We start from the raw sequence: 132380 nt of genomic DNA, 5'->3' as shown, positions 1-132380 counted from the left end.
GGTTGGAGGTACAGAGCCTGCTAAGTTCTGGTTCAGGGGAAAGGGCTGCCCAGGGGTTGGGAGCTGTGTTGTCACCCATTTCCATCCCCTGCCTGCACCCCTAACAAGCCCGCTACCTCCCCCACGCCTTCCCTCAGAGCCCTGCCCTCAGCCTCTCCACCGGGCCATGTAGAAGCCCACCTCCCTCCCTGAAAGGGCGCAGCCCCTTCCCACCCACATGCGGCTTTTGCTAAGGATTGAGTGACCTGGGGTGGGGCTCGGCTGGAACACAGTCTGGGACCCCTGCATGGCTGGTCCTGCTCTCTCTTCCTGTCTTTGTCGTGCTAGGTCCTGCTGGAAAGGCCATCCCCACAACCCACAGACCAGGGCCACAGCTCTGCCACCTCCTTCATGTGTCATTCCCTCCCGCTCTGTACCCACAGCCGTGAGGCTGCCCCAGCCCCACATTTCCTCATTGCCCCCACTCAGCCTGCCCTCACTGTGCTGAACAGGCCTTCAGGCCCAGACTCCCATGCACTCGTCCCATGGTTGCTGTGTGACTGCCAGAAAATCACTGTCCTCTCTGGGCTCCTCTCCATCTAGATTCATGGCCTCCCCCAAAGTCTCTGATTTAATTGGGGCGGTGCCCAACTTTGATGATTTGTTTCCAAGCTTCTCCCACCAGGTGACTCCAAGGTCCGGAAAGGCAGCAGGTGGGGCTTTCTTTCCAAGGGTCTTGGGTGTCAGGCACCCAACTCCCCATCGGCCTGTCAGTGGCTCAGGCTTCCCCTGGAGGTGTAGGGTGTGTGGGAGCAGTCATCTGGAAGGCAGAGGCCCCAGAGGGTCAAAGTCTGGGCCCATCAGTGGTGGAGATGAAACCCTCGGCTGGCCAAACACCACGAGGCTGCACCAGCAGCTCTGCAAACAGCCTGCTGCTGCCACCAAGCAACAAGAGGCCTCAGGCCAGCGTCCTGCGGGCACTCAGCCAAGGCCACCCCACCCAGGCCATGCCGAGCCTCTGCCAGGGTGATAGAGGTGGGCCACAGGGTGTCCCAGAAACAGCCGGTCCCTGGAGACTCACAGACCAAGAGCCTGGTCCCCCTTCCATCCGACTCGCAGTGACCTTGGGCAAGTCTTTTTTCGACTCTGAGCCTCGGTGGGCCATGTCCTAGCAACAAAACGGTAAAATACCTAGCCCGGGGTCCAGCCTAGAGTCAGAGCAACAAACAGCGCAACAGGAAAAGAAAAAGAAAAAAAAACCTAAGCTGCTTTTTCTTTTTTCCAGAGCTTACAGAAGTCAGTAGAGAATGTCCAGAGTTAATAAATCAAGAGACAGTAGTAGAAGCGTGTTATTTATCGCTCTGAACATAACCACCACATGAACTAAAACTGTTCGAGTGGCTGCCTCTGAGGAGGGGGTTTGCAGGAAACTGGACCTTTTGATAAGTTCTTTTTACCACTTCAGGTTGATTAATGTCTCTTTATTAAAAGTATTTATTTAAAAAGTGGCTTCAGCCTCTCCAGCGTTGTTTTGAGAGGCCACCATTGTTAACAGAAGTATTTTTGGCTTGTGAAGCCCAAATAACATCAAGTGTTCCAGTTTGGAGACAGGCTGCTGGGGTTCAACTCCCTGCTCTGCAACTGACGAGCTGTGCCACTTGGGGCAAGTTACTTAACCACTCTGGGCTCAGTTTCTTCATCAATAGAATAGAAATAGTAATAACTCCAGGTGCTGGCATGTGTAATTGTGAGATATTATTATTACATATACCTGTACCTCATACATGCATTTGTACAAAAATAGGGTTATCCAGCTATATATAGTTTGTGCTATTTGCCTTTCTTCTTGCCAAGATATTATGGTGATTGTTCCAGATCCGTACATAGAGTTCTGTTTCATTCTAATTGATGCAAGAATTCCACTGCACAGAATGTAAAATTTATGTATCCATAACCTCCTAGGGAAGGAAATGCAGGCAGTTTTCCCTCGCCCCCTCTCTCTCAAATCAATTATAAAAACTTTCATAAGATATTGCTAAATTGCCCTCCTTAAAAAGTGGTACGAATTTAGATTCCCACCAATACTGTACCGAAGAGGCCATTTTCTCATAGCCATGCTGTAACCGGAACCCGGGTTCTGCTGCCTGTCGCCACAAAAACCAAACTCATTAGACAGGTGCTGGGGGGAAGGACAGAGGTTTTATTCAAGTTCCCGTCACCAGAGGAGATGGGGGACTCTTGGCACAAAACCCAGCTCTACATCTCAGGGCAGGCAGAGGTTTTTACAAGGAGGGGGAGGCAAAGCAGGACAAAGAAATCAAGGGGGGGAGGTTGACAAGGCCTCTGTGTGCAGCCAACACAGTCCATTCCAATGGACCTCGAAACGGGTCAAGCGATGGCCTCGGGTGGGCCATCCTGGTCTTCCTCATCCTGGTTCTATGGCTGGAAGTCAGCAAATCTCCTGGAGCTGGGCTGACTGAAGGTCAGAGTCTGTATCTTCTGAATTTAGTTCCCAGGATTCTTATACAAACGTGTTGTTTATCTACAAGCTACATACTAGTCAGAGTCAGCATTTACAGAAACAATGTCAAAAGAATGGTGGAGTGGGTTACAATTTCCACTGTTACAGTTCCCCATTGTCAATTTTTCTTCCAATTCCATGGAAGGTAGGGGGTTGTGGCCAACTATTTCAGGAGACTAGAAAATTGAGAATCCAGTCTAGTTCATAGGTGAAAAATAAAATTTTACAGACAACTGAACTAGATTCTAATATTCATAAGTGTGTATTATAGATTCTATTGAAACACAGTTTTTCTCCTAAAATCACCCTCATTTTTATCAAAGAGCCAAGTCAAGACTAATTCATTTACTGTAGTAAGTCCAGTTTCGATTTGGCATGATTTTTGCATAAACACAACAGGAATAGCAATTGATTATATAGACTTTTTCAGTCTGCTTTGCTGGACTCTCAAGAGAAAGTTTCCTCTCAGGGCAAAGAAGCCAAGCCACACAGTTGCCATCAGGTTTTGCCTGCAATACCTATAGGTTTGGGTAAATTCCTCAAGTTCTCAGGGGTCCCCCAAATGTCTTGAGGCTCTTTCCTTGCCATCTCCCAGGAAAGCAGCCTTCGCTCCTTACCTGGAAAGGCTGCCATGAACCATAGCAATAAGCGAGGCACCAGGCCATTTCTCCAAGGGCCTTTTATGGATTTCTAAGTCAGTGTTCGTTCCTGAAAGCTTTTTGCTGACATCCGGAGTCTTGGCATGTCTTTCTCAAGCATGGCATTCCAATCAAAGTCTTGGCTAATAAAACAACAGTTGGAAACTGGCTTTATGTGCCCTATTTTGAAAAAAATCAGATTCCTATTGGATTCATGTGATAAACATATCACCATGGACTTAATAATATTCATCAAGAGCTTCCAAATTCTGGAGGGATCAAGTAGGAAGAAAAATATAAATGCTTTTATATTGCTTATCAAGGTATAATTTATCAAATTGCTCTAAGAAAACAAACAAGTTTTTTAAATTCAGCAATATCTGGAACAAAGTCATAAGAATAAAAATTATCCTCAGTTCATGCTGTCCCACAACTAATTCTTATTTATTCTAATTATTTGCCAGTATTTCTATGAATACAGTTACTCCTTAGACTTCTATATAATTTTAATCTATTTTAAAGGTAAAATCTGAACACTTATTCTCAGAAATTCATATTTCACAGTAAGTCAGAAGATGTAACATTTTTGCAAATGTGTCAGAGTAACACAATGACTATAGATAAATGACAAAAAAAATACTTAAAATTTTTATTATAATGCAGTTGACAAAGGAATTTGCTTATTTTGTAACATTTTAAGATAACATTCAGAATTACAAATGAAAGTCTATCAGACTAAGAATTCAATTAATTTGTCCCTGGATGTCATTTGTACCTGGGGTTCCTGTAGGAGAATTACTATTGGTTTGAGAAATCAAAGGGAGTGCCCTGGCCTTTTCGCTTGTCGTTAACATCACCACTCCACTTTACTTTCTTTTTCTTATTTTTCCCCCATTTCCATGGCCCTTCTTGAGTATTCCTCTTTCTCCCTCTACACAATTCTTCTTCAACTTACACGAACCCTCTTCAGCTTTCCTAGTTCCTTTCTGTTTATTTCTTCTTAACTCATTCTGAAATAACCAGCTTTAGAACAACACACTTTCAAGTCTACGTTACCAAAACCGTATCGTTTCTTTTTGACTTAATTAGAATTCTCAGGTCTTGGAAACCTTAATTTTTAGTGACAACTAAAAGCAAGTAATTACCATGCTTCGGATTGGCAAATTTATGAACACATTTCATAACTTTCAGACACAGGCTTTTTTTCCGTTGGAAAACACACTTACATTTCTAAGAGGAGAAACAGAGATAATGTGACCTTGACAACTCCTAGGAGTAGCAGGTTCCTCAGCTTGCTCCGGGGCCTGCAGCAGCTCCTGGGCCTCCAGGGGCTTGGGTTTAACAGCACTATTTTCTTCCCTTTATATTGAGGTGGGGCACTATCCCTTGCTGCTTCCACAGCCTGCACGAGTTTTGGGGTGGTCTTAATTTCCCCATTGTTCCTGGGACCTCTAGGGGGAGGATTCAGAGTGTTTTAAAAGACTTATTTCATCACATTTTTCTCTTACTCTCTGGGAGGGGAGTGAGGCCTCTTCCCCTCTTTGAAACATCAGTTTAGATCTGAGTAGAATTTGTATGAAGTAACAGCATGAAAGTTTGCACGTAGGAGATCTTATCCTATTTTCCAGACCTTTGGCAAAACAACTCCAATTGCAAAATAGCAACAATTAAACAGGAAGGCGCAAGTTTCTATAGAGCAGTATGAGTCCTATGCAAATGTCTCTGAGCAACAATATTCCAAATTAAAAATACATCTATTAAGATAACCCACAGATATAGGCAACAGGAAAAGCAAACAGTATCCAAAAATCCAAATACCAAAACCCAAAGAGCACTTCAACCAGATCCCACACTGGGGAACTGGAATTTTTCGTAGTCACTTAGACTCCTACAGAATCCCAAATGGCTCAAAGAACTCCAGAGGGGGAGGGGAGAGGGGCTCCTTGTCATGCACACCAGAGACTAGCCAGTTTTGGAGTCTGTGGACACCCCAAAGACCTGTTTCCTTTCACCGGCTAGGCATTGCAGGCGACCAGCACCAAGAGAGAGCGAAGGACAGTCCCCAAGTAAAATCATTTGGCAGCTGTTAGGGACTCCCGTTTTCTCATGGGGCCCGTCAGCCACAGGCAGCCTGGGGAACCCCCTCCAAAGTCCAGGGCCTTACTGAGGGGGACTCCTACGACCTCCTGGCTGGCTCACCAAAACTGGAACCGGAACCCAGGTTCTGCTGCCTGCTGCCACAGAAGCCACACTCATTAGACAGATGCTGGGGGGAAAGGACAGAGGTTTCATTCAAGAGCCAGTCACCTGAGGAGATGGGGGCCTCTTGGCACAAAACCCATCTCTACATCTCAGGCAGGCAGAGGTTTTTACAAGGAGGGGGAGGCAAAGCAGGACAAAGAAATCAAGGCGGGGGGGGGGGAGGTTGAAAAGTCCTCTATGTGCAGCCAGCACAGTCCATTCCAATAAGGACCTCGAAACGGGTCAAGTTTTGGTCTCATGTGGGCCATCCTGGTCTTCATCACCCTGGTTCTATGGCTGAAAGTCAGCAAATCTCCTGGAACTGGGCTGACTGAAGGTCAGAGTCTGTATCTTCTGAATTTAGCTCCTAAGATTCTTATACAAACATGCTGTTTATGTACAAGCTACATACTAGTCAGAGTCAGCATTTCCAGGAACGATGTCAAAAGAATGGTGGGTGGGTTACAATTCCCGCTGCTGCAGTCCCACGGATGTTTAACTCTTGCTCACCTGCAGAGGAGAGATGTCACTGTTTCAATGTGCCCACGTGTAATTGTGAAGGACACCCAACACCTTTTCATAACCTCATCCATTTTTCTTTGTTCTTGGGTGAAACAAACGTTTAGATCGTTGACCCACTTTTAATTTGGCTCTTTGTCACTCATTTAACATTTTCTTGCTGATTCATAGGACTTCTTTTCATATTAAAATCCTTCATTTTTTAATACATGTGACTCAGTATTTTCCAGCAGTCTGCTGCATGCCTTTGAGCCAGTTTCTTGGTGTAGTTGGTCATAGAAAGTTTTACATTATTATATAATCAAATGTCACATTCCTTTGTGAGTTATGGCTCCCATGGCTTAGCTTTCTCTGGTTGGCATTTATTTTTTTTTAAATCTCTTATATTTTCTTTTAAAATTTTTATTGTTGTGTTTAACATTAATCTACCCATCTTTAATCCATCTGGAATGTTCACATATATGTATAGGATGTGAGGTAGGGATCTAATTGTATTTTCTCTTAAGTAGAGAGCCAATTGTCCCAACATTTATTGATTAATCCATCATTTCCTTGATGACTTGTGATGTCCTTTTGCTAAATGTAATACTCTGACATTTTAAGCAGACTTCTTGTGACTGGCACATGGCAGAACTGTAAATGTTGATTTTGGGAGCAGTTGAAATGACTCTGAATGGGAGTTAGAATATACTACAGGGCAGCAAAGCACAGGTCTCAGAACTCAGAACTGACAACGAATCTGAGTGGTTCCTGACATAAATAAATATGTGTGGCTTTGGCTTTGATTTTGTTTCCAAATCAGCTTTTTATACCTACAATAGAATTTCCACATTTTAAGCGTACAGGTGGATGACTTGACAAACGTGCACTTGTGCAACAAACACCCCAACCAAGATATACAACATTTTTATCTTTCCAGAAAGTATCTTTGTGCCCCTTTGCTGTCAACCTCCCCTTCACTCCCACCCCAGGCAACCACAATTCTTTTTGAACTGTGTGCATGTAGTACGTTGATAACGTTTTCACAGGAGTAAATAACCCAGCTGCCGCATGAGCCCGTTGGGTGGGAAGGAAGGCCAACTTCCCCTCCAGAAAAGGACTTCTCTCTTGGGGCTGCCAAACACCTCCCTGGACCTGTTTGTTTAAAAGAAGGTGGGTAACCCATGCCAGGTCTCTCCAACTTCAGGCAGGCAAGTTCATGCTCACATTTTTCCCCCAAGTCTACAAACCAAATCTGCCAAATATTTACTTAATATGGTCTTTTAAATCTTTGGATCTTTTTTAATTGAATGCAAAATGACTGTTTTTAAAAGAAAACCTAACATCCCTGTGTTAAAATAACCTGAGGCACATGCCATAATTAATGAAAAGTCTATTAATGAGACTAAAATTAAAAACTAATCTCCCTGTCTCATCTCAGATCACAATGATATTGCCTTTTTGGGGGAACCACAGATACAGAAGAGGTAAGTGAGCAGCCAAGGAAGGATCCAGAACTTAATGATGGAGGCTTGTGCCAGGAGAGCCGCTAGACAAGCCAGCCTCAGGGTGTCTGAGAGCCTGGGTGCTTCCTTCACCCCTAAAGCAATGAAGTTGCTTTGGGAACAAACCTAAGTCCACACACACCCCTTCCTACAACAGCCCCCTAGCTCATAGGTTCTGGGAACTTCCATCCATAAAAGAAAAAAAATTTGAAGGGCCACTCAAGGGGAAAATACCTTTGGAGTCAGACAGACCGGGATCCATTTGTACTTAGTTCTGGGTCCTTGGGGGAAAAAATAACCTTTCTGAGTTTCAATTTCCTTACCTGAAAAATGGGCAGAATAATAATACCTTATTATAAGGACTGTGTGGGATGGGATTTGTAAACCACAGCTCTTGACACAGCCTTGGCTCTGTGTCAATGACAGCCAGTAACCTTTTATCTCTCCAAGGATCTTGGAAGATGCAAACCACAGATACCAGCCTTTGTCCTAGTGACACAGTAGTTAATAACATCAGTTCATACTAAAAGAAGTGGTTCTAGCTCTAGCCGGTTTGGTTCAGTGGTTAAAGCGTCAGCCCATGGACTGAAAGGTCTTGGGTTTGATTTTGGCCAAGGGCACGTGCCTCGGTTGCAGGCTCAATCCCCAGCCCTGGTCAGGGGGTGTGCAGGAGGCAACCAATTGGTGTGTCTCTCTCACATCGATGCTTCTCTCTCTCTTCCATTCTCTGGGAAGAGAGAAAAAAGCAAGGGAGAAAAATATCCTCGGTGAGAATAAAAAAAGTAAAAGAAGTGGCTCTGCAGTCACCAGTTTTATTAATTAATTGCTCATTAAAGTCATCCTATTTTGCTAATAAGAGCAATGAACTGCCTGCAGGCTGCTGGTCCTCACTAAATGATAACTAAGTAGGGGGCTGGCCTGGAGGCAGGGCAGGAGTTGGGTGTATGAAGGCCCCTGTTCTGGAACCACCACAGCTAGCCTCTCTCTGGGGGTAGATCCGTGGGCTCAAGAAGGGCCTGGGAGATTACTCGAGCCCCTGAGGCCTGGCAGGGGCAGGGAGGGGGCCTTGGTGGGTGGGAATTACTTTTTGCCCTCCTGAGCACTTCCCTTGTGCCAGGCCCTGGCTGGGTTATCTCCTGCAGTCCTACCAGCCCGCATGTAGGTGCTGCTGCAGCTCCAGACATGGGAGAGAAGCCCTGAGGCTTGGAGAAGACAAATAATAGGTGGTTGGGGCCCAGATGCCCACGCTAACACTCAGCATTGCCTTTCCCCAGCAGTGGGGGAGGTGGAGGTCTGGGCCACACACTAGGAAGGACGTTCACACACTTGCCTGATGGGCAGGGTAGGTGGGGGCCTTGAGACTTCTCTGCACTGTTCCCCACCCCATTTCACTGATGGGGGAGACTGAGGCCCAGAATGGGATGGGGACTGGTTTAAAGCGCAGAGTTGGAGGCCAGTACCTGCCTCAGCTCAGAGAAGGCAGGACTGAGTATGGCTCAGAAACCAAGAGAAAGGCCTGCCTGCCTGAGGCCACCCAGCCACACTCTGCAGCAAATTGTCCCGCCCCCCCCCAACCTAAACTCACCCCTCTCCTGTGAGAAGCTGCTTACCAAGCCAGCTGTTAGGTAACACCTCTTTAAGAGCTCTAGGTGTGATTGCACTTGGTTTGGGGCTCCGAAGTTCTCGAGTGTGTGGGTTCTGCAAGCAGCTTCAGCTCATTTCATTGCACGTTCCCTGGCCCTTTTGGGGGAATCTCAACAACAATACCCTTTAAACCTCCCAATGCAGACCATGGTGCTCAGTCATAACACCCTCACCCCCAAAGGTCAGATGGAGCTGGAGGCAGACAGAGAGATGACTGGCTCTTCTTCTTGGTTCACCAATGGGGAAACTGACACCCAGAGAGGAAAAACACCAGGCCATAGTCCCACAGCCAGTCAGTGGTGGCAGAGCTGGGACTAGAACCCTGGAGTGCAGGTCTCTAGGTCAGGGAGCCAGTGGCCTGCTGGGTGGCATTGGCCGAGTCCCTGCCCTCTCTGGGTCTGCTTCTCATCTATAAGATGAAGGGATTGCACTAGATGAAAAGAGCACACACAACAGGACTATTGTGTCCATGATTTCAGTTGACTTGGAGAGGAGCAGGAGGATTACTTTATAATCCCGTTTCTTAAAACAGATTTTCTTTAAACCCTGGGCATTACAATGGTTAAATATTCTACTATCGTCTCTGTGAGGCGGTTACTATTATGATCATCCCCATACTGCAGATCTGGAAACTGAGACCTGGAAAGGTTAGGTAGCTTCCCAGGGGTCGCATAACTCCTGCATAAGGGAGCTGGGATTTCCACCCAGCCGGACTGGCTTCAGGGTCCATGCTCTTAACCAGCCCACCACACTGCCCCATTTCATAAACCATCCATGGAGGAAGAAAAACAAGGTCTTTCGGACAGCTGTTTGGTCTCTTAGGAGAGGACCCTGAAAGACATGCTAGTAGTTGGGGAGTTGAGCTCCACTCATCTGCCTCCCCAAGGAAAGAAAGTCATCTGATTTCCCCTGAGCTCTGCCCGCCGTGTCTAATTCATTTCTGCTCACAGCATCTCAGAGAACATAGATTCCTAGCAATGGTGACACCAAAATGGTGACAAGCTATAGGTTGGACATGTGTAGGAACTAGCGTTATAAGAAGAATATTTTCTTTTATGCAATTCAACATAATATGGCCACTGGACAGATATGTGCCCTTAGATCCTCAGACTCAGTGAATCTAAAATAGATCTTGAGGTTTCCATTGCCAGTGAGAGCAGACTTGCATTTCCTACGGAACACAGTTGAAAATGCTGAGTTAAATATTTTCAAGTGTTGAAAAGTTAAAAAGATCGTGGGGAAACAGCAGGCTCATTCAAGGAGAAAATATAAACCCAGAGATGTAGGCAAAAGAACAGAAGCACCAAAGCCACTTCCTCATTAAGGGGATTTGCAGATGCCACATGCATGGGCTTAGGTTTGGAGGCTTCAGGATGAGCAGGATGGAAGTGAAAGCCAAGGGCCAGAAAGGGAGGAGAGTCTTAAAGCAAAGCCTCCCCATGTAGATTGGGATCCCCACCTGAGGAGAAGAGTAAACCAGAACTAAATCATGGCCCCCCTCTGACCCCAGAGAGGCTGGAAAGAGCAAGAGCAAAGGGGAAGGGGAAGAAGTCCGTTCTGAGAACTGGTAGCTACACACTGACACTCAAGCACTTTGCCACCTCAAGTACAATTGTCCAAGGCAAACAAACAGCCTCAAGCTGTGAACTCGACCTGAAATGTTTCCACTTATAAGTGTCCCAGCTGCCTATCAGAAACAGATGCAGGTTGAAAGGAACCACACCCATTTCAGACACTGGGGAAGCCCCACAAATAATTTTTCAAGGCCAGTGACCATAACAAAGTCAAAGATGACAGAGTACAAGAAGAAAGGGGGAATGTAAGCCAGAACCAGCAGAAGTAGGTCCGTGGTTATTGCGCATATTATAATTATTGGATATAGGATAAAATAACTATTCTTACTACATTTTAAAAAGTGAACAAGCTGAAAATATCTGCAGGGAATAGTAAACTATAAAAAGTGGCATGGCATATTTTAAAAAGAACCAAAGGAGACTTTTAGAAATTAAAAAAAAAAAAAAAATTGTCAATCAAAATAGAAATGCCATGTATACAGACTAAACTCTATGTGTTCAATTTTACATCAACAGGAATAAGCCACACAGGCTGTTCCACAATCTGCTTTTCCCCTCACCTGTGTGATAGGGGCATCTTTCCATGACTATAGATTTTCACACGGGAACATGTGAACAGCTGATGATGACCCTGGACATACAGACAGAGAAGGGGAGAAGGACCCTGGACATATGGACAATGCTGGGTGTTGGGGGTAAAGATTTAAGAAGACACTGAAGGACTGAAAGTTTATTTTTTAAATGGCTTATTCTGAGTACTAGTGGTGATGTGAGCATTTATGGCCATTATTCAGACCAAAAATCTACATCTAAGTGATGTTTCCTTGGTGTTCAACCTCAGACATGGGAGAGGCAAATAGCAGTTTCCACACAAATCATTCCTATCCTTAGGCTTCTTTGGTTAGAATACATTAATTATCAGAGAGAGCCATCAAATATAAAGGACTTCCCATCTTTATTAATCTTATCTGTCTGCTTTCCAGAAACATTGAATGTTCATAGTAGAAAATATAGAGAATTTTCAAAAAGAGAAGAAACTTAGCTCATTTGTCATTCTACCATCCGGAGATAACCTCTAATCATTACTGTGTTGGTATATATCTTGCCACTCTTTTTTCTAAGAATATTTTTTCCTTTACAAATAGAGCAATCATACTGTACAAACTGTTTTATATTTTAATATACCATAAACATTGTTCTAGATCATTAAATATTCTCCTTCATTTCAAATGGTCTGCTAGTATCCATTGAATGGGACCATCATTTATTCAACTAGTCCCCAGTCAGTGGAAAATTAGGTTGTTTGAAATTATTTGCTGTTATAAACCACTGTGATGAGCATCTTTACAGGTAAATGCTTGCATTGCCATGTTAAGATTTCATAGCCCCTATCTATTCTTCCAGCCCCACCCTATGTCACATCAAAATTGTAAAATGTACCTCCAGTTTACATTAAATATCATTGTTTAGCCATAAAAAATAAATTAAAATGCTGGGTGTTGGGGGTGGAGTGGTTAAGGAAAAAAAGAGAGAGAGAACTCATGGACATAGACAACAATGTAGAGATGGTGGCAGGGAGGGGGGTTGGTGGAGATGGAAGAGGGCATAGAGGGGATAAATGGTGTTGAAAGTAAATAAGTAATAAAATAAAAGAATTTAAAATAGAAATGCAATGGACACATTTAGCAGCAGACTAGACATAGTAGAAGAGAGAATTAGCAAACTTGAAGGTTGATCAGAATAAATGATCTGAAATATACTCCATAAAGACGCAAAGATAGAAAATACTGATGAGTGTAGGAAACACGGAAGATACAGTGAGAGGAAATCTAACATATATTTAATCAGAATCCCAAGGAAAGAGGTGAATAAGCCAGAAGAAATATCTGAAGAGGCAGTGGCTGAATACTTTGAGTATTTTCCACAAAGGATGCAAGATATCCATTCTCAAACTCAAGTGGCCCAGAAAATCTCAACCAGAATATATAAAAAGATATTGATACTTAACAGAAAGACAAAAACAATGAGAGAATATTAAAACCAGCCAGAGGGGAAAGACAATTTATTTTGAAAGGAATAGCTAGTAGACTTACAGATTGTCCTCAACAGCAAGGATGGAAACCAGAGAACAGTAGAATAAAATCTTTAATCTTATGAAACAAAATAACTGCCATCTATAGTCAGCTAAAATATCTTTCAAGAATGAAGGCAAAATAAAGGTATTTTTCTGGCAAAAATAAACAAACAACAACAAAAACCCTTGAGAGTTCATCACCAGCACTAAAGAAAGTTCTGAAACATGAACTTGAAGCAGAAGGAAAATTAGCTAGATGGAAGGTTAAAGGTACAAAAAAAGAATAGAGTAGGTAAAGTGTTAAATTTAACATTAGAAAAAAAATAACGTAATTCATAACCTTTAATAGATAAAGGTGAATATTCAAATGATCATCAAAATATGCACAAAAGAGATGCTCAGCAAAATTCAATATCCACTCATGATATAAAAAGAAGAAAAAAAGCCCTAGCTTCTTTGACTCAGTGGTTAGAGTGTCGGCCCATGGACTGAAGGGTTCTGGGTTTGATTCCGGCCAAGGGCAACGACCTTGGTTGCAGGCTGGATCCCAGCCCTGATCAGGGCACGTGCGGGAGGCAACCAATCGATGTGTCTCTCTCACATCAATGTTTCTCTCTCTCTCTCTCTCTCTCTCTCCCTTCCACTCTCTCTGAAAAGGAGTAGAAAAAATATCCTCAGGTAAGGATTTTAAAAAAGAAGAAAAAAGAACACAACCCTAGAGAACTAGAAATAAAAGGAACTTCCTAAATCTGATAAAGGGTGTGTTTTGTTTTGGCTTTGTTAGTGGGCACGAGTCTGTTTAGTTCACACGTACACACTGTATTTGTTATCTTTACTGCTGCCCTAAGAATTACTACTTAATGTCTTCAGACAACGCCCATCTGTTCGTTCACAGTCCTGGAAGCCCATTGGGCTCGGTATGGCTCAGCTGGCTCTCTGCCTAGGTGGAAATCATGGTCCCGCTCAGCAGGGCTTCGAGGCTTTCTATGGGCTCTGGGAACAAGTCTTCACTGAAGCTCTTGTCTAAATTCAGTTCCATTCTGTTTGTTGTAGACCAAGGCCCCGTTTTCTTGCTGGCTCTCAACCAAGGCTGATCTTTGCTCCAAGAGGCTGCCCACATCCCTTCTCGTGCTTTCCTTGCGGCCCCTCCTTCAACAGCAGGTCAAGTCCCTGAAACACTCTGCATCTCTGAGTCCAGCTAGAGAAAGCGCTGTGCCTTTTTTAGCACCCATGTGATTAGACTGGGCACGCACAGATAATCCTGAATAATATTGCCATGTAAAAGTCTGTAACCTTAATTACACCTGCAAAGTCCTTTCGGCCACCTCCTGTTATGTCATCCTTTGTTTTTACCTGCCTTCCTACCCGTTCTTCATCATTTGAAGAAAAATTCAGGGAGCCATCTATTTTTGCAGGAGTAAAGAAAACAGATGGGATGAACTCCAGCCATAAGGGAGGCAGCAGGTTATCAAGGGCAGGGATGTTTATAGCAACTTTGTTCATAATCACCAAGACTAGGAGGCAATCAAGATGTCCTTCATAGGGTGAATGGATACATAAATTGGGGTCCATCAGATGCCAGGGAAGAAAAATTACCCTCTACCTTCAAGGTTCTTCTGGCTGGACTAGTCTCTCCAGGCTGCCATCAAAGGGGAACACAGACTTCCTGGGGCTCACGCTGTGTCTGAGCAGAGGGATTTGCGGGCCTGCAGGGATGGTGTGCCCGGAGGACGTGCTCCAGGAGCACCTGGAATGGAGCTGTCTGGAGACCTCTCATAACCGAGAGGAGAGGTGTGGTGGTCTTCAGGGGAGCGCCAGGCCGGGCTCACAACCCACCTGCTCACAGCAGCAGGCCGGCTGTGGTGTCCCCTGGCCGCCTCAAAGCACCTCCTCCCAGGCCTTAGGTGCTGCACCAACTGTGTGTTTTTAAAACAAACAAACCAAAAAAAACCCTATAGCAAATCTTATACTTTAAGGTGAAACTGTCAAAAACTTTCCCTTTGAAATTGGTAGCAAGATGCGGAAGCCCGTTTTTACTACACAGCTGTTCGATGTTGTTATGTAAGACCCAGCCCATACAGTAAGGAAAGGAGAAGAAATGAAACACAAGAATTGGAAAGAAAAAGAAACTTTATCACTCATAGATGATATGATAAGTACATAAAAGTTTTTTACAGATACACTAGAGTTTACTAAGAGTAAATTAGAGTTTACTAAGGTTGGATACAAAAATCAATATTAAAATATCATTCTGCAATACTATATAGTAGCCACAATTAGAAAATAAAAAATTTTTAAATCATTGAAAAAGGCCCTATTCACTATAAGCTGGTCCCAAATGCCTCCCAAGTCCTGGTGGTCATGCCTTTCTGTAGTCCCCTACCCTTGTGTGGGCTGTATTGACCAACTCACTTCTAATGAATAGAATATGGCAGAAATCATAAGATGTCATTTCTGATATTAGGTTATTAAAAGACTCTGGCTTCCCTCTTGGGTCCTCTGTCTCCTTCTCTCTCAGATCCCTTGCTCTGGAGGAAGCCAGCTGCCACATCATGAAGCAGCCCTGTTAGTCCCTTCCACAGTCAAGCCTTCAGGTGAGACCACAGCCCTAGCCATCAACTTGACTACAACCTGATGAAAGACTTAAGCCACAGCCGCCCAGCTGGGTACACTAGCAATGAGATACCACTGCACACTCAGCAGATTACCAGAAATTAGCAGTACCAAGTGTGGCACCAAGGAGCCATGGGAACAGTCGCTCAGGCTGGGTGGGACTGTTTTACCACTTCAGAAAACTGGCATCATCTAGTGAAGTCAAAGATACCTACGACCTGTAGCCTGGAAATTCTGCTCCCAGATATACAGCATGGAGAAGCCTATATATATGTGTGTGTGTGTGTGTGTGTATATATATATATACACACACACACACACTCTTACATATGAGAATACTCTTGGAGCATTGCTTCCAATAATAGCTCAATCTGCAGATGTCCAGCAGCAGCAGAATGGGCTATAACTTGTAGTGTGGTCCTTACTGGAATAGCATACAGCAATGAACACAGATACACAATATCTATACATGACACCCCAGATGACTCTGGCAAACAGAATTGGTGAGTTGAAGGAAGGGTTCTGTTTACACCGTCTTCCAAAACAGGCAAAACCAGAACTCTATTGTTTAGTGGTGCAGATTCAGGTGGTAAAACTATCAAAAGTGAGGAAGTGGTTCCTGTAACATCAGGATGTCTCCCTCTCCAGAGCGGGGAGCTGTGGAATGGAGGCTGGGGGTTGGGGGCTTCTGGGCTGGTGGTGACATGGGGATTTGCTCTATAATTTGTGTTAAATTGTGTGTATATCCTGTGCATGCTCTATAGTTCACAACCTTTTTAATGTTTAAAAGTAAATAATTAAATCAATAAAACTGACACACACACCACTTGTCCTTCCTTCTTGGGCTCCCCATTCAACTTAGAGACAGGCCACCCCAACGACCCAGGAGCCCAAGAATCAGCTTTGATGACTCCCCAATACCCAGGCATTCCACCTGGTGGGTTCCACCTCCCAACACCTCTCAGAGCCTGGTCCCTCCTTCGGTCCCTTCTCACCCTTCGGATTTCTCTCTTGTCCCTCCCACTGACATCCTACCCACCAAGCCCAGTTGTTTGCCCTCTCTCTCTCTCTCCCTCTCCTCTTCACACCCCAACCCCAAGCCTTTGCCAAAACGCTTATCTCCCTCCCCCTTCCCCTGTCCTATCCTATTCAACATTAAGGTCTCAGCTAGACACCTTCTTGCCAGGCCGGGTGACACCCCTCACCCTGCCCTAACACCCCCGCCTAAGGAAACAGCCAGCCCCAGGCTGCAGGCTGCAGTCTGCAGGCTCCAGGTTCCAGGCTCCGGCTCTGGGGAGGTTGGTGTTCCTGCATCCTGGGTGCCTGGGGCGAGGGAACGAAGCCAGGACCTGCCTAAGACTAGAGGTCCCCACAGTGGGGGACAGCTGGAAGGAAGGTCTGAGGTGTCTCTGAGAGGCAGCTTCTCAGCCTCAGCAAAGCTTCCGCTGGACCAGGAAGCCTGGAAGGGGCAGGGCAGGAGCCAGCATGAGAGAACCCTCCCCCCGTGGTCTTGAATAGGACATCAGCAGTGACCACGAGGGGCTGACGTTTCCCCTCCTTCCAGGAGGAACACGAGTTTCCCAGGTTGTCATTTAACTCAAGGGCCTTCTCCACAATGACTCGCTGAATGTCCTGCTCATGCAAGGGATGGGGGTGTTAGTCTATTGTGATGTACAAATTAACAATGAAATGTGACATGTTTGCACCCCCAATTTTGTTCACACACATCACACTGTTTCCATTGCCTGGTTCCTGAGTATATTGTAAAGCAGCGACTCCATTGCACACTTTCCCTCAAGCACGACCAATTTTACCTGCTCCATGTACCAAACAGCCCCTCCTGCCCGCTGGTCTGCAAACTTCCACCATCAAATATGCCCCCATCTGTTCCCAGACTCTTTCCTGTTCCTTTGGTCAATCTGTTTATCCTTGTGACAAATTTCTAAATATACAGGATTTTAAAAATTATTTTTTGTTATTACCATCTAACTTCATTGAATTGAGATCAAAGAATGTGCCCTGTATAATGTCTATTCTTTGAGATTTTTTGGAGCTTGCTTTCTAAGCTAGTATGCAATCAATTTTTAAAAAATGGTCCATAAGTGGTTGGGAACAGCCTGACTGTGGGATGCAGAATTCAATCAATGTCCATTAGGTTGAGCTTTGTACTCATGTTGTTCAAATCTTCTATATCTGGTCCAATTTTTTCAGCTTTACGGTCAACAATTAAGAGAAGCATTTGAAATATCCTATGTTGATGGTAGATTGGTCAGTTTCTCTTCATTCTATCATGTTTTTAAATGCCAGTTTTATTGAAGTAAATTTCCACGGAATAAAATTCACTCATCCCTGCCCCCATGTCCGGTGAAGCATTTCCTGGAAGTGGTCCCATCCCAGAGCCTGGACCCCAATGGGGCTCAGGGCCACATACCTGAGACCAATTCCTGGAAGTACCAGACCCATTCTGTGTCACCCTGGCCACATCCTCTCTTGAGTAGCCCTAGGCTTGGACCCTTAGCGGGGTCTAAGAGGCCAGGCCTGAGCTGGGGGTGAAAAGAGAGGTCCCAGGCAAGGCCCCGCTTCACCAGGCTGCCAACCCAGCCTGGGTCACCACTCCCCAGAGCTGCCCAAGAGAAGGGCCGGGGGTTCCTATGATCCCTTAGCACCTTATTAACATTGGAGCCACCCCAAGGCCTAGGGAGCCCTGTACAAGTCAAGGCTGGGCTAAACCAGGGGGGCTAGAATGGGGACTCACATCACCCTGATAGAGATGGGGTTCACTTTGCTTGGAGTCAGAACAGGAAAGACAGTTTCTCTGCAGGGCAATTGGAGAGATTCCATGGAAGAAGTGTTTCGTGAGCCACCAAGTATTTAAATAGAGCAGAGGATTGGAGAATGGAAGGGTGGGGTTGGGGGGACATGTGGCCACAGCAGGGGGTGCTGCATTGTGTGGGGAATATTCCTAAAACAGCCGAAGGCCAGCGAGGCTGGAGCAAAGGCCACTCTGGGAAAGGAAGTGGGAGGAGGTGGCCCAGCCAAGGGGCCGCAGAATGTGCTCAGTGAGGAGCTGGGACTGTGATGTTGAGCAGGCCTGGGCCTGGGGCTTAGACAGGTTGGCCTCTGAGACTTAGCTGACACTGTTAAAAATAATAGCAAAAATACTAATGAGAACACTAATAATCATTTGTTGAGCAGTTACTCTGTGCTAAGCCTCTTTACATGGACTGTTTTATTTAACCTTCAAAACAAGTCCTACTTATGTTCCCACCTATTTACAGGTGAGAAAACTAAGGCACAGAGAGGTTGAGTGGCTTGTCCACAGTCACTTAGTTAGCAAGTGGCAGAGCTGGCCTTTAAGCCCAGGCCGGCTAGCTCCGGAGCCCGCACCACTTACCACCTAGTGAAGGGTTCTTTGCATCAGGAAATGAACAAAGGGCAAAACGAAAGGGATCCAGCTGCAGTTCCTCCCCTGTGCCATTCAAAGTCATTAAAACCCACTTAATGGCCTGGAGCGGGGCCCTGAGGGCCTACCCCAGCCCACTGAGCGCGAGACCCCAGGAGCCGGAGTGGGCAGCTGTGTTGGGTGAAGCAAGAAACGGCTATGTGAACAGTGCTGACGCTCCTCCTCCTGGTCTCTCAGCAGGCGCAGTCCTGGAGGCAGGACCTCTCCCTCTGCTTGGTCATGTTCACAGGTGACCTCAGCATTTCCAGAGCGGTTTGGGTGCCAACGGTCTCTGCACACAGGCCAACATCGCCCCCTGGTGTGCAGCCTGGGAAAGGCTCTAGCTTCATGAATTTCCCACTTAGTCTGACAGACAGGTCAAGGGCAATAGGTGATTCTCTGCAACTGTGACCTGAGTTTGGACTTAGAACCCACACCCTAATGCCTACCAAGGGAAGTTCAGTTCTACCCAGTCATCAAATAGCTTGGTCACTGAGGCCCAGCTGGCTCAGGTGTAGGGAAAAGGGGCATTTCCCTCCTACCCCCTGGAAGCTCTATGGCCCCAGCCACTGGTCTAAATGGCCAAGGGAGACTTGGAAGCACTGGAGGGAGGAGGAGCCTCTGGGAAAGGCTGGGCTTCCTGATCTTTGAGAACGGTGGGCATGGAGTTGGGGTCATCATCATTTTGGGGGGATTAAAGGAAAAGAGGCCTTGGGCATAGGCTGATGAGGTCCCAGACAGTGGGTGGGTCTCTAAGCCCTGGGCACTGGGCCAGGATGTGGCCAGGAGGAAGGTGGCAGGGCCCAGCAGGCAGATGCAGTTAACGGGGTCCTCTATGGACCCTCTTCCTCCTGGCCTTATTCAGGCTTCACAAAGCTCTTAACCTAAGCAGGACCAGAGCACCATCAGCCTCATGTCAGATGTGGAAACCAAGCATCAGTGAGAAATGACAGGCCCGAAGTCATACAGTAAGACTCAGAGCCAAGCCTTGAAACATGGCCTGGCTCCCAGGCCAGAGCTCTGTCCATAGGCCTGGCCAGCTGGGCCCAAGCACCAGGGTGAAGTTTGCTGCCCCTCATGGGGTTGGACCTGCCCCGGAGTAGAACACCAAGGTCATTCTGGGCATTTCCCTCTGGACCCAGGTAAGCCATGGAAGTGGAAAACCTCCCTAGAGGGCACAAGGCCTATGGTGTCCAGCAGCTGGCCTGCCACCGTCACTGGTGGAAGCCAGGGCCTTGGGATTTAGGCCAGAGAGGTTGGCGGTTCCAGGCCAGGAGGTCCAGGCTACTGCATCATCTGGGAGGAGTCGAACGCCTCCCTCTCTGCCTCCGCCTCGGCCTCTGCCTCTGCGCGACACCTCTGGGACCAGAACCACAAGAAGAGGAAGAAACCTGCAAGCAAAAGGCCGGTCAGTGAGAGCAGCGGGGGAGCAGCGCGGGCCTCTCCCAGGATACAGGGACCGTCTTGGTTGGGGTGAGTCGGTCCTCCCCAAGGCCCAGGAGTAATGCTCAGAATTCCTTGCTGCTGGAGGCCAGAAGGGGTGGAGCACAGGAGCGGGAGGACCAGGCCACTGCTAGTCCAGAGGGCGCCTTTGTGTGGATTACGCAGCAGCGCCCCTTGGTCTGGGAGGGAGGAGCCCCTAACAGGCTTGTCAGGGGGCTTCCTCCAGGCTGCCCATAGAACCCACCGTAGAGAGAGTTGAAGATGGTGAAGAGGAAGAGCTGGGGCAGCAGGAAGATGCCGAAGGAGAAGAAAGCCAGGGCCCAGGTGGTGCCCAGCAGCACGGTGAGGCCCAGCACGGTGACGGTGTCCCTGCAGGCCCAGGTGCCTGGCGCCTCCTTCCGAGCCTTCAGCCTGCGCAGGGCCCACAGTGCCCAGGCCAACACCACAAGGTTGAAAAGGGTCGTGAGGCCACCATAGCCCATGACCAAGACATAGTGCACCTCAGGGTTTCGTATCCAGCACCTGCAGGGGAAGGGCGAAGTGTCAGGGTCAGTGTGGCTCTCAAGGCTGAGGGAAGCCGTGGGCTCTTGGGCCTGGGGACTGCCTCTTGAATCTGGGCCAGTGTCCCAGCTGAGTCCTCTTGTTTCTTGCCCAACTGCACACGGGGTGAAGTCTTGGGCCCAGCTTTCCAGCCAAGCCACCACGATAGGACCCACTTGCCACCCCAGCCCCCTGCCTGCAGCCCCTGCTTGCCTCTTTTCCAGCCTTTTGCTCCCCAAGACACCTTCATGAGTAGTGTTGCCTTTTCCCCAGACATTGTCACATACTTTCAGTAGATTAGCCCAGTCAATCCTCATGATGACCCTATGAGGCAGGTACGTAATCATCCCCATTCTACAGATGAGGAAACTGAGGCTCTGGTTTAAAAACACACACTAGTAAGAGACAAAGGTGGGACTTGAAGCCTCACGGTCTGAGCCGGAGCCCGAAGCAAGGTGGTGGGACGAGAGCACACTCAGGCTCAGGCCAAGCCCCACAGCAGAGCCTGAGAGCTCGAGGGGGCTGGGCCCGCAGCTGTGTGCTGCCAGGAGGCAGAGGTCTCAGAGGCCCGTGAGCGGGTGCTGGAGTCCAGGTCACAGCTTCCTGGAATTAGCTGGCATAGAACTTGAGCCTGCCCCACAGGAGACCTTGGGGACCGAGCAGAAGAAATGTGACAAAGCCCCCTGGAAACTACCCCTTGTCTAAGCAACGACCACCTCCTTGTCCCACAGCCAGTGCCTTGCCTGCAGGACACCCTGTTCAGAGCCCCAGGGCCAGGTGGTCCTTCTGCCAAGGCCAGAGAGCCCAGGGTGCACTCACATGGACATGTTCTGGAAGCCCGTGCTGTTTCCCTGGCTGCCAGAGAGTGGGATTATGCGGCGTCCATAAGATGAGTTCTTGATGGCAAGGAGGAGCAACACCAGGCAGGCTGGGACCCCTGGGGGGGGGAGACAAAGGCTCAGCATCTGTCAGGAGTCCCCAGGGATGAGTTGGCTGTGGGTCTCTCGGGCTGCTGAAACAGAATTCTCCTGGGCAAGAGGTGAATAGGGAAAGAGTCTGTTCTGAGCCCCAGCCCCTGTCCTGTGGCCCAGCTTCACAGCAATTAGCCGGGTGGACTCAGGAGGCTGTTCTCCCAGGTATGTGAGTGAGGGCTCTAAGGTGGGACGGTAGTGGCGGCTGTGGTGGTCACACTGGGGAGGTGGTGGCTGGGAGTTAATGGGAGAGAGGGCTAGGGAACAGATAGATAGATAGTAGAGAGGGGCTAGGATGGTGCTAGAGATACCAATGACAGTGGTGCCAGAGAGAGTGGTGAAGACAAGGTTGAGGATGGTGGCGATGATGGAGGTGGTGGTGGGGATGTAGTTAAAGTGGTGGTGGAGGTGATGGTGGCGATGAAGGTGGAGGTGGTGGAGGTGATGGTGGTGATGAAGGTGGAGGTGGTGTTGAAGGTGGGGGTGGTGGAGGTGATGGTGGTGATGAAGGTGGGGGTGGTGGAGGTGATGGTGGTGTTGAAGGTGAAGGTGGTGGAGGTGATGGTGGTGTTGAAGGTGGGGGTGGTGGAGGTGATGGTGGTGATGAAGGTGGGGGTGGTGGAGGTGATGGTGGTGTTGAAGGTGAAGGTGGTGGAGGTGATGGTGGTGTTGAAGGTGGGGGTGGTGGAGGTGATGGTGGTGATGAAGGTGGGGGTGGTGGAGGTGATGGTGGTGATGAAGGTGGGGGTGGTGGAGGTGATGGTGGTGTTGAAGGTGGAGGTGGTGGAGGTGATGGTGGTGTTGAAGGTGGGGGTGGTGGAGGTGATGGTGGTGATGAAGGTGAAGGTGGTGGAGGTGATGGTGGTGTTGAAGGTGGGGGTGGTGGAGGTGATGGTGGTGATGAAGGTGGGGGTGGTGGAGGTGATGGTGGTGATGAAGGTGAAGGTGGTGGAGGTGGTGGTGTGGGAGGTGGAGGTGGTGGAGGTACAGGTGGTGATGGAGGTGGCAGTGATGATAGAATAGTAATGTAGGAAGTAGTGTGGGTGTTGGCAGAGATGATGACAGGTGGTCATGGCAGTGGTCACTACGTTGAAGAGGAAGAGGAAGAGGAAGAGGAAGAGGAAGAGGAAGAGAAGGACAGGCCCAGCTGGAAGTCTCTGGAAGCCAGAGGGAAGGGAGGCTGGGCTTACCCCAGCCCACTGCGCAGAGCTTGGGCACGTATCTCCGGATGTAGATGTTGTAGACGCGCCCCAGGAGGAGGTAGAGGTTGAAGCCCTCAATGGCCATCCAGGTGAGGCAGCTGAGCAGCGCGTAGTGCAGGAAGGCGGCCAGCGCCACGCACGCCGGCCCGGGCACGGAGAGCACGGCCAGTGCGGGGCTCAGCAGGAAGGCGACGTTCAGGAGCAGCACGGACGCGTGCAGGTTCATGTGGATGCGTGTTATGAAGTTACTCTGCTTTCTGCGGGTGGGAGCATGGCCCTTAGTGGCCTGGGGACGTCGCCCAGGCAGCACCACCTCCTGGGCGCAGACACGCAACGACAGGGACACAGGTCCAGGCGGCAGGGAGCCAACAGCAGCCAGGCAGTGGGGCTGGTCTCCTGCCTTGCGGGCTCCGCCCTCGGGGGAAGCCCTTCCCACTCTGGGACCGCGTGGGAAAGGAGCCGGGGAGCAGCGGGGGCAGCCTGGCACCTGGGCAGGGGGTACCTGGAGTGGAAGTGCAGCAGGAGGGTGAGCAGCGAAGCCACGATGGAGATGCTGCAGCCCACGAGGGAGATGTACGTGAGCGGTGCCAGCAGCTCGGCAGGGAGTGGGGCTGGGGAGAGTTGCTGTGGGAAGGAAGGGGGCAGGAGGCCAGACGCGTGGAAATGCCTTCCCCAGGCTCAGCTGGAGAGACCTGCAAGACCCCACCTCCAAGCCCCCTTCCCCCCACAATCCTCACTATGGTCCTGGCTCGGAAAAAAAAGCCATGGCAGACACAGTGACTTTCCCCCCCTCCCAACTCCCACCTCCCCTTCCTCTGTAAGAGCCTCCTTCCCTCACTGTCTCCACACATGGGTGGACCCCCGCTTCTCCCACTGTGTGTGCACAGGTGCCCCGCTCCTGGCCTATCAGAGCCCTCCCTCCTCTTGCCCACAGTGATCGGTTAAAGGGTAGGTATGTGACACACTCTAGGTGGGTGGGACTCAATCGTAAGGTTTTGGTTGGTGGAATTGGGTAAGAGAAGCTCTCACTCCATTGGCCTAAAAGCTAGTAGGACATGAGGCCTGTCTTGGTGATACTGAGCCCCTGGATCAAGCCATACCTGAAGCCTAACCCAGTGTTTTCACGAACATAAACCCATAAGTTTCTTTTATTCCCCCCGAAGCCCATCTGAGTTGGATTTTCTATTCCTTACACCAGCCTTTGCCCTGCTTCTCTGTCCTGAGTGTGGGGCCTTCTGCAGCTCTGCCCACCCTCACCCAGGCCGGATGCACACATACCATGAGAACAGCAAAGTAGCTGAGGTGGTTGCAGCGGCAGAGCACCTGGGAAGGTGAGGGCTGCTCCGTGCGACAGCCCTCAGGACTCCAGACCCCCCAGTGGCGCTTGCTGGCTCCCTCCTTCCAGAAGACACAGGTCATTGTGTAGCCTTCCTAAGGGGAGATGCTGGAGTTGGGTGCATCCAAGGGGTTCAGGGGAGGGATCAAGGTCTGAAAATTGTGGGGGTCAAAGGTGACTCAACTGCACCTTTTCAACATTTAACCAGGCATCTGGCAGACCCAGATTCCAGCCCCCCTTCCACCATGGACTCTGAGAGTGACTTGGGCAAGTCACATAGATTCTCTGAGTCTTACTTTATTCATCTGCAAAATGGGATCATTTATACCAAGTCATAAGGATAGTGGAAAAATTGAAGGCAATGAGGAATGCTGAGTGCCCAGCTCTGGCCTATACAATAGGTGCTCTATAAGCAACTGTCCCTTCCCGCCTTCTCCCTGTGGGAAGCAACAGTGGTCAAGAGCCTTCCCAGTGGGGGGGAGAGAGATTTATCCACAGACGACCCTGACACCAAGCCATGTGGGTGGAGGGACAGGGGATATGGCACAGATAGTACTATGGAAAACCACAGAAGGGTAGAGGAGTCCTGTGGAGGAAAGGGACAGTTGGGGCACTGGGCCTTGGAGGACACCTTGGATTGCAATAGAAGTGGGGCCAGAACATTCCAGGTGAAGGGAACTGCAGGGGCAAAGGCCTAGAGGAATGAAAGGAAAAGGTGATGGTGAAATTGAGAGTGCAGAGAAGAGGCTGATGGGAAGATAGGGCCAGAGCGCAAAGGCTCTGGGCTTTTCAGACACGCTAGAGACAGAGCAGAGGCATCAGGGCTTGCCCACCTGCAGCCCGACTTCCTGCTTCCCATTTCAGCATCTGCACTTCTCTTGGGGACACCCCCCCCCTCCCATAAGGGCAGGTCAGATGAATCCAGCCTGATCCCTGGGCCATGTGACCCAGGCCTGGCCAATCCACACATTCCACCCTCCTGGGCACAGTGATGGTTCAGGGATGGACATGTTGCCCAGTTGGACCTTTAGGACTCCATCCTGGGACCCCGGTTTGCACTGGCAAGAAAGACCCTCTAAGAAGAGGGGAAGAAACTCTAACACTTCAGCTGCCATCTTGCCACAGAGTAGAGAGCCAAGGCAGGAAACCATTGCTGAGAGATGGAGAGAGACTGAGCCATTATGGCATCATAACAGCCCCTGGATCCAGCCATGCCTGAAGCCAGTCCAGCCCTAGACATTTTATTTACATGAGCCAATCAATTTCCTTTTGTGCTTAAGTTGGCTGGAGTTGGTTTTCTATCACTTGCAGCTTAAAGAATCCTGACTAATGCCATGAGTAAAAGCTTCTCTTTCTTATTTCTTTGGCAGGACTTTTCAAAGTGTGATAGATTCAAATAGTTTGTTTCCAAGATGGTTCCACAGGTTTAAGTTTGGTCAAACCAATGTTCACCAGGACAGTCTTACGGGGGCAGGATGGGGTGGAAATGGGGGCGTCCCCACAGTACCAGGCTTTGGTTGTGCCAGAAGCTGATGTTGATGGGCTCCTTGAGGTTGTTCACGTGTTCGTGGCCCAGCTGGGCCCCCAGGACATAGTTATTGAGCAGAGGTGAGTTGTCATTCTGGAAGGGCGACAGAAGAAAGGCTGACTGGAGGGGATATGAGGAGACTTGGATGAGGTCCCAGAGCCCCCCTTCTCCAGGCCCTCCTCCCTAGGTGAGAAGAGCAGCATGCCTTCCATATGTACAACTTGGGGCAACCTCCCGGCCTTTGCACATGCTGTCCCCTCCTGGAAAGCTGTCCTCTCACCACCCTCCTGCCCCACCTCCCCTCTGTTTAATGCAGTCCAACCTTGTACCTTCCACCTCACCACTATCTTAACACACTTTCAATACCAAGGTTAAAAGGCACCTTCTCCAGAAGCCCTCCTGGACTGCCCATTGGGAATGACCCCAATACCACCCTGACTCACCCAACATTTTGTATCTCTATGGGTATAATCAACCTTGAGCTAAAATTAAGTCTCTAAGGTCCTAGTCTAATTGTCAAGATACCAAGTTCTCTGAGGACAGGGACCTTGGGACCTTGCTGTCTGTCTCCTGCCTAGGGACATGCACATACATAAGTAGGTTTCTTCGGCCTCATTTGCATTTTATAATTGCACTTCCCACCATTCTGCTAAAACTCAGGCCCATAGAGAGGCAATGGAGGTTCAGGATGCACAGTGGGTTAGTCCCCACCAAGAGCCCGGCTGGTGGCATGGGTGCCTGCAGGGCCCATCCTCGGCCCACCACTGCACTGACCTGGAAAAAGCTAGCGGTGAAGAAATACATGCAGATGAGACGGAGCTCCCTGGGGCGTGCCCTGCAGGCCTTCTGGGTGAGCTCAGTGGGGAACTGCATGGCGTGAGGAGCCCGCGCCTGCCGAGGGCCAAAGACAGGCTGAGCCTGGGGTCCATCTCCAGATCGGTCCCAACTCCCTGTGAAACCCTCCTGACCTCACCCCAGCATTTCTTTCCCTGGAGCCTCCACCTGCAGAACCCTCCTTCTTGGCTGCACCTGCTCCCAAACTTCCCAAGATCCAGGTCTTCCCTCCACGCTGCTCTGGCCTTGAATTTGGGTTACTTGCCTCACCCAACTGGGCCCCCAGAGGATGGAGCTTCTCCCCCTGCAACCCCCAGCACCCAGGCATTCAGCAGGAGTCACACTAGGGTCTTCAAAGTAGCCCAGATTCCCTGGTCTCTCCCTCTGCTTCCACTGCCCTCCCCCCCAGACCTACAAAAGCAGAAAGAGGACACTGACTTAAAGGGGCCACAAAACATCCCATTTCTGTCATTCACATGAGGAACACCAGCCCCATTTTACAGAAAAGGCAACTCACAGCCATTAGAACAGAGCCAGGATTGGTGGGGACTGGGGATGGATGGATCCTAGGGAAAGTTCAGACCTCAAATCCCCGGAGGATTTCTGGGGTGGAGGCACTGGCCACCCCCCATCTCCTGGCCATCTCTGACCTGGGGAATCCGCTCCATAGCATCACTGTTCAGCGAGAGGCCTGCAAAGTCGCAGCCCAGCTTGAAGGCCAGTATCTGAATGGTGGGTGTCTGCAAGGTGAGGTTGTTGCCCTTGAAGGTGGCATTCAGAAGTCTGTACTCCAGACCATGGATGAGCCTGAGGGCAAGAGAGGTGACCAGATCCTGGAATGGAGGTAGGGTGAGAGGAGGTCCAGACAGCCTGGGAGCGGAAGGCTTTCCCCACCCCACACTCCTGTCACTCCCACCTGTGGACCTTTGCACACACAGTGTCCCTGGCACACTCTTACCTCCCCACCCCACTCATTTCCTTCTGATTAACTCTTGTTCAGGTCCTAGTTTGTTGACACTTCCTCCAGGAAGCCTTCCTTGGCTGTTCCCTTTTGACTGATTGAAGTACCCCCTAGTCCCCAGGCTTTCCTGACCAGCCATCAGCATTGGCCTCTCACTCAGAGTTGCTTGGCCTTTGGGTCACAGACTCTAGAGATCCCAGCCCAAGTTTTCGAGCCCCTTCCAAGAAATATGCACAGAGACCCAGGAATCTGCACCTAGTTTCCTGACATCCATGGTTCAGGGCCCCCAGCCAGACAGTAAACTTGATGAGGGCAGAGAGACATGTCTATCCTGCATCTCCAGAGCCTAGTGTCAGGCACATAGTAGGTACTCAATAAATACATGTCAAATAAATGAATTAATGGTCTATACTAGACCAATTTTGGACCACTGATTCAAGGCGCAAGCTGGGAATGGGAGGCACAGCTGCCTCTAGGTAGGCGAGGAGGGACACACAACTCACTCAGCAGAATTAATCCAGTTCCGTCCCCTTAGTGCCGCCTCCATTCCCTCCATCCACTGCTGGGGTTCTTGGGCTGCCTCTGTGGGGAGCGAGTCAGATCCCCACCTCAACTTCTGTCCACAGCTGCCCCCAAGCCCCATGGCCTGTGGGCCTTCCACCCCAGCCTGAGATACTAGTTCACCTTGCTGCTGCCCCAGGAGGCCTAAGTGCCCCCTTTCAATCTCCCTTGGTCTGAGGCCTCCCCCTTGCCCATCACAGCCAGGGCTCTGGGCTAGCTGAGCCCTCTTACCTGCTGCCCCACTCTGAGAAGTCACGAGACTTAGGCAGAGGAAAAGGGCGGTATGGCAATCCATGTCCTGAGCCAGGTCTTCCCCAAGAACCAGCTCCTGTCCTGGAAAAGGGGAACGCTGTCATCATCAAGGTCAAAGGGTGACCTCTAACTTCTTGGCATCTGGCATGTCCCAAGGATAGGACAAGCAGCACCTTCTTTGACTCTCATTACTCCTGCATTTTACAGATGAGGAAACCGAGGCTCAGGGACCTAGAGATCGTGCTTTGCTCAAAGCAGCCCAAAGCCAGAACTCTGTGAACCCAGAATTCTTGACCAGTTGGTAACGCCTGCCACTAACAGCTGTGCCTGAGTCACTCCACCCTTCGCCAAAATGGTCTTGCTGGGGGCTTTCCTCACAGCCCTGACCTCACCCAGGGGGAAGCTGCTTGGAAGCCAGCGACATATAACCCTGTCCAACCCCTTCGTTCACCCACCATGTGACTTTGTGCAAGGACCTGGCCCTCTCAGCCCTCATTTCCCTCGGTTTTAAAATGAACTAATAAAATTCTGTAAGGGCAGCAAATGTATGGCTATCCTCAGAAGCTTCACTAAAATGAAAGTGAGTGCGTAAAATAGACATCAAACCGCAAAGTCACAACAATGACAAAGAAGACAACAGCAGGGGAGTGATGTCGGCAAAACTAGGAGGCCACAAAGCAGGACCTGCCAAGGGTTGAGGGTGGAGCAGGAGTACCTGGAGCAGCCATCCGAGCTCTGAGTGTAAGGTGCGTGAGTACAAGGTGGCGACTGGCTGCTACTAGAGACAGACCTCTGCACCCTAGCCTCCCTCTGACGTAACACCCTCATCCCACAGGTCCCTGACCTGCTACCAAAAACTAAACCCAAATCACCTACAGACTAGAACGACTCAATAACGTATACTAAGGCTGTAACATAAGAAATATGCCCGTTTCTAGGTATAAATATAATTTACCTCACTCACTACTGTTCTTTTACACACAATGCCTGGTATTTCATCAAAGATTATTGCATATAACATAAAATCAAGACGAAGAAAAGACTAATTGTAAAGAGATAAAAGAGGCAACAGAGCCAGACCCAGAGATGACCAAAATGTTGGAACTATAAGGTTGATAAATCTCTAGCCGGAATGATCAAGAAAAAAAGAAAGAAGGCACAATTACCAGTGTCAACAATAAAAGAGAGGCTTTCACTATAGAACCTAATGACATTAAAAAGATAAGGGAATAATATTAACGATTTATGCTAATAAATTATATAACTTAGGTGAAATGGAAAAATTCCTTGGAAGATACAAACTATTAAAGCTTACTCAAGAAGAAACTGATAACATTAATAGTCAATTATTTATTAAAGGAATTGAAATAGTAGTTTAAATACTTTCCCACACAGGGATATAAAGCACAGCACAGGAAACATAATCAATAATTTTGCAATACTATATATGGTGGCATGGGGGTGTTGGACTTATTGGGGGGAACACTTTGTAAATTATATAAATGTCTAACCACTATGCTGTACATCTGAAACTAATGTAACATTGAATGTCAACTGTAATTGAAAAATAAAAAGAAGCCTTCCCACAAAGAAAGCATTTGGCCTAAACAGCTTCATTGGTTAATATTTTCAAACAATTAAGAAAGTTATAATACCACCCTGGCCGGTGTGGCTCAGTTGGTTGAGTGGACGTCCCATGCACTCTCTCTCTTTTCTTCTCCCTTCCTCTCTCTCAAATCAATAAAAACATATTTTAAAAAACAATAATATCAATTCTACAAAAAATGCTTCCAAAAAAATAAAAGACAAAGAAAGCAATAACAAGACCCTAGACATACCCTTTCAGAAAATAAAGGAGGCAGGAATGCCTCCAAACGCATCGTATGCCAATATTCCTGTAGCGCCAGAAACAGCCGTGGATATTACGAGAAAAGAGAACTGGAGGCCAATACCCCTCGTGAATGCAAATCAAACTCAAATGCAAAGCCCTGCAGGATATTCTGTAGAAACTGACAAGCTGATTCTAAAATTTGCATTAAAAAGCAAAGGACCTAGAATAGCCAAAATAATTTTGAAAAAGAAGAACAAAGTTGGAAGACTCGCACTACCGATTTCAAGGCTTACTTACAATCATCAAGATAGTGTGTTACTGGCGTAAGGACAGACACACAGATGAAGGAGGCAGAACAGAGAGTCCAAAGTATACCCAGGCAAATATGATAAATTCACTTTTTACAAAGATGCAAAAGTAATTTGATGGAGAGAAGATAGCCTTTCCAATAAATGGTTCTGGAATAATTGGATTTTCCATGTGAAAAAATAAAAAGGCCTTGGATCCATACCTTGCAGCAGATACAAAATTTAACTCAAAATGGATCATAGATGGAAGTTATGAAATTTCTAGGAAAAAAAAGGAGAAAACCTTTCTGACTTTGGGTTAGGCAAAGATTCTTAGAAATAACACCAAGGGAAGTCCTTAGGGAAATGCAAATAAAGATGGTGGCACATACAAACTTTTCATTCTGATTATCCTCTGACCCAGGAAACCCATTTTTATGAACTTATTCTGTGGAAATAACAGGGCAAGCCAGGAATGTACACAGAGAGATATTTATAATACCGTTGTTAAGCATGAAGGAAAATGGAAACTATGTAAATGTCTATCCATAGAGAAATAGTTAAATAAATTACAGCTCAATGCCACTTTGGAAAACAGTGTGGCAGTTTCATAAAACTACACATGCACCTACCATATGACCCAGCCATTGCACATCTGGGCATTTATCCCAGAGAAATAAAAATTCATGTTCACACAACATGAACTTCATAGCAGCTTTGTTCGCAGTAACCTCACATTGAAACCGGTCCCAATGTCCCTGCAATGGGGGAATGGTTAAACACACTGGGGGCCATCCATGCTGTGAAATACAACTCAGCAACTGGAAAAAAAAATGATTGATACAACTTGGATGGGTCTCCACAGAATTATGCCCCCCCCCCCAAAAAAATCAGTAATCTCAAAATATTGTATACTGTTGGATTCCAGTTAGATAACTTTCTTGAAATAACAAAATTATAGAGATGAAGAACAGATTAGTGATCGCCAAGGGTGAGGGAGGTTTGAAGGGCGTGTGTCTGCAAAGGGGCAGCTCAAGGAAACCTTGTAGTGATGAATTAGCTTTGTATCTTGATTGTGGTTTTGGTTAGAAGAATTACGTCAGGAAATTGCATAAAACGAAACACACACACACACACACGCAAACGAAAGCGTATAAAACTGATGCTCCTAATAAAGTGTGTAAATCGTACCAAAGTCGATTTCCTGGTTTTGATATTGTACTATAGGTAAGCAAGAGGTTACCGTGGGAGAAAACTGAGTGAAACACACATGAAACCTTTCTATACTTTTTTTTTTTTGCAACCTCCTGTGAATTCATAACTTTTCAAAATTAAAAGTCAAAAAAATACAGTACGATGGGCTGTCAATTAAAAATTATGACGTGGATAGCCATGTAGAAGAGAAGCAGAGCAGCGCCCTGGCCTGTGTGGCTCAGCTGGTTGAGCACAGGCCCAGGCACTGAAAGGTCGCCAGTTCCATTCCCAGTCAGGGCACATGCCCAGGTTGTGGGTTTGATCCCTGGTCAGGGTGCGTATGGGAGGCAACCGACCAACGTTTCTCTCTTACATCAGTGTTCCTATCTCTGTCTTGTATGGACCCGGACCAGGGTTCAAACCCGAGACCTAGGTATGTGCCCCGACCAGGAATTGAACCCACCACCTTTCAGTGTACAGAACGACACTCCAACCAGCTGAGCCACCCAGCCGGGGCTGCCCATTCTTATAGTGGCCCAGCCTTTTCCTTATCAGCTCCTAGAAAACCTTAACCTAATAGGAAAATTAGCTCTTTGCTTATTATTTGAGTTGCAAATATTTATCCCAGTTTGTCTTTTTTGCCTTTTGACATTACAAGTGGTCTTTTTGCCACATGAAAATATATATATATTTTTTTGTCCGTGTCCGTGAGTTTTTTCTCTTTTTCTTCTTTTTTGCTCTACCCTTCCATACACTCCCCCTACCTCACCACCCTCCCACCAGCAGCTGTAATAAAAATTAGCAGTCTGTTTGGGCTTCTGGATTTTGAGTCATAGATAGAAAAGCCTTCCCCACTTTAATATCATGAAGGAATTCTCTTAAGTTTCTTCTAGTACTTTTACAGTTTCATTTTTACATCAAAGTCTCCAGTCCATTTGTGTTGAATCTGGAGTACAGCGCAAGATACGTATTCTGTTTTTTTTTCCCAGTGGTCATCCATTTGTCTTCAATTGTGTATTAACATATGTATTTATTTTAAAAGAGAATGGAGACTTTGGAGTCGTGGAGTGCTGGGCTCTTATTTATTTGGCTGTGCTGTGTTACCTCGGGCAACTCAGTTACCCTCTCAGAACCTCACAGAAGAGATGAGGGCAAAGGTGTGAAAGGAAGCCACTGAACGAACCCGCTGAAAGGTCTGAAATGGTTCAGGTGAGAAAGCTGAGGACCTGCAGAAAAGACCTTAGGCCATCTTGTCCACCCTCTCACAGCATGAATGGGGAAACTGAGGCCCAGGCAGTGGTGTGGATTTGATGTCCAGGGTCCCTGCACCTTAAGGCTGGGTCCCAGGCGCACACAGAGGGAAGAAGGGACTAACCTCACCACCAGGCTGGGGAAATCAGGCCAAAGCAGAAGTGACGCCTCCCTAAACCCTCCGAATAGAAGCTGCGGTTTCCATCCCCTCTCCCAGGAGCAAACCATCACCTTCACTTCTCCCTGCAACCTCCAATCTCCATCTCCATCCCTCCAGAAGCCCCACCCAGCGCCACCCCACACCCTTGGCTGTCACCATCAACCCATCACCCTGCCATTCACAATGTAGGGCCCTTGGGAAACAGACATTCCTGACCTGACTTCCAGGATGGTTCCAACGGACGTGGGGAAACTAAATACCACACAGGAGTGCGCCTGCGGTTCTACGGCAGCCCAGTGGTCCAGACTCCAAGTCGGATGCTGTGCCCGCTGCAAGGCAGCCTCCCAGTGGTGGCTGGGTGGCTGAGCTGCTGTGTGGATGAGTAAGGTCCTATTTAGCCAACAGAGAGATAAGGAGACCTTTGGAGCGCAGAGCAGGGCCTTTGGAGGATGCAAATTTGATAACCGGTTCCGGTGTTCCGTGCCTGGGGTGTGACACCGGCAAGTCACTTGACCTCTCTGTGCTTTGAGTTTTCTCATCTGTCAAATGAGGCTAAGGAAGCCTATCTCCCAGGGAGAGAGAGACTCAAACAACCATTTCCATGACCCATACTCCCAGGAATCGAGGCCTGACCAGAAGTCCCTGGCCAGGAATACATCTGAGCTCCAGACGTGGGAACCCTGCCTTCCTCCCGGAGCTGGCCCACCCTCTCCCCAACAGCACCAGGGTCTGCTGAGCCAGCCCTGCTCCTGTATGTGGCCCCACCTGTCCCTTCCAAATAGCTGCTCCTGCCAGCCACAGGCTGGAGCCCCACCTCCGGCCTCACCCCACGGTCTCTGCAGAAAAGCCCTTACAGGTGCTTTTATTAGCCCATTTCCCTGGTAGGGAAAGCAAGGCCACGCCAAAGCCCAACAGGAAGTCTGAGACTGAGCCATCACCAGAGCCTTTTCCCTGAGACACTCTGTCCCTATGTTCATGCCCAGGTCACTCCGAGAGGAACTGCTCCTGCTCCAATCTGCCCAGCACAAACTCTGTGCCAGGCACTTACTCTTGTCACCTGAGGTGCAGGTGACTGAACGAAGCCCATTTTACAGACGAAGAAACAGATCCAGAAAAGAAAGGTCCAATAACTTGCCCCAGGCCCCATGGCGGGAGTTAAGATTTGAATCCAGCACCTAACTGTCCCTTAATTTAAATTGCCTTTTTTCAAAACCATAGATCTCCACATTCCCCGCAATTTGAAGTTGCCGCTAGGACCCCAGAAACTGGTGAAAGGAATGAAGGCGGGTGCCCAGCTTGCCGCTCCTGGGAAGTCCCCAGCCTGGCACCACCCGGGTAGGGGCATGCCCAGTGCCTGCTGAGGAACCCGCAGAAAGCTGGGGAGAGTGGGGGGTAAGGGGGTCCAGAGGAAAGACTGACCTGTGAGGCTGCTGCTGTCTGCCTGCCGTCCAGCTGCTTGCGCTGCCATCTGCAGGAGGAAGGGGAAGTCGGGGACCTCTGTACAGGGCAGCCTCTCTGCTCTGTTCACCCCATACCCGCAAACCTCTTTACTTCTCTCTGCTCTCCTCACCCCCTGCCTGCACACCACATTCTCGCTTCACTTCTTCTTTCACCCAGAGAAGCCTTTTTACTTCCTCTGCGCTGAGAGCCTTTGATCTCCAGGCCCAGGGCCTGCAGCAAGTGAGGCGCTTGGAGCCAGAGGGGAGAGGGGGAAGGCCAGCGTGGCACCCTGCAGGGGTCCCAACCCACCTCAGCTCTGCACCCTTGGGAGGGGATGTCACCTTTCTGGGCCTCAGTTTCCCCATCTGAAGGAAAGGGAGAATGATCCTGCCAACCTGACAATCAATGAGACTGGCGATGGCAAGGATGGCAGGCAAGGGCTGGGTGGGACAGCCTGGGTTCAAACGCCAGGCATACCTCTTACAGCCTGGATGATTATGGGCGCCTGACACCTCAGTACCCCTCTGTGAAATGAACGTAATGACAGCACATCTCGTGGGATAGTGCAGGGCTTATAAAAGGCAGTGCTAGCCCCGGCAGCGCAGCTCAGTTGGAACACCGGCTGGTCCACCAAAGGTCGCTGGTTTGATTCCCAGCTGGGGTACATGCTCAGGTGGTGGGTTTGGTCTGCATATGGGAGGCAACATATCCATGTTTCTCTCTCTCCCTTTCTCTCTCTCGGAAATCAATGAAAACCTTTTTTTAAATTTTTTTTTAAAGAAAGGCAATGTTTCGCAGATGGGGAGCCTGAGGCTCAGAAAGGACAAGGGCCAGACCTGGAGTTACCCAGTGGCAGAGGCCTCTGGGGAAGGGGCTCACTGGGAGCCCAGCTCAGAAAACATGGTCAGAACAGTGGGGCTGGAAGGCTGGCCAGCTTCTCCTTGAGTCAGGGATCTAGACAAGCCTGTCCTACACCAGCTACTTCCGCCAGAGGACCCTAAGGAACAGGGGGAGGTATCTGTGTGTGCTGGTGGGGAGACGGCGCTCTCTCTTGTCTGGGCCCCAACCAGACTCCCTGGGAAAATTCTGTCTCAGGAATGTGCTCTCCTAACCCCCTGGGGGTGAAGGGGTATAGCAACAAGGAGAGAGAAGGCAGGTCCCAGCATGGTCTCTTCTCTCCCCCTGGCCGGAGGGAGACCTTCCAGCATCAGCCCAAGCACAGCCCACAGGTAGCTCAGGTGGCCTCTGTGGCAAGGGAGAGGGGAGCTGCTCCTTGGAGGGCAGGGAGGATCCAGGGGAGCACAGGCCCCCCACCCCCAACTGCAGTGCAAAAGCTTTTCAGGGCCCCCTATGCACCTGTGTCCTGACTCTTGGACCACACTCGCCCTGGGTCAGCAGCACCTTTGGTTTTCTGTGACCTCCACCCTGATTCTTACCTCCAGGTCCTTCCTTTCTGAGTCTCCTGACTAACTCTAGGGTTGCAGCACCAGCAGCCTTCCTCCCAGGGCTGTCTGGGAGCCCAGGCGGCTGCTCCCAGCACCAGGGAAGAGGCCCTGCCCGCCAGCCTGAAGCCCTTCTATTTTCCATCCAGATCTGTGCCAGCTTCACCAGACCTCGCCTCAGTTGAGGGTGCTGGTCACCTAGCCCTGCACTCCAGATCCTGAAACTCTGCCAAGACACTCCCCAGCTCAAAAGCCAGCAGTGGCTCCTGTGGACGAAAAGGGGCCACATACTAACAAGCTCAAGGGAGGCCTGCGTGGTGGGCCTTACAAACTCAGAGACCTAAAGTAACCACAGAGGATGGCGTGAAATTAAAACTTTTTAAAAATATATATGTTTTTATTGATTTCAGAGAGGCAGAGAGAGATAGAAACATCAATGATGAGAGAGAGTCATTGATCCACAGCCTCCCACAGGTCCCCTACCCAGGATTGAGCCCGAAACTCGGGCTTGTGCCCAGACCACGAAATCAAACCGTGACCTCCTGGTTCATAGGTTGACACTCAATCACTGAGATACGCCGGCCGGGCTGAAATTAAAACTTTTTAACTAAAAGCAGTTTATGGCAGGTAGTGATGTTCTAGGTTAGAATCTTCCCTGACAAGGGTCAAGCTTTACCTTAGTTGAGCCTATTGTCTTTTTGCATCTACAGTAATATACCTTTGGAATGGCAACCACCATTCTACTTTCTGTCTCTATGGATTTAACTACTCTAGGTACCTCACATAAGTCATACAGTATTTGTCCTTTCGTGGCTGCCTTATTTCAGTTTGCATAATGTCTTTACAGTTAATCTATACCGTAGCATGAGTCAGAATTTCCTTCCTTTTAAGGCTGAATAATATTCTTTTGAATGTGTACACCACTTTTTGTTTCTCCACCCACCCAACAGTCACTTGAGTTGCGTCTAGCTTTGGGTAGCCGTGAGTAATGCTGTTATGAACATGGGTGTACATATTATGTTCCTTTTTAACAAAGAAAAGGTTTCTAGCTGGGTTAAAGATGTTTGCTTACATATTTATTTTTATGATTTTCTTCTATTTATGCCCAGCTGATACAAATTTCCTCTTCCTAAAATACATATATGTAAAAAGTAAAATAATTTTTAAAAAAGCTAAATAAATAATGGCACAAGTGCTAAGTGTTGATAACTAAAATAGTGGCAGAGATACAGGACAGAGAACTGCTAAAGGATGGGAAATACTGACACAAGCCTCAGTCAAAAACCCCACTGGGCTGAGTTGGGGGTTGGGCACTGGGAGGCTGACACCAGATTAGCACTTCATCCTGAGGACTGCCTGGAGGTGTGGTTTTAGGGACAAGAGTGACACTGGTAAACTGAGTCAGATCTGGTCTCTAAGCCCTCCCAGCTGTGTGACCCTGGGTCGGCCACCTGACTTCTCATCCTCACTTTCCTCACTATGACATGGTCCTGACAACACCCAGTTCACAGGGTGGGTCTAAAACAGATAATTCCTGTCAGCTATCAGCACCCATCTTAGTTCCAAGAATGGGTGGCGCCCCCCACACCACATCCTGAAAGAGACGCCCTTAAGACAAGTATTTTTGCTTCCTCTCTTAAGAGGGAAGGCCCCACTGTGAAGGGGTTAGAATTGGAGCTTAGGTTCACCGTCAACTCAGCCTCCTCCACCTCCTCCCTGTCCCACCTCCGGGAATTGAGGAAGGAACTCCAGGCTCTTGGTCCCTGGCTGTCCTTAGTGGCTATGGGCCTTTGGGTATGTCCACGCCAACAGCCTCCCTGACCATTTCCCCAGCTTTAAAATGGGGACATCCTGGTTCTCTGCGTGCCCTATATCTGAATCTCACAGGTCCAAGGTGCACCCTAAGCTGCCCTTGGAGCCTGGGAAGCAACATTTTCGGATTCGTTCCCTCTCAAACATCATACGCATATCCCCACCAAAATCTGTCTCTGGCTGTCAGATGCTATCAGTGTTTAACCACACAATTGCTAAGCAAATGAAAAAGACTGAAACTGCAAATCTTGCAAAAAAAGTGTGGGATTTCACGAAGTCGATGGAAGTAATGCCCTAGAAATGGAGCAGCCGCTGACCACAGAGGCAGAGAACTTCTGTAAGAGAAATGACCAGGGCCTTCCAGAGAGGACTGTTTCACCAATAAAGCCTTCGGAGTCACCCTTGGGTTTGAAACCCTCAAATACTTTTCCAAAAATGACCCGTTTATCGCAAAGAGCCGATTCTCCCGTCATTCTAACGCGCGCATGACCGCAATCATAATCTAAATATTGTCAACCTTGGGTTATGGCTAATTTATCTTCAGCATTTTTGGTTTACTTTTCCAGGTGAGGCCCCAATCCGGCCAGGTTTCCCCCGCTCTCTGTGGATTCTTGGTCTTCCTTCTGGACGGGCTCACCCCACACTGCCCCCCAGGGCACACTATGTGGCGAGAGGGCCTCCCGGAGTCTGCCCGGAGCCCTCCCGCCAAAACCGCAGACCGCCCCCCCTTACTCGCAAGGCAGGAAACCCCAAAGCGTCTGGGCGCCGGCGGGGCAGGGGCGCGCCCTCCACGTCCGCTCGGCGGCGGAGCTGGCACGGGGCGGAGAGCAGTTAACAAAAGTGAACACTCGGGATCCGGCCCGCGTGCCCGGCCCGCGGCCCGCGGTGCCCGCCGCCGCTGCGGGGCGCCTAGTACTTTGCTGGCGCTCGGGAAACCTGAGGCGGGAAAGCCGAGCTCCGCGGGGTCCCCAGCCCCTGCCTCTCGCCCCCCCCACCCTGGGCCCCCACGCGGGGGTGGGGCCTCGGTCGGGGTCCCGCCCGCTCTGTAGCAGAGCCCGCAGCCCAGGCCCGCGCCCCGCACCCCGATGCCAGGCGGGCGTCCCCACCCCAGCACCTAACAGGGCCGGGGTCCCAGCCTGGCTGCAGCTCGCCGGCGCCCCCCGCCCCCTTACCCCCGCCATCTCCGCTCCCTCCCCTCCCCCGCGGGAGGAGGAGACTCCGTGGCCCTCCCCCGGCCCGCGGGCGGCCGCAGCCAGCCCCGTGCCCGCTCCGCCCAGGCCGCGGCGGTCGGACGTCCGGAGCCCGCGGGTTCCCCGCCGAGGTGAGCGGGGGGCGGCAGCGCCGCGAACGGAAATCCACCGCGTCCCGGGAGCTCCCTCCAGGCCGCCGACCTTCCGCGGGAGGGAAGGGGTTAAGTTGGGGGGCGTGCTTGGAGAGAGGGGAGCAGCGGGGGGCTCCTGCGTCCGCAGCAACCCCCAAACTCAGAGCAGAACTTCCTAGCCCCCTCCCCGGTCTCCCCCCGACCTCCTGAGCCCCTGGGCCTCAGGTGCGGGGGGGCTGCGGGGGGTGGGGGAAGTGGGGGGGCCGGGAATGTCGGGGGCCGGGCCGGACGGGAGGGGGCATCGGGCGGGGGCGGCGTTCGGAACTCTCCCGGGGGACCCAACGTAGTCACCATGGCGAGTGCGGGATGGACGGGCGACGCGGGCCAATCGGAGCACGGGGCCACCTCCCCGGGCCCGCTAGGCTGCCAATGGGGGGCGCGCGGTGTGGTGGGCGGGACAGCGCGCGGGCCGGAGCCCCCGCCGTCCTCCGCCCGCCGCTGGGTCTGCGGGGCGGCCCGCTGCCCCCCGGCGGCCCGGGACCCGGCAAGGACGGGCGGGCTAGGGCGACTCGGGCCGTGCAAGGGCAGAAAGAGAATTTCTGGAAGGAGCTGGGGCAGGTGGAGCGACGGCTAAGTGCAAGGAGAAAGTAGCGGGCCCCGGTTGCCCACCGTCCTGATGGTGCCAACAGGTGATATCTGGCAAGCCTGGTCCCCACCCGGGGTTCAGCGTCTCCGTCTTAACTGGGGGTTGTACTGTGGCGTTGGATTGGTTCAGGCTGGCACAAGGGCTGCCCACTTGTTGGACAGAGCTTTTAGGAATTTTGCTAGTGCCTCTTCCCATCGTACAGGTAAGGAAACGGGCCCAGAGAGGGCAGGGACTTGCTGATATCACACAGCGTAACAGCGGCAGAGCTGGGACTCGTGGGACGTCAACTCTGCGAGAATGAGTAGATCGAGGAGTCGCTGAGAGGCCCGGGGCTCGGATCGGTCCTCACGAAGGGCTCCCACCCTCTCCCATACCAGCTATGGTTGGCCACTTGGCCAGATGCCTGAGGACCCCATTGTGGCCGTGCCCTGAGGTAGACAAGACCCAGGAGGAGAAACATCCAATCCCAGCGCTCCTGCCTCCCCCCCACTCCCACCCCCACACTTTGCTGCTGGTCCTCTGTGTGGACGTGGGCAAGTTGCTGCTTCCCTGGGCCTCAGATGGGCCATTTGTAAAGATAAAAGCTAAAATCAGTGATCACGGCTATCTCTGTGGCTCCTTCATCTGAGATGGGGGTATCTGACAGTCCAGGGGTGCCCACCCCCAGGTTCAGGCTTAGCTTGCCTCCCTCCTTCCTTCTGAGTCCTCTTCTGGAGGTCCAGTGGCTAGAGCCAGGCAGCAGGTCAGAGACAGGTGCCCACAATTTGTGGGCTGCCCAGCCTTGGACCCTGCACTTATCCAATCAGGCTGTCCTCTGCGGTTTCCCGCTGGGCTCTGCTCCCTGCCCACAGCCAGGCCTATGGCCAGGGGCCAGCCCCATAGCTCCACCTGAAAGGTTCTGGGAGGACATAGGGGGTTTCTGAGCTGGAGGGAGGGGTTGGGCCACCAGGCGCACCCCCAACCCCCTCAGCTGGCCCCCATCCAGGCCTCAGTATTGCTCACTCCTCTCATTGGATATTGAGAGTCATCTAAACACGCTTAGGACAAAACACAAAGTTGTCCCCCTATGGACCCATTAGGCTTCCTCAGGTAAGAGGCCTGACCGATGACCTGGCCATGAGATGACCTCTGACCCTGACATTGGCCACAGACAGGCTCAGACACCTACCTGTCTCAGAGCCTGGCCACAAAGTGACTCCTGATCCTCAGGATGGCTCAACCCTCCCTGGTTGCAAGGGGACTCCTAACTGTCCATCTTTCATCCATAGCCCAGGAAATATTTATGCAACATCTGCTGTATGCTGGGCCCTGTGCTGAGGGCCAGTGAGACCAAAGTGCCCTTGTGGACTTCACAATGTGGCCAGTGCTGAAAAACTGGGAGGTGCCAGTGCTCTGTACAAGGTCAGGGAAGGTGACCCAGGGGAGGGGAAACTGAAAGTGGGTCTTGAAGGATGTGTTTTCTGATGGAGAAAGAAGGAAGAGATATTCCAGACTGGTCCACAAGTAGCAGGAACCACTGGTCACTTCCTGTGGACAAACTTGATGAGGGGGCCTAGCCTGAGGCAAGTATCGTATCAAAACATTCATGTTTCTGTTCTAGAGCGGGCCAGCAGCTGTCGAGCACAGGATGGCTGTGCGGCTGGGGTTCAAGACCTCTGGGTCCCACTCAGCCCTGCTGCCCAGCTAAGGGGTGCAGGTCACAGTTCAGCCTCTGCTCTCCACCCCACTAGCCAAATTGAAGCAAATCTGCTATGCAGGGCCTGTCCTAGAAGCTCTGGGTGGCACAAGAGACCCGCCTGGGTGGGCGGAAGCCTGTACTGCAAGAAGAGGGCAGCAGGCCTGATCTGGCTGTGAAAGGTTGTAGGTCTGTGCTCCCTGGGTAGGAGGTGGGGTTGGGAGATCAAGGCGTTTCCTGGAGGTGGTGGAACTGAGCTTGAAGGATGGGTGAGGAGTTTCAGAGTCTTGGGGGGGGGGGGGGCGGGGGGGCTTGAGCAGAAACCCTGAGGGTTAGAGCAGGAATAGACCCATCTGCCTGGTAGGAGACAGGAGAGGGAAGGGTGGGGTGAGGAAGTGTCCCTGGGGCTTGTAGTGGCTAGTCCCTCCTGGACCTGCTCCTTGGGGGGCGGTGACACCCTGGGGGAATCAGGAAGCCACTCCGCACACATATAGGCACACCCAGTGGGAAGAAGGCACGGAGTCTGGTGGGTAAGGGCAGCTGGAGCCTACCTCTCTAACTGTGAGCTGGGCCTGTGTTGCATCTGACTCTTGGTGAATGTGTGCATTACCAGGGCTATGTGTGAGCTTTTGTCCCCAAGGCTGTGTTATGTGAGAGGGGTGGGGTGGGGTGGAGGTGAGAAGAGGTGTGCATTGCTTGGCAGGGTCTGGTTGAATCTATGTAGTTGTGCACGGTTCCTGATGTGCTGGGGATGGGCTTCTCCAGAAAACCAACCTTGGGACCCACGCCCCGGCTTCCCACACGTATGCATACACAACCTCCAGGGGACCCTGGGCCTGCTGGAGGAAGAGCGGGAGGGCTGGTCCAGAGCACCTCTGTCCCCACTGCTGTCCTTCCTCTTCTCCCAGCCCCCAGGAAGGACCAGGCCAGGCTGCTGAGAAGGGGCACAGCAGCTGAGTCTGGAGCTCACCCCTGCCTTAAGTGTGGGCGCCTGGAAGCCATTAGGGGCCTGGGTGGCGCCTGCCCTGCCCCTTGTGTGACAGGCTTGGGATTCCTGGAAGGAGCAGGCCACCCCCTCCCTGCTGAGCCCATGCCAGGCCTGGCAGCTCCCAGAGGCAGAGAAGATATGGCAGTGGCTCCCTCCCTGTTACCCTCTGAGTTTAGGGGCTACAGGAAGGGCCCAGCAGACAGGGCCCAGGCCCTAGGACCCCTTCACCACCCCCCATTCCTAGCACAGCCCAGGCTGCCCGGCTGGCACTTGGATTTCCTGCCTCCTTCCCCTCCCCCGCAGGCTCTCACATTGTTTTTCTTTTCCAAGAGCTTCTCCAGTGGAGCCTGGCCAGGAAAATGGGGAGAGGAGAGTGAGTGTCCGCCTGTATATTTGTGTGTGTGTATGAGTGTGTGCATCTGCTTAGCAGTGAGTATTTTTGCATGTCTCTGTGTGTATCCATCCATGTGTTGGCATGTGTATGTCTTCAGGTGTGTCTGGGACTCAGTATCTACAGGTGAGCATCTTTCAGTGCATCTGTAGAGTTGTGTGTGCATTGGGTCCATCTCTGAGTATGCATGTGCCCGTCTGTGTCTCTGTATATCTGTGCTTATGTGTATGGGATGGGGTGCGTGTCTGCAGATGTGCCTGCGTGTGCACAGATGTCTGTGAAAGCACATGAGATCATGGACAGCTACCTCATTGCACAGGTGGAGAGACTAAGTAATAGAGAGGGCATTCAGCCTGCCAGGGATCCTTTGGGGAGTCAGTGGCGTTCTGGGAAATGGAACGTACATCTGCATGGCTCTATCTGGGTGCATCAACAAATACCCAAATGTCCTAAACTTGGACTATTAAAATTAAAATACAATTCCCAGTCTCATATCTACTGAACTTGACTCTTTAGGGGTGGGTCTGGAGACTGCATTTAAAGCACCTTCTGCCCTCAGCAAACCTACAGCGTGGGGTGAGAATGGGGAACAGACAGGGACTCACATAAATGGTACAGCAAGGCTGTTAGTGTAGTGATGGAGACAGGTCAGGGGCTGACCACCTGGCCTGAGATGGATGGGGAGGGTTTCTAGGAGGAGGTGATATCTGAGATGAGTTTTAAAGATGAGAAGAGGTAGCCCAGTGTAAGAAGAGGCTGGAGGGCAGCATGGAAGCATGCTGTGTTCAGGATGGAGATGAGGGAGTCACGGTCATTCAGTATATGAGATGGGACCTTAAGGTCAGGGACAGCAGGTCAAGGTTAAACATCAGCCGCCATTGCTGAAGATGGAAGGGACTAAAGCGGACAGTCTGGAGGCCAGTGAGGAAGCGTCTGCAGACCCTTGCTCACCATTCCAGCCTCACAGGGGTTCTCCTGGAGCAGACCAGTTTCTCTCCTGCCTCTGCCCACGCTGTTCCCTCTGCTGGTTATGCTCTTCCCATGGCTGATCTTACGGATACGGACAGATGGTGGCAACAGGCTAATAATGGTGTGCTCTCCCACAGGTCCCAGGAGACATCTCCCACCCGGTGGCCGGGAAAGTAGTGGGTAGCGGTGGCCATCATGCACAGTGGTATCACAATCGCCAAACGGCCCCCGCGCCGCCCCTGAGTCCAGCCCAAGTTCAAGGCCAGGGCCCACGAACCCGCTTGCACCATGAGCCACGGGCCGAGCCCCCGGCTGGCGGAATCCCCGCAGCTGTCCAAAGGCAGCCTCCTGACCATCCTAGGCAGCCCGTCGCCGGAGCGCATGGGGCCCGCGGACTCCCTGCCGCCCACGCCGCCCAGCGGCACGCCCTCCCCAGGGCCCTCTCCCGCCTTGCCTCTGCCGCCCGCGCCCGCGCTGCTGGCCGAAGGGGACTGGGAGAGCCGCGAGGAGCTGCGGCTGCGGGAGCTGGAGGAGGCGCGCGCGCGGGCCGCGCAGATGGAGAAGACCATGCGCTGGTGGTCGGACTGCACTGCCAACTGGCGGGAGAAGTGGAGCAAGGTGCGCGCAGAGCGCAACCGCGCGCGCGAGGAGGTGCGCCAGCTGCGCCAGCGCCTGGACGCGCTCACCAAGGAGCTGGCGGGCGCGCGCCGCGAGCGCCAGGAGGTGCAAGGCGAGTGCGAGGCGCGGGGCCGGGAGCTGGCGCGGCTGCGGGGCGCCCGCGGAGCCGCCGACCCGACGCCCGAGGGACCCGAGACGGAACCTGAGCGGGAGCACGAGCCCGTGCGTGACGTTGGGTCCGAGAGGCCTCAGAGCAGTCAGGTGTGTGGGAGGCGGGGCTGCTGGGCGGGGCCTGAGCCCTGGGCTCCCAAAGTGGGAGGCGCTGATTGATGTGGGCAGAGGGGGAAGCTGTTGGGCTCAAAAAGGGGACGGTAAGGGCCTAGTGCCCTAAGAGGTTTCACTCCTGCGAGGTGACCTGGTGGGACCCCAGGTCACCTCCCTTCCGGGGACCCTAGGGCAGAGAGTCCTGGGTTCTGCTGGTCCCTCCACTCCTACTACCTGAGTAGCCAACAGAACCAGGGAATCATCCCCTTTGGGCAAGAGTAGGATCTAGGTAAGGACTTGCCTGGAAGGCATCAGTAGCAGAGCTGAATCCATTCATTCACTCAACTAGAATTTGGCGGGAGAGGTAAACATTTACAACAAGCATCAATTAAAGCTAAAGGGTTGGGGCCCTTGAGGGCACTAGGAGCATGGAGGAGCCTCTGATCCAGGCTTTAGGGAGTGGGCTTCACAGAAGCTTTCTTGAAAGAGGTCTCATTTAAGCTGAGACTAGAAGGATGCAGAGGAATTAGCTGTGAAAAGTGCAGATAGGCACTCCAGGCATGGAAATAGCCTGTGCAAAAGCTGCTCTCTCAGTCTAGTAGGGAAACCCAGAGCCAGACAGGGAAGGGGCTGGCCTGCTCTTCTGGAAAGGCCATGGGAAAGGCAGGCTGGAACTGAGGTCATGGGTGTCGGGTTTGTCGTCAAGGCAGGCCTTGGGAGGGGAAGGAGAGGCTCAAGAAAGGAAAGGGGGCTTGGCATTGGGTTAATAATCCCTCACAGCTTCCTGTCTGGGAGCTGGTTCTGTTCCCAGGGCCGACTTACCATTCATCTTTACCATGTCACTTATCTCCCGGTACCTTAGTGTTTGCACCTGGAAAAGGGGATCTTGAGCCAGAATTCCTTTGGAAGGAATTTAGTTCTTACTCGTAGGAATCAACCCTCTGCTTCTACATTGATTTACACCAATGTCCCACCATATGTTTGCATACTTACAGTGACAGGGAGCTCACCACCTCTCCTGGGAGATCTTCCAGGATACAGGGAACCTTGGTGGCCAACTCCAAGGTTCCAGGAGAAGAAGGGGGAGGCCCAGAGGATGGAGGGGCAGGCTACAAAACAGAGGGCTGTGTGACTTACCCAGGGTTACCCACCAAGCTGATTCCAGGCCCAGAACCTGGGAGAGGCCAAGAGGGCTCAGCAGCAATTGGCTCAGCTTCCACCTTGGTCCCCGCAGGAACTGGAGCTGGTGGAGAGCCTGCTGAAGAGCAGACCAGAGGAGCCCGAGGGCTGCTGGGAGGCACGCAGTGTGGGGGCCGGGGGCTCACGGGGCAGCTCAGGCCGCCAGGAGCGCAGCCGGCTGCCCTGGGAGGACACAGCTGCCATAGAGGAGGATGCCTCCAAGTTGACTGCCCTGCGGTTGCGGCTGGATGAGTCCCAGAAGGTGCTGCTCAAGGAACGAGAGTGAGTCCTGGGAGGCAGGCAGGTGCTAGGGGGGTGGGCCAGAGCACCTTCAGTATCACAGGATGAAAATCTGTGTCACAGAACGTGAGACTTGCTGAAGGGAAAGAGTATTATTTGGACTTGAGCCTTGCAATATTAGAGCAGTGGTGCTCTACCCAAGGACCCCTTGCAAGTTTTTTTTTATTATTACTATTCAAATACTATGTAATGTGTAAATCAGAGTGAGGTCTTAGGCCTCAGATCATTTTCACCCCCAGGGATGTCCAACGGGACATGTACACATTACCCAGGATGCAGGGTAATTCCTGGATGGGCAGGATATCCTGGGCATTGCCAGGCATCGGGTACTAAATGACCATGTCATCATGATAACCAAAAATGCCCCCTTGGATTTCTAACATGCCTCCTAGAAGGTGGCATTGTCTCTCCTTTAAGAACTCTGTGTTAGGGGAGTAAAATGTTAGAGCCTCAGAAAGGAGACGGGTGTGGTATGGGATTGGGATGTGCAGCATGCTGGAGTGTAATAAGTGCATCTATTGGTTGAGCACTTACTATGTGCTGGGGCCAGGCACTGTGCTTGTTACCAATGGTACCTCGTTTATGCCCAGGTAGGGGGTCATGGGAGAACGTGGGAATCCCACCCAGTGATGAAGACAAGAGGGAACCCCTAGGTCTGAGGGTCACTGGACAGTGTTTTCCAGCTTTTCTAACTACAGAACCATGTTTTCAAACCAAGCCTTACAGGGAGCCACGGTGCATGAAACGGGAGCAGGGGTCATATTTGGCAGATGATCCTGGGGTCCAGGGAAAGGGAGGCACCTGCCAGAGGTGGCCAGTGCCCTGGAGGCCTGGTTTCCTCCTCACACCATGAACTGGACACCTGCAGTTGTGGGAGGGGTATAGTTCCATGAGAAATGCAAAACCGGATGCCTGCCACGGTGTAAGGTGCCAGGGCCTTGAATTCTGAGGCAAGAACTTTGGCCATGGCTCTGCAGGTGCTGACTGCATAGAAAGACTCTGAGCAGAGGGCCCTAGTGGACTCACCACCGTGTCTTCCTTTCCCTCTCCCCTCCCCAGGGATAAACTGACACTGAGCAGGAACATTGAGAAGCTGGAGGGGGAACTCAGCCAGTGGAAGTTCAAGTACGAGGAGCTGAGCAAGACCAAGCAGGAGGTGCTCAAGCAAGTGAGTCTTGGAGACAAGGGGGGCTTCTTGGAGGAAACAGCATTGTGCTGCTGAATTTCAGCAGTGGGAATGGATGAAAGAAGGGAATTCATTTATTGTCCAGCACCGGCCATGTGCCATGCACCGTTCTGAGTGCTAGGGTGGATAATGTCCCTGCTTTCAGGAGCTCGCCTGTGGGAGGGGAGGAGGGGGAGCCTGACAGGAACCAGACAGATAAATTCATAAGCTATGAAGTAGTCAAAACTGTATAAAAATGATGGGGGGTGGTAGGTCAGGAAAGGCCTAAGAAGGTGACATTTGAGGCAATACCTAAAGGGATTAGAAGAAGCCACCCTTGAGAAGATATGGGGGCAAAGTTCCTAGCAGAAGATACAGCTAATGCAAAGGTCCTGAGGCCAGAACAAGCCTAGTGTGTACAGAAAACGAGCCAGTGTGGCTGGAGGGTGGTACGTGAGAGACGAGGTCGCAAGGAGAGCTTTGTAGACCTGGGCGGTGGGGAGGAGTCCCGATGATGCATTCATTGGGTGCCCAGTGTGTGCGGGAGCTCACTGAAGCCTCATGGCAGTCAGGAGGCCGCCTAATTTTATAAATGAGGAAACTGAGGCTCCAGCCGGCAGAAAGGGGACTCAGCTTCCCCACCACAGTGTGGGGGACTCAGAGCAGGCAGGAGTGAGGCTAAGCAGCCCTTCCCGGCTCCTGTGCAGGCTCCCATGGCCACCAGGGGGCACAGCCACCCAGAGAGAGCTGGCTGGTGGGAGGACCACAGATCTCAGCGCCTGAAACTCTGCCCTGGAAGGGACTGACCCTGGTCTTAGGGAAGCTCCAAAAATACAGATTCCCAGACCCCACCCTCACCCTCCTGAATCATCGTCTTTGGGGCTCAGGTTTAAGAATCTGTCTTTTTAATGTTTGCAAATTGCGAGGTGTAATCACTTGCAGAAAAGTAAGTAAAACACAAATGTACAGTTTTGCAGATAGTTATAAAGATTTGCTTTTCCCTCGACATATGTATTTAAGGCCCATCCCTGTCACTGCACGGAGCAGTAGTTTGTTGGTTTTCCCTGCTGTCAACAGTGACTCTGCACTATGTCAAAAGTACCCCTGGCAATTCTGATGTGGCCAACCCTGTACCTGCACGCAGGCTGTGTTCAGATCCACTTGATGCATTCAGCCAGTGTACACTGAGTGCTATCCGATGCCAAGGCCATACTGGGGTATAAAGGTGGGCAGACAGACAAGCTTTCTGTCCTCAGGAGCTCCCATTCTCATGGGGAGTGGGATGGCAAGTAGAGGACAGGTGAGGAAGACAGGAGGAGAGGCCTCCCTGAGGAGGGGGCATTTGGGCCAAGGCTTGAGAATGAGAAGAACTCATGCTGCAAAATAACTCAGAAAAAAGTGTATGAGGCAGAGGGAGCCACATGTGCAAAGGCCCTGGGGTGGAAAGCGTGTATTTGAGGATTAGAAAGGAGGCCATACAATGAACTAAGAGGAAAGAGATGGGAGGACTTTGTGAGACCATTTTGAGGGGTCGGTTTCTAAGGGATCTGGGATGGGGACATGATTGCATTTATCATTTTTAAAACTCACTCTAGGCTACTGTTGTGGAAAATGGGTTGATGGGAGCCTAGCAGTGGACACTGGGAGGCTAGGTGGTAATGAGGTAGGAAATGAAAGATGTTGGAAGCGGCACAAGTGGTCAGATTCAAGGTCTGTTCTGAACACCCGGTGGCCCATTTGGGTACCACCTTCTTGCTGAGCACTCCTCACCACTGCCCATCCCCCAGAGCTGGTTCTGGGTGGTGCTCACATAACCAGGCTGGGCTGTATCCTGCAGCTCAGCATCCTGAAGGAGGCTCACCAGGACGAGCTGGGCCGCATGTCTGAAGACCTGGAGGACGAGCTGGGTGCGAGATCCAGCATGGACAGGAAGATGGCTGAGCTGAGGGGCGAGGTGAGGCTGCCAGTGGGACCTGGGAGGGCTGGGGGGCTAGAGGCCCTGCCTCTAACAGCTGGTCACTTGAAAAAAGCCTGTACTCAGGGAGACCAGCCACACCCCGGGGGGGTATCCCAATCTGCAGGGGGCAGTCTCTCTCCCACAAAGACCAGAAGCACCCTCGCATCCTGCACACGTGAAATGAGCCCAGGTTAATTATAGCACTGCAGCTGGACCTGCTTCCTGGAGCCAAAAACAGCTCCAGGAGTTGGGGGGAGGGGCCGTCCAGCTCAGGCCCCCCTTCCCCAGGGGCCCTCACCCTGTCCTGCCTTGTTGCAGATGGAGCGGCTGCAGGCGGAGAACGCAGCTGAGTGGGGTCGGCGTGAGCGGCTGGAGACCGAGAAGCTGGGCCTGGAGCGAGAGAACAAGAAGCTGCGGGCGCAAGTCGGGGACCTGGAGGAGGCCCTGGCCCGGAGGCGGCGACAAACAGCCAGCGCACTGGACTGCGACCTGCGGGCCAGCCAGGCTGCACTCTTCGAGAAGAACAAGGTGTGGCAGTGGGTGGCGTGGCCAGGACTGGGGTGGCCCTGCCTCCCCAGCCAGCCAGGGCAGAGCACCTCCTGTGTGTCCAGTGTCAGACCCACAGGGACCCTGGAGACCCCTGAAGTAACAACTGAGGACAGAGGTGATGATCGCCCTAGAAGTTGCTCCTCCTGGGCACCCACTATAGGTCAGGCTCAGTGATAATTGCAGTACCTGCATGTATTAAGCACCTACTATGCGTCCTGTGCCCGTGCTTTTTGTCCATTATATCACCTTAGTCCTCTCAACAGCCCTTTTATTTATGCAACAAATGTTTTTTGAGCACTGTGTGTAGGTCTCGTTCAAAGGCTATGGGCTGCCTTTGAAGAGCAAGGTGGGTGTGAGCAAAGTTCTGAGTGCCACTGGCTGCCATGTGGAAGGTGCATGGGAAGGCAGGCCATGGGGAGGCTGGCACTTTTTCCTGGGGCAGCAAGAGGTGATGGAGGCCTAGACCAGGCCAAGGTTGGCGGAGATAGAACAAAGAGGATGGATTCCAGAGACCTTTAGGCAGTGCCTAGCCCCATTTTACAGATGTGAAAACTGAGGCTCAGAGAAATCCCAGAGCTCAGGGGTGGATGTCTCCTTTCCTGGCTGCTCATCCTCTTCTCGGCCATTTGGCTTCTAATCTCTCTTCCTCCCACACCCACTCCCAGCTTAGTTCATCCCTGGACATGGGGCTTTAAGTGCCATGTATACACCAAGGACTGCAGACCTCATTCCTCCCCAGAAAACCTGACTCAGCACCGGTAGCCTGCTGGACATCCCACGTCATTTCTACTAGGCTCCTCAAAGTTACACGTGCAAAATAGAGCCATTGAGTCACCCCCCCAGTCCTATCCCCTCATTGACCCCCAGGCCCTCTCACCTCACTAGATGGCACCTCTCGCCTCCAGCTGCTCAGCCAAGTATTTCAGACAACAGGTGGGGAGATTCTGGGGAGAAGGGACACCAGCACCCCTTAGAACTGCCTGACATGGTACGCTCTGACGTTGAGCCCTCCCCTCATCTCTGCTGCCCTGCAGGAGCTGGCAGACCTGAAGCATGTGCATGGCAAGCTGAAGAAACAGTTCCAGGAGAAGGTGGCAGAGTTGGCACATGCCAACCGGCGGGTGGAGCAGCACGAGGCAGAGGTGAAGAAGCTGCGGTTGCGGGTAGAGGAGCTCAAGAAGGAGCTGGCCCAGGCTGAGGATGAGGTGAGCATCCAACTGGGGTAGGAGTGTCACTCCATGCTGCGTCCCCAGTGCCTGGCATGAGCCTGACTCTCAGGGTGTGCACAGGGTGGAGGTAGTGGGCAGGTGGGTGGTGGATGGATGGTAGGTAGGTGTGTGGATAGGAGGCTGAGAAGAAAAATGGACAAAGTTGATGAGAGGTTGAATAGATTAATGGATGGATGCGTGGGTAGATGTGTAGGTGATTAAATGGAAGGACAGAAGGATAACTCCATGGATGGATGAACAGATGGATGAGAGACTGGGTGGACTGAAGAATGGGAGAGAGAGGGAGGGAGGGAGGATGGATGGATGAGATGTGACAACAGACGTCTGATGGGTGATTGGGTGGATGGTTGGATGGGTGGATAGATGATGATGGATGAGTATATGGAAAGATGGATGACTGAGTAGACAGTGGAAAGATGGATAGACAGCTGACTGGGTCAGTGGGTGGGAGAATGAATGGACAGGGAAGGAGGGACAGAAGGATGGATAGATGGAAAGATAGGTGTGTCTGGGAGAGTGGAAGGACACATAGACAGGGTGAATGGGTGGCTGAATAGATTAGTGAATGGTGAGTGGGTAAGTGGGTATCTTCATCGGCAGATGGATATTTCCATGGATGAATGGTCACATGGACAGATTGATGGGGATAGATGGGTAGGTGGGTTGATAGATGTATCAGTAGCTTGGAGCATTGGTGGATGGGTAGATTTAGAAGGGAGGGGCAATAAGGATGGAGAGGAGCAAAGGGGACGCTTCCCTGGAGGAGGTGGGCCTTGGTCCAGGCCTCAGAGGAGAGACAGGGCCTACTCTCCGGGAAGGACATTTCCACTGATGAATGGCAGATGGCAGGCCAGGCTGGCCCAGCTCAAGGTGACCCCCATGCTGTTGGCCCTGCTCACCCCCCAGCTGGATGAGGCCCACAACCAGGCACGTAAGCTGCAGCGGTCACTGGACGAGCAGACGGAGCAGAGCGAGAACCTGCAGGTGCAGCTAGAGCATGTGCAGTCCAGGTGGGCCCGACGTGTACCCCGGGGGCGGGGGGACCGGGGTTCCAGCGGGGAGAGGATTCCTGGCCAAGGCACAGAAATAGGGCAGAGAGACTTCCAACCAAAGGAAACCCCCCTCCTGGGCAGGTTTGGAGCTCAAGCTAGAGAAGAAGACAGGAGAAGGAAGAGGGCCGGGCTCCCTCAGGCCAAAATCCTGTCCCCTCTGGGCAGGAAGGGCCAGGGCCAGGAAACCAGGCGAAGGGGAGTGCAGGAAGTGAGACCAGCTGGGAACCTGGAATTGTCTCCTATAGCCAGAGAACAGAAAGGGTGACCAAACCGGTCAGGGCCAAGGTGGGGTAATAGGCAGGGCCCATGGGCCTGGGAAGCCATTGGCAAGAACAAGCAGCCCTCAGGGTCTCTGGGCTAGGCTGATCCCAAGCCAGCTGGGATCGGAGGAATCTGAGAAGCCCTGGCCCCATGGTAGTCTCGAGCCCTCAGACAGGGCCACAGGGTCTCTGGGGTACCCACCAGCACACTCTACATCTTTCCCCTGCCACCCTCCCCATCCCAACACCCTGTGAATCGCACCGTCTCCCTCACACCTCTTAGAGCCATGAGATATCAGAGAACATCAGGGGCGCATAACCATAGCACTGACCGGCTCTTCCTGGGCTGGGCCCTGAGCAGGACCTTAACTCGAATCCTATTTCATGGAATGGGAGCCTGGGCTCTGCAGCCAGATGGCCTGGGTGGTGGGAATCCTGGCTCTGTGCTTCGTAGCTGTGTGATCTTGGGCCACTTACTTAACCTCTCTGTGTCAGTGTTTCCTCATCTCTAAAATGGGGACAATAATAGTTCTTACCTCTTGGTTATTGTTGGAATTAAATGAGCTGGTATGTGTTTATAAAAGTATACCTGGCACATCATAAATGCTGAATGACTGTCAGCTGCTGCTGTTACCATTACTCCTGGGTGGGGGACTTATATTTGGGTCAGATATTGTGCTACAAGAGTCGTGCTCCTGTAAGAAGGGAAGGGGAAGACTTTTTTCCTAGAGGTTTAGCAGATGAGGAAACTAAGGCACAAGAGGATAAGTCCCTCCACGGCTACGCCCCTCCCTCCTTGGCCATCTGCCATTGGAGCCCTTATTTACTAAGCACCTACTGTGTGCAGCTGTGTGCTGAGTTCCCGTGAGGAAGACAGGCTGGGGAACCAGACATAACAGCTGTGCAACATGGCCAACCAAGCCTCAGTTTCCCCTTCTGCCGGGCATGTTACCTATAAAGTGTTGGGCAGGGGCCCAGGCATGAGCCCAAGTTGGGCTGTGTCTGGCCAGCTCTGCCCAGTCCCCCGCCCCAGCACACACCCCATAAAAGGCCGCCTAGCCCCAGGGCTTTCCCGCCAACTTGGCCGCATTCTTAGGGAGTCGTAAACTCCCAAAATGGACAGGCAGGCGCTGCCCAGCCTCTCAAGTGCTTCCATGGGGAGGGCGCGGCCGCCCAGGACCGCTGCCTCGTTTTCTTCTCCAACTTTTTGTGCTTTAGTGTTCCGGGGACAGCGCACTAAATCACAGCGCAGTAATTGAGGCCCCCGCCTGCGCCCCCCCCCACGTTAATAATTCATGCCTTCCAGTAAGATGCCGCCAGGCGGCCACTCTGCTGGGGGATGGGCATCCCCGCCACAGCTCTTCTCAGGCCCAAGTTCGCCTGGTACATTTTGGCTTAGGAACTTCAACGTGGGGAGAGGCTAGGGCAGAGCACTTTCTCACTGACGCTGAGGATGTAGGGGGCTCAAACCCCCCCAACCCGCAAACTCACTTTCCGTGGTCTTTAGAGCTGGACTTGGGTTTGAATCCGGGCAGCGTGACCTTGAGCAGCCTCTCACCTCTCCAAGCCCCCACCCCACTCTCGCCCACTCTGGGAGTGGGACTTTGGGCAAATTACTCACCAGCTTCGTGCCTGGGTTTCCTTGTCTATAAAATGGGGGTGACAGTAGCACCTCCGTCATTTCAGGGACTCCTGGGAGGATGTGATGAGGTAATGTTTGTAAAAGGCCCAGCCTGGTGCCTGGCACGCAGGCAACACCGCTGTCAGCCCAGCAGATGAGATCTGAGCCTTGCCTCCGCTGTCACCCCCAGGCTCCGCAGGCAGCAGCAGACCGCCCCCCTCTTCGGGAAGATCCGCAGTGCTCGCTTTGGCACTGAGGAGGCCGGGGACGGCGCCAGCGACCTGGATGACGACGAAGACCTGCAGATCCAGGTGGCCTAGAGCTCCCCGGCTGGCAGGACGGGCCCAAGGCCACAGCAACCCTGGGTGCCCAGGCTGACTGGCCACTCGAACTGAGGCAGCTGCCGGGCTCGCTCGGGGAACGACCCCACTCCCTGCCACAGACAACCCTTTCTCTCCCAGGGTGGGGTCAGTGGCCCACCCTACCAATGCCCCGTGGAAGGGTACCCACGGCCTATGTTTTTTATATATATAGATATATTTTTTATATATATGCCTGGTGTTATAAACGCAATACTGCTCCAAGGCCTGGTCTAGGTGCCCCCACCCACCCAGGACTTTCATGTAGGGGGAGGGGGATGTCAAGAGAGGGCCATTGAGTCCCCAACCCAGGCTGCCTCTCTGAGCTGCTGGGGGGTTGGGCGGGATCTGTTCATAATACAATGTGATAAACCCAGTCTTTTGTAATAAATGAGCTGAAGTTCTTGGGGTCGAGTCCTGAGAGTGCGGCAGATCTGGGCAGGCGGTGTGGGGGGACAGCATCAGCCTACACCTGACACTGAACCTGAGTTCACAAATACCAAGTGACTTAATACACGAATGAATGTGAGAAAGAAAGAATGAATGAACATCTGAGCTGCTGAATGGCCTGGAATCCAGCTCCTGTGAGAGGAAGGAGAAAGTGTGGAGCATGTGTTATCTGGAGAAGGGGAGACTTAAGTCTGACACCAGATGGATTCAAATCTCAGCTCTGCCTCTCACTGGCTGTGCAACTTTAGGGAATTTACTTGCCCTCTCTGAGCCTCAGTTCCTTCATGTATAAATTAGATGTCTCACAGAGCCATCCTGAGAATCAGATGAGTTCATCTCGAGCTCAGTAAAGGTTAGTTATTATTGAAATACTTGAAGGTATACCCTGGAGAGGTATGCCAGCTGGGTTCTGCCACAAGGGATGAAGTTCAGGCGACTGGTAGTTTACCCAGAGGTAGGTGTAAACACAATAAGTAAGAAACCCTTTTATCTTTCCCCTGGCCCTGCTGTAGGTAGTGAAATTACAGGTAATTTTAATTTTATTTTTGATACTTAATCTCTAAGTCTTCTATAACCAACAGACTTATATTAAACCTGGTGGAAACTGTTATTAAAAACACAGTAGTGTACATTTTTGAATCTTTGCAAGTCGAGGTAGCATTCAAGACACCTGCCCGTGATGAGACCCTTTAGGCACTTTCAGATTTGTGCGAACATGCATTTGATAGTAAGTTCCCCATGGTCAAAGGTGCTCAAGGAGAAGCTGAGGTTCCCTGCTAGGGGTAGGGGGGCAGCACTCAAGGACTTTCTTATTTTGGGTCAGTCTGAGGGACCCCTGAGGCCACAACCAGGGGGTGCCATGAGCCCTGGGGGCTGAGAGGAGGGAAGAGGCAGGCCCAGGAGCCCATCTGGGGGTGATAGATAAACTAACGCTTGATGCTCGTGAGATGAGGTTTGCTGTCATGGCAGGGAGGCCCCTGTCCCTTCCTAGGCTCAAGGGGAAAAGATGTTGTTGGGGACACCCAGCCATGGGGATCCCCCCAATGGGTCTTTCCCCACAAGCCAGGGCCATTGGAAAAGGGGCTGCAGGAGGAAGACGGTTTCTTGCCAAGGGTCTTTCTGTTTTCTCTCCCAAACAGGAAGTTGGCCCCAGAAGAGGCTGAAAATGCTGCCCTTTGACCCCTGGGAGCCAGGAACCAGGCCCTCACTGACTGCAGCCCTGAGAGCTGCCTCCCCAGGCCCCCGGGCAGACATGCCATTCCCAGACACAGAGCAGACCCGTTGGCTGGCTCCCCCAGACTCCCTGGCACCGCCAGCGAGATAGTGTTGAGCAGGGGCCCCATTACAGCCCCTGTCTGTGGGCGGGGCCACTCCTGAGAATGTCTGAGAGGAGAGGGTCTGGCCTCCCGCCTCCTTTATACAAGGGAAAACCCAAGTCTCAGGAGGGGAGGCACAGCCGCAGACACAGGACTGGAAGATTGCCTGGCCTGGAGTTCAGGCTGCCTCCCTGCTCACTGGCCTCCTGTCCCAGTGGTCGTGGTGGTGACACCATCTGCCAACAGAAGTGTCAGCTTTGGCTCATGTGATACTTTAAAAACTAATACATTGCTAGTATCAGTAATGGGGTTTTCTCATAAAAATGTGGGTTTCTTTCTCTTGAGAAGTCAGCACCTTGGACGATGCTGAGCTGAGAGGCAGGTGCTCCCTGCAATGGGGCACAGAGGTACCCCAGTGGACCGCAGTCCCCACTGCTCCCTGCAGTCTCACCCTACATCCACCTCATTTATAATACTGCTTGGCCCCTGGAGGCATGTGAGTGGCTAAGTTTTTTTCCTCTGATCTAGTCTAGTCTCTCTTTGAACAGGTGAGGAAACTGAGTGAGAGGGGGAGGCACTGGCCAAAGTCAGTGTGAAGTATAGTCAGGCCAAGTACAAATGTCACTCATGACCTCAGAACTCCTGCAGGTTTCTCGTCAGCACAGGGATGAACGTATCGAGCCATGCCATGTGCTTCCCTACCCTAGCAGGCAGGCACTACCATCGTCTCAGTTCACACGGAAGATGCAGAGGCTCAAAGGAGCGAGAAACCTCCCCAAGGCCACACCGCTGGTTAGCGGTGACACCCTCATTCCAGGTCAGGTGTTCCAAGGCCAAACCCACACCCCTGATTATGATGCCCCTCCAAGACAAGGCCCCATGTGGTGCGACCCCTGCCCCACCCCACAGACTGCAACTCCCGCTGTGAGGAACTCCCTTACTGCCACCCAGACCTGCCCCTCCCCCGTCAGCCCCTAGAGCATTAGTGGGTGGTGTACTTGTCTGCTTCTCCCCCCACGCCACCAGATGCTCCTTCCTAGAGGGCAAAAAGTCCTTCCAGCAGCCAGCACAGTACCCTGGGCCTAGCGGGCATCCTTAAAGGAAGGAAAGAAGGATGGATCAATGGATGGATGGATGGATGGATGGATGGATGGATGGATGGATGGATGGATGGATGGATGGATGGGATGAGATGGGATGGTAGAGGCTAAAGCCAGAGCCACCCCGCCTCCCCCCACTCCCCACCCCAGTCCCACTGCAATACCTGCAGGACTGGTTCTATACGGGTCTTTCTGCTGGTCAGCTAAGTCTTCCAAGAAAACCACAGCAGCCCAGGGGCAGCAGTGTCCCGCCTCCTCTCAGTGCCTGGACAGGCTGGAGAACCGGCTAGGCCAGATACTGCCCCACCCGCCCCTCCTCCCCCTGCAGCCTGAAGCTCAGGGCCCTGGAATCTGTCCTCTAAAGCCTAGGCCTCCTCTAGCTCTCCAGCTGAGGTGGTTTTTCCCCCAGTCTTGCTCTACCAGGCAGACCTTGGAGTTCCCTGCCCTGAAATGCATACCCAAGGGTGAGCCCCTTGCACTCCAGCCGTCCAGACAAGCCTGGCTTCTAGAGCCAGCTGCTTTCGGATTTGCTGTGTGCCTTCTGGCAAGCTCCCGCCCCTCTCTAGGCTTTTGTTTCCTGATCTGTAAAATGGGAACAAAACACCTGGGTTATACAAACCCATATCCAATAATGTGACTTTACTGTTAGTATTATTTGTCTGGCTTTCCTTGTGCTCTGCCTCCCCTCCCAAGACCTCAGTGCCCTGTCTGCCTGGGGGCTTATCAGCCACGCTGGGCAACCCTCTGGGGGAGTAGAAGGGGGGACTGGAGACAGAGGCAGCACCAGCTGTAGCTGTCAGCCCACACCTCCCCCCGCTACCCCCCACACTACCACCACCACCCAGCCTCCTCTGCCTGCTAATTGCAGAGTTACAAGATGCCAGCTGCCTCCCAGGCCCCAGGCGGGCACCTCCCACTAGAGCAGGGGCTCCCTGGAAAGCCTCCCAGTCTTCAAGCCCCACAGACCCAGCTGCACTGGGGGGTGCTCTCCATGGTGCTTAGACTCCCCCCTACCCCCAGGGAGGGGGCTTAAAAAGGTGTAAACATGAAGCCGCCTCTGGTTTTCCCATTTCCCAGGCTTCCCCCACGTCAGAGGAACATCCTGGCCTCCCCTCCCCCACTCAGGAACTAGCTGAGGCTCCCACTGCTGGGCAAATAAAGTCTCACTCCACATCCGGTGCATGGAGTGCTCCAGACTCGCTATTAAGCACATTCCCCCAGTGGCCTTGGTCTCCAGTCCCTGTTGATCTAGGATACAGTGCAGACAGCCCCTGGCTATTGCTTCTCTCCCTCCCCATCTGCCTGGGACTGGCTTTCCCAGTACTGTCTGGGACCTGCATTGGGCCCGAGCAGCAGCAGCTTGGCCAGACTGGACGACAGCTTCACGGTGACGGGTGTGCCTCATCCCAGGCACATGAACCTCGGGCTCTGAGGACAGGGGTCTTGCCTCTGGGAATCTGGATCTCCCCAGGAAAGGAGTAGCTCCTTCAGAGCCCACGTTTTCCTCTGTGGTGCCATTGAATTGTCATCTTCACAACGACCCAGGAGATGGACAATGATAAGATGAGGAAACTGAGGCCCAGAGAGGCAAAGGACCAGCCAGTAAATGACAGGGCCAGGGTCAAATCTGGACAACTCCAAAGGCAGCCTATTCTAGGCGACAGACCTCAGCCCACGTCTGAGCAGGCTCAGAGCAGGTCTCCATAGATGTTCACAGGAAAAAGGGGAGGAGGGAGGGAGAAGAGTAAGCTGATGGTGGAGACAACTATCACCAGCCCTCTTCCCTTCAGGTCACTCTGCAAGGCCCTTTCACCCAGAGCCTACCTTGGGCAGGTTGGATGTGGGGACCTCATTACCTAAATGACTACACTGAGGTCCAGTGAGCAAAATAGCTCATCAAGGGCCCCAGCGACCGTGCCCTGGGGACCCCAGATCCCTTAAAGAGGACAGTCATAATCCTTCACTCCTTTGACCTTTGTTATAATAAGAGAGAGAGCAGCCAAACAGATGCAGATTCTCCTGCACCCCTAACCAGGCAAGAAGCTCTGTCTCCCTGAGCCTCAGTTTCCACATGTGTATCACAGGGTGCCCTGGGGAGTAGAAATGACGTTTGTCAAGCCCACAGCACTGCGTTCAGCACCAGCAGTATTGTTTGTCCACTTTCGTCCAAGGTCACCTGTCATGCCTGTGTGGGAGGCCAATTATCCAGGCAGGAAAAGTGCACTGACCACACTGGAGAGGGGATCTTTGTCCAGGATCTAGCTCTGCCTGTGTGCACTGCTCCACTCAGTCACACTCAGCTCCCCCTGCTCTCAGTTCAATACCAGAAACCTCCACTGATTGCTCGCCCAGTTGCCCAGGTATCTGAATTCCAGGATGGAATGGGGTTTGGGGGTACCACTGGGAGAGCAAAGGCAGCTTTGTTCTTGGACCACCATCTCCCTACCAAGCCTCCCCCGTTGGCTGATCAACTGGAGTTAGGTATGTAACAAAATCCCTTGGGAATTTGGCTCGTGAGAATACTTTATCAGATAAAGTTTATCTGATGTTCCAGTCCCTGAGGGGCAAACTGAGGAAGCTGCCAAGCAGTGGGGGGTAGAGTCAGAGAGAAAAAAGAGATGCCACGCCAGGCAGTCTGCCTCTTATTTCTTTTGATGGTCATGACAGCCACTGGGGTGATTACAACCTTACAGGTGAGAAAACCAAGCTTGAGACCCTTAGCAGCATCCTGAGGTCTCATGGCTGCTAAGAAGCAGATCTGAACTGGGGCCACCGCTCTCCAGAGTGGATGCTGGTAAGTACAGAGGCTCCGTACTTTGAATGTTAACATGCCCATTAACCTCCATGTCTGTCCCTTGACATTGACTGTCCTAGATGGCTTCTCCTCTTCTAATTACCGATTTATTCACCTGGCTGGTGCTGACTTTCCACTCCTTGCCAGCCTGGGAGTTCCCTGAAAGCTGAATTTGGTCCTTTCTAGTAACCTTGGTGCCCCAGCACCTATGCCTGCCACATGACAGGAACTTACTAAGCATTCGATGAATGAGTGAGCGGGTGAACGAATGAATGAATGACCTTCTATGCTCCCTCTCAGGCCCCTGCGCTGGGCACCCCAAGGCCAGTCCAGAGGCTCAGGTCGGTCAAAGGCAACAAGCGATGAAGTTATAAACCAGGCCAGGCAAATGGACTGCAAAGTTTTTTGAGAGGAAACTCAAAGATGCAGTGCTATTAAAAATTGATATTTCAATGAGATAATCCCTCTCCTAGGCTTTTAATTGATTGTCTAAAAAGCCTTCCTCTGTTGTTATGCTGCTTTATTCACAGGGACCATTAATTTTTTTATGGACAATCAAACCCAGAGAGAGTGGAAGGGCTGCTTCAGATACAGCAAGCAAGGCGCCAGGGACGAACAGCTGAGGGGTCGCCCAGGAGATGTGACATGGCCGCAGCTCTGAGACTGGGAAGAGGGGAAGACCCTGCATGTCCCAGACACCCACCCACACACACACACACACACCTGCCCCTACCCCAGTGAACAGCCTTGTGAAGTTTAGAGGCGCAAGAGATAAGGGCTACATCAGGGTGTGGGGCAACTGCTGCGGGTAAGATCCCTGCCCTGGGAGTCAGGACCCCTGGGCTCCCCCTTGCCACTAGAGGCCAGTTTCCTACTGCCCAGGCCCCTGTTCCCCTGCTGTCCCTATCAGGGTGGGGCTAGAGATGGACAAGGAAATGCAGGTGAATGGGAGTCAGGACCTCTGGGTTCTGCCACTTTCCCTCTCTGGGCCTCTATTTCCTCATCTGTCTAGTGGGGGTGGCACTGGCATCTGTCTCCAGGGGTGACTTTGTGGGCAGAGCCAGGAAATCTAGGCTCCTTCTCCTGGCTCTGCGGCAGCCCTCAAATCTATGCCCGCCCCCCTGAGGTGACCTTGGCCACCTCCCCCCTCCTCCCTCTGCCATGGCTCTGAGTCGGCCTCCATGCTCTGCTGCAAAGCTTGCAGCCGCAGAGGTGTGCTCTGTGCACCTGTCTGCCAGGCCTCTAGCTGCGTCTGTTTCTCCACCACCCCATCCATCCACTTCGTCAGCCTGACAGGCAGCTTCAACAGGCCCCAAAGGGTCCCTGGCAGCAGCGAAAATGGGTCAGGGCTTGGCTGCCTGGCCCTTGGCCCTTTCATATCTGTCTTGCCCACCAGTGAGCTGGCCTCCCTCACTTTCTCTCCACAGCCCCATGCTCCTGACGCTTCTTTTCTGGATGGGAGACTGGCCAAGCAGGGCGGGCTTTCTGGGCTTGGGCCTGTGCAGTCACCTGGGTCCTGCACTTAACAGGGCTCCGCACTTGGGGTGACGCTCTGTTGCTGCCGTCTTGAAATTATTAATCGTTTTTAAAAGGGGGCCCCACGTTTTCATTTTGCACCAGGCCCCATAATAAGCCGATTTTGCTGTCAGGGGACAGACCTGCTTCAGGAAATGGCCACGGGGTAGGTCCCCAGGACAGCGCCCCAGGATGGTGCCCCTGCCTTTAGCCAAGGCCAGTCCTCCCGGAGGACTGGCTTCCTCTCTACATCTTTTCCTCCCCACCTTACCCAAGACCCCCAGTTCAGAAGCTCCCCTGGTTCTCACCTCCCCGATGCAGGGGCCCTCCAGGGGATGAGCAGATTAGTGGGAGTCACTTCTCCAGACATCTCAGACCCTGGGGAGGGAGCTCAAAGGAAGCCAAGGGGGTCCCTAAATCTATATGTTTTCCCCAGACAGGTACCACTGGAGTCTGGTGGAAGCATGGAGACCGCAGAGCAAATGAGGTACAAATTCATTTAAATGATCTGTGGCATTCATAACAGCCTTTGGTCAATATGGTGTTTTGTCAGGCAACAGATATTAAAGGTGCACCGCTTTAACCTTATGGGCTCTGGGAAGGTTTCCTCCATCCAAGCACCACCCCTCATGGCAGAGGGGCAGAGGGCACCCTGCAAAATGCAGCGGAAGCGAAGACACGTCTCTTAGAAAGCTCTCCTAAGGAAGTCTGCAAGCACATGTAAGGTATAAGTGTGGCTACAAATATTTAGCCTCACAAGTGCTCACTGTGGCACTGTTTACAAAAGCCAAAATGAGATGGCTCAATGGCCAGCGGTGGCGCTGGTTAAATAAATGACAAAATGACAATGCATTTCTCCAGGGGCATGCTGGACAGTCAGCAAATTTGACCTCCTTACAGAAGAGGGGTGGCAATCAGATTTGAATATAGCGCCCATGGTGGGCTTGGATTTTTCTGGATACATTGGAAGAATCGAAGCCGTAATGTTAGTCTCAGGGTCATTGTCCTTCTTCTTTCTTATCTCCGCCAAGGAGCCAGGGACACTTGACATTCTGAGGATCTCTCAGATCTGTCCCCTGCCACCAGCCCTCTCATTAGTCAGGCCACACCAGCTCTCTCCTGCAAGACTTGCCTTCTCTTCCTGTCTTGCTCCCCACGACTCCATTGAGGCTCTCCGTCTATTCTCTAAGGGTAGCCAGAAGGACTTTTTTTAAAATGCTAATTGAATTCTTTTCCATTTCCTGTTTAAAACCCTTGATTGGCTCCCCACTACTCTTAAGATAGAGACCAAACCCTTGAACTGGCCTTCAAGCCTCTTTGTGGGCAGCCTGGCCTAGCACTTTGCTTCCCCAATTCCCTTTGAGTTCCAGCCACTCTGGCCTCCTCCCCAAGCTCTTATGCACAGTGGGCTCTTCTACCACAGGGCCTTGGCACATGCACTTCCCCCAACTCAGAACACTCTCCCTCTCCTCTTCACTTGGGTCACTCACCCTTTTGCTTTTACCTTAAGAGTCACTTCCTCGGTAAGCCTTCCCAGACAGGTCAGGTCTCCCCATGTCTCTTCCAGCACCTGGAAGACCCTCACTGCCTTTCTCGCAGTAGCACCCGAAACTGCAAAGGTCTTAGATCAGCACCTGTCACTTTCACTAGACCATGAACTCCACAAGGGCACAAGCTGCTCTTGTAAACCACTGCATCCCCAGTGCCCAGTACCTGGCACAGAGTGGTGCTCAGATGTTTGTTGAATGAATGAATGAATGAATGAATGAATGAATGAATGAATCAGTGAGGGAGGGAAGGCTAGTACGAGCACTGGGCCTCCCTTCCCTGCTGGTTGGCAGGCCTGTCCAGGGAAAACTTGGCAGGTTTGCTGTTAGCATATCACACTTGTACTCAGGACAGCAACCCAGAGAGAACCATGCACTGGGAGGGGGGGTTGGAATGTCCCCTCTTTCCTGAGAGCCGCTCTCTGCATCCACTGGAAAGCTCCCCTTTCCCAGCCTCCTTTGGAGGAGGCAGGAAGAGCAAGAGGGCCCCATCTCCTTCCTTTCCACCCCCCTCCTGGTCAGTCCCTTTGATGTGAAGGTTCCGGGGAGGCTGGTTTGTGTCACTGTTGAGCTGGGAGAGGGAGACAGTTCAGGGCCTCATCTTAACAGACAAACTGGCCCAGATCTCAGTGCTCCCCTGCAGCAGAGGGGCCCTGGGCTCTCACAAATGCCAGCTTCTCACCATCAATCTGATGGCTGTGGTGGGGTTGCCTGGGATTCTTTACCCGGGATTCCGGGGACTCTTCCGGCTCTGGCTCTGTCAAGAGCAAATGAGGGAGGTGGTGGGAATAAGGACCTTGTGGAGGTCCCCTGGGGGACAGACATGGACTAGGATCCCTGTCCTTCTAGGTTATGTCAAGGCCCCAAGAAACAGAGACTCCATGGTCTCCTCTTCAAGTCCTGGCACGGCTTTATCATCTTCTACTTACTGACCTCAGTATTTTTACCTGTGAAATGGGGATTGTGATATCTACCCTGGATTACTACTGTGAGGTTCAATAGGCTAGAACGGTGTTTCCCCAAGTATGGACTCACATCACCTCCATGGTCAGTAGAATGATGTCGCTCACGCCCCATAAGATGGTCCTAACTGACAGGGGCGCACTCTGAGAAAGTGATTCCCTATTCATTTTCCTTTTCACCCTCTGACTATTCTTAAGGAGACAATCTCAGACAGGTGGTAGTGTAGGCTTAGCACCCCTCTAACATGTGCCCAACTCCTTTTTAACAAAAGCCTTAGAGCTTTTCAGGCAAGTAATATTAGCCAGCACATGTGTAATGCATTTATTTTATTTTCAAGGCATTTTATTTCCATAGTTTGTTCTTGAGGCAAATAGAAAAATGTGAGGTGACTTAAAAAATATATTGAGCAAATAATAGTAAAGGAGATCCTTGAATCTGGCAAAAGTCACAAAGTGGCTGGAGTGGCTGGGGCTTGGGAAATACTGTTACAGTGTGGGCGTAAGACCATGTGCCTTGGTTGCAGGTTTGATCCCTCGCCCCCCTCAGGGCACATGCGGGAGGCAACCAATCAATGTCTCTCTCCCTTCTACTCTCTCTTAAAAGTAATGGAAAAAATATCCTCTGGTGAGGATTTAAAAAAAAGAAGGAAATATTTCCCTGAAGAAGATACACAGATGGCAAATTAGCACCCAAAAAGATGTTCAACAACATTAGCCATTAGGGATATGCTAATTAAAGCCACTAAGAGATATCACCACATACTTATCAGAATGGCTGGAAAAAAAAAGGAGTGACAATAACAAATGCTGTCAAGGATGCGAAGAAACTGGATTGCTCATACATTGCTGGTGGGTATGTAAAATGGCACAGCCACTCTGGAAAACAGTTTGGCAGTTTTTAAATTAAACATGCAATTATCATATGGCCCAGTAGCTGTACTCCTAGGCATTTGTCCCAGAGCAATCAAGATTTACGTCCCAAACTGGAAACAACCCAGATGTCCTTCAGTGGGTGTACAAATAAACACACTGTGGTATATCCGTACCATGGAATACTACTTGGCAAGGAAAGGAACAAACTATTGATACATATGACTACTTGGATGAATCTCCAAAGAATTATGCTAAGTGCAAAAAAGGATAATTCCCAAAGATTACATACTTAACCATTCCAATTTTATAACATTCCGGAAAAAATTACCAGTGACCAAATAGATGTTATAAATGACCGAAGTATAGAAACGGAGAACAGATTAGTGGTTGCCAGAGGTTAAGGAGGGATGAGAGTGGGAGGGAAGTGGGTATGGATATAAAAGGACAATAGGAAGCAGCGTTGTGGTGATGGAAATGTTCAGTATCTTGACTGCCTCAATGTCATTATCTGCGCTGTGATATTGTACTCTAGATTCGCAAGATGTGACCATTGGAGGGACTGGAAAGCATACACAGGATCTCTCTGAATTATATCTTATAACTGCATGGGAATCTACGCATATCTCAAAAAGTTTAATTAAAAAAAATATTTAGGTGATTATAGTGCAGCAATGATATGAGGATGAGAGACTGAAGAAGTTTAGAAAACTCCACTCTAGAGAAGATTACTTTTTATTGAGAACACATTTTTTATTTTTATTTTTTGGTTGACCAAAACTCTCCCAGAGGTTTCTGGTAGTGAAACAGTTTTCTTTGATGGATCAAGTGCTGGAGGCTTTATGAGCTGTGGTTTGAAGCAAAGCAGGTGGGGTCAAGTTTGGAAGAGGCATGGGGAGGTCAGGAGGTCGAGACCCAGGCGGGCTTGGCAGGCAGGGACTGGGGCTGCCACCCCCTCCTCCTCTGGCGGTCTGGGGCTGGTTAGCTCAGGCAGGGCAGGAAGCCCCCTGGAGTCTCTGGGGCTCCCTTTGTGGTCACAGTGACCATCCAGAGACCATCCAGGGACATTTTAAAGGGAAGAGAAGCAGCCACCTAAGAAGAAGCTCCCTGGGCAAGGCAGAGGCCCAGTGTCTTGGAGGCAGGGGGCTGGATTCCATGGGTGAATGCTGAGGTTCTCGGACCCTCGCTGTATCAGGCTGTCCCTCTGAGAAACTTGGACAATAGTTTTGTTCTGTATATTTGGTCCAAAGCAGTGGTGAGTGGGCATCAGAAACACCTGGGGGCTTTTCAAAACAGATTTCTGAGTGCTACTCCGAGATTCTGATTTCATAGGTCTGGAGTGGGGCCGGGAGTTTGCATTTCTAACAAATTTCAAGGTAATGCTGATGCCTCTGGCCCAGGGACCGCACTTTGAGAACCGCTGGTGTAAAGGGGTGCAGGCATGAAAACCAGAAGGGTGAGGTATCCCCCTCCCCCCCCAGGGAGGTCCTAGGTGACCTCCCCATCCCTGCCTGGCAGGCAGAGGAGGCCTGTGATGTGTGAGCCCAGGTGGGCAGTGACCCAGCACTGGCAGGGGCCTGAGGGGCAGCGAGGTGAGTGTGTGTGCTGGGGGAGACCAAGAGGAATGGGGTTTAGACTTGAGGGGGACCTAGAATGGGAGTTCTGGGTGTTCTGAGGGGTGGGGAGGCCAGGGGAGGGAAGGAGAAGTTGGCCGACTTCTAGGGCAGCTGACATGGGGATGGAGGCGCTGATGCGCCACCACAGTGTGTGCGCGCGGGGTGGGTGGGGTTGGGGGCGCCCCCTCGAGGGGCGGGGCGCTAAGGAGGTGACTGAGGATTCTGGGGAGAGCTGGGCCGCCAGGGCCCAGGGAGTCTGCAGGTGACAGGGCAGCAACGGGGGATGTGATCCTGAAGAGGCTGGGAGTTGGGATTGGGGTGGCTGGGAGCTGATGTGGGGTTCAGCTTTCAGGGGCTGAGGCGCGATGTGAGATTGGGATTTGGGGGCCAGAGAGGGACGGTGAGGCTGAGCGCAGGTACCGAGGGCAACGTGGAGGGGTCGCGGAGGCGCGCTGGGGAGTCTGGGCGGCAGCTTGTCCCGCGGCTCGGAGGATTACGGCGGGGGCGGGGCGCAGGGGCCGGGGGGCGGGGCGCCAGGGGAGGGGGCGGGGCCGGGAGCGGGGCGGGCGGGGCGCGCCCTGGGTCTCCCGGAGCCCAGCCCGGCGGCCGCGCCTCTGCCGCCGTCCCCGCCCGGAGCCCGGCGCCACCGCCGCCTCGCCGCCACCGCCGGCCTCGCCGCGACGCGGGCATGAGTCTGGCCCGCCGCCCGCCCTGCCAGCGCCCCCGGCCCGGGCCGAGGCTCTCAGGTAACTAGGGGGCTCGAGGCGGGGCGGGGGGCCCTAGGCCGAGCCCGGGAGGCCCTTGGCGACTCCAACCTGAGAACTCTCCAAGCCCTGGGGCTCTTCCTACTCGGGGGCAGGGGCCGGGGAGCTCTGGGACCTGCTCCCCCAAAGCCAGCCCAGGCCCTAGAAACTATCCCCTGAGCTCCCCTCTGCAGAGGGACCCGGGTCGGGGCCTGTCCTCACCCCCTACCCCACAGATATCCATGAGAAGCCCAGGCCCCTGTGCTTCCTGCCCCTGGGCCTGCCATGCCCAAGGGGCATAACCCAGCCCAGGCAGCCCCCACTGTCCTGCTCCCCACTTTCCTACTCCCTCAGCTTTCCCAAATTCCAAGAGACTTTTCTCTACCCCACCTGCCCCCACTGCCCACCTTACCACTTAAACTCATGGCCAGCTTGGGGTCCTGTCCACCTTCTCCCCCATAGCCCCCAAGGCCCTGTTTCCAGTTCAATGCTTTCTGTCACTGCAAAGGGACAGGAGTGGAGTCTGGGCACCTGGCTGATGTGAGCAGAGCAGGACCTCTGTGCAGCCTGCCTGCCCCAAGCCACAGCTGCCAGGACACTTGGGTGGAGGGTCTGGGGTGGAAGGGTCTGACAGTCAAGGGCAGTGAGGGGCCTGGCAGGATCACAGCAGCCACTGGAGGCTGGCCTTGTCCAGCACAGATTCTGCTCTTGCTCCTTTCAGAGAGATGTGGCACCTGTGCCGGCCATTCCTGTCCCCCACCTGGGATGGGCCCCAGGAGCTGTGCCCCCTTTCAGCCAGTTGCTTGCCTCTCTGTGCCTGGAAGCTGGCTACTTGTAGCCCTTCCCTCCCCAGCAGGGCAGCGAGGCTGGGCTGGATGTGACTTCACCCAACAACCCTGGTGGATGGGTGGGGAGAACCGCCCAGCGAGGCCGGGACACAGTGTCAGCAGTATTCACTCCCCCGAGGCAGCGTTGAGCCAAACTGTGGGTCCAGTGCCCTGCTGGTTCTCCAGGAACAACAGTTTGCTGGCTGTGACAGTCGGCGCTGGGAAAGCCCTGGGATCCAGGGATGTGGGAGCCACCCCTGCTCATACATCTCTGGAAGTTACACGTCTGGAAGTTGAGCTGGGTCTGACCTGCTGGTAGCGGGCAAACATGAGAACAAATCCCAGAGGGAATTATGCTTTCAGTCCCCAAATACTGAGCCCCCACTCCGCATTAGGTACCATTCTAGGAGCTGGGATGGAGCCGTTAATTAGAGCAACGCCTAGCATCAGGGAACTGGTATTCTAGGGCGTTATAGGAGACTGAGCTGCCGATGAGCCAATGAACTGATGAAGGAACAGAAAAGCCTGTAGCGATGCGCGTGGTGAGGACAGCGAAACTGGATGTCATAATAGAGGCTGATTGGCGGGGCTCCTCTGGTCAGGGTGGTCAGGGAAGGCCTCTCTGAAGAGGTGACCTCTGAGTTGAGACCTGAATGAAGCAGCAGAATGAACCTTGGGACCATCTGAGGGAACAGCGTTGTAGGCGGGGAACAGCAGCAGTGGTCCTGCTTGGGAAGGAGTTAGGCATGTTGAGAAAGAAGAAAGGGCAGCGTGGCTGTGGCCAGGTGTACTGAGCAGGGGGGAGACAAGAGCAGGGTGGAAGGGGACCAGGAGGGAGCAGAGTGGCCATGGTATGGAGGCACAGCATCACTTTTCTGACTTAAGGGCCCAGGAGTCAGGGACTGTTCCAATGTCCCCCATTCCATGGTTCCTCTCTGCCCATTTGGGTATTTGGCCTCTTTGCCACCCACCTTGGATGAGACCTGCAGTGCTTCTGGTAGTGGTTTCATGTGGAGATTTGCATGGGGATGGGGGGAGATGGAAGGAGGATCCCTCCTGGCCCAGATAGCTGTCACACTCTGACCGCAGGTGAGGGGAAATGTCCCTGGTGCTGGTGAGAATCCTGCCCATTGGATCTTTGCTGTGAGGTGGAGACAGTGAGACAATAGGGAGCCAGGTGTCCAGGTAGGGATGTCCCCGAAGCCCTGATAAGATCCCATCTCTCAGGGAGTGGAGAGGCCCAGCCAAGCCAGCAGCCGCTCCTGCTCAGTCATTGGTTGCCAACAGCAGCGAGTAGCTTTGTTCTGGAGCCAAAGCCTCGAGGCAGAATCCAGGTGCACAGAGGGAGTGCTTAGGGAGCTGCCTGATGGGGCAGGTGGGCAGGGGAGCCCTGGCCCTTACCTCTGCTGGGCACCAGGGAGTCCCCCTGCCTCCTCCCCACAGGACACCTGCCCTTTCCTGGGAAGAGGGGAGGCTCAGCCTTGCTCTCTCTGTGAAGGAGCCCGTGGTAGCCTGGCCCAGGGTCTGTACTGTCTGATTGAGTGTCTCAGCCAAGAGGATGTCAGGCTGGGAGGAGAAATGAGGGGCCCTTGTTCCCCCCTGCAGTGTTGAGGGCGCTGCTGGGCACCCTGTTTATCTTCTCTGGGTGCTCAGAGCTGAGCTCACAGGCTTGAGACCTCAGATTCTCTTGAGTTAGGGCTTTCTTCCCTGCTGTAGCCTGGTGAGAGGCAGAGCTGGTGGTGGCTCAGGAGCCAAGAGGAAAGTGGCCCCAGGGATGGCAGGGCTGGGGCTGCCTCAGCCCAGGTCCTGGCCTCCTGAACCCTGCTCCACTCCTCTAAGCCTGTACAGCTCAGCCTGGGGCTATTTCTCTAGCTTGACACTGTGCAGTCCCTCCGGAGGCTGGGCTGGTTCTAGGTGTCCTCCCCCCATACACGCACACCTGATCCCATTGCCCATCAAATTTGTGGTCCACCTTTTGGCCCTTCCCCCTCTCTCCCTACCTCCTCAATCCCCTTTGCTGTACTGTTTTGGATCCCAAGCGAGGTCTTGCTCTTGCCCTTTGCCATCCAGGCTTCCCATGGAAAGTTGCTCTTCTGCTGGTTTATTTCTGTGGGGCTCATTCTAGGGTCTGAGGTATGGGACAGTGTGTGGGCCTACGGACAGACACAGCAGGGGTGCTTCTGAGAGCTTGGCGGCCCAGTCACTGTGGGGATGCTCTGGGAAGGTAGCTGGTGGAAGGAGAGGCCTACATTGGGCTGGTGACAATGGCTGGGTTATGGTGGTTTCGCAGATGGGCAGCAGCTCTTAAAATGAAAACAGCCCTTGTTTCCAAGGCAGAAACTCTGATTCCAAAGTGGGCAGGCAGGTGCCTCATGGATTTATTTTCTCATTTAAAGTAGGTGGATCTATACTCTTTTTTTTTTTTTTTTTTTTAACTAATGGGGAAACTGAAGCACAGAGATGTTGAGTGGCTTGCCCAAACTACCCGGCCAGCTGGATTCACGCTCCTGGCACCCCACCCCGGGCTGCTTGAATGAACCCAGGGGCCTAGTGTTTTCTTGTAAGCATGTTCTGAAAGGGGCCTTCCGTGCTGTGGCCCCACAGCCGGGGGCCTGCCTGCTGTCATCTTGGAGGGGAATTTATGGAGCTGATCTTGCTTCTGAGGCAAGGCAGCTCCAGGAGCAGGCGGTGGAGACAGCTGGGAAAATTTACCCATCGCTGACGGCCAGAGCCCAGGTGTGTCAGGGCTGTTGGGACCAGTGCCAAGGAGGGGACTCCAGACCAGACTTTACAGGAGAAAAGCAGACCACTTGGGAGGGTCTTGGATCCCAGGGGCCTGGGATAGAAGGAGTGAATGGGCAGGGAGGCAGCTGAGGTGGTGCTGAAGAGGCTGTCAGTGTGCAAGTAGGATAGGGGAGCGGTACCCTCTCTTTGCCCCGCCTTGTTTGCACGTGCCTACTGGGGCAGTCCCATCTGTTCCCTTGTTAGGGATTTAACAGACAGGCTTCCAGGAGATTAATTAATGCCAAGCTGTTGGCAGATCCAGCAGCATGCCTGCCCCAGGCTCTGTCCTGGCAGCACAGATGTCCAGCTGACCCCAGAAATGCTACCCAGCGATCCTGGAGACATGGGGGGGCGATGTTGCTGGCATAGCCCTGCCCCTGAGCCTGGATGGCAGAAAGGGCTTAGGTAGCGGCAGACAGCCTGAGATGGCCACAGGACATTCTACCCCCGGGCCTGCGTCCATCACCCACTCCGAAACTTCTCATTTGTCCCTGGCTGTGCCCCGGGCTTGCTCTGTGACCTTAGCCATGCCGCTTAGCCTCTCTGAGCAACTTTATTTTCCCATCTGTAAAATGGGTATTGAATTGGGTCATCACTGAGGACAGTCCCCCCCCCCTCCAGTCTGCGTCTTGGCTATCTGTTGATTCTTTATCTGATTCTGAGTGATCCCTGCTGGCACTCCCATTGCCCGCCCCATATTGACTTCCCCTTAGTCCCCCTCACTGTCAGACACAGGCCCAGGTGACTGCTGGTTCTCCTGCCGGTGCTCAGGACATGGGGGCACTACATGGCTGGCCAGACCCAGAGCCTTCCCAGCACCAGGGCCAGGACCAGGCATCTGCTTCCATGGTGGCCACCTCCAGCAGGCCCAGCACATTCCTCAGGCTTATCTGGGGGCCCGCCCCACTGGACTCTGCCCTCCCACCCAGGAAGCAACACCCAGAGGAACTGCTGGAGAGTGCAGGGGCTGGGAGCAGGGCCTGAGTGGGCTGGAGGTGCTGATTCTCAGCTTCCTGCCTGGGGCTGGAGACAACCAGGTATAGGAGTGATGGGGTAGAGGGATTGGGGGTGTCTCCTGAGACTGACAAAGCAAATTGTCCTTAACCTCAAGGAGTTTGGGGTTCACTCAGACACCAGACTCTGTGCCACCTCCTGGGGAACCTCTCCATCTCTGGGAAGGCTCCGTGGGCCTCCTGTGCATGGAGGGAGCAAATTACCCTAAGTTTGCCCCGAAGTTGTAGCAGGAGATTGGGCCAGACAGCACGTCCCAGGCCACCTCTTCCTCTGCCCCCACCTCCACCGCGGCGCCAGCGTCCGCCCTCCCAGGAAGGGGTTAACTGCCAGCCCCAGCCGTGAGGGAGGGGACTGGGCTGGACCATTTTCCCCGCCGCTGCCTCCACCTCGGTTTTCCTGAATGGTTCCGTCGTCCTGGGGTGGGGAGGGAAGGGAAGGAAGAAGGGCGGGAGGAGGGGGGAGGAAGGGAGGGAGGAGTGTGGGAAGAGGAAGGAAAAAAGAGCGAGACAGCGAGGGAAGAGAAAGATGTCACTGTCTAATCTCCCTGTCATTTTTATTTCCAGCAGGCGCCGGGCAAAGGAGCTGCTAGAACAATGCTGAGGCTGGCGAGGTGAGGGGCAGCCCGGCTCTGGCTCTGCGAGGAAGCCCCGAAGGAGTGTCGCGAACAGGTGATCGGAGGAGCCGGAAACTGAGGCCACCTGGGCATCCCTCCCCTCCTCTCGGCCAGGCCCGGCGCCCAAGAGAAGGTGGGGAAACCATGGCGACCAATTTCAACGACATCGTCAAGCAAGGCTACGTGAAGATGAAGAGCAGGAAGCTCGGGGTGAGCCACCCCCCAGGGCCCTGCCCTCCGAGGGTCAGGCGCAGAGGACTTGGTCTGGAACCTGGCGGGTCGGGGTACGCAGCCAGGCATCCTGCATTTGCAGTCTCCAGGCTTCTGGCCAGCGGGCTGCCTGGCATGAGCCTGGGCCCAGCCCTGCCTGCTGCAGCCCCCACCCCAGCAGGACTGGCTGGCATCCCAGGGGCTGGGCCAGTGGTGGCAGCCGATGGGCAGGCAGCTCCCTGGCTATTGTTGAAGTTGTCGCCAGGGCAGCGGCAGGGCCAGGAGTGCTGGAAATGTCGGGTTGACTGAGCTAAGACCAGCTTCTCACTTCCCCTCTCCTTGTCTCCCTGCTGCCGCCTCCCTGTTTCTCCCCTCCCCTCTCCTGGCCTCTTTTCTTAAGTACCTCCTCGACCGCTGTTTCCCATTGCTTTCTGTGTACAGGTATTTATTTATCTTTGGGTGTTGATTTGACCGTTAAAGAAGTGTTTGAAAAGGAGAGTGGCTGGTTGTGGGGGCGCGTGGTGGTGTGAGGGGTGCGGAGGCTGATGTTTATGTGGTTTATGAATGAGAACTTGGGGCCTATGGCTCCGAGTTGCTCCCTCTGTGCTCCATGTTTAGCCTGGAGCTGGGCTTGGAAGCCTCATGGAGATGAAGCCTCGGACACACCTGGGTGTGCATCCTCCCCCACGCCCTGCTGGTGAAGACCCCCCAGAAGGCATGAGCAGGGACCCCAGGGACCAACTTAACGATCTTGGTGGAATTGTCCAAGAGGGGCCTGGCAGCTGCCTCCTCCCAGTAGGATGAAAACCCTGGTGACTGAGGTGGCCCAAGTCTAGTGTTTTACCTGGGTCTCTGGTCCCTCCCTTCTCCCCTCCCCCGTGGCCTTGATGGGGTGGGTTGGCTCAGACTGCTCAAGGCTCCCTGGCTGTGCCTGAGTGGGGTGGGGGAGAGCAGGGCTTCCTACCAGCTCCCCTGCCTGGGTACCGCCTGCGTACAGGACAGAGCAGCGCTGGCCTTGGCGAGGGGATCCCTCTCCTGCCTAAGGGCCCCATGGGGGTATGTTTGTCTGTCCAGCAGCTGAGCTGCGGGCATGTTTGCAGCCTTATCTGAATTTAGATTTTCGTCCCATCCTGGGCACCAGCCCAGGAGACTGGGCTCTGGTGGCTCTCGGCCACTCTGCTTTTACCCTGAGAAAGGGCTGAAGCCCACTTGGAGCACAGACCTAGAAGAGAGGCTGAAGCGAGGAGGCCGAGTGGGTAGGGGGGCAGCTTCTAATGTGGCTCCTCATTCCTATGTGTCCAGACCTAGCAGGTCCCCAGGAGCTGGCTGGGCTGAGGCCCTGTCCAGGACAAAGCTTACCTGGAAGGCAAGCCACTTGGGGCAGCCGCTGGGCTCAGTTTCAGACCTGTTCTGGTAGACTGGGAACCTCTAAGGTGGGCACAGCCAGGGGAAGGGGCGTTGGGAGCTGGGGCAGGGCTAGGCCCAGTCTGGAGTCCACCACTACTCAGAGAATTTAGCTTCCCCATGCAGACCTGGTATGAGGGACTGCAGTCACCCCCAGGACAGCCATTATGGTCTCAGCCCACAGAGGTGAGGGGGGAGGGGCTGAAAGAGATCAGGAGCCCACCCTCCCACCTGCCAGAGCCTTCCTCCCAGGCAGAGCTGTGGCAGTGTTTCTGAAGTACTGATCAAAGACCTGGGGAAGTGGGGAAGGAGGGCTCTTGAGTGCAGTGGCTCCCTGGGGCTCTGTGTGTGTGTGTGTGTGTGTATTCCTGTAACCAGGCAACCAGGGTGCTCAGGCCCCCAGGCCTTTTGCCCCTGACACTGCAGGCTGCATGGAGTCCAACCTGGCAGGGCATATCTGGGTCATGCATGCATCCATCCATTCATTCATGGTCCCGTCATATGTTCATTCAGAGCTCTGTTAATGAGGCTACCAGGATGTGAGTGAGGATTCTGAGAAGAAAATACAGTGTTTGTCCTAAAGGAGCTCCTCAGCTGAGTGCTGAGGCCTGCTGTTTAGATAGATAGACCAGGAGCTGAGCCAGGATCATGGGATGGGGGCTGCCTAGGCCCCCTGTACCCTGGGACTCTGCCTGCCAAGGACCTGGTGCCTGCATGGCAGAACAGGGCTGGGGAGGGGGCAGGGGCTTGGGGCTATGGTCCAGAGGCCCCCTCACCAACTCTGCTCTGGGACACCCCTCAGTCTCCCTACTGTTTGCCAGTGAGGGGAGCACTAGAGATTTCTGGGGAGTGGGGTCTCCAGGCTTCTGGAGTGCCCCCTGAAAGAGGAGGGACATTCCAGCCAGACTCTGGGCTGGAAGAGAGCCTGAGGCAGGAGGGAGGGGGCCATGGAAGGAAAAGTCAGCATCCCAGGCAGGTAGGTAGGGCCACCCCTCAAGTTGTCTGATCAGCTAATTTGCCCCTATAGCCCTAGAGAATGGTCTGCTCCCCTCCCTGGCTTTGATCCTTGGGAGGAGTCCAAGAAGCTATAAAGAACTTGGGTGGTTTTAGGCACAGGGTCACTGGCAGTGGTTGGACAAGGAGGGAACCTTGCGAGGGAAGGCACTGTGCTCTGGGGTCACCCCAGGTTCTTGGCCCTATCCCTTTACTTTGAGAGCCTCTGGTTTCCCAACTGGAACAGGCAACTAACCCTGGCCCCCTACACTCCAGGGTTGGTTAGAGAATGAAAAGAGTGTGTGAGTGAAAGCTGCTGGAATCAAGAGGAGGTGTTGCTCACACCGAGCCCTCCCTGGCTCTGAGAACAAGGCTGTGGTGATGTGCAGGCTGGGAGTGGAAAGTGGGCTGATCTCTCTCTAGGACACTCCCGCTGTTGTGGTTGGTGCCGCTGGAGCCCTGGGCCGAGCTTTGTGTGCAGTGGGCTCCGAGTTTTAGCTCTGGATCTAGTCAGTCTGTTTTAAGGACTAACTCTACCATTTATTAGCTGTTAAATTTAACTTTTTGGTGCCTCAGTTTCCTTATCTATAAAGTGGAGATAATAGAACTGACCTCAAGAGTGACCCTGAGATGAACTGTGTAGAGTGCTAATACCAGCAAGTACAAATAAGAGGCACTCAATAAATGTGAGCTACTTATGTCACAGCTGAACAATGCGGAGGTTAGGGGTGCCCAGCCCCCTCCCCCTCACAGTAGAAAATCTTTTGACTTCTCAGTCGTCCTTTGGTATCTGCAGGAGATTGGTTCCAGGGCCCCTGCAGATACCAAAATCCACAGATGCTCCAGTCCCATATATAAAATGGCATGAACAATGCATACAGCCGGCCCTCCACAGCCATGGCTTCCCAACCACAGATTCCCAACCACAGATTAAAAAAAAAATCCTGCAAAACCTGGGATATAGAAGGTCAGCTGTATATTTATTGAAAAAAAATCCATGTATAAGTGGACCCCCGTGGTTCAAACCTGTGTGGTTCAAGGGTCAACTGTACACTCAGAGCTGAGCTCACAGTAAATGGGAGTGTACCCTTTGTGGAACAGCTTTCAGAGCCAGCCAAGAAATAACTGCCTTTCAATTTGGGGAGGGGAACTCTCCCCCAGGGGGTGTCATGCTGGTGGTGTCTGCTGTCCCCAGGTTTTCTCCTGGGCTGGGGCCTCCCTGGAAGGCTGTGTGGCACTGCCCCCTGAGGTAGGCAAGGGTAACTGCAGGGCCCTGTTGGGTGGGAGCGGGAGCCTGATCCCCTTGTCATCTTGCCCCACAGATCTACCGAAGGTGCTGGCTAGTGTTCCGGAAATCCTCCAGCAAGGGGCCCCAGCGGCTGGAGAAGTATCCGGATGAGAAGTCAGTGTGCCTCCGAGGCTGCCCCAAGGTGAGGGGGCTGAGCCCTAGCTCCCCTAACCTGGAAGCAGTGATGAATTAAGAGTCCTGAGGGCCACGAGCACCCTCCTGGGGGTGGCAGAACTGTGGGAATGCAGAGGGAGGTGCTCCAACCTGGCTGAGTCCTTTGTGGATGCTGTCACAGGTGACCGAGATCAGTAATGTCAAGTGTGTCACACGGCTCCCCAAGGAGACCAAGAGGCAGGCGGTGGCCATCATATTCACTGATGACTCAGCCCGCACCTTCACCTGCGACTCAGGTGAGGCATAGGGGTTGCAGGCCTCCACCCAGCCTCCTCTGGGCCAGCCATGGTTCAGTGGTCCAGTTGGGAGAAGACAGCAGGGCTAGCTCCGGCTGGTCTGGTGGTTGTGGGTGAGGGTTGGGGGGTGCCTTTGAGTGAGCAGACCCCCACGATGAGGTGGGGCAGACAGACAGAATTTACTGGCCTGGCCCTCCCTGCTTTGCATGGGGGGGATGGTGGGATAACTCAGGCTGAGTAGATGGGGCAGGCTGCCAGGGGACCCTGAGCCAGCAGCATGACGGGGTGCCACTTTCTCCAGAGCTGGAGGCAGAGGAGTGGTACAAGACCCTATCTGTGGAGTGTCTGGGGTCGCGGCTCAACGACATCAGTCTGGGAGAGCCGGACCTCCTGGCCCCAGGAGTGCAGTGTGAACAGACAGGTGAGGCCTGGCACTGGGAGGAGGAGGAGGGGCAGGAGGCCCCCATGGGAAGCTTCAGGCCCACTCATCTTCCCTTCAGATCGCTTTAACGTCTTCCTGCTGCCCTGCCCCAACCTGGATGTGTATGGCGAGTGCAAGCTGCAGATCACCCACGAGAACATCTACCTCTGGGACATACACAACCCTCGCGTGAAGCTCGTCTCGTGGCCCCTCTGCTCACTGCGCCGCTACGGCCGGGACACCACACGCTTTACCTTCGAGGCTGGCCGGTAGGACCCTCTTGCCCACCCTGTCCCACCGTGGTAGTGATGGTGGCTGCTGTTCGTTCGTGTCAGGCACCGTGCTGGGAGCCTGTTATTTATTGGTATAGCAACCCAAAAGGGAACACAATATTCCCATTTTACAGATGAAGAAATTGAGGCTCACAGCTGGCAGGTCAAGTGAGGCGGTTCACCAAAATCAAACTGCTAGGCTCAAATCAAATGCAGGCACTGGCACTTCCTAGCTCCGGGTTTGTGGACCCAAGTCTCAGTTTCCTCATTTGTCACACGGGGGACAAGAAAAGTACCTAACCTCATGGGATTGCAGAGAGGATTGGGTAACTCGTAGCATGAGCTCGGGAGCCAGCTTGCCTGGCCTTGAATTCTGTGTAATCCTCTGTGTAACCTTGGTGAAGTTACTTACCTTCTGTATGCCTCAGTTTCCTCATTGCAAAGTGGTTTGAGAAAAACCCCTAAAAATGAGGAAATTGTAATAGTGCAGAGTGGGGGAAGGGAGTGGAACGGGCCAATTCTTGTAAAGCATTTAGACCACCACCTGGCACATCGAAACTGCTCAGCACGTTTGAACTGTGTGGTCAGACCCCCGGGTGACGGCCCTGCCTGATCCCAGAGGGCCCGGCGTACAGAGAACCCCGCCAAGCACATGCATGCGTGATGGGGTCCCCACCACCTTGCCTTCCATGCCACTTGTGTCCCCAGGATGTGTGATGCTGGGGAAGGGCTCTACACCTTCCAGACACAGGAAGGGGAACAGATTTACCAGCGGGTCCACAGTGCCACCCTGGCCATTGCCGAGCAGCACAAGCGGGTTCTGCTAGAAATGGAGAAGAACGCAAGGGTGAGGCAGTGGGCACCTTGGCCCAGGCACGGGGAGGCTGGGGGCGGGCAGGCGGGGTGCCTGGAGGCTGCCAGCTGTCTCCACAAAGTGTGTACACAGTAGAGGCAGGCAGGGTCTTGGGCTGGCTGCTCGGGGGTAAGCAACTCTCCCAGGGCTAATGGGAGGGACCCCCTTCTCTGGCCCACAGCTGCTGAACAAGGGCACGGAACATTATTCCTACCCCTGCACGCCCACTACCATGCTGCCCCGCAGTGCCTACTGGCACCACATCACGGGCTCCCAGAACATTGCCGAGGCCTCCAGCTATGCCGGTGAGTCCCTGCAGTGCCCCACGGCCACCTGCCACGAGGCTCTGTGGAAGACAAGGCCTTCTGGGCAGGGGTCTTTCGACCTGGACCAGAGTCCTGAGCCTGCCTCTGTGTCCACAGGTGAGGGGTATGGGGCAGCCCAGGCCAGCTCAGAAACGGACCTCCTCAACAAATTCATCCTGCTAAAGCCAAAGTCCAGCCAGGGGGACAGCAGTGAGGCCAAGACCCCAGCCCAGTGACAGCAGGGCTGGCGTGCACCGATGACTACTGGGGCTGCCTGCTGTGGGGCTGCCTGCAGCGTACTATAGATAGCCTCAAGGGGCTGTTGGCCAAGAGCCTGGAGAAAGGGAGCAAGCTGTCCCTTCCTTGCCCCTATGGGTGAGGCTGGACCAAGGCAAAGGGCTGGCCACACTACCTGAGCATGTGAGGGGCCGGAGCTACCATGGGACTATATACTGTTCATGATTTTAATATATATGGCTTATGACATATTCTATATTAATGAGATTTCCCCTCATCCTTCCCTGCCACCACATACACATTTTTCAATCCCATGACCAGGCCACAATCAAGGCGGGTTTTGAATGTCCTCCGTGGTACAGCCCTCCCGCTGCCAGGACTCGCTCGAGCTGCCAGGGCCAGAGGGAGACAATCAGAACTCAAGGCTGGCGTGCTGACAGTGGGCTTTCCCCAGGCAGCCCAAGGGCTAAGACAGCAGGTGGCTTCTCAGTTCCTCTGGGCCTAGAGTGGCACAGGAAGGATCCGAACTTACACCGTGCCACTCGGTGACAACTGGTTGACACCTCAGGTGAAAAATCTGGTTTGAAAAAGAAAATTTCTGCCCAGGCTCCTTCTGCTTCGTAGGCTGAGAAGATAACCTGTGGGCAGAGTGCTGGCAACCTCAGCCAGGGGAGGACGGCCAGTCCCAGCTCTCCCCTGCCCCAGGGTCAGGCCAGGAGGGAAGGCTGCAGGACTGCTGTGGGGAGCTCCCCTGCTGCCCCCTCTCACTGACCTGGGATGGCCAGTGCCCCTGCAGAGGGGCCCCTCTCTGTTTGGCCACCCTCTGGCCAGAAAGCACTCAGAAACCAGCCCTTCCATTTCCTCCTCCCCACATGGTGCTGAGGCTCCCCGCTGAAATGCAATTAAAGCAATTGATTTTCTAGTGCTGGTATTTATTGACTACTGGGCAGAAGGGCTATCTTTCTATCCACATCAAACCTTTGGTTGTGTGTATGGTTTTGTTTTTTAAAAAATACTTTAGGGTTCTGATTTGTGGGAACAGACCTTGTTACCTTGATGTAAATAACCACTATTCAAGTTGTGGCAGGAGGGTGATAAAGCAGGAGGCCCCTCCAGCAGAGCCGTGGAGCCAGGGAGGTGGCCACAGCCAGCTCAGCTCTGAACCTGACCCAGGGGATGACCACCAGAGAAATAAGCTAGCCTGAGAAGAGAGCCTGGCCCAAGGCCTTGGAGACGGAGGCAGAGCTGGCTGGCTCAGCTAGTGGCACGATGACGCATGAAGGAGATTATGTTGTGCTCTTTATTGCCAAAAATAAAAACTCTGTTAATAAATATCCTTCCTTTCTGTACTGTATCTCCGGTTTTCTCCACAATCCTCCTGACAGGCTGCCTAATTAACTGCTTTGAGTATGTGCCTACCTACAGGACTTATGGGTCAAGGCCAGACCTTCATTAAGGCCCTGGCCCGCCCCCCCTCCCCACCACACCCCAAAATAAATAAGTGGATCAATGGCAGTGAAGTCATAACTGATGGGTAGAGAATGAATACAGGGTTTATTTGACAGCAGGGCAGTAGGGTGGGGGTAAGGGTTGGGGAGGGGCATGCAGCCAGGGTCTAACACTGTTCTCAAAGGGTTTGAGAATTTGAGTGAAATGTGCAGGGACTGGGTTTATAGACAGCCTGAATGAGAATTCTAGCACTCAATCCTAACACCAGCAACCTAAGGTACAACTGTAAAAATTCCAACTTTTGGACAGAAAGTTTAAAGCTGAAATGACCAAAATGGGGAAGCAGTGTGACCCCCTACAGGCAAACTAGGAAACCGGCAAAGGGAGGTCTAGGTTCTGGGGAGACAACTGGCAATCATCAGGCAGAGGGGTGAGTGATGTGGAATGTCCAGTAAAGGTCTGTCCTGCCTCAAATACCAGTGGCACCCCTGGTAATCTACCTGTGAGCAAGCAAGGCTGGGGTGCCTACCCTTCCCCTCTGCTACCTGTCCAGTTGGTACTGATGGCTTGCCAAGTTTAGGTAACAGCTGCCCAGACTCCAGAAGCTAGAAAAGCCTCAGGAGAGACCTGAACACAGCTGCTGCTCGGATCCATATCCGCTGAAGCGGATGAGCTGCGGCTAATTTATGGTGAGGACATCACTCTGGATCTCATGGCTTAACTGGGTCTGTAAATCACTCAGCTTCTTCTTCAATCCAGAGAGGGCTGAGAGGACAATGGTTTCAGGGCGCAGAGAGCCACAGGACTCCACGTTGTAGTAAAACCTGAGAGGCGAAAGTCCAGTGAGAGCCCTCCCCAAGGGGCTGGCTATCCTGAGCTTCGGCCAGGGCCACTCTCCCTCCCTTCTGAGTCTTGCTTGAATCCCACCAGGAACTCAACTTGCCCCAGGGTTGACCTCCATTCTCTTATAAACAGTGGTCTTTACAAGATCTCAAAGACGCTACAGCCACCTCAAAAAGATATTGTGGCCTGGCTGGCATGGCTCAGCTCAGTGTTTTGAGTGTTGGCCTATGAACCGGAGTTCATGGTTCGATTCCTGGTCAGGGCACATATCTGGGTTTCGGGCTTGATCCCCAGTCCAGGGCATGAAGGAGGCAGGTGATCAATGACTCTCATCATTGATGTCTCTCTCTCTCTGGAATCAATTAAAAAAAAAGGTATTGTGAAACCCCCAAAACACTTCTGTACAGATGTATCCCACACTGAGGAAAACATGGAAAATAAATAAGTGGGGTCACACGGGCCAGCATCTCCACATTCATCACTAGAAGACTGGTAAGTTTCCAGCCCTGGGTTGACCTCTTTTTTGGAGGCTGAAATCAGAATAGGAACAGCTTGGATACTGGAGGTCTCTTTTTCAGTGACAAAAGGGGGATGTGTCTGTCAGGGGTTCAGTCGTCACCAGCCGCTCCTCAGCTTGACAGCTGGGACATGAGGGAAGGGGTCACCCTAACTCAGAGCCCGCACCAAAACTATGTTCCTATACACTTCACCCTCGGTGCTGGCCTGGCTTACCTCTCGGGCTTGCCGTTAGGGTCGTAGGGAGCCTGTGACTCATCTTCATCCAGCTCTGAGTACTCACTCTTTGGCCTGGAGTAAAACACAGGGCAGTGCACGGTTGCTGCTGCTGCTTCCAGGCACCTGCGCCCACAGTGAGCTTGCCCATCTCAGTCACTAGGAGCCACGTCCACCCCACCCACTCTGCCTGCCTTCATTCCCAGCTGGAACCTACCATTCCTCTGGCTTGGGGTACACTGTGTGCCTCAGGGCATTGTCGGGATCATATTCAAAAGCCACCCCTGCAGTCGGGTTCCACTTAGCATGCTCCTTGCCAAAGCCCTTTTTGGCATAGGCACGAAGTCTCAGCTCCTGGCCCTTTCGCAGCTTGACGATGAGGATGTCTGTGGGGAGAGGTGGGGAGATGAGGGGCCAGGAGAGGCCCAGTCCTGCCACATTCTGACCTAGATCGCCACTGGGAGACCATACACATCTGGAGAAACGGAACAAGGGCCAGCTGAGGAGACCAGGCAGCAGGAGAGGCTGTGTCTGGTCTGCCTCCCTGCTGTTCTGCAAAGTAACAGGTAGGGTAGACATCACACTCACACCAGCCCCTTACCGTCCTGCTCCACATAGTCATTGGGGTCATTATCTCGGTTCCGGGATGTCACCTGCAGGGAGCCCAAACAGACAATAGCTGCCCATCTCCCAGTCACTTCTGACAAGTACTTCCCAGCACTTCCCAATCGCAACATGCCAAACAAGGGACAGGATGCCTGGGAATGAGGGGGAAGAAGTGCCTACTAGGACCCAATCTTTGCTGGTGACTGTATCCCACCCCCTACTTACTGGGACACATACTTCTCAGCTTCATGACAACTCCCTCAGTCAAAACAGTACCGTGGCCTTTTAAAAGGGTCCCAGGGTGACAGAGGGCACACAGCACCGACAATGCTCCGCCCACCCCGGCGGGAGTCCACAATCAGCACTTCTGGGCACCAAGGGTAACACAGGGCAAGTCAGTGTCTTATAAGAATCTGCCCCAGTCTGGCCCACATGGAGGCAGGAGAAGAGCAAAGGTCCTGGGCAGGAACCTGTCCTTAGACACTAACTGGAATGACCCGGGGGCTGTTGGAGATGAGGTCCCGAGATGTGACATGACGAGTCTGGTCTTCATTGCATCGCACATCAAGAGTGAACTCCACCGAACACTCGGGGCAGAACTCTTCACACGTGCAGTCCTGGGGCAGGAAGAAAAGCAGGCGTGAGTCTACGGAGAGATGGCGGATCCTGAGCTTCCTGCTTCGGATCCCCAGTTCCTCATGTCTCTTCATCTGGAAAAGGGCTGACCAGTCTCCAGGCCCTTGGGAGCTGTGTCAATCTGTAACCTTCTCAAATGCAGGTACTTCTCAGTTTAGGGACAATCCATATGTGCTGACAACCACACTTCCTTCCACGCCCACCAGCTGCTGGGCTGCCACTGGGACACATGCTTCTCACATCTCAGCCTGGCCCTGGGAGTGCCCTTCCCCAGAGAACCGCAGAGATCCTCTAGTTCAGCCTCCCTTAAGTGGACTAGCTCAGGAATGGAATCATCATTTAAAATAAAGGGAACTATAGAAAAAAATACCTTTCAAGTTCTAGACTACTGACCTTTTCCTAAAAAAACAAAAACCTTTCTGTTATGGAAAATGTCATACCCTCATAAAAACCAACAAGAGTATAATAGGCTGTAACCATCCCTCAACTTCAATAATTATCAAGTTTTCTGTTCCTAAAGCACCCCATTCCCTGTTGGGTACCATCTGCTAAATAGCAAAAGGCACTCGAGCTCAACAACAACAAAAGGTATGAGAGGAGTCTGGTAGAGATATAAAGAGACTAAAGAGACAGAACAACCAAACACAATATCTTGATGAATCACAGACCCACAAACAAAAAACAATGAAGGTCATTTTGGAGGAAACCAGGAAAACCTGATTATGGACTGGACATAGTTATTACAAATTAGTGATGACGTTCTTAGGCATGCTAATAATGTGGCTGGGCAGGAAAATATCCTTATTCTCAGGACGTGCATGCTGAAGTAGGTAGGGGAGAAGTGTCATGGTACATGCAAATTTCTTTCAAATAGTTCAGCAAAAACATATATATATGTATATATACACACACACACACGCATATATAAAACCACAAACACATATACACACACATATATATACACACACACACAAGCACATATATATATAACTAAAGCAAATGTAACAAGATGTTAACAACTAGTAACTAAAGGTCAAAAGTAAGTGGGAATTTATTTTTCTGATCTTCAGCTTTTCTGTATATTTTGACTATACCATCTTTCAGTAAGTGTAATACTAGAAATAAATTTAATGGAAGAAATTACTAGGCCAAAGGGCATGCATATCTTTATGCGGGATATTGCCAAACACCTCTTCAACTGGCTGTACACCTATCCCCACCAATATCTGTGGGAGATGTGATGCAAATATGGCCAAATGTTCAAATGTGACAAGTTGCTTGGTGCAAGCATGAGTATCTGTTATATTAGCTCCACACTTCGCTTGAATATTTCTTTAAAATATATATATTTACATTTATAGGTCAAATCAAATTAACCACCACAAAAATGACATGCCCTAGGGAATTAGAAGATGGGCTGATTCAGGATCACCCAAAGCCATCAAGAGGGAAGAGTCTCAAGCTATTATCTAATATAGTCCCGGTGAAGGGATGCAGGTAACCTAGTCCTGTCCCATTCTCTCCCTAGTCCAAGGCCTGCTAACCTACCATTAGAGAGCAAACACAGCCCTGGAGGAAGGGGACCATATTTAATAGCATCATCCATGGGGTGAGTCACAAATCTGGCAGTCCCTCAGGTGATGCTCTGTAGGGTAGTTCTCACTTCCTCTCCTGTGCCCCTCCCCACCCCCCGCCAACCTTTTGTTGACTCCTTTTAGCCTCCTAGGCCCCTGTCACTGGGAAGAGATGCTCTGGAAAGCAGAATCTGAACAGATAAGACTCTGAAATAAACCAGCCCCTATTTGGTATACATGGCATTTTGGTGTATACCCACTCTTGTGTGACTGATGCCCTTTGAGACTGACTAATCAATCTGAGGCCCATTAGAACCAAAGGCCAATGCCTGCCTTGGGCTCTAGACAACAGCATCTCCATATCGTTTTTCTAAAGGCTAGAAGCAAGATGCCAGAAAAATCCTTCTGAAAACTGAAGGCCCCCTCCTCTCCCGCCCAACATTCCACCTAATCACCCAACATACCCGGGAGTACTGCAGCTTGTCCACAATGTCATCACTAGTGAGGGGAATTAATCCTGGAAGACAAAGAAAAGCACTTTGAAGAGGGCCGAGCAGCCAAGCCAAAAGCAGAACCTAGAAAGCCCCTTGGGAGTGAGGAGGCCTCCTCTCTGACACCAGGCACAGCCCCCTCCTTTTCACCTTCCCAAACCCAGCACTCACCAAGCCTATGAGCGATGAACTCATCATGAAGGACTGAGGAATTGGCATCAATCTGAACCCAGTCAATGGCTAAAAAGTGAAGGAAGCAGACACGCAGCTTAGCCACCAAATTCACCTAAAGACTTAGAGCTGTGGTTCTCAAGATTCAGGAACCACCTGATGCTTATAAACTGCAGAGGCCTGGGCCAGGTTGCCAGACTCTGATTCACACAGCTCTAGAATAGGGTCCAGAAATCTTCATTTTAACAAGAACCGCACACACCACATACCCCTTCTGTACTCAAGAGGGTTTAATGCTGGGGTTCCCTGAACCACAGAGAAAAACAACTTAGAGAACAGTATAGGAGCAGAAACATGTTTCTTAGAGCTGAATATTTCCATGAGAAGCACTTACATGTGCTATTCATGCCAACACCAAATCCAAGAACACAAACTATTTGGGTCCTTAAGTCAGGGAAAATCTCACAGAGGTAACGCAAACTTCTAATCTATATCTCATTTTATGGCATAATGACCAGATTACCCTTTATTTAACACTTTAGTATCACTCAATCAACCAATGTTTACAGAATTCTTTACTGGGCAAGGCATACTAAGTATAAAACCCAGTCCCTACCAGCAATGAGCTAACAAATAGTAGGGGAAAGGCTGTATGCTCACACACTTAAGCACACATTCATTCATTCATTCATTCACATCGGCGTGCAAACAAATCATAAAGCAAATGGCATGGGCGCTCACCTGCCAAATTAGGGGTGTGAACATTAGAAATGGAGGTCACAGGAGGGTGGGGGTGAGTCGAAGGGGGGACTCGTGGACCTGGCAACGAGGAGGCGGGGGTGGCTTACCTATTATGGGCACCTCTGCGATGAAAACCCTCCGAATAGAATTGGCCACCCTGAGAGATAAAAACCAAGCGGCGTGAGGGCAACGCAGCGTCGACATGCCGATCCCGCGCCCCCCGGTTCCCAAGGTGAAAACCGTAGCACAGGGGGCCAGCAGACACGGCCCCCCCCCACCCCCGGGCTGGGGCCCCCGGCGCTCGAGCAGCCAGCCGCTGCCCTGAACAGGCTTACGCTAGGTCCGTGTTCTCGATGATGAACTTGACATTCTCGTCGGTGAGCTCTGTGATCCGCACGGTGGGCTGGTTGGCGTACGGCATCGCGCCCGGCCTCCTGCGTCAGCCCCGCAGCGGGCCGCCGCACCGGAAGTTACCGGAAGCCGGTCAGTGCAGCTTCCGCCGCTTCCTCGGAGAGGGGCCCAGAGCGCCACCTGCTGCTCGGAGGCCGGCACTGTTCCGGGCCCGCCGTTTTCTACCCACCATCTGGTTTAAAGGCACCAGGTTTGACCACCTTGGATGGTGACTTAGCAAGACATGCATACACCCGACTCAACAGTAACACTTCCAGGAATTCATACTGCAGAAATACTTAAAGTTGTAAGCAAAGATACACTTACAGGGACAATCACTGCAGCACACTTTGTAACATCAAAAATTAGTGTCCATTGAAATGGACACTTCAAAATGTTGAAGTTCTAACTCCTGCTGTGAGGGTATTTGGAGATGGGGGTCTTTGGGAGGTCATGAGGGTAAGACCCTCATATTAGTGCCCTTACAAGAACATCAGTGCTTTCTCTGGTGTGTGAGAACATAGAGAAGGCAGCTACCTGCAGGTCAGGAAGAAAGCCTTTACCAGGAATCAAATTGGTGGACACCTTGATTTTGGACTTCCCAGACTCTAGAACTGTGAGAAATAAATGTCTGATGTTTAAGCACCCAGTCTGTGGTACTCTGTTATAGCATCCTGAGCAGACCAATACAAGAGTTAACCAGACTTGCAAAGGGAGCCCAGCCAGTGTAAAGGCCAAGGAAATTATTAAAGCTAAAGAATGTATCATTGAAATGGTTAGCGACACCACCAAAGGAGCTAATGATGAGGGGGAAGTCCTGTCACATTTTACTGATGGGAAGCCTGGGCCCAGAAATGCAGAGCTGTCATATTGCCCAGTAGTATTAGGCAGCACCAGGACCAGAACTCAGGTCTCTTGGCTGCTAGCCTCAAGCCTTTTCCACAACATTGCTGTCTTTCTCTGGGTCTTGGATACCTGCCATGAAAACTACACAACAGGAAACTGATTCAAACATATTTATTATTATTTTTACAGACTCTAAGTTCACTAATAATCCTGCCACGCACACTGGTGTAATGAGACACCAGGCCTGGGATCACACCTCTGGCCAGGCTGTGTGAACCACTGTCCAGCAGGCACCTGTCTCAGGTGGGCAGCTTTCTGAGGGAGGGTGGGAGTGTCCCAGGTACAGTATCTCAGGATGCTGAAAAGGAAAAGGGCTGCAAGGAACACCTCTGGGTGCACGTGCCTATGCTGTGCTGTGGATCAGCTGCCACTCAGGGTGGCTTCAGAACCTGACTTGGGAGTCCCAGAGAGCATTTCTAGGGAGGTTAAGATATGATCAAGGTGCCAGTGAGACCATGATAGGCACGTGCTGGGTTTCTGTGGCTTGAACACTTGGGTGAGAGCCTCATTTTTCAATCACACAGCTGCAATGCAGAAAGGCATCAGGAGGCTGGGCTTGGTACTAGCAACTGAAGAAGTCGCCCAATCCTGGGTTACAACTCTATAACCAAGTGCCCTGTGGTTTCCAGGTGGCTATGGTGGTGACTCAGGAGTCCTTCAGTGTTTTCCCATTAACGCCCTGTCCTGTGGATGGCACGTCATACTTTTCAACGCCCTTTAACTATATCCGCAGGTTTTCTTCTGGGCACTCTTATAACCGTTCTTGCTCACCGGCGCTGGTTTAGACCTGTCAGATTCTTGAGCTGATAAAGGAATAGAAACAGAGAGAATGCTGAGGGCTTGCCCTACCCCAGGACTCCAACAGGAAAGATCAGAATTTCAAGGAAGCACAGGTGGCTATGATACAGAGATCTGACATTCAGGGGTCCCGAAAGTCAGCCAGTAAAAAATAAAGAGGTGGGATATTTGGAATCAAGAGGCTCAGACTGAACCACTGTCAGTCTCATTACCAGCTTTCCAGTTTAAGGCTACAAAACTACTTGGGGTCAGTGATACATTAAGAAAGAAGCACAGGGCCAGAGTGGGATGGGGCATGGCAGGGATGAGCTGGGAAGTACTCACCGTCACTGCGGCACCCATGAGTCCTTGCACCAGTGCCTCTCCAGTGGACTTCACCTAGAAGAAGTCAGAGTTGGGTTCTCTTAAGCCCCCACCACAACCTCAAAGATGAGACAGGTAGAACAAACCAGCAGGCCTATTAGTTCCAATAGGTAGAGTCAAGAGGACCTGTATACAGGAGGAAGAGCCTATACAAAACCACAAATGGGCCAAGTGTGGCTCTTTGGGAAGGCCCTCAGGACTGTTGGCTGAGGCCAAAAGGGAGCAAGAGAACAGACAGTGCCCAGCAGTGACTGAAGAGAATGGTGCGCCTAGTGAGGAGGCTTCCCAAGTGGCTAGCCCCCCACTACCTGTTTGGCAGTGTGGCCCATGTTCATAGCATCATTAATCCGGTTTTCCAAGAAGCGCCAAGTATCCTCAAAATCTGGGGAGGAGTCCTGCATCATCACCAGCTCTGTCGTGTTGTAGATGGCAGCCAGCACAGCTCGGCGGGTATACCAGTTGAACTGCAAAGAAACCCATCCAGGCAAGTGGGTCACCACTACTGCTGTGGGCTGGGAGCAATTGGGGGTGGTTTCTACCCAAAGCCACAGACACTCAAGGGCTTCCTCCTGAATTCTTTCCCTCCCAGATACATATGGCCCTCTGGACAGCACTACAGCTCCCAAATGTGGCTGCGCATCGGAATGGCCTGGGAGATTGAAAATGCAAGCTCCAGCCCTGGCTGGATGGCTCAGTTGGAGTGTAATTCTGTGAAGCAAAAGGTGGCAGGTTCCATTACCAGTCAGGGCACATACCTAGGTTGAGGGTTCGAGCCTCAGTCGGGGAGCATACAGGAAGCAACCGATCAATGTGTCTCTCTCACACTGATGTTTCTCCCTCTTTCTCTCTCTCTGTAAAATCAATAAACATGTATCTTCAAATAAAGATTTTAAAAAAAAGAATGTTGAAAAAAAAATGACAGTTCCTGGGCCCCAACCTCTTAAGAGTTTCGAGTCAGTGGGTCTGAAATAAGTGCCAGGAGTCTTGATGTTTACTAAGCAGCCCAGGTGATTTTGTTACATCTGGTCTTTTTGGAACTGCTGGTGAAAAGACTAAATCTTGGGACATCTAAGTCCCGGGGAGGCTCTGTGGTCAGCCAGTTATGACCAAACTTTGGTGTGTTCACTAGGAAAGCCACGGCTGAGACAGAATCATGGAAAGATTAGAACACCTAGGAAAAGCTGAGAGGTCAAGTCCTTTAGCAACTCTGACTGTCCTGGAAAACTACTCTTCAGAGCACTAGCTCAGCGGCTTCATGTTTTATTCCTTTAATTTCTTTGCTTTCTAATTTCATTTTGCTACCATCCCTGCTGCTGGTATATTCCCACAGGGGGCAAGTTTATTAAAGCACTATGTTACAACTGTGGTGGGAGTGTATCTTTGCCTCCCCAGCCTGGATATTAATTTCTTTTTATGAAGATATACTTTTAAAAAATTTCCCTAACAGGAATGTAACAGCATTAACAAGTCACATTCTTTCCTGGTGCCTGTTTAAAGGCTTATTGATCTCTTAGCAAAGCAGGCCAAGGTGGGTGGGAGTTTCTTTTTAAAGCAACGGTGTCTCCATGGCAGAAAAAAAAAAAAAAAAAAATCAATCTCATAAAGTCACACAATGAGAAATTCTGCTACAGAATCTAAATTTTAGGAGACTGATTGGGAGGGGATGGATTATAAAATGGCAGCCCAATCACAAGGCCCTCTGATGTCTTGCATCACCATTATAGGTCAAAGGAATGACCAGTGGTTTGTGGCTAGAGCACTGGTTCCTGAATGAAGACAACCTAGATCCCACTGTGGCTTGTTGAGGGCCCTTCCTCATACATCAGCCTCTCCTTACCAGGATGGGAATGATGTTGCAGGCCCCTAAAGGGATTTATGATCAAAGAAATTTCACAAACTTCTTGAAGAAATGCTTAACCCAATTTTTTCCATTATCCTGTGGGCCTGCAAAAAGCACTCACGTCAGTGGACTGGTCCCCAGCATAATGCCACATGTCATCCACCATGCTGGTGAGTAGGCTCAGGCTGGATGGGATGTTGTGAGGGAGCATGAGGATGCTGAGGGCCTGTGGAAAGAATGACAGAGGAATAGGTACAGCATATAGGTGACAACAGCACGTAAATGGCTGGCGCCTCACCTCTCCACTATGGTATGTAAGGGGGCCTGCCCTGCTCTCATTCTGAGACCCACCTCTCCAAGCCCTCCTGGCGGCTAACCACCCTGACCACAGCTGATGGGAGCCAGGGGCCAATCCTACCCTCCTGGGCCAATCCTACCCTCCTAGCCCAATCAGATTCTCAATCCCCAGCATGTGGATTTGGGAATGCAGACAGCAGAGGGTCTAGCCTGGTCTCTCTGAGTACTGAGAGCAAGGATAGGGGAGGTCACATGGAGGAAGAAGCAGAGGTAGAAGGGGAATCTGTGGGTGGTTTCTACGTCCAAATTCTAGGCCACTCCCAGGCCCTAGTAACATTCCTGCCCTTGATGTCCCACTGCAGCCTCAATAAATCCCGCCCCACCCCCCGCAACTCAAGTTGATCTGCTACCTGAAACCAAATCCTTCAACTAATGTAAGCAATGGTACAACTCAGAGACTCCTCCATTAGCAGACATCAACTCCTGACAGTACAAGGTCTTGCCACTTATCAACTGTAAAATCCTTGGCTGGGACCTATGGATTTGGACAGAGAGGTTCTGGATTGGCTGGAAAGTTTTCTCTTAGTGAAGGAGCCCAGAAGGAAATGTGCTGAATTATCAGGCAGCTAGGGCCTAATGCTCTCATTTTTACCATGTGAACTGTGAGGTGGCACGAGTCAAGCCCACAGGTCTGAAAATCAAGTGTAGCAAGCATACACAGGGGCAGGCTTGACTCTTCGCTTGTACTCCCTTCACACCCAGACTGGGGGGTTCAAGTGTCTGTCAAATGACTGACTGAAATTCCATGTTTAATAGTGTCCCAGGTGGATAGAGAACACCAGATGATCTCTGCATTCCTCTCATTTCTGATGTGCTTTGACTTGAGTTTCTTAACCAAGAGAATGGCCCACACTGTGACATGCTTTGAAACAGAAAAAAGGAAGCGTCAGAAAAGGGGAAAAGCCCTTGTAATGAATACTCCAATTTTCAAGCATCACACTGACAATTTGAAACGAAATCCAGTCCTCTGAGATATAGAACATGACAGGCCCGTTAATAACAATGGCCAATACAATCTTCTGCCTTTTCTAATCTCCTTCATGGATTCCTCCTCACTGAAGACCTGCTGGCACAATTGGGCCACTAAGACCCCACCCAGGATGTGATCCAGTACCCAGGCCACTCACATCTCCAGGGACTGAGACACAGATGGCTCCGAGTTGCTCTCTTTGGCATCCCCCAAATCTGAAACCTAGCTCTGCCAAGTTCATGGAGCATCCCTAGGTCTGTGGACATCAGTGAGCTAACTTCTGACAGTGTGCACAGTCCTCTGAGTGAAAGGTGCTGACAGTTACCAATCTGAATACATTGTTGCCCTGGGGTCTGGATATGGACTCTGTACCCGGGGCCAGTGTTCAATGTACGGGATCAGCATTCTCAGTCTGGTTTCCACTGCGTCCCTCAGGAACTGGTCTGTCTTCCTCTTCCTGGAAGAGGGAAAAGAAAACAGTGCGTCTCTGGGCCAAAGCAATGGGCTTGGTGCTAGCCTAGGGAGAGCGTCCGGCTAGCTCTGGACACTGGCCTGACTACAGCTGTCAGAGCCAGGTGGCTGCCTGTCAGTCACTCCCATCAAAGTAGCAGGGCTGCTCAATGCTACTCTCTTTGGCTCTCCTCAGGTTGGCCTCCTGGGGACAGCTGGTGGGGCCTAAGTCACTCAAGCCTTAGCTGCCACCCTGAGCGATAATGACATAGGACTTACTCTGCCTGGCTCAGTTGTACCAGCTTCTGCTCCTCTTCCAGCACCTGGGTGAGCCGAGCATTGCACTGGGTCACAAAATGCAGGATCAGCTCACTGCCATCATTCCCAAACATGCTGGCTGCCGCACTGGAGAGACCCAGAGACTACAAAGGGAAGAGGGAAAACAGAACAGTGGTGGCAAGTGCAGTGGACATGTCTTGCCTGTTTGTCACTAGCGCCTCTTCTAGTAAGAGCAGCTTCATTTTCAGAGTGCCACCTCACTCTTCATACTCGATCCGTGAGACTCAGATGAAGCTAACCATACTTCATCAAGCCCCTTGGTGTGATGCAAAGCATGGGACACAGACTTGGGTGATGGGAGTTCACAGCGCCATCTCAAAGATGTGCACATGACCAAATCTAGGCCTTGAGAGACCGTCTTGGAACTTTTGCTAGTACTGATGGGAAAGAGGAACTCTCTTTCCACTGGGGTGGCTGAACCATTCTTAGTCCTGCATGGGATGCCCCTGCTGGGAACTGAACTCAGAGAGGAAAGTGAAGCAGGTATGCTGGAGAGAGAGTCCCCAGCCCCACAATCTGAGAATGCTGTGCCCAAGCTACTTCCAGACTTTTCTGTTACTAAATGAATCAAAACACTCCTTGCTTGAGCCAGTTAGAGTTGAGCTCCAACACTTGTAACCTGGAGTACTAATATAAAAAGGGGCTCAGAAAGAGCATTCATAACTCTCTCCCTCACCAATTCACTTAACTTAAATCTCTTGGAAACTAGGTCTCCAAGTTGTTTAAAAAACAACAAAGCTTTTCTTTCTTTTTAATTATTTATTTTTCTGTTAATCCTCACCAGAGGATATTTTTTTCCACTGATTTTGAGAGAGAGAGGAAGAGAGGCGGGAGAGGGGGAGAGAGAGAAACATCAATGTGAGAGAGACACATTGATTGGTTGCTTCCCACACACACCCTGACTGGGGCCGGGGATCAAGACTGCAACCAAGGTAAGTGCCGTTGACTGGAACTGAATCCAAGACCCTTCAGTCTGCAGGCTGATGCTCTAACCACTGAGCCAAACCAGCTAGGGCACCTCCGATCCATTTTTCACTCAGAAGCCAAAATGAGGGGTTTTAAACATCAAATTTAACCCCAGGTCTTCAATTTTTCTTAGTACAAAAGCCTAACTCCTTAACATGAGGCCTGATTTGCCGTCAACGGAGGTTCCCCAGTCTCACTCAGCTCGTCTCTCTCTTCCCTCTCTGCACAATGGTTTTCTTTGGTTCTTCTGTGGCAGGCTTCTTTCCACTCTGCACATGCTGCTTCTCTGTCTGGACTTGTCCACCCCACCCCACCCCCACCACCAAATCAGTAAAGCCTAACTCATTTTTCAGATCTCAGTTCAAAAGTTTTTCCTGACCATCTTCTCACCTCACCCCACATTAGATCCGGTCCCACCATTATATGCCCCAACAGCACCTTTTCCTGAATAGTCCTCATCACATTTTATAAGTACATGTTTGTATATATCTATTTAATGTCGCTAGACTGGGAGCTCAACAAGGGCAGAATTGTGTCCGTCTTGGCCATTAGGACATCCCTAGGACCTAGCACAGTGTCCAGTGCACACTATGTGCTCAATAAATATTTAAAGAATAAATGATTAATAAATGAAAGTGTGTGTTTTTTAAATTGAAAAACTAGGCATTAAAATGTTGATAGTAGGATCACGGGTTTATCATAGATGATTTTTTCATTCTTTTCTGTATCTGTATGGTTCAAAGTCTTCACAATGAGCATACCATGGAATCATATCATATACACATTTCATTTACATGCCTTCTGTTACCATACGTGCTCTTGGAAGAGAGTGAGAAACAAGAGAAATAGCCACTGAATTTAAGTCAAGCGGCAAAGCTGCCATTGTCTCATGTCATGAGATGCCCTGTAGCAAGCTTGGAATGAGAGACATGAGCCTGTAATTCCATTGGTCTCCGTTTTCACAGACCTCTCACAGGATGGTATCTGGCTACGCTTGATGATTCTGTACAACATGGCCTAAACATAAGCCTGTTGCTTGATCTAAAGCAGCAGTCTATTCCAATGCAGGAGGAAATGCCTACTATTAGACTCATTGAAAAAAATCAAGTGCTGGTCTCCGAAGTGGTGCCTTCTTAGCAGTTTTCAAACACCATATTTCATCAGGTCTAAGATGTATATATTTTTTATTTTAAACAACCAGTGTGAATTGTACAGAACTGATGATGGGTCACAGTTTAAAGGCAGCATTTTTCTTTTTTAGTGCTGCATAAAACAGCGATGCTTCTTACAACCAGTGGCATCTTAAATGAAATATGGTAGTTTTTATCATAAGCAATTCTTTAATGGGCTGCTGTTAGAATCTAACTCCCAAGATCCAACTCCATCTTATATATTCTTTTTATATTAAAAAACAGTTTAAAAATGAACCTATTTCCACCTTGCTGGGAAAGAAACACCCCCCAAAACAGAAAACCCTATAGCGATGAGGGGTTCCAAGCCGGGCAGGAAGATGTGTGAGCCTCTGCTTTGGCTGATGTAACTCCCTCCTGGCTGATCGTGGTCAGGCTATCCCGCCCTCACCTATACACACCTGGGCTCCTTCTGCAATCGCCTCTGCTGTCCATCCATGGGCAGGCACGAACTCCAGGGCTGCTGTCAGGATGCGGTGCTGCAGTTGCTCCTCACTCTCATGGTCCTCCTCCTCCTCGCCACCCTGGTCTGTGTACCTGAGATCCAAATCCAAGAGCGATATGGGGACAGAGCCCAGCACACCTCATCTCACTGCCTGCTGCCTTGCATACAAAATGAGCCTGCCCAGAAACCGTAACTGTGACTCCTCTATGCACGTGTTGGGAGGACATTTACTTTTGTGTCAGTATTGGTACTGCAATGCAATACAGTAGAAATTATATCATCCTTCCCCTCCCAGACGGTCACTGAGAGAAGGGCAGCAGTAAGTGAGGAGGTAATGTGATAGAAAGACACATGCTCCTGCAGCACCCCGGATTTCCCTGTTTATAGCCCTTAGCATAGTTTCTTTATCTGTATTTACACCAGAGGGTAAGTCCATAAGGTCCAAAACATAGGGCCTGGCACAAAGTAGATCCTCAAGAAGTAACTGTTGAATTGACATGAAAGGTACTTTAATCAGGGGACCAGAAAAATGACTAGGGATACTCTAATTTCAGAGCTAGAGGACCTTCTCAGTGGTAAGATTAAGAAAAAAAATACCCAAATGTAAATTATTATTATTACCTTTCTGGAGGGCAATTTGGCCCCACATGAGTAACAAAATGCTACACATGCATATCCTTTGACTCAGTGCTCCCACTCCTGAGAGAATCACACACTTTATCACATTATTTTTCATACCAGTGAAGGAAATCTAAATATTCATCAATAAAAAATAGGTTAAATAAATTTTGGTACTGCCATTTGCTGGAGTATTATGCAAATATTAAAATAACATATACCATGAAAAGACATTAAAAATGTACCATTGAGTGAAAAAACAGGTTCTGGAACAGTGTGTATATTGTAATTAATTGTTGTTATATACATAAGCTTATCTATGAAATATGCTTAGAGAAACACCTAAAAGGGTATTAACAAAAATGTTAGCAGAATTATTTCTGAGTTTGTAATTTCTGGTAATTTTTGCTTTATTTCTGTGAACTTCCTTGTATTGTTTGGATATTTTACAATGTACAGGCACCATTTTCATTAAAAAAAAACACCCCACAGGTTCCTTTCAAAGATAGTCTTGAAAAATAATGAAAGGTGAGAAGGATAGAGAGGAGAGAGGAAGGAGAACAGACACACCCAAGCATGCAAAGTGGCCAGAAATGGGTTCTGGTACCTACCTGGGAGGTGGACGAGAAGACTCTGGGTTGGGTTCTTCTGCCCCCTGTGTCTCAGAATGTTGCTGAGAAAAAGAGGGGGGAGGTTGCTGCTTCTGCTCACCTGAAGACCTTAGCTGCAGAGCTGAAGCATGGAAGGCACGTGGTACTAGGGCTGGTCGGCAGCGGGACACTGAAACAGAAACTGGACTGGTCAGTGCGGGACACTGGAGAAGACCCTTTAAAACCTAAAGTGGTAGAAGGGATGGGGAAGAGAAAAAGAGGGCAGAGTCCCCTCCAGAACCACTTATCCAAGTGTTGGGTCTCAGGCAAAAATCATGGATAAATAGATTGGCAACCTTGAGACATGATGTGGAGACAAAAGTATGAGCCAGAAAACAGAAGACGTGGCTTCTAGGCCTGTTTCTATCATTTGTTAGTTGTGTAGTAATGGGCAAACCATTTCATCCCAGTGAGCATTACTTTAAAGTATGTAAATTAAGAATAATAATCCCTACTACTTGCTCGATGAGAGAGAGGGTAAAACAAAAGGTGAAGCTGACTGGAAAATGTCTCATATTTATATACCATGGCAGGAGCACTGGACTAGAAGTTAGAAGGCCTGAGTACTGACTCCCTAGTGTTTATATGGTGTCTCAATCTGCTTTCTCACCTGCAGTACTGCAACACCCCATTCATTCACATTAGGAAAGGGCTTTGGAAAAGCACAGGGTCAGGCTACCTTTTTTGTTTCCCAACACTGTATTATAAAAAATTGCAAACTTACAGACAAGTTGAAAGAACTGTAGCACAGACACCTGTATATCCACCATCTAGATTCTCTATATCTCCCATCACACTCTTCATCTATCCATCTTGTTTTTTGATACATTTGTTGCAGACCTCAGTATTTTTTATCTCTAAACATTTCAGCATGCCTATACGAACTAGAGTTTAATATTTACTTACTGTTTCTTTACTGAGCTGGCATTTATATACAATGAAAGGCAAGTCTTAAAAAGTGCCAATTCTGAATTTTGACCAATGGACACACTTATATAACTTGAACCCCTATCTAGAGATTATCATTGCCCCAGCAAGTTGCCTCATGTTTGTTCCTTCCCAGTCATTTTCTACCCACAGATCTGAATTTTTCACTCTAGTTTTGCCTGTCCTAGAATTTCATCTAAACATGATCATACAGTACGTCCTTTTTACGTAAGACTTTTGTTTAACATATTTTTTAGATTGAGTTATGTATTTTGTGTCAATCAATAGGTTGTTACTCTTTATTGCTGAGTAGTATTCCATCAATAAACACTATTCTGTTGATAGACACCTGGGCTGTTTCAGTGTTGGCTATTATAAGTAAAGTTGCTGTGAATATACTTGTAAAAAACCTTTCTATGGACATATGCTTTCATTTCTCTTGGGTAAATACTTAGGAGTGGATTTGCTGGGTCACAGACATTACTTTTATTAAACATGTTTCATTTGGAGTTTTGTATAAAAACAACAAAAGGACACTCATTAAAAAAAAAAATCTATCAGGGAACAATGATTTTTAAAAAACACAAGTAAAAATATCAGTATTTCAGTGTACACAGAGAAAAAATGGACTGAATGTTCATGAAACTTTGAAAAGGACAGGGGACGGATGTACCACAGAAACGCTGAGGGCCTACTGCGATTTGTGAGATTTTAGGTGAAATGCAGAAGAATGTTTATTATTTTATTAGCTATATATTTTTGTTGATGTGTCAATGTATACATCCTGTTTATGGAGAGTGACACTGGTTTTCCATTTCTGGTAGAGATACAAAGTTTTCTCTTTTAAGTAAATGTCTATGTTTTTAAGAATTCACATGTATAAACAAAAATACTGACTATATAGTGGCGAAGGTGGTACAACGGTATCACAGAATTACTGACGTGGTGGGGAAAAGACTGACAGAAACAGTGGACTAGGTGCTCTCTGTGGCTGTCTCCAACTCTGTCCCTCGAGTGTTCCTGGCCCAGGGACTTCGCAAAGGAGTTAGGAGGCTGGGTCGCAGTTCTGCGACCCAGGAGCTGTGTGACCTTGGGCACCTACAGCCCTCTCTGGGACTCCATTAAGTCCATTAAACGAGAGTGGCAGGCCCTGCTCCGCGGCTCTGACCCCCCACAGCTGTTGACTGCGGGCAAAGGCCAGCCAGACGGCCCCGTTCCATTCCCGGGCCACCGGGGGCCCCCGCGCCCACGTCCTTCACCTCACCTTGCTCGCGAGCCGCCACCACGGCCCCTTCCGCCCCACACCCAACCCAGGTCGGCCTCGCGCCCTCTCCCCGCTCCACCCCGCTCCCCGGCTCGGCCGCCCCCTCACCGGGCAGGCACCGCAGCTGCAGGAGCCTCCAGCCCCCACGGCCGAGCGCGCCAGACACCGCCGCTGCTGCTGCCATCTTGGAAGAGGGCACGTCTCCAACCGCAACGTGACGTTCAGCACCGCGAGCATGGCGCAGCCACTTCCGCCCTCACGCACCGCGGGACCCTCCTCCTCTCGCGAGAGGCGCGTGCGCGGAGAAGCGCGGAGCGAGTCCTGGGTACCAGGTAAGTGCCGTCTGGGTGATCGGAGAGCTCGGCTTCCCCCAACGGTTTCCTCCCGGCCCACCCTCGTCCCCGGATCCTCCCATTTTCTAGCCCCAGTCCCGTCCCTTGGTAGGGACCTAGGCTTGGTCACCTCTCTGAGGACCTCGGCGGGCTTTTGCTCAGAGAAGCTGGTGTGAGGGGCCGGACGGTTTCGTCGGCCGCGGGCTCCTGGCGCTGTGGCCGCTCGTCCTTCCTGGGCTGCCTCGTCTCCTGCGCCGCCGCCCCGGCCTGAGGCCCCGGGGACAGCGAGGTCAGGAGGAAGGACCCCGAGCTGCGGTCCGGGAGACCCGCGTCTGACACCCACTGCTGCCTGGAGCCGGTTGTAGTGACCTTGGGCCTCAGTCCCTCTTCTCAAACTGAAGACGTTTCGGTAGTTGGGGGAAACTCCGGGTTAACTTTGAGCCAGTGATTTTCCTGAACCTCCAAGGTGTTGTTGAGTCGGTATAATCAAGTATTTCCCAAACTTGCCAGATCGGAAGAATCACATAGGATGCTGGTTAATAGGTCGGATACCCAGCTCTTTCTCCTGGAGGGTTGATTCATTGCATTTGGATATAGTCCAGCGTCTTTTTTTAACAAATGCCCGGAGGTGATTTGTAGGATCTGCAAACTTGGAAAAGGCTGGTAGCATTGGTAAGGTAAATGGTTTGCACCTCTCCTCCCCAGCCTGAGGGTAAATAGCTTAAATCACCCTACTCAGGGAGACCGATAGCAGAAATCCAATTAGTGCCATTTGCCAACCACACCAAGGACAGACAAATTAAGAGGATAAACCTCATTTTGGTATATCGGCATAAACCTTATGAATATTCTATTGATGGGCCCCAAGACCTCCCCTAAACATCCAGGCTTCAAAAGCCCTGAAAATGAATGTCCCAGTGCGCTTTTCCTCCGGGGAGCACGCCCATGCCATTCCCGTCCCCCTCACCTTCCCCCACAGGCATGTGTCCCCCAACCTCTAAGGGACCCCATGAGACTTGCAACCAGGGGAGCAATGGGCAGCAGCAGCTCATCCTGGGCTAACTCCCCCAAACCTGTCTCCAAGGCCCTCTTTCCCCCCTTTCCTTTTGACTTCCCAGTGAGCCAAAGCAGCCCAGCCTAGGCACTCCCGTTGCTTCTTCCATGCCCTTTCTTATTTCAATGTCCTAAATATATTTTTGCTGCGGTCAATAAATTCTTTCTACGCTTTGTCTCTTGATTGAAATCTTTTCCTCAAGAAGACAAGAACCCAGGTCTCCTTGTCTCACCGGTAACGGACCCTTCCTTGTCTTTGTGTCTGTTTTGCACACCCCTTACTAACCCTAGTCTTTTCAAATCATTTTGCTCTCCCCTGCATGAGTGTGGGGGAAGCCCTCCTAGGCCGAAACTCCCAAATGTTAAAATTTCATATTCGTATCTCTGGACTTCGATAAAGCACTGCTGATCTCTCCGTGAGTTGTTGGTTTTTTTCCTGAGTTCTGTCCACTTATTTTTAAATGATCCTTTTCTGTGGAAATTCTAGCACTTGGATATCTGTTCTGAAACCCTTAACTCTTGACGCACACCTAATTACTGTGACAGTCTTCCATTTCTTTTCCTTTGAGTTTCCTGTTTCCTTGCTGATCACCTTCTCTTCCTCCCTCCCCCTCTCAGGTGTGTGTGTACATGAGCTTCAGTCAGTTCATTTTAATTAAAATTTTCTGATGACTGTCAGGATTCTCAGATTTTTTATGCACCTGACTTAAAAGGATTTGCTTTTTGATTTGAACTGGTATCCAAACTTCAATCTTAGTTTTTTTCTTCTGGCCCCGTTTATCCTTAAGAGGAGACAAATGCCTCAAGGTTTGATGTTTACTGGGTTCTTTAAAAATAAACAAGTGCATCTCCAGAAGTTATTCTGAGACCTCTGCTGTCACTGCCTGTCAGTAACATTTTAGAAGATCCACGGACATGTGCGTGCAGCAGTTAAAGTTGGAGAGGTGCTTAACAAGTCCAGTGACGTGACAGTGACTTCTACTCCGCCTCTTTCTAGTTATGAAACTGGGCTCTGAGTCACACTTCTAAGTATGTTGACTTAAGTGCCAGACAGTTTTTCCTTATGTTTTTTTAAAAAGTCTGGTTGACAACAACACAGAACTCTGATGATGAAAGGCATCACACTTTGGCTTTTAGATATTTAAAAGAACATGCTGTCCCATTGTATTAGGAAAATGCTGACGGAAAGTGGTGGCTGTGTCTGTTTTTTGAGGGTTAATGTTTAATGAGTGTATTTTATGAGCACCCTCTTTCCATAGGAGATTAGTGTGAGGGGATATGGAACGGGAAGCATTTCATGTTCTTGAACTTGACTGACACAGTCCCACTGTAGTACTGTGTGAGATGTCATAAAGTGCAGCTCTTGTCCTGGGTAATTGCAACAATGAAAAAGGAGCATCACGTTTCTCCTGGCCATCGAGAAGTGGAGCCTCAGAGTTGTTCGAGAACATTATTTTATTGAGCTTTGTGTGCTAGGCTCTGCTGGGTGCTTTGCATATTTTCATCTCATTTCTTACAGCAGCATTAATATTTAAGAAAGAAAGGAGTAACTGAGTAGAGTGCTATCTCCTGACCCAATTTCAATGTGAGCACATTCTATACTCATCTGTGTATCAAGTGGAAGAGAAAGTTGATCCATGCAGGGAAATTTCCATAGGTTTAAAAGCACAGGCTTTACAGTCATGTGGACTTGGATTCAAAACCGAGCTCTTACTTTATCCACACAACACTTACTAGTTGTGTGACCTGGGCAAAGTCAATGGCCTTCGTTTCCTGGCTGTAAAATGGGAATAATTACTAGTTTAAGGTGGTTCTGAGGTTCAACTGAGATAATACATGTAAAGTGTTTGAACAGTCTGGCTAGTAATAAATGTTAAAGACATGGCAGATACTGTTGATCACTGATACATTGATCATATTTTGATGGAAGGGAAAATATTCAGTTTGCTAAATTTAAAACTTGTCTCTCTCTTTTTGTTTTGTTTTTGTTTTGTTAATCCTCACCCAAGGATGTTTTTTCATTGCTTTCTAAAGAGAGTGAAAGGGAGGGGGAAGGGGGGAGAAAGAGAGAAACATTATTTGGTTGCCTCCCACAGGTGCCCTGACCAGGGCTGGGGATCAAACCTGCGACCCCTCCATGTGTGGGCCAGTGCTCTAACCAGTGAGCCACACAAGCCAGGGCTAACTTGTCTCTTTTTTAAAAGAACAAACATTAAGCTTGTGGTTGGGTTCTCTCTGCCAGTTTATTTGCCTTCTTGCTGAGTCATACTTCTGCCTAATTAATGTCCTGTGTGTTTTATATTCTGGTCAAGCCCAGTTGTCTCATATCAAAGAGGAAATAATCTTTCTGCCTTCAGGCTCCTTACTTGGTTGCCAAGTCAGGATTCTCACAGAGGAAGCCACCTGTCTTGTTTGGGTATGTTGGGATTATGAAACCTTGGGGAAATGGGTTCATTTATTCAGACTCTCGTGTTGACAGGAAGATGTTCTAATGTCAGCATTCCCAGTAGAATTAGCTTGTGATTCTAATCATAGTCAGTGGTGCCTTGTGGGTGACATTGTGCTTTGGTCTCTGCTCAGTCTTGACTTTCCTTTGGCCTGTGGTTTTTAGGACCGCAGCACTGCAGGAATGGCAGACTTTGGGATCTCAGCTGGCCAGTTTGTGGCTGTAGTCTGGGATAAGTCTTCCCCGGTGGAGGCTCTGAAAGACCTGGTGGATAAGCTTCAGGCATTAACTGGCAGTGAGGGCCGAGTGTCTGTGGAAAACATCAACCAGCTGTTGCAATGTAAGTACCTACCCAGGTTGTCTTTACAGGGCGGGGGTGGGGGAGATGGGTCGGTTTCTATGGGAGTGCTGCATTTCTTTTGTTCCTTGATAACTGAGTTTTTGTTTTGGGTGGCACGTGATAGTAGGGGCTGGTCACCCTGTTGTTTTTCAGTTGAGATATAGTGGACCCAGGAGTGTAGTTGATGATTTGTATAAGCATGTTCTTGTTTCTTATTAGATACCCCACTATTTTTTTTAAAAAAAGCTTTTCATCCAGCTTCCTTTTTTACTTCTTCCCGAGTGTATGAAGGATATGAAATTGGTGAGACTGAGGGAGAGCAGGGCAGTAGCGCCCTTGACCCTCCTCTAGTAACAGTGGTCTAATAGCATTTGCTGAACAGGTGGGTGTGCATCCTACAGGGCCAGGCTGTAGCCTTGGTGGGGGCTTGGGAGGGCTTGGGAGGGCTTGGGAGATTGCTTCTGGGTTCCAGGTGATTGCTGATAGAGTCTTCCTTCTTTTCAGCTGCCCACAAAGAATCTAGCTTTGACATTGTTTTATCGGGTGTAATTCCTGGAAGCACCACTCTGCACAGTGCTGATATTCTGGCTGAGATGGCCCGGATCCTTCGGCCTGGTGGATGTCTTTTTCTGAAAGAGCCAGTAGAGACAGCTGTAGGTAAGGATATCTTCATTTGAAAGACTAGGCTTTAACAGGGTTGAATCTTAAGCTGTGGTTGCTGCATCTGTGAGCAGGAGATATCATTTAGAGATCAATATTCCTACAGCCAAACCTTCTCCTTAGAGATAAATTATTGTAAAAATCTAAAGCAACACATCTGAAGAAATTGTGATCTTTGATCCATTGGGTAGTAAAATAGAAGGAAACTGCCTATCTGAAAACGACTGGGTCCTTTAACAGATGAACAGTTAGCCTTTGCTATGTCTATACCATGGAAAACTTTGCAACAGTAAAAAGGGACAAACTTCATATGCGCAGCAACTTGGATGGATCTCAAGGGAATTAATGCTGAGTGAAAAAGCCAGTCTCAAAAGGTCATGTGCTGTCTGATTTTGTTCATACAATTTTCCTGAAATAACAAAGTTACAGATGATGGACAAGTTGGTGCTTGACAGGGGAGGCGCTATATGAGACTGTAAAGGGGTAATATGAGGGTTCCTTGTGGTCACGGAACATTCTGTATCTTGATTGTGGTAGTGGTTACACTAATCTGTACGTGTGCTAAGATTGCATAGAAACACACACACAGAAGTGCATGTAAACATGGTGAAATCTGGATAAGCTCTGCGGACTGTCAATGTCAGTTTCCTGGTCCTCAGATTGTACTAGTATTGTGTGAGATGTTACCATGGGGGAAGCGAAGTGAAGGATCCTGAACTTTTTAAACTTCCTGTGCATCCATAGTTATAGCTGAAAAATAGTGACTGGAAATCTGGAAGTGATGTAATTATTGATTCACAGGAAACTAATGATAGAATTACGAGAAATAAAAACCTGTCTTTTTTGTTTAAGTGGTAAAGTGTCAAAGAGTTATTCAATTCTGAATTTTAGCATTTTTTTAACTAGACTTTCCATCAAAATGAATGTGATGACTTATTTCATCAAATAAGATAATAAAAATGAAAGTATTTTGAAATGTATAAAGGCATTTGTGTGGAAATAAAAGCTTGTGATGTGAATAGCAGATATCAGTGTTCTTTGCAGGGAATGTCAGCACAGTGACTTTTGTCAGAACTACAAAGAGAAAATACAGTACTTGTTACTTTAGCATTTCTAAGCCTCTTTCTCAATCATTATCTAACAAGCCCAGGAAGGTTAGGTGTTTCCAAGAAGCAGAGAGCACTAAGAAACAATAGTAAGGGAATCATTATATAAAACTTAAGAGCATTGGTAAGAGAATTTTGAATAACCAAGTCAAGTTAAAATATCACTAAAGTATATATACATTAAACAGAACAGATTATTGTTTTAATGCTTGCTGACCTACCTAGGATAGAGCCTTTATTGTTTTTTCTTCTGTGACCTATAAAGCTATTGATTGGGGTTTTCCTCTTGGCAGTTAACAATAGCAAAGTGAAGTCGGCATCTAAGCTGTGCTCGGCCCTGACTCTTTCTGGTCTTGTGGAAGTAAAAGAGGTATGTTTGTAGACAACCTTCTTTGCTAGAAACTTAAACCTTGGGTCCCTAAACTTAGTACGTACCTCTTTGTCAGATGATACAAAGAGAATCAGAGAAACAACAGCCCCGAAGATGAGGTAATCAGTTCACTTAGACTAGGAAATAAGTTGAGAAGTGCTTCACATGTGAGATACATGATGCCTCTGGGATAAACCTCTGGGATAAATCTCCTTTGAGGAGGTTCGGCTGGGGCCCATGTCTGGTCTCAGTTCAATAGAAATATTGAATTGTTTAATTAAATAGAGGTGTTTATATTTCTACACTCTTCTCTGATGTTGAAAGTTTCTTGTGTGAGAAGTAAGTGTAATATTGTGAGAGCCATTATACCACTGATTTGCTACATGACTGGACGCCTTAATTTACTCATGCCCACCTTTTATTTTTATTTTTAGTTTAAGGTTTTCTGTTTTTTTATTCTAAAATAAGGGATGCTTATAAAAATTTAATTAATACTGCCCGGCTGGGTGTGGCTCAGCGGTTGAGCATTGACCTAGGACCCAGGCGATCGGGGTTCGATTCCTGGTCAGGGCACATGCCCGGGTTGTGGGCTAGGCAGCCGATCAATGACTCTCTCATCATTGATGTTTCTATCTCTCTCTCTCCCCCTCCTTTCCTCTCTCTGAAATCAATAAAGATATGTTTTAAAAAAAAATTTTAATACTGAAGAATATTGAATATAAAGTGACATCCCAGCCCTTGCTCACACTTTCCACCCCCAAGGGAGCCACCAATACATTTTTTTGTAGGGCTCTTCAAGCCTTTTTGTATGTATTTGCAAGTATACACACATGCGTATGTCAGTAAGGTCATATGTACATATTGTTCGGTCACTAGCTTTTTGGACATTTATCCATCTCAGGGTGTCAGCCCTGTTCTGATTAATGATGTAACACTACTCAGTGCTACAGATGGGCTATGGTTTATTTAACTGTTCTGTGTTGTTAGATACAGAGATTATTATTTTAATGACACAGCACCCCAGCTGTTTTTCTACTTTTACTGTCTGCTGCTACTTCCCAAGGGACAAAGAAAGCATTTCCCTCTCCCTGTTGCTCTGTTCCTTTTAGGATATAAATGTTACTGTTCTGCTGATGGGCCTGCTTCCCTGCCACAGGCTTGTCCTATTCAGCAGGACCACGCAGACGTGGTCCTCATCTTTATAACAATCACCGCAGCCCCCGCAGTGACTTGCACAGTGCCTTATATTTAGTAGGCAGATATTTAATAAATGTTTTCAAACTTTCCAAAGGGTAGGCTCAAAGTAAAAATGTAGACGAAAGTTATAACCTAGGGTTCTGACCAGTGAGAAGCTGATGTTAGGCATAAGGTGATGTCTGGGACCTCCTGCTATTAGCCTGTGTGTAATAACATCCCGCCATTCTGTGCACCACTTAAGACACAGGCCTGAGTATTTGATGCCTATATAGGTGGGCATAGAATATCATTTTGTAGAAGGAGTGTGGCCTAATCCTTTTGATGTCTTGAATTCTAGCTGCAGCGGGAGTCCTTGAGCCCTGAGGAGATACAGTCTGTCCAGGAACATCTGGGTTACCATAGTGACAGCTTGCTCTCTGTGCAAATCACAGGCAAAAAACCCAACTTTGAAGTGGGTTCTTCTAGTCAACTTAAGCTTTCTACTGCCAAGAAGTCTGCTCCTTTGGGTAAGACTGGATGTTCTGTCTAAATAAGCCTGGAAGGATGCCTTAGAAACTGAACCAGAGATCTGGATGAGGTGATGATGGAAGGATGCTTACTGTACTTTTGTCCTGGGCATTTTCAGATCCCAAACTGAAATAACACATAGTTATTATCTAGTTCAGCCCTTCTGCACTAGAGGGCACTGAGGTTTCCAGGCCACAGAATTTTGACATTTAGCCTCAGAAGACCTGGTGATGGTGGTCATGGTAGATAAGAGTGCCCTGCCCCTCTTCCCATATGCCCTCTACCTTTGTGCCAGTAAAGTCAGCTTTTGTTTTTTAATTCCTGAGTTGAGAAAATTGTCCCAGCTGTGAGGTGTGCAAAGATGTATTGGTGTATTCACATTACTCTGTTTTGACTGTCCAGCCTACATCTTCAAGAAATCCTTTGGAATCCCAACCTTTGGGTTCATAGTTCAGAATGGTGGGAACAGCTCAGATGGGCAGTTTGCCCCTTGGAAGGTCTGAGCAAGCAGTTGTAACAGTGATCATGAGGGGGTGCTCTTATCCCCAGGCCCACTTGAGGACAGGCCCCACACAGAATCCAGATCTCAGCCCTTTCCGGCCCTTCCTTGAGATCTGGCCTATAGAGAAGCTCAGGAGGTATGAGGTTTGTGTCTGACATCAATATGTGTCACACTGCTAGGATCAGTTCCAGAGCTTAGTTTCTTTATGTAACAAGTTTATGTGAGGCTAAAACTGTGCTGTTCATTATGGTTTTTGACACACTCATTTAATTTTCAGTCACCCGCAGTAGGTGCAGGGAGTACCATTAGCCCCATGCTCTGGGGGTGGAAACTAAGATGAGGAGAAAGCAATACGGAGTGGAAGTGAAAGCATCGGACAGAACCACATTTGTGACTTTGTGTAACTGGCCTGAATATCTAAACCTGTTTCCATACCTATAAAATTAGGATGACAGACACTTACCTCCTAAGGTTGTTAGCAGGATTTAATTAGATGATGTCTGTAAAATGCTTCATGTAGTGTCTGGTACAAAGCTAGTGCTTAACAAATGATGACTTCTATGACTGTCAGTGACTGGGCCAAGGTCATGCCTTTTGTCAGTGGTAGAGCTGGGCCTCAGACTCAGGTCTTTCAACTCTCAGTCCAGTCTGTTCTCTACACAGTCTTCATAGAAAGCACTTATGTTTGCTTGTAGTTTGTTTAAGGCTTCTTTGCAGAACTCTTTTTCTTTTATTGGTTGGACTTAGTGAAGCCTGCTGTGGACCCTGCAGCTGCCAAACTGTGGACCCTCTCAGCCAATGACATGGAGGATGAGAGCATGGTGAGTCAGCGCCACGGGCACCTGATTGCCTTCCTTTACGCCCCACTCTGGGAATGAGCGCTTGCAGTTGGGAGTGGCCTTTCTGGACCAGTAGGTGTGAAAGTATTTAAAGCCCAGCACTGTGGCTCTGCTGTCACCGGCATTTCTGAATTAGAAGGAACCTCCCCATTAGTGGCCTTTTAAATTTCTTTCCAGCATCTCTTTCACCACAGATTTTCTCATTCTTACTTCCTGTGACTTATTAAAGACTCTCATGGGCATGTGCCAACCTGGAAAGAGTTGGTCAGCTGAAATATTTTTATTGGCTCCTTTGGATGAGTCATTGACACTCACTGTCTTAAAAACAGTACTTCTCCAGCTCTGACCCATGCTGCTGTAATAAAGTTCTTCATTTCTGCAACTATCAGAGTTATAGTGGCAACCAAAATGGGTTATGGTTTGTGCCCTCATAGAACTTACAGATTGTCCACACATTTATCAAAGAATCACACAATCTATGTATCCTTAATGGCCCTTTTCTCTGGAATTATAGAGAAAATATCTTATTCCCCTTTTCAGCCCTTTTATATGTACAACATTTCTCTTTGTTCTTCCTGCTCCCCTCCCCAAATGCACATAATACATTTGTTGTAAGCCAGTTCCCGGCCCCTCACCGCCTAGTGCGTCTTCCTTGCATGTTAGCCCGCTGTGGCGGTCAGCTCGAATGTGAGGGTCAACCAGGAGGGTGGCGGGTGCCTTCTTTATACAGATGGTGTAGATCTGCTCCCTCCGCCTGTGACCACCTCAGCTTCTCGTTAGCAAAGACCGTGACTGTGTCACTAACTGCTCCGAACACTCCCCAGGATCTCATCGACTCAGATGAGCTACTGGATCCTGAAGATTTGAAGAAGCCGGACCCGGCTTCCCTGCGGGCTCCTGCATGCGGAGAAGGGAAGAAGAGGAAGGCCTGCAAGAACTGGTGAGCGCTCTGCCGCGCGCAGCGGGGCCGCCGTGCTGCCTGTCCCCAGGAGCCGCAGCGCTCTGCTGCAGCTGCAACATTCGTTTGACTGTGAAATGCGTCAGACACACAGGGGAGTATGTTCAGCAGGCACATCTTAAGGATTAAGAAAATGAGCCCAAGAACCGATCACCAGGTTAAGAATCAGAAACACTACTGGTGTGGCAGCAGCGCCTTGCACGCGTCCTCGGCTGCATCTTGCTCCACCTTCCCCACAGGGGCTACCATTCCAAGTTTGTATTAATCAGTCCCGGCTTTTTTGATAGTTTAACCACCTCCAAGTGACTCTCCAAACAATACATTATTTAGTTGTGAGAAACTGAATCATAAGCCCCAACCTGACTCGCGGAGAAAGAGCAATACTCCATGCCTACGAAGGCCCCCCAGGAAGGATGGGATTGACAGGGCCTTCTGGTCTGGCTTCCGTGGGAATCTCTAAGCAACTTCCGGGAAGTCAGTAGGAAGAGCCATGAGTGAGTTCTAGGAAACCAAGGATGTGCCACAGTTAGAGACCTGGCAGGGTTGTAGTGCGATGCAGGGACTGATGACCCGCAGAAATACGGTCCGAGGCAGTGGCCCCTCTTTGTATTCTGCTCTAAGCTCACCGCACCCCAAGCTGTCCCCACAGAGCAGATCAAAGCATAGAGTTTGGAGGAGAAAGTTGAGTAGTGGCTGCCCTTTGTAGATGGAGCATCTCCCTGCTGGGTTTCCCATTCCCCACCACTCTTACTGTCTCCCTAAACAGCCTCATGCATTTATCTTACCCGCCTGGCCCCGCAGGCGTTTGAGTCAAGACATCCTGATATAAAGAGAAAAGCCTTAGAGCACGTTTTGGCACTGCCCAGGATTTGGAGTTTCTGGGTGGTGGTCAGTCTCACTCATCAGCTACTGGTTTCCCCCCAGCACGTGTGGCCTTGCTGAAGAACTGGAAAAAGAAAAGTCCAGGGAACAGATGAGCTCCCAACCCAAGTCGGCTTGTGGAAATGTAAGTACCGTTACTCACTATTCCCCGAATCCTTAGCGGTGTTGGGCATCATCCTGAACTACACAGACTAGCTCAAGCTGTAAGGAATTTCCCGCCCCAGTATTTCAATAATAGGTGAATGTGAGGACATGTATGTAGGTGGTGATGGGGAAGCAAGGTTCTCTCTCAAAAGAGGGTTAGCATGCTTATGGCCAGACAGGGGGCTCTTGTTTCTTAATTTTATCCCTACTTTCTGGTGGACCTGAGGTTATTCTGCCGTTTGGCTGAGCTTGGCTGTGATTTGAACTGCTGAGAATATAGAGGTGCAGCCTCCTAAGGAGCTTCTCTAGACCATTGTTTTCATGGAGCCGGAGGTCTTAAAAACTCTTAGTGTTTGGGTCCCCATTGGACCTACAGATACACCCAGCCATTTCCTTCAGGCCACTGTGGCCATATTATGAAGGTAGAGATCGCATTCTTCTGGCCCCATCCCTGGGATAAGCTTCCCGGTATGATTATCTCTTCTCTCAACAGTGCTACCTGGGCGATGCTTTCCGCTGTGCCAGCTGCCCCTACCTCGGGATGCCAGCCTTCAAACCTGGGGAGCAGGTGCTCCTGAGCAACAGCAATCTCAACGATGCCTAGGAGGGACCCCGCCCAGGACACATCCGCTCCTCCGCCAACTCCTGTCCCTCAGATCCCATCTCTGCATTTGCTCACTGTTGGAAACCCATTTGCAGGGAGGGTGCTTAGTAGGCAGACTGAAACTGGCTGTGGGGTGCAGGGGTGTGTAAAGCTGCTGTGGATCAAAAGACCAAGGTGTCATGGGGCCTGGTTACTCTGGGTGGGGCCGGTTTCTTCACCTAGTGTTAGGGAAACGGGATGTGTCCTGAAGAAATTCCTCTCCTGGTGTCAACATGCTGACCATACACTCCTGGCCCAGACTCCCTGAGTATTAAACTCTGTGACAGAGAGCCCTGCCCCCACTCTACGCTCAGCAAGTGCCACTACTTGTCTTCCAGAGTTGGTGTTTTACTCAACATGCTGTTCCTGGTGACATGTGTCAAGCATCTTGTGACCTCAGGACACCAAAGGAGTCCCTCGTGGATTGCTGTGATCATTGAGTCCCTCTCCCCTCCTACCCCCACTTGTGTTAGTGCATCGCACCTGTGTTTTGTTCACCTGCCGTTACTATTAAACTTGTACCTCCACGTACCTGTTGTGAAGAGGGGTATGTGTGTGTGTGATGTCTGACAGCCGTCCAAGCTCAGCTCAGACTACAGAACTTTCTGTTTTGGGGAGACCTACTATCACACATAGATGGGGCTGGCCCTACACTTAGGGACCGGGGCCTCTCTCCACCTCCTTTAGAAGAGTCCAAGCTGATGAGAATTTAGAGGAAGCAGGACAGGAATCTGAGCCCACAGTAAATCTCTGAGCAGGAGACCCTGTGTTCCTGTTACCCACCCTCACAGACTTGGAGAGGGTCTTGCCAGATAGTTGGGGAGATGGTGTGGGTTTAAGAGACCTGGGTTTTTATATCTTACCAATAAAAGTGATCTTTGGTATTAGTCCTTGAAATTTGACTCTATGTTTGCTTTTGCTTCCCTGGTCCCTGCTGGTGGATTTCACTTACGGGCATGGCCAAATTCTAGTTTTGACCCCGAAGACCCTGTGGTCAGCAGAGTTCGAAGACGACCCCCAGTGCCCCACGCCCTGGCGGATGCCCTGCCCTTGAGTTTGAGCAGGACCTGCGAGCATGATGGGGCCTCACTGCTGCAGTTGGGTTATATTATGTGGCAAAAATGGGATTTTGCAGATGTGGAGTCCCTAAGGGACCTTCAGGGAAAAGGGAGATGATCCGGAGCAGGCCTAGCCTAAGTGTCCATCCTTGAGAAGAAACGGAGCACTGAGGGTTTCTCTTGCTGGTTGTCGTGTTGTGAGAGGTCCCAGGCCAGGAACTGGGAGCCGAGAGCAGACCTCAGTGACCATGGGGGAGGAAAGGGGCCCTCAGCCCTACACCCGAGAGAACAGAAATGACTGAACAAGCTCAAGGGGACCCAAGTTCCAGGTGAGAGTGCAGGCCATCCTCATTGCCTGGACTCCTGGCACTCAGAACCTGAGAGGACAAACGTCTGGTTTTCATCCGCTAGATTGTGGTGACTTGTTAGGCAGTGATAGGAAACTCTTACAGCCCCAGACTAGGTTTGATGTTAACCTACTTATGGAGCTGCCAGGCCTCTTGAGTTGCTCCTGCGCACTTGCCACCACGGTGAAGGGCAAAAATCTCTACCTGCAGGTCGTGGGCAGGCACTCCTGAGCCAATGACCTTGCCGGGATGCGTTTGGCAGAGCCCTGGGCAGGTGCCACACACCCTCGCTGACCTGATTCTCATTCTGGCTCCCTGCCTGTGCTGGCACAAAGGGCGACACTACCTCCTGTCTGCTACACTTGGCACAGGTAGTGGTGGGAGGGGACTGCCAGTCCTCATACCTTGTGACCTTAGAAGACAGTTCTGAGGGGAGGTTTTAGAGCCAAACAGGCTCAGATACCTCTCAGATATTATGTTTGAGGACCCAATGAGACACACTAACCTGCTGCCACCAATCACCTGAGGACCTTCAAAGGTACAGGTGCCGACATCCTTGGAAGTTCTGAGTCGGTGGGTCTGAGGTGGAGCTGGGGAATCTTAATTTCTTTGTAAACTCTCTAATGTCTTTTGCTTAGAACCTGCAGCACACAGTCAGGGCTTCCCCCTCTCCCTGAAATCGCTCCAAGGCAGTAAGCGGAGTGGGCAGCAGGGCAGATCACACTGTCCCTAAGGTTAGGCCACAGGGAAACGGAACCACGAGGTAGCTCGAAGGGACCGAAAGCAAGGGGGGGGGGGCTTTGGAGCTGGAGTGTGGGAGTGAGAGGAGGAGACGGGAGGCCTTACCTGCTCCAGGCTGAGAAGCCTCCTTGCTTTGCAAAATCAAACCCCTCGCGCCACTGGAACGGGTCCCCAGTGTGCTGGCGGACAGTGGGGCTGGACGAAGGGTCCCACAGGAAGCCTGGCGGGCAGGAAGCGCTCTGGTTGTTGGGCAGAAGCAGGGCTTTGCTTTCTGATGATCTTCCAGCTAGCGGCAATTGGGTGGGGGGAGGGGAAAGCTACACCGGGAGCCATTCCCAGGTATTGGCAAAGATAGGGCCAGGTGGGGACTCTCCCACACCGTCGGGGGATGGGTTTGGGCAGTTACACCCCATAGTGTCAACTTCAGCACTGGCTGTATATTAGTCACCTGAGTAGCTTCTGAAAAACAACATGAAAAAGCCTACACCTGGGACCCCCTCCCCTCCAAAGGCCAGCCAAGTGCATCTTTTGCAATGGAGCCGAGGGTGTCAGCATTTCGCAAAGCTTTCCCGGGTAATTTTGGAGCGCATCCAAGGTTGAGAACCGCTGCCCTGGACAAATTCTCTTACACGCGCACCAGAAGGCAAGTGGAAGACTGCTCACAGCAGCACGATTTGGAATAGCAAGAACCTGGCACTGGTCCACGTGGCCCTCAACAAGAGGACGGATGAATGAGCTGCCCGCACTCACGTGGTGAACGGTGATGAGCCACAGCTGCGCACACCCACGTGGACGAATCTCGCAGAACGTGGAGCCGCAGGAGCGAGTCACAGAAGCGTGCGCGTAGGAAGTCTGTCACCTTGGACATAAAGTCCAAAAGTTTAAAAACATGTAAGATGTATCGGTACATTGCTAGGGATTACACTACATATATATACATGTTCACGCCTATGTATATACACACGTGTGACGGACCAAAGGAAATCTAGGGACACGATAAACACAAAATTCAGGGACATTTCTGTCTCCGGAGATTGATGAGAGGATGGCAACAGGGACTTTAGAGCGGCAGGAAGTTTCCGTTCATTAAGGTCTGTGGTGGGCCTGTATGTGCTTGTGTGTGTATACGGATGTTTATCTTATTATTGGCTTGTACTTCCTACACGTGCATTAGGTATTTTGTGTTTATAAGACATTGCATTTAAAAAACTAGGAAAACCCACATAAAACCCTGGGTCTTAAGGAAAATGCGCACTAGCCCCAAACAAAGCCCTGCACCTCCCCGACTGGAACCTGCAGGGGGGCACGGCGGCTCATCCCATCTCCCGCATCTCCCGCACCCCAACCCCCCCCCCCCACACACACACACGCAGTCCTCGCAGCAGCTCTGCTCATGGGAGTTACAGCACGGGCCTCCGAGGACCATCTCACTGGGATGGAAAGGTTTTGCTTCTTTTAAGACAATTTCACAGTGCACTGGATTCAATGCACATTCTGAGTTTTTCCAGCTCTGGCCTACAGGGTGAAGAATCCTCGCTCTCCTTTGCTGGCTCCTTGTCTACCCCTCACCCCCAAATCCACAAGATCGTGCTTCCTCCATGATCATGCCCCGGCCCCATGGACCCAGACAACATTTTCCCACAGAGAACTCGGACTGATGAGCTCCCAAGACTCTGGGTCTGAGGCAGTTGTTTGAGGAATATTCCTCGAGATCAGGGCAGGGGAAGAGCCCACCTGTGGCCGGGAGACCCTGGGGTCACAGAGTAAGCCCGTTCATCACCATCATCAGCCTCATTCACTATTATCATTGTTTTATGCCCGAGACTGGAAAGAGAGCTAGTTCAGCCTGCAGTGAGATGATTGACCACAAGAAGGCAGCAAGAGGCAAAAGCTTTGCCTGAAAAAACAATGCAGGTCACAAAATCCTAGGAAGACCACCAAGTTCCTCTGCCCCCAGACGCATCCTAGAGAGAGAAGCTACATGTCCACGGGCAGTCAGGAGAGTGAGACAGAACTAGAATCTGAAGATCCCCCCTGTGCACGCGGGCTCCAGCCCCTGAGCTGGGCCTGGACAGAGGGGGCTAAGGGTGGGGGTTCATAACTTCCCTGTCCCCATCCTTCTGAGCTCACGGCTGTGGGGTCCCCAGGGTCCCTTAGCCTCCTGGAGGAGTCAGGACTGACAGACCCACACAGTAGTCAATGGGAGACTGGGGTGTTGCAAGGCGGGTTGTCCTACAGTCCCCAGCAGCTGGAGGAATCAGCAGGAGAGAGAATCGGGTGGGCGCTGTTGTGGGGGGCTGGCTCTGGCTGAGGCTGGAGGGGGGGGCAGCCTGACTGGAGCAGGAGATGAGGGCTGGGTACAGTGGGAGGTGACACTAGGGCACGGGCAAGGCTCAGACTGCAGACAGCTGGAAGCAGGCTCAGGACTTGGGCCGTGGGTGCTGGCCTGGAGTTTGAGCTGGGAGAGGGACCTGGGTCTTGCAAAGGTTCTGCAGTGAGATGTGGGCGAGATGGGGAGGGGGCTGCAGGAACCCCCAGGCCAGGGAGCTCCCCAGTACTCGGTAGAACCCTACAAGGAAGGGTGCTGGATGCATCCATGGAACTGGATCACACACTTAAGGGGAAGTGTGTGCTTAGCTCCTCACAGGGCAAGGGGTCACAGGTGAGCACAGAGGCTGGTCTGGGAGGAGACTGGGGGGCTTAGGGGGCAGACAAGAGACCTGAGAGAACCCAGATGACACTGCCCAGAACCCTACCTGCCCACACACCACAGAGAGGAGGGTCCAATGAACCTCTGGTCCACCCCTGCCCTGCCCTTCCCATGGACCCCGTCAGCCCCACCCCTGCCTGGGCCTCTCTCAACAGGGCCTCCCTCACCTGAGGGTGGCCTGCAGCAGCCATGTCCCCCTCTAAGCCTCAGTTCCCTTTCTGACCTGGGCAGGACAGGACCAGATGTCCCCCGAGTGCCCTTGCAGTGTGACATCTTGGGGCGGACAGAACACGCTGACCCACACTGAGAAAGAAAGACTTTAATCGGGGCCTTTTCATCCATGGTTCCAGTTCAGAAAAGGGGACAGGAATCCTCTCCATCGTTGTAGGGCCTCCACTGGAGCCAGGCAGCTGGGGATTGGGGCAGCAAACACTGAGGCCATGGGCAATTTCCAAATGGTCCAGGGACAAATCAGGACCGCTGGATGCGGAGGTCATTATGACCTAATGATGTTCAAGTATTTGACTGTCCTCTTCACCTTGGTGTCCTTGGGGTCCACACAGATATACTTGCCCTGGACGGTTACAAACCTAGAAGGGGAGAAAACCGTCAGGGGTGTCAGGGCGGAAGGCCCTGCAGAGCCCCAGGCAGCCTTGTCCTGCACCTGCCAGGACTTGCTGAAGTCACACTGCATCAATAGGGAAGCTGGGACATCAGGCTCTGTTCTCAGTGACTCTTGACTCTCCCAGAGAGCCAGGGCAGGAGGACCTTCTGCCCCCACCTCATTCTGCCCAGCCCACCAAGAGCAGGGGAGCTAGGGGTATGCAGGCCCAGGCCAGGGAAGTGACTACATCCGCTGTCACTGCCCGTGTGACATAGGGCTGTCCCATCTCTCTCAGGGCCTCAGTATTCCCATAAACCAATGCAGAAGCAGACCTCAAGGCCTGGGCCTTGGACATCGCAGTGTGGGGTACAGGAACAGGGCCAAGGTGGTGGGGGTGACAAAGGCCATGCTCTCCTCTCCTCTTTCCAGGGCCCTCTGCTCCCATGCTCAGCGCCCAGGGTCCGGGGTGGGGCAGACTTACACAATGGCGGCTCTGGAACACTCCTCTGAGGTCCTGTACCACCTCACCAGCTTTCTGATGGGGATGATCCCGTGGAAGTACTCCTGGCAGCACTCCCGGCCCACACCCGTCCCTCGAGCTGCAGAGGAAGAAACAGGAGCAGGTGTTTCCGTGCGTGTCTGCGGCTAAGCGAGGGTCTGTGCTGGGTCTGTGTATGTGTGGCTGTCTGTCTGTCTGTGTGTGCATATCTGTGTGTGTCTGTGTGGTAAAGGGGTGGGTCTGCGTTAGGGATGGGGTTGTGTGTGTCTGTGTGTTTTGAGGGGATCTGTGAGTATGTTTCTGCATGAGAAGTATGTGAGGAGCCTGAACATGTGCCTGTGTGTGTGTCACATGCACACGTCTGTGTGTGTGAGGTCTCTGTGTGGGCTGTAGGAGGCCCTGTGTGTGAATGTATGTATGTGTGTGTCTCTGTGTGAATGTGTTTGTATGTGCATGTATCTCTGTGTGAATGTATGTGTGTGTATATCTCAGTGTGAATGTATGTATGTATGTGCATGTATCCCTGTGCCTGGGAGGGTTTGTGTGTGTGTCCATGACTGTGCGTCTTCATGTGTCTCTGTGTATATATATCTGTGTGTGTCTGGGGAGTCGTGCAGGCTTGCCTGCATGTGTGTCTGTGTGTGCATCTGTATGTGTGTCTGCCCTGACTCCAGCCCTGACTCTGGGCCAGCCGAGCCTTTCCGGGCAGCAGCCCGCTCAGTCCTCCCAGCACACCTGGAGGCAGTTGCTACCACTGCCCCATTGTACAGGTGATAAAACGGAGGCCGGGGCTCGGCTTCCTCATCTCTGCGCAACGACAAATATCCAACACTTGCAAGAAGACAAGCTGGGGACGTGAGGCTTTCGCTACCACCACGCCGGCGCTAGCGTGCTTTCTAGGAAGGCCCGCTGCCCTCCGACCGGGGGGGGGGGGGGGGGGGGGGGGGGGGGGGGGGCTGTGCCCCGGTCTGCCTCACCCTCAGAGCTGAGCGGGCCCAGCGTGTCACGGAAGTGAGAGCGAAGGTGCCACCTGCTGTGCAGGTGGCCCGCCTGCCCCTGCCCCACAAAATAGGCCCGGAGGCCGCTGGGGCTGTGGGGCAGGCGGGCCCCGCCAGCTTTGGATCTGATTTCAGCCCTTCTTTCCCAATGGGATGCACAGATCTTTTTTCATATCCTCTGGGAACCGGTTCTCCTGCCTTTATGCTGATTCCCCCGTGATACGGGAGACCCATTCATCCGACACATGCTGACAGATGCTTTTAGAATTCCTTGCTTTTCGCTGTCAAAATGACCACAGTCACTGCCTCACAACCACTGGAGTGTGAGATGTGGGAGCACTGTGTCCTCACCAGGCCAGTCCCCAGGTGCTGGGCCCTCCCCCCTCCTCTTCATCGTTACCATCATCATCATTTTCCCCTGAACGCCTCCCTCAAAATCCCATTGCTGCCGACCTCTCATGTGGTTGTAGGAAAAAGTGAGGTGTGAATACACAACTGCGTGCGTTGCTGTGGTAGCCTCGGTGCCTACCCCTCTCCCCTGTTCTCACCTGCACGGGTGTCCTGCAGAGAAGCCCCCAGGAGGAGGGTGACCAGGAGCAGCATCTTCAAGGGGGTCATGGTGCCGGGAGTCCAGGAGAAGGTCTCTGCGGTGGGTCTGTCTGCTCGGGGGAGACAGGCTAAGAGGCAAGGGTGGAGGTGACCTATTTAACCTCCTCAGGGACCTTGCCCCGCCTCCCACCGCCTCTTCCTCCCATCTGTCCCAGGTCAGTGGAGTTCAAAGTGTCTGAGATGATTCAGTAGAAGCCCAGGCTTGGAATGTTTGTGGCTTTCCAGAGAATGGGCACTCAGCTGGGGACCGAGGTGTATGCATCGGGGGGTCACGACGATACTTCTTCTTTTGCAGAGATATTTCTTGGTTCCTCTATTAGAATAACAGAAAAAGCTTTATCTTAGACCGGCCCGTCCTGCTCCGAGCCTCCTTTGTGCACGGTGCCCTGGGAGGGGGACAGCCAGGCTGGGGCCAAGAGAGGCTGCTTAACCTGGGCCCGGAGGAGCTCCAGGTGCAGGAAGGCCGCCTCTCCTCGGGACCTCCGGCTGCAGGGCCATGCGGGCATCTCCCTGCGGGGAGGGCCGCAGCTCCATCTCATTCTGAGAAAGGCTAGGCTAGGCTGGGCCCACTTTGGTTGTGGGTCCTTCCCCATGTTCAAGTTCAGGGTCTTCTGCTGAGCCACAGAAGGCCAGAGTCTGACAGGTGTGTCTTTTTGTTTTTAATAATTATTTTTTGTTTTTTAAATATGTCTTCATTGACTTCAAAGAGAGGAAGAAAGAGGGAGAGAGAGAAACATCAATGATGAGAGAGTCATTGATCGGCTGCCTCCTGCATGCCCCCCACTGGGGATGGAGCCTGCAACCTGGGCAAATGCCCTGACCAGGAATCGAACCACAGTCTCCTGAATGCTCAACCGCTGAGCCACACCAGCCGGGCTGAATAATTTTTTTTTTTTAAATCCTCACTCAAGGATATTTTTTCCATTGCTTTTCAAGAGAGATACATCAGTGTGAGAGAGACACATCTATCGGTTGCCTCCTGCGCACCCAACCGGGGCTGGGGATTGAGCCTGCAACTGAGGTACATGCCCTTGACCAGACTCCAACCACTAGGAATCGAACCCAAGACCCATCCATCTGAGGATCGACGCTCTAACCACTGAACCAAACCAGCTAGGGCCAGAGCCTGACAGTTTTTAATCATCATTTAGTCCGTATTTGAATTTGTGTAGATTCGGAATCCACATTCCCCCAAACACAGCATCTCACTCCAGGCTGAAGCACAGAATGGGAGGACCTCTGAGCGATGATGCCGCTGGTTCCCAGCAGAGCCAAGTCTGCATTGGACGTGTGGTCAGGGTCCAGGCCCTGAGCAGACTTCCCATGAACCCGTGGGCCACAGCGTCACTGCATCGGCTCAGTCCGCTGGTCACCAGAGAGAATGGCCACTCATCTGCTTAGGGCTCCCCGGGCCAGATGTTGAAAGCCCCTTAATTAGGTGAGAGTCCCTCCCACCTCTGGGTGGGCAGCATCTCAGCAGGGCAACTCTGGACTTCGATTCTGATCCATGGGGTCTAGGCCTGGCTCCTCCACCTGTCCCTGGGTGACCAGGGGCTGCTTGGAACGACACTGCCCCTGCAATGCCCTCTCACAGTCAGCTGTTAGTCATGGAGCCATTCGCGAATTCCATCCCCACTGTTGATAACAAGGGCAGGTGCTATGTGTTGAAACCGACTCTACCAGGAGCAGGAGTTCAGACCGTGAATCTGAGAGGAAACCATGACACTGGAGTAGACCATGGGAGGGAAAAGCCAGGCGCTCCTCTTCCTCCCCCAGGGTCTCCTTGGGAGGATGGGGCTGCTTCAGTTCCAGGGGGCAGGGAGTCGTCCTGTCTAAGAGACTTTTGCCTCTCGTGGGCAGGATCCTCTCTCTCTGTCTCGCTCTGTGACCTTGGGCAGCTCACAGACCCTCTCTGGGCCTCAGTGCCATTACCAGTAGAGGGACATTTGGACTGTCCCAGGGGAGGCCCACCAAAATGGTAGCATTTCTCTGCTTCTCTTAGGGCTACATCACCTGCCAGAGACCTCTAACCCCACCCACTCCTCAAGCCACAGCCTGGGCCTGTTCTTTGCCCCCAGCCTGTACGGCTGGGCCATGCATTCTGTCCCCCAGGCCGCCTCCCCAGCACATGCAGTGGAGGGGAGGGGAGTGGGGCCCTCCTGCTTGTGCTTATGTTTGACACCAGCTTCCTGCAGATGTTGGGGGCCACCTCCACCTCCAACAGAGGAGCACCAAGCAGTCCCCAACCTGCTGAGGCAGAGGAGGCCAGGCTGGGGTTGGGAAGGGGTGCTCGTGCCCTGGAGACCCTGGTTGGGGAGAGGGAAGCTCTGGCCCAGAGACAGAGCCTTGGGCACAGAGGTGCATGGGGAGGGCCTGGGTCCTACAAGGAGACAGAGGGAAAGTGTCTGCTAATGTAGCCCTCTCAGGTGGAGTGTCCCCTGACCTCTCTCTACCCCATGGCCTCTGCCCAGTGGCTTCTGCCCACCATCTGTGGCTTCTCCACCTGCCACAGGGATCCCCGAATGCTCTATGCTGGACAAGAGGGAACTGTGACTGTGATGAGTAGCAGTTTGTTCCTGGTGAGGCCCAGGCCCCACCGCTGGGGAAATTCCCAAATGGGTTACAAGTCTCCCCTGTTCTGCTGCAAACTCAGAACTTTTCTCCAGAAGGACCCAAATTCCCCTGTCCCTTCTAGGGAACGGGTGACAACAGCAGGAACAGACAGTCTGCACTAGGTCTGGGCTGGTGCAGGCTCTCTGGCCGGGGAGGGAGGGGGAACAGGATGGAAAGTGTGCCTGTGTGCACCTGCTGTGTGCCTGGCTGCGCAGGGGCTGGGGGGGGGGAGGCCAGATGCAGCCCCTGCCCTTGGGGGAGCTGGTGGGGCTGGAGGAGTGAGGCCTGGCTCCACATGGGGAGGTGCAGGGCCCAGAGTGGGGAGAGGATGCCACTGGCCAACTTGGAAGGCTGCCTGGAGGCAGAGGCCAGGGAACTGGGCCTTGTGGGTGGGAGGATTTATACTAAGAGAAGGAGGGGCAGGCATTCCACCTGAGGGAGGTGCTTAGCAAGGTGCAGAGGAAGAAATGTGCAGAGACAAACGAGGAAAACAGCACGAAATGCTGGTGGACAAGAGCATGGATGTGACCCCGAGAGAACAAGCTTCATGAGGGCAGGGCTGTGTCTGCTTTGCCCACCACCATGTGTCCCCAGCTCCAAGCACAGTGCCTGGCACACAGCGGCCTTTCCATGAAGCTTGGCTGAGTGGATACAGGACCAACAGACAAAGAGGTAAAGCTGAGCAGGGGCCTCGGAGAAACCATGGAGGGCAAGCACATCTCTTGGCCTTACTTGGAAGGCCGCAGAGACCAGGGATATTTTCAGGTGGTTTCCTCACCAGGGATTAACCGATTTATTCCTCCTCGCTGTGAAACGGATTCTAAGGGACCTTCCAGGTGGGGTGTCCTGGAGCCTGGGCCTGTGATAAGGGCCTCAAGAACTTTATGGTGCTGTGTGGACTCTGCAGGGATCTGTTAGGAAAATCAGGACTGCTCCCTGGAGGAGGCAGCAGTGAGGCAGAGCTCTATGGAGGGGCCATAGGGGATAGGGAACTCCTGCTGGAAGAAGGACAAGGGCACAAGCAGGGAAACAAGCCAGCCCCGGGGCCTGTTAAAAGAACAGTCAAAGCGAAATTAGATCTGAGTGGGAGGAAGCGCGACGGTGACTCCCTATCTCAGTACCTGACTCAGGCCAGCCAGACACCCTGCCCGAGCACCTGCCACTCCTGCCCCGCCTGGAAATTGCAGCTGTAGGGAGTTGCTTTGGGATAAAACCAGCTGGAAGCCATCAACACCCTCATCTACCCACCCCGCTCAGCCTGAAGGGGCTGGGTTCTGGGTCCCTTACCCTGAAAGGGAGGAAATGAGGGTTCCTGCCCCATCCTTGGCTCTACTGTGGGCTGGGGAGGGACCAGGGATGCTGCTATCACAATGCCAAGAACTCAGCCCCAGGCTGCAGAGCAGGGGACAGGTTGCTGGGGTGGAAGCAATTTATCATCTTCAAACTGCACATGACAGTGCCACTGGGATAGCAAAAGCCATCACCCCAGGTCACTTCCATGTCAGCTGAGGCTAAAGGAGGTGCAATGACTTGTCCAGGGTCTCATGTAGCATCTCGGTAAGGATCTAGTCTTTTATCCACTCAGCTCCATCCTCTGACCAGCTGAAGCTAGACTCGTCCTGTCCTGCCCATGGCAGCTGAGATGTGAAGGTCCCAAATGTTTTTACCATTCCCCAGTCCCAAAATATGTCCCGCTCCCCTGTCCCAAGGACCTGATGTGCTCACTGAGGAGCCAGTTGTTCCTGACAGGTTGTCGGTCTGCTCGATTTATTCAGGCCAGAAACGCACGGGCCATCCCTCAACTCCCTCCTTCAATCAGCAAGACCTGCTACGTCAGCAGCTGGATGTGTGTTGAATTCATCTTCTCACCACGCACATGGCCACCTCCTCCATCTCTGCGGGACCCCACCCCACCCCACGCTCCTGTCCCGGCTTCCAGGCTTGCCCCTCTAGCCTGTTCTCTTCCCCGAAGCCCAGGGATCCCCTCCAAACACAAATCTGAGCAAGGCTCCCCACTCTCAAAAATCCTTCCGAGCCTCCCCATTGCTCTCAGAGTGAAGTCCAGATTCCTACCAACTTCTCCAGCCTCAACTTTTGTGCCCAGCCCCACCACCCACCACATCACTCTCTTTAGCCATGTCAACCTTCTGTTCCTGGAAAACGCCAGCTCTCGCTGACACCCAAGCCTCGGTACAGGCTGTTCCTCCCTCTAGGACACTCTCTCCTGCTCTCACCCCACTTCCTTTCCTTGCTTCCTTCAGATTGCAGCTGAAACCCTCACTTCCTCCCTTTAGCCCCACTTTCCTCTGTGTCCTCACATGTCACAAACTTCCTTATGAAGCTCTCTTCACATTGCATTGTGATTGTTGGTTTATTGCTGTGAACGCCTTGAAAATAGTACCGCCTTTATGTTCCAGTTTGTACCTACAGGACTTAGCACCCAGTAGGTACGCAATAAAATATGTTAATTTAATGGATGAAGAAGTAGGGGGTTAAATGAATAGGTGGATGGATGGATGGATGGATGGATGGATGGATGGATGGATGGATGGATGGAAAGAAGGGTGCATGCATGAGTGAATGGGTTGATGGATGATGGATCCACGGATGGATGCATGGACGCTTGCAAATTTCTGAACCACAACAGGGGCCCAGCTTGCATTCAGCCCAGCACAAATTATTTTTGATCCAGGGTGCCTCCCAGTTCACGAGACATACCTGAATCCCCCTGTCATGGATGAGGCAGCGGGACCCCACCAAGGCACTCTGGCTCCATTTCCATCTGGTTCACAGCTTCCTAGTGAGTTGTGGCCATTCGTGCCTCTGCCAAAACTAAATTGTTTCAGCTGTGGCTTCGTCCCCAAAGGGCCTCCGCTCTTCACACCCTCCCAGCCCATGGCCCCTTCCCCTCTGCTGATGACCTGATGCAGCCCCCCTGCTCCCAGAACACCTCTCTTTGATCCCAGCGGCCCTTCCTCCTAACCCCCAGCTTGCTGCCTTCCCATTTCTCCTTTCGCTCATGACCAAATTTCTCCAATGTGTAGTCTACACCTCCCACTGCTATTTCCTCTCTGCCCACTTGTGATTTAGTTCTTAGTAATGTGGTTTCTGGCCCTGAAACTCTAGGGACACCACTACTCCCTGAACTTGCCATCCCCACATAAAGGGCACCGTGGGGCAGTGGTTACCCGCAGATGTTCTGAAAGCATCATCTACAGCCGTGGTCCCAGGTTCTGTGAACAAGTCTGTGGACCTCACTCTCCTCATCTGTAAAATGGACAGGCTGATAGATGCCCCTCGTGGCATTGCTGGGAGAATGAACTGAGATGATGCCTGTAAAGTTCCAGGGCTCCAGCTGGGTTGGTGAATCTCTGTCATCACTGGGGCCATTTCCCTTCTTGACTTTCCTCCTCCAGGATTTGAAACGTGGTTCTTTCCCAGGGGAGCTCTCTGTGGGCCTCTCTTCTCAGTGTCATCCTCAAGCTCTCACCACAACATCGGTGGGGTTCTCAGCAGTTGCATCTATGAGTTTACATTGTCCTCACAACAGCCCTCGGCAGTAAGAACTATTATCCACATTTTACAGATGAGGAAACTGGGGACCAACCACAGTGGTTAAGAAACTGGTCCAGCCCTAGCTGGTTTGGCTCAGTGGTTAGAGCATCGGCCCCTGGACTGAAGGGTCCCGGGTTTGATTCTGGCCAAGGGCACATACCTCTGTTGCAGGCTCCATTCCCAGCCTTGGTCAAGACAGGTGCAGGAGGCAACTAATTGATGTTGCCTCCTGCCTCACATCAATGTTTCTCTCTCTCTCCCTCCCTTCCACTCTCTCTGAAAAGCAATGGAAAAAATATCCTCAGGCAAGGATTTAAAAATAAATAAATAAACTGGTCCAAGGACACACAGAGCCAGCAGGTGGCAGAAGCATGCCTGGAGCTCTGTCCTAGGGTTTGTTTTCTCCTCAAGCAACCTGCTCTCCCTCCCTGATGTCATCCACTCAGGCCTGTGGCCTTGGGATGGACGTTCCGTAAATCTCTATCCCCAACCCTGGCTAGTGACTGATCAGACACATGTTCCTGGCCTCTGGCCTCTTGCCTGTACTGACAGGTGCCTTAGCTCTCTACCTTGTGGTCCAGCCACCTCTGTGCAGACTGTGACCCATACTGGACCGTGGGCTGCTGAGGAGTAGAAATCTGTTCCCTTGTGGTTCACTCAGCCCCCAAAACAAGAACAGCACGACCGAGTTCCGTCCCAGCCAACTTCCCCTTTTTCTGTTCAGGCCAGAGCCTTCCTCACCTCCGCGTCTGCCCTTCTGGTCTGGAACTTTGCCCCTGACTCATTGCTCGCCTCCAGGCCCAGACTGCTCAGTGACGTCTTAGGACGATGCTCAGCTTTCTCACTTCTCTCTCATTCTCACTGGCTGAGCCCGAATCCTTTACACCAGCTAGTACCAAGCATCTTTCCTCTTCTCTGGTCCCTCCTGACCCCATCCAGCCTGCATAGATCTGATAGATCTTTCTCAAGAGCTGCTCTCACTAGACGCAGCCCTCCTCAAGAACCATCAATGGCTCCCAGCTTCCTTCCCCCTCCCCTTGAAACTCAGCAGGTCAACCCTTAAGCCCTACCATCAGTCTGGTACATCCCCACCTATTTGGTCTCATCTTGTAGCTCTCCAAAGTTCAACTCCCGTGAGGGCCACTGTGGTCCCTCACTCTGTGACTTGCTTTGCTGCTTCTGTCCTCTCCTTGTCTGTACTACCCAGCCCTCAAACCAAATTCTACCCATGTCCCATATATGACATCCCATAGAAGATTAAGCAAGGGGTCCCTCTAAGCCGAGAGGCCAGGAGCAGACCCTCAGTCAGGTGTGAATTCAGCTCTGCCATCAACAAGTTGTGAGACTTTGAGCGAGTCACTTCTCTCCAAAGCCTCAGTTTCCACATCTGCAAAATGGGAATAACAATCATAACTACATTAGAAAGCTTCGGTTCACATCAACTGCCTTAGTGCGTCTAGCTGGCAAATAATACATGTTCCCGACTTTAAATGCCATCTACATGCCAATGCCTCCCAAATTTCCCTCGCCAACTCCACACTCGTGTACCAAGCGCCTACTCAACGCGTTGAGCACACGCCTCCCACCCACCACGCCTGAAGCTGGATCCCTGATTCCCACCCACCCCCACACCAGCTCCTCTCCCCTTCACTCACCAGCCCCTTCCTTCCGGCTACTCGAGCCAGAAACCGGGGTGCCATCCCTGACGCCTCTTTCGCTCGCCCCCGCTTCCATCTGCCAGGCGATCTCCCGGCTCTGCCTTCAGAATCCATCCAGCGCCCATCTCCCCCCGGTTTCCCCGCTGCTCCCGGTGCTCTCCCTACTGCCCCCTTGCCTCTTGCAAGCTCTTCTCAGCACCATCGCCGCGGGGAATGGGAGTGTCCTCTGTGCAGGACATCCCGTGGCTCCCCGTCACACTCCGAGGAAAAGCCAAAGGCCTACGGTGGCCATGAGACCCGAGTGCTCCGCCCCTCCCCCTCCCACCTACCCTGCGGGGCCCGCGGCCTGCTCACGGTGCCTCAGCCCTGCAGACACACTTTCCCCTTAGGACGCTTGCGCAGGCCGTCCTTTCCGTCTAGAGCGTTCTTTCCCTAGGTACCTGCGTGACTCACTTTTGCACCTCCTTCAAATCTTTGCTTAAATGTCCCCTTTTAATAAAACCCACCCTATTTAAAATTGCAGCACCCCCACCTCTTCCTCCGCTCTAGTCTTTCTTTCTCTGCTGTAATAGCCAGAAACTGGGGTGCCATCCCTGCCACCCTTTACTGTATTTATTTATTGTGCCTGTTGTTCTCTGCTGTCTCCCACCTGCAGCTCCCCCACCATTCCCATGAGAATGTGACTCCATGGAGCAGAGGCCTTTGTCCCTTTTGTTCAGTGAAGTGTATTCCCTGGCACATGGCAGACCCTCCATACACGTGTGTTGAATTCAGTGAGTGGACAAACCTATGGCTGGTGTTGTTCCTGAAACCGGGTCCATAAACCCTTCTGACCGAGGCTCACTCTTACCCACGGACTTGTCTCTCTCATGCCTGGGCTTTCGGACTTCACCTGGGCTCCCTCTCCAGCCCTGTAAATCAGTTCCCTTTACCCGCTGCTAGAGTCCGGCTCTTTCCAGGGACCATTTGCTCGAGTTATTTCACAGGCAGATCTTTGGCCTCCCCATGGCACCGGGACAATTCAGGCTGCACTGCCAAGTGGCCAGTTCAAGGCTCACCCCTCAGGGTGCAATAACAGGCTCTTCCTTTAGAAGTCAGAAGTCTGCTGCAGCCTGCTGGGGGGATCCTTCCGGCCAAGGGGGACCCTCTGTGCTCCCAGGAAGCTGTTTTCAGCACCAGGGTCAGCACTAAGAGCCCAGCCCCGGAAAGGAGACTCTGGCACCCTTTCTAAGGAACCTGTGGATCTGGACCCTTTATCTATTTATTTATTTGAAATATTTTTATTGATTTTTAGAGAGGGGGGGAGATAGAGAAACATCAATTGGCTGCCTCCTGCACGCTACCTCCTGGGGACCAAGCCCACAGCCTGGGCATGTGCCTGACCAGAAATCAAACCAGCAACCTTTTGGCGCACTAGACAACACCCAACCCACTGAGCCACACTGACCAGGGCAGATCAGGCCCCTTTAAAAGGCTTGGGGGTCCCCCCACATTCCTGCCCAACCTCAGCCACTGCAAAAAAGCCAGCAGGGAAAGGGCCATCAGCATTTGGCGACTTGACATGTGACAAAGTCCTATCAAGATCATGGCTCCCCCAGAGTGGGGCTGAGGGTGCAGGGCTGCTTCTGAGCAGGGCTCAGACTAGGGAAGGATGGGCGCCCAGAAGCCACTCAGGTCCCCCACCCCATTCCCTTTCCAGAGAGCAGCGGGCGTCTCAGCAGCCTCTGGGCCCAGGGCCAGAGGGGCTGTGGCTTGTCCTTCCACATGCGGGGCCTTTCCCCTCAACCCCACTTGGCTTTTCACAGGGTCCTCCCTCCTGCCTGCCTTGCCTGGCTCTTTTAGCTTTCCCAACTCATTTCTTTTTTATTTTTAAGTGAAACTAAAACTATCTAATCTAGTTCCAAAAATGACTTGGTGTTTTTATTGGGATCACTTTGAATGTATAGACTTACTTAGGGAGCTGGTCGTCTTTCCCCTCCGTTTTCCATCTGCTCCTTGAAGTCTTTCTCACCCATCCGATCCCTCCTCCCCCAGCCAGCTCCTCCTCCTTCCTGCCTTCCTGGTAGGCTGAAAGCTGGGGATCGGGGGATCCGTTTCCTTGTCTCAGGTTGGGTTCATTAAGGGAGGTGGGTGTGGGGTAGGCACATGAGGACAGGGAAGGGGTGGAAGCCCGGCAAAGGTGTCACCTCAGGCCAAGTCCCAGGAGGGTAGCTTCCCCCTGACCACACGGGGGCGCCCGAGTTCAAGTTAAAAGTGAAGCAGCTGAAGGGAGTGGGTCTGGGGGTGGGGAGCACCAGCATTGTTCACCACATCATGTGCCCACCACCAGGTGAAGAGTAGATATTCCCGCCCCCTGAGGCCCCAGGTGCCTCCCCTAATCCACCCCTCTGTGGACTAATGGAAACCGAGTGGGGCATCCATTGGCCCCATGCATTTCTTCGTAGTTTACTAACGAATGTGTGCATGTCCTTAAACAATATTGCAGCAGTGCTTATGTATGGTTTTTAAGCCTTATATTAATATCATATTGCGTCTATACTTTCACATCCAGCCTGTTGAACTGAGAGTCATGTGTGTTGACAGGTATATTTCTTTCTTTTCACCATGGTGAGTTAGTCCATCCAATAAATATTTATTATATAATTACGATAATGTAATATATAACTATGTATAATGTAACTATACCACAATTTACAAAAAAAGAAAGAATGGGGTCTTTAGAATTGGACTGCCTGCTGGCTTAGTCACTAGCTATGTGATTTTGGGTAAAATCCTGAATTCTCTGTGTCTTGGGGCTTCCATCTGGAAAACAGAGCTTGTATTAGTAGGGCCTATCTTAGGGCTGAGACCGAAATTAATTGATGAAATTCATTCACAGTCTCACAGTGGTGTGTGACGGGAACAGGGAACCTCACAAGGAGGGGGTTCTGTCCCCAGGGCTGCTAGATTCCCTCTCTGCCTGCTCACTCCTCTGGGGATTTGGGGGACAGTCAGAGCCTTGACCCAGTCCAGGTTTCCCTGGGGGTCTTGGCTGGGCCTGGGGAGCAATTTCTTCACCAGGATGTGATGATGAAGGGTCAGAGGGGTTCAGGAATGACTTGGACATGTCTTTATAAATGGTTGCTTTTAGTCTCTGATATCTCTTTGAGGTAATTAAATATTTTTTCACCAGGAAATGCCTTGGAATCAGGTCCCCACATGGATGGGTGGGCTTTCCATATATTAGAAAGCCATATGGGACAGACACCAGGTCAGACCGGTGGCCTTTCCCCTCTTTGACTCCTTCCAGGACATGTGGTGGTCACAGGGGCACAAAGAGGAAAGAGAAATGCACATGCCTGCCCCACGCATCTTACAGAAGCACAGTGAAACAAGCAGGCATAGCCGTGTCACCTGAGGCTTGTGATAGGCACAGGTAGGGTGAGTCCCCATAGCAGGGAACCTTCATTAGGCTAAGAAGTCAGGGAAGACCTCCTGGAGGAAGCATCATAGAAGCTGATGAGTTGGAGTTGGCCAGGAGAACTGTAAAGGGAGAAGTTATTCCAACAGGGGAACAGCTAGTACAATGACTCAGAGGTGCAAGAGAGATTGACTTGGAGATATAAGAAAATGTGTGGCCAAAGGTGTTGGGGAGGAGAGGGGTGAGAATGGGGGAACCAGCATCCCGAGAAACAAGACTGGAGCCAGTGGAGCAATTGAAATCCTCCAGGAAAACAAAGACACAGGAAGTGCACATGTCAGCTTCTAGACCTGTGCAAAAATGCCAGATTCCTGTGCCAACAGGCCCAGATTACCCTGATCAGGCTTCTGGGTTTAGGAGGTAAATGAAAGACTGATTGATGCAGATCACCTGGCAAACAGCTGGCAAATAGCTCAGTACTATTAATATTTCCCCCCATTTACCTCCTTGAATGCTAAAGTGAGCAGCAGCATATCTGAGCCATTAGAACACCCGAACGCCAATGTATTTCAGAGAAACTACAAAATATCTCTTCTTTCCAATTCCATGCAGTGAGAATTCCGAATAAACCCATAGGCAGCTAGCCAAGCTGAGACTGACCTTTATTCTGTCTGCAAAGAGAGCAAATGAAGAGGGCCAAGCTGCATACTGAAAAGACTGTTTATCCCAGTTAATTAATGTTTCCAAGCCTATAACAGTATCATGCAGGCTCTTACAAATCATTCCTACGGAGTGCAAGAAACAATGTATTTTTTCTTCCTGATTGTTCTATCAGTCAGGCTAAGCAAGATTACGCTGCAATAACAACTAACTCAGAATCTCAGTGGCTTAAAACCACAAAGCTTTGTTGCTTTCACAGAGATCAGCTGGGGCTCTTTCTGGCTGGAGGTACTGAGTCATGTTCACTCTGGGACTCAATGATGCCATCGTTTTCTGCCATGTGGCCAGGGGCTGGGTGAGAGGGCCTAAGAGTTTTCTTACCAGCAATTAAATGTTTGAATCTTGTGACACATGTCATTTCCACTCTCAGTGCACTGGCCAGCCTGGTTGCTAGGCCCCCATGCACCCCAAGGGAGCAGGAAGAGCACCCTTCTTATGTACCCAGAGGGCAACAAGCCAGAAACTCTCAGGGAGCCTGACTGACTAGCACAGTCTCCAAGGACTTGAAAACCAATCAACTTTCCTTTCTGTCCAAGTCTAAGATTCAGACGTCTTGCTAGTTTGCTTTAATTAACTGGGATTCATGAGTTTGGGCCTTGCCAAGTCCAAAAGCAACTTAGAAGAGAAAAGTCACGTCAACTTGAACAGCATCTATTAGCTTAGGGGGGAAATGTACAAATTATTCTTATCAGCTTGATGACACTATGACATTTTTTCACCCTAATTTACTGAAAACGAAGACGACTGCATTTCTTTATAGAAATCGTATAATTTTATAATCTTGTTTGGGTATCAATAACAAAAGCCAATGGGAATAGAATGTTTCAAACCTTCTGGAAGCATCTATTGCATAATCAAAGGCTCTGCTTACCCAGAGCTCGCTATGGACAGGCCATTTTCCTAAGTGTTTAGCAAGTATTGTCTTATGACGTTTTCACCCACAAGGTGAGTTGTTATTATTCCCACTCTACAGAGGAGAAAACTGAGGCCTAGAGAGGTTAAACAACTTGCCCAAAGTCACCCAGCCAGAAAGCCCCATGTTATATTCCACTCCTGTTGGCTAAAAAGCAAGGTGCTTGCTACAAATAAATCTAGTCTGTCCTCTGGGGGCAACAGATCCCTTGAAGGTAAGAGCGGGGGTCTCTCTTCCTAAATAGGCACCACTCTGAAATTCTCCTGGGCTCAGAGGCACCACCCCCACCCCCAGTTGGTGAGATAAAACTATCTCACATGGGCACGGCTGCTGAAGTTGGCAGTCGGCTAAGAAAAGCCAGCCCGGCACCAAGAAAGCACGTGACTGAGCAGAAACAAATGAAGTCACGGGTGATCTTCATTCGCACACCCAAGAACAGAGCTTGTGCGTACACATACATACACACTCACAAGCTCACATTGTGTCTCCCAGCGAATATTATCCAGCTTCAGGCTGGGAATTCCCAGCCATTCATTTTTTTGTTTTTTTAACCTGGCCCCACCCTTTCTGAGGAATGTACAGAGAACACAGGGTGGGGGAGCTGGGCAAAGGGCAGAAAATGAGAAGACTGTAGGCAGCTACTACTCAAAGGCCTCTGCAAGCCTTGGGCAGGTGAGAGTGGGGTGACCTGCTGCAAGGGGCTCTAAAACTTTGGCTAGGCACCAAACCCCCTAATTTGGAGGGCAGTGCAGGGTGGAGGCAGGGAGAGAGGAGAGGGAAAAGGCAGGGAAGGGGGCAATGGCTTGAAGGTGCAGATTCCCAGCCTGCTCACCCTGGAGCCCGAATTCAGTAGGTCTGAAATGGGACTCAGGGTTCTGTACTTTTAAGAATCTGTGGCTCACACTCTCAGAAAGAGTGGTTAAGATTATAGTTCTGGAGAAAGACTTTGGGTCAATTGTCACGGGAGCAAGGCCTGCCTTGTCTTTCCCCCATTGCTAGTGGGAGTGGGGTTTTGGGGTACAGCTGGAATAAGCATTTCCAGAGGCCCCCACGGGATGATGAGATGTAGTAAAAAGCTTTCTTTCTGTGCAATTACACCCCTCGGTTTCCAAAGCCCCAATTTCCCTTAATCCAGTCATAGAAGTGTAGCTGGGGTTTCAGCAAAGATGGAAGCAAAGCCAGTGTCCAGAGTGTCCTTTCCATGTTGGAGACGGGTCCAATACAGCATCAGGCTAGTTGTAATCCATTAGTACATTGTGTGTGGGTCCACATGGCCGTGGGCCACATGGGCAAATGCAGGGAAGCAAGAGCCAAAGGGCCCCACAAGCCCAGAGTCACACGAGTCCCAAGGGAGCCAAGAGCACAAGAGAGCGAACCCATTTGTTCAGGAGGTTAAGTA

At 51.4% G+C, this 132380-nt stretch overlaps 7 protein-coding genes across 24 annotated transcripts; 3 read left to right on the top strand and 4 right to left on the bottom strand.

The window, feature by feature from the left end:
• Positions 1-17311: 17311 nt before the first annotated feature.
• Positions 17312-38992, bottom strand: ADGRG5 (adhesion G protein-coupled receptor G5). The gene is made up of 13 exons (XM_081119482.1): positions 38947-38992; positions 34500-34548; positions 28337-28438; positions 28048-28126; positions 27234-27390; positions 26524-26640; positions 25729-25842; positions 24164-24316; positions 23388-23509; positions 22874-23142; positions 21532-21649; positions 20417-20694; positions 17312-20120 (listed from the first exon to the last, which is right to left on the bottom strand). Exons 1-13 carry the CDS (start codon positions 38953-38955, stop codon positions 20014-20016), a joined length of 1674 nt encoding a protein of 557 aa, XP_080975608.1. The 5' UTR covers positions 38956-38992; the 3' UTR covers positions 17312-20013.
• On the top strand, positions 38993-54730 carry CCDC102A (coiled-coil domain containing 102A). 5 transcript variants are annotated; one of them, XM_081119483.1, is made up of 9 exons: positions 38993-39095; positions 43902-44643; positions 45881-46107; positions 47185-47293; positions 49128-49244; positions 49566-49775; positions 50831-51001; positions 51932-52035; positions 54149-54730. In XM_081119483.1, the coding sequence occupies exons 2-9, from the start codon at positions 44053-44055 to the stop codon at positions 54276-54278; spliced, it is 1659 nt and encodes a 552-aa protein (XP_080975609.1). In that variant the 5' UTR covers positions 38993-39095; positions 43902-44052; the 3' UTR covers positions 54279-54730. The 5 variants fall into 5 exon arrangements, with proteins under 5 accessions (XP_080975609.1, XP_080975613.1, XP_080975610.1 ...); XM_081119484.1 differs by lacking the exon at positions 38993-39095 and adding an exon at positions 39564-39784; XM_081119485.1 differs by lacking the exon at positions 38993-39095 and adding an exon at positions 39817-39943.
• A 12326-nt stretch (positions 54731-67056) lies between these two features.
• On the top strand, positions 67057-79781 carry DOK4 (docking protein 4). 5 transcript variants are annotated; one of them, XM_081118724.1, is made up of 9 exons: positions 67057-67233; positions 72419-72678; positions 76398-76505; positions 76659-76773; positions 77075-77194; positions 77274-77463; positions 78175-78313; positions 78501-78624; positions 78742-79781. In XM_081118724.1, the coding sequence occupies exons 2-9, from the start codon at positions 72613-72615 to the stop codon at positions 78858-78860; spliced, it is 981 nt and encodes a 326-aa protein (XP_080974850.1). In that variant the 5' UTR covers positions 67057-67233; positions 72419-72612; the 3' UTR covers positions 78861-79781. The 5 variants fall into 5 exon arrangements, with proteins under 5 accessions (XP_080974850.1, XP_080974852.1, XP_080974851.1 ...); XM_081118726.1 differs by having other exon boundaries at positions 67068-67233; positions 79183-79781; XM_081118725.1 differs by lacking the exon at positions 67057-67233 and adding an exon at positions 71783-71878.
• Positions 79782-80382: 601 nt separating this feature from the next.
• POLR2C (RNA polymerase II subunit C) lies at positions 80383-86595 on the bottom strand. The gene is made up of 9 exons (XM_081118729.1): positions 86440-86595; positions 86212-86261; positions 85364-85432; positions 85166-85218; positions 82980-83108; positions 82487-82538; positions 82103-82271; positions 81886-81960; positions 80383-81134 (listed from the first exon to the last, which is right to left on the bottom strand). The coding sequence occupies exons 1-9, from the start codon at positions 86523-86525 to the stop codon at positions 80990-80992; spliced, it is 828 nt and encodes a 275-aa protein (XP_080974855.1). The 5' UTR covers positions 86526-86595; the 3' UTR covers positions 80383-80989.
• Positions 86596-87496: 901 nt separating this feature from the next.
• Positions 87497-98771, bottom strand: COQ9 (coenzyme Q9). The gene is made up of 9 exons (XM_081120097.1): positions 98686-98771; positions 96348-96516; positions 95075-95210; positions 92458-92600; positions 92101-92185; positions 90523-90627; positions 88870-89025; positions 88523-88576; positions 87497-88203 (listed from the first exon to the last, which is right to left on the bottom strand). The coding sequence occupies exons 1-9, from the start codon at positions 98759-98761 to the stop codon at positions 88168-88170; spliced, it is 960 nt and encodes a 319-aa protein (XP_080976223.1). The 5' UTR covers positions 98762-98771; the 3' UTR covers positions 87497-88167.
• Positions 98772-98812: 41 nt separating this feature from the next.
• CIAPIN1 (cytokine induced apoptosis inhibitor 1) lies at positions 98813-111453 on the top strand (the record flags this gene model as incomplete). 10 transcript variants are annotated; one of them, XM_081120083.1, is made up of 10 exons in its annotated part: positions 98813-98909; positions 102320-102378; positions 102574-102748; positions 103253-103405; positions 104808-104884; positions 106419-106587; positions 107838-107911; positions 108754-108869; positions 109812-109893; positions 110407-111453. In XM_081120083.1, the coding sequence occupies 10 exons, from the start codon at positions 98813-98815 to the stop codon at positions 110515-110517; spliced, it is 1113 nt and encodes a 370-aa protein (XP_080976209.1). In that variant the 3' UTR covers positions 110518-111453. The 10 variants fall into 10 exon arrangements, with proteins under 10 accessions (XP_080976209.1, XP_080976215.1, XP_080976207.1 ...); XM_081120081.1 differs by having other exon boundaries at positions 98882-98909; positions 102275-102378; XM_081120085.1 differs by having other exon boundaries at positions 98886-98909; positions 102280-102378.
• A 4264-nt stretch (positions 111454-115717) lies between these two features.
• CCL17 (C-C motif chemokine ligand 17) lies at positions 115718-118435 on the bottom strand. Its single transcript, XM_081117704.1, has 3 exons — positions 118062-118435; positions 116498-116615; positions 115718-116002 (listed from the first exon to the last, which is right to left on the bottom strand). The coding sequence occupies exons 1-3, from the start codon at positions 118129-118131 to the stop codon at positions 115909-115911; spliced, it is 282 nt and encodes a 93-aa protein (XP_080973830.1). The 5' UTR covers positions 118132-118435; the 3' UTR covers positions 115718-115908.
• Between the last annotated feature and the right edge of the window lie 13945 nt (positions 118436-132380).

This window comes from Miniopterus schreibersii (genome assembly GCF_964146895.1).
Source record: "Miniopterus schreibersii genome assembly, chromosome: 18".
NCBI lineage: Eukaryota > Metazoa > Chordata > Mammalia > Chiroptera > Miniopteridae > Miniopterus > Miniopterus schreibersii.
The sequence above is the reverse complement of the archived record's forward strand: the minus strand, read 5'-3'. Positions and strand labels throughout refer to the sequence as shown.

What these genes read in the sequence shown, in the direction of transcription:
- CCL17 (XM_081117704.1), bottom strand. Translation starts at nt 118,131, where the DNA reads ATGACCCCCTTGAAGATGCTGCTCCTGGTCACCCTCCTCCTGGGGGCT. An exon ending in TCTGCAGGACACCCGTGCAG is followed by an intron (nt 116,616 to 118,061) that starts GTGAGAACAGGG and finishes CTTCCTCTGCAG; the next exon opens with CTCGAGGGACGGGTGTGGGC. An exon ending in TGTTCCAGAGCCGCCATTGT is followed by an intron (nt 116,003 to 116,497) that starts GTAAGTCTGCCC and finishes CTCCCCTTCTAG; the next exon opens with GTTTGTAACCGTCCAGGGCA.
- ADGRG5 (XM_081119482.1), bottom strand. An exon ending in TTCTCAGAGTGGGGCAGCAG is followed by an intron (nt 28,127 to 28,336) that starts GTAAGAGGGCTC and finishes CGCTCCCCACAG; the next exon opens with AGGCAGCCCAAGAACCCCAG. An exon ending in CATCTTCAACTCTCTCTACG is followed by an intron (nt 20,121 to 20,416) that starts GTGGGTTCTATG and finishes TTTTGCTTGCAG; the next exon opens with GTTTCTTCCTCTTCTTGTGG.
- DOK4 (XM_081118723.1), top strand. Translation starts at nt 72,613, where the DNA reads ATGGCGACCAATTTCAACGACATCGTCAAGCAAGGCTACGTGAAGATG. An exon ending in TGAAGAGCAGGAAGCTCGGG is followed by an intron (nt 72,679 to 76,397) that starts GTGAGCCACCCC and finishes CTTGCCCCACAG; the next exon opens with ATCTACCGAAGGTGCTGGCT. An exon ending in CACCTTCACCTGCGACTCAG is followed by an intron (nt 76,774 to 77,074) that starts GTGAGGCATAGG and finishes CACTTTCTCCAG; the next exon opens with AGCTGGAGGCAGAGGAGTGG.
- CCDC102A (XM_081119483.1), top strand. Translation starts at nt 44,053, where the DNA reads ATGAGCCACGGGCCGAGCCCCCGGCTGGCGGAATCCCCGCAGCTGTCC. An exon ending in CACTCTTCGAGAAGAACAAG is followed by an intron (nt 49,776 to 50,830) that starts GTGTGGCAGTGG and finishes GCTGCCCTGCAG; the next exon opens with GAGCTGGCAGACCTGAAGCA. An exon ending in CTAGAGCATGTGCAGTCCAG is followed by an intron (nt 52,036 to 54,148) that starts GTGGGCCCGACG and finishes TGTCACCCCCAG; the next exon opens with GCTCCGCAGGCAGCAGCAGA.
- POLR2C (XM_081118729.1), bottom strand. Translation starts at nt 86,525, where the DNA reads ATGCCGTACGCCAACCAGCCCACCGTGCGGATCACAGAGCTCACCGAC. An exon ending in ACAAGCTGCAGTACTCCCGG is followed by an intron (nt 83,109 to 85,165) that starts GTATGTTGGGTG and finishes TTCCTGCCCCAG; the next exon opens with GACTGCACGTGTGAAGAGTT. An exon ending in ACAGCCCCCGGGTCATTCCA is followed by an intron (nt 82,539 to 82,979) that starts GTTAGTGTCTAA and finishes GGCTCCCTGCAG; the next exon opens with GTGACATCCCGGAACCGAGA.
- COQ9 (XM_081120097.1), bottom strand. Translation starts at nt 98,761, where the DNA reads ATGGCAGCAGCAGCGGCGGTGTCTGGCGCGCTCGGCCGTGGGGGCTGG. An exon ending in CGATTGCAGAAGGAGCCCAG is followed by an intron (nt 92,601 to 95,074) that starts GTGTGTATAGGT and finishes TTCCCTTTGTAG; the next exon opens with TCTCTGGGTCTCTCCAGTGC. An exon ending in TCATGGGTGCCGCAGTGACG is followed by an intron (nt 88,204 to 88,522) that starts GTGAGTACTTCC and finishes TTCCTTTATCAG; the next exon opens with CTCAAGAATCTGACAGGTCT.